This window comes from Diadema antillarum, unplaced genomic scaffold (genome assembly GCF_040938485.1).
Source record: "Diadema antillarum isolate AM-2024a unplaced genomic scaffold, OU_Dant_1.0 scf00000113, whole genome shotgun sequence".
NCBI lineage: Eukaryota > Metazoa > Echinodermata > Echinoidea > Diadematoida > Diadematidae > Diadema > Diadema antillarum.
This window is the reverse complement of record NW_027271002.1, coordinates 1,371,500-1,509,866: the sequence shown is the minus strand read 5'-3', so window position 1 is coordinate 1,509,866 and position 138,367 is coordinate 1,371,500. Positions and strand designations below refer to the sequence as shown.

General features: G+C 38.8%; 2 protein-coding genes across 2 annotated transcripts; one reads left to right on the top strand and one right to left on the bottom strand.

Annotated features, from left to right (window-relative positions):
* The first annotated feature begins 34,424 nt into the window (after positions 1–34,424).
* LOC139719692 (peptidyl-prolyl cis-trans isomerase FKBP14-like) lies at positions 34,425–44,010 on the top strand. Its single transcript, XM_071631090.1, has 4 exons — positions 34,425–34,763; positions 37,106–37,257; positions 38,318–38,451; positions 43,663–44,010. Exons 1-4 carry the CDS (start codon positions 34,555–34,557, stop codon positions 43,816–43,818), a joined length of 651 nt encoding a protein of 216 aa, XP_071487191.1. The 5' UTR covers positions 34,425–34,554; the 3' UTR covers positions 43,819–44,010.
* A 5,742-nt stretch (positions 44,011–49,752) lies between these two features.
* Positions 49,753–137,406, bottom strand: LOC139719677 (bile acid-CoA:amino acid N-acyltransferase-like). The gene is made up of 11 exons (XM_071631075.1): positions 137,172–137,406; positions 133,401–133,681; positions 132,000–132,176; positions 130,385–130,593; positions 129,647–129,662; positions 125,822–125,849; positions 119,548–119,612; positions 103,492–103,515; positions 53,183–53,263; positions 50,234–50,387; positions 49,753–49,892 (listed from the first exon to the last, which is right to left on the bottom strand). The coding sequence occupies exons 1-11, from the start codon at positions 137,404–137,406 to the stop codon at positions 49,753–49,755; spliced, it is 1,410 nt and encodes a 469-aa protein (XP_071487176.1).
* Between the last annotated feature and the right edge of the window lie 961 nt (positions 137,407–138,367).

The window sequence follows — 138,367 nt, the reverse complement described above, 5'->3', positions numbered from 1 at the left end:
TAAAAGGTGTATGCTTTATTTTTGGAAAATGTTGAGGAGATCAGGAAAATTATATATATTGATGTAGATTTTGGACCTGAAGGAGCAGTTGAAGCATTTTTAAGAAACAATGCCTTGTGGCATCGTTCTTATCATCAAAAATTAATAATGACAAACTCAAATGAAAATTGGAGGTGGGAAGAAAGACGAACATTATGACATGAGACAGCTTGGTAAAGATTAAACGCTAAAATAGACAATGCAGCCTCTTTTCTCAGTTCATGCTTATCCAGAGTGTGTGCTTTCTTTCCAGTACCTGTATTATTATTTAGATAGGTTAGGGGAATCCCTTTTAATTGTGTGATACATCATTTTAAAGCTTACAGTCTGCTCTTTCAGAATCTGTCCTTAAAGGACAAGTCCACCTTCATGCACACGTGGATTCAGTGAATACAACAATATTAGTAGGACATATCACAGAAAGCTTGGAAAAAATCGTACAATCCGTTCAAAAGTTATGATTTTTTAGGGTATCTGCACAGTTGCGGCTGGATGAAAAGACTACCACAGTGTATGATGTCACATGCGCACATTCTAAGGAAAATAAAATGAGAATTTCACAAAACCATACTTTTTGAATAAAGTTCACATAGTTTCTTTGACTTGCTACTGACGTATGTCAAGGGTAATATTATTCCCCCTGCCTTCTGAAAGAGAAGTCGAGTATCCTTTTGTAAGCGAAAAAAAATTTATGTTGAATTTTCTTTATTCATTCTTTATATCGTTGTACACATGTGACATTACAAGGTATAGTAGTCTTCTCATCCAGCCTCGACTGCATGAGCAGAAACTTCAAAAATTCATAACTTTAGAACGGACTGTCCAATTTTCCTCAAACTCTCACTGATGTGTTCTACTACTGTTGCTGCATTCACTCAACCCACATGCTATAAAGGTGACAAATCTTTGTCTGGCGACTTTTTTGTTGATCAATTATACCAACCCTGATGGAAATCTCTTCAAATTCATAAGTTCTGAAGTCTCCTTTAAGTTTAACCAAAATCTATATATGTAGTTGCCATGGCAACATACCACTTAACACTAATGAAAAGTATTTCAAACCTCTATACATCCCGTCGATCAGTTGTACCTATTCAAATGGAATCTCTTCCAAACTGGAAAATAGCCTCCTGTAATTAACTTCAATTAAAAACCCTAGTTTTGGGTTGCCATGGCAACGCACAAATCAACAATTATATTTGACCCCTGGTTTATACTCTTGCTACCTTCTATACAACGTTCATATCAAATTTTGTGAAAATTGAATCTTCCTACCTGGAGAAATAAACAAAAACATGATTTTTAGAAAAAGTTCATTGACCTTTGACCTTTGACCTTTGGAAAATTCACTCCAAATTCAATCAAAATATTTTACTTGTTCTCAATATTCTTCCTGCCAAGTTTTATCCAAATTGGATATTCCTGACCTGAGAAATAGCCAAAAAACCTATTTCACAAATAAAGGTCATTGACCTTTGACCTCTGACCTCCTTCCCAGCATCAATTTTCTTGGAGCACCCTATTTTTTGAGAAGGTACATCATGAAGTACCTTTGGTGAAAAAATCATGCTTTTGTCCGCCGTGTCACGATAATTTCACTAAGCCACCCCACTATATGGCATCTAAAAAGAAGAAGAAAAGGGGTGCATTCATATGATTAGTAACACTTTAGACATCTGTATATCTTCTGGGCATAATTCTGGGTCGAGGAGGATTCTTTCTGACTAGGGGCAATTCCAACCAATTCTTGAGTTTTGGGCCACAGTAGGACTTCATTCTGTCAATGTGTATGACCTTTGGTTTACCCCTGGGATTCTGTTGGACTCGATACACTACATCTGACAGTCTTGTAACAACCAAATACGGACCAGTCCATTTGTGCATGAGCTTGGGGCTATAACCTCTTTTTCTCGACACACCATGCAGCCATACCCATTCTCCCACTCTGTAGCTACGCGGCACGCTATTCCGATCGTAGTTATGTGACTGGTGATCCGCAGACAATTTCAATTTCTCTCGAGCTGTTTCATGCGCGTCTTGCAACCTATTTCTGAGTCGGGATGCATAATCATTGTCTTCAATCTCCTCATCTCCAGGTTGACTGAAATACAGGTCTACCGGGAGGGTGACTTCTCGTCCCAGCATCATCATTGATGGCGACTCTCCAGTCGACTCTTGGACGGCTGTCCTGTACGCCAGCATCGCAAAGGGGATCCTCTCGTCCCAGTCGTGCTGATGTCGGTCGGGGTCAAGGGATGTGGTCACCACTGTGATTAAGGTACGATTAAATCTCTCTATGAATCCATCTCCTTGTGGATGAAAAGGGCAGGTCCTAGTTTTCTTTATTTGCAACAGCTTGCACACCTCTCTTATCAGCTGTGATTCAAAGTTTCTTCCTTGATCTGTGTGAAGCTCGCGGGGCATACCAAAACGACAAACTCCTCGACAAACACTTTGGCTACAGTCTCGGCCTCCTGGTTTGGAAGAGGAAAAGCCTCTACCCACTTTGTGAAATAATCACCAATGACTAAAACATAGACATTTCCACGGTCTGTTCTGGGAAGGGGGCCTAAAATGTCCATGGCGACCCGTTCGAGTGTTCCTCCTACTCTGTACTGTTGAAGAGGGGCTTTAGCTCTCTTTGGGGGGTTCTTCACTCTGGCACAAATGGTGCACTGTCTTACCCATGACCTCACGTCAGCTGCTAGGCCAACCCAGTAATAACGGTACTGGACTTTGTGGAGTAGTTTATTCACACCGAGGTGACTTCCAGTATTAGTGTTGTGCAATTCAGCTAACACAATGGGTCGTAATGCTTTAGGGAGCACTGTTTTCCAGTGTGTTTCTTTCCCATCGTCGGATTCCCAACGTCTTACTAGGACTCCATCTTTTACCTCCAGCACGTCCCACTTAGCCCAGTAAGTTTTCACGGCTGGTGATAGACTGGATACATCTTTCCACGCAGGCTTGTTATTTGATTCCTCCTTCCATCTCAGAACATGCTTGATGTCAGCATCCGAGAGTTGTGCTCTCCTAATTTCATCTGTAGTCATCTTTGGGGCTAGTGTCACAGCTTGTAGTCTACTCTCTATCCCAGTTACATCTCTATCTACTGTATCATCACAGTCACCAGGGCTGCGGCTTTCCTCAGCCATCCTATAATAACAAATAACAGTAAACCTCAATTAAGTAAAGTAATAACTACTACTTCACTCAATAATACAACATTACTCATTACTTCACTGCTTCCCTCCACAGATATCCTGCATTTGTCCACATTGTGAGCATGGACGTCGTGACAGACCATCAGCATTGCCGTGACTGCGGCCTGGTCGATGATGAACGGTAAGCTTGTATTGGCTAATAACCTCCAGCCATCTAGCTAACTGACCCTCTGGGTTTTTGAAGTTCATCAACCACTTGAGTGGTGCATGATCAGTGCGAACTAGTACATCTTGTCCATACAGATAGTGTCGAAAGTGCTTGACAAAGTGAACCACAGCTAGAAACTCTTGACGTGTGATGCAGTAGTTCTGCTCAGCCACATTTAGTGTTCGACTTCCGTATGCTATCACTCTCTCCACACCATCACTTTCTTGGGACAGGACCGCTCCAATAGCATATTTGCTAGCATCGGTGTCAAGAATGAAGCGCTCTCCCAGCTTCGGATAGGCTAAGATTGGGGCAGTAGTGAGCAGCTCCTTCAGAGTAGTGAACGCTTTCTCACATTCGTCGGTCCAGATGAAAGGCTGGCTCTTCTGAGTGAGCGCTGAGAGTGGCTTGGCAACTTTGGAGAAATTCCTCACAAACCTACGATAATAGGAAGCAAGTCCCAGGAAGCTCCTTACTTCTGTCCGGTTCGTGGGAGTAGGCCATGATGTCACTGCTTCTACCTTAGCAGGATCCGTGCTCACACCATGCTCTGACACAACATGTCCTAAGTACAAGACTTCTCGGCGAAAGAGATGACATTTCTGTGGTTTTAGTTTCAGCTTGGCCTCTCGCAGTCTGTCAAAAACTAAGTGCAGCCTCTCGATCATCTCATTCACAGTTGAACCAAAAACGATCACATCATCGATGTAAATGAGTAGGATCTTACCATGCAGTCCTCTAAGCACAGTCTCCATAAGTCTCTCGAATGTTGAAGGGCCATTGCAAAGTCCGAATGGCATGACTTCGAACTGGTATAAACCGCCGGCCACCACAAATGCAGATTTCAGCTTGGCGTCGTAGTCGAGTGGAACTTGCCAATATCCTGAGGCCAAATCCAACGTGCAAAAGTACCTTGCACCTGCCAAGTGATCAATAGACTCATCGATGCGTGGTAAGGGGTATGAATCTTTCACTGTGTTCTTGTTCAGAAGTCGATAATCTACACAGAATCTTTTCTGTCCATCTTTCTTGTCTACCAATACCACCGGGGACGACCAGGGACTAGATGACGGTCTGATGATTCCTCTTTCCAGCATATCAGCCACTTGCTTGTCGATTTCCTCCTGTTGACCCATGGGGGGACGACGGGGTCGTTGCCGTATTGGTGCTGGACATGTCGTATGGATGCTATGCGTCACCTTGTCTGTTCGACCGAGATCATGATCACCAGATGAAAATACATCATGATATTGCGACAAAAGATCAGCAACTTGGTTGTGGTGTTCCTTACTGGTATTTGCTGTTGCATCTTCATAAAGCTGAGAAAGATGTAGAGGGACTTTGGTTTGGTCTGGCTTGAGTGAAGCTACTTTCAGAACTTCGTCGGCTTCATTTACACATGAGATGTCTTCTCCATTCATGTATATGGTCATTCTCTCGCAGTCAATGGAAGCATTGCAGTGGTGAAGAAAATCCATACCTAGAATTCCATCCTGCTCGATTTCTGCCACTACCATCTCACAGTCATACAGCTTTGTTCCTATCTGCAGTGGTATCTCAGCATCGCCGTGAACGTGAATGGGAGCTCCATTAGCTTGCAGTAGTTTAACATCACTAGACTTCAACTCACAACTAACATCAACAACTTTGTGAAACACCGAACTCGAAATAACCGAAACAGTTGCACCAGTATCAACCAACAGTCTAATCACTTCTCCATTGCAATTTGCTTCTATATACATGCCATTAGTGATTTGTGTAATGGTGCAGATAACACTCTTCCTCTCTCCCACCTCATCTAAGCCTTCGGGCCTGGTTGGTTGGGTGGCCTCGCCGTGGCCCATCGGGAAGACCTCATGTCGTTTCCCTGTCTCCTATCTTTAGCTGGGCACGCTCTGCTGAAATGACCAGGGTTCCCACAGTTATAACAGACAGGATCTGATCTAGATGTAGGAGGTGCAATCAATTTCTGAATCATGTCTGACAGTTGCTTCACACTTGCTTTCAATTCACCAATTTCCTTCTTTGTTCTGTCATCCATAGGTGCTGACTCAGTTTTGGCGTCTACTGTGCGGATGGGGCGAGACTGACGACGATCTCGGGCTTTCTCTGATTTCATGAAGGACTCCGTCGCCAGGGCAGCTTGGATTGCGTCGTCTAACGTCACTGGGTTGGAACGGAAGATGCTGGCGCGAATCTCAGGCTCATTTATCGCCTCCATGAAGTGAACCTTAGCCAAACGTTCCCGAGCAACAGTTCCCATCTCGGGGTAAGCCAGACTTGACAGGTCGCGGATGGCTTGCCCTAACTCCTGAACCGATTCATCTCGACCACGTCGCCTCATTCGCAACTCAAGGAGGAAGTTCTCGGCCTGCTCTCCCGGGCCAAAGCGTTTCTCCAGCTGAGTAACCAGTTCACTGTACAGTATGGGGCCGTCTGCTGACAAATTGTTCAGCACTCTCAACGCAGGTCCTTGGAGCCTTGTCGCTAGATACTGCCCTGCTTCGACGTCATCCCACGCGTTAAGTCGTTTGCAGACCTCAAAATGCCGTCTATAATCAGCCCATGGAGTTCTCCCTGCGAACTTCTCTGGCAGCACGTCCTTGCGATACAGAGCTGCTGCAGACTGGCGACCGTGTACTTCAGTAGCTGCTTGACTGTCGACGTATCGGGGGTTTGCCCTAAAGCTGCGTGCATCATACTCGCGACGCTTGTCTGCCGGAATTGCGTCACCAAACTCTCTCACTCGCACAGCAACCTCTGGGTCATTATCATCAGCTGCCCAACTTTTTGCACCTGGACTGGTGTTAGTCCCTAAGTCAAACAGTACTTCAGGAGTGCTGTTTTCTTTTTCAGTGCTCATCTGAATTGCGCAAGATAAAAATAATGTTTGCGTGTTTGTTTGTTCAATTTAGATTTTTGTTCATCTAATCTTTTGAAAAACATTAACTTTGGTGTGCCTCTTACAATATATCAGGAGTATAACTCCCATGTTATTAACTACGTGTGCACATACAGCCTGTACTGTACCTTAAATATTTACTACCACCTGCTCATAATGATGTACTTCTTTTATGAGCCTCAGTCGTACAGTACAGTATACCAACATTAACTCCTGTTCTGTTTTAATCTAACTGCAGTATTCCATATAACCCATTACATTCCACACTCACATACGCACGAAGTAACCTGACCATCTCCCTATACTGTCATCCCTCAATAACACAACCATAACACACTAACTTGCCACTTCTTATAACTTTCCATAACCAACATCCAATCATGTAACCTTACCCAATAAGCTGTCACCCGGCGCCTACGGTGATGCTTCCATCACAAAAACCTTTGACACCATCCATACTCCAGCCATCTTCTTACGATACATTTTCAGCAAATGCTAACTCCAACCTTCAATCCCAACGTGGCAATCAAAAACTAGCAGTTAGTAAATCCACCGTGGCAGTTAAAGACAACCTACTGCTTCTCATCAAAAACTGTAACAGTTTACGAATCCACTGTGCCAGTCTAAGAAATCCTACCGTGGCAGTTATAGGAATCCTCTTGGTAGTTTGAAAAATCCCAACTATCCCACCGCTTGCTTAATTTTTCTTGTGGCAGTTAAGGAAATCCTCTCGACAGGAAATCCCACCGCTGCCACCAAAAACTGTAACGCGAAACCCTCCAAACCAGTATGCTGCCACCACGTGTCGAGAGAGGGACACGACCTCATCTAAATGGTCTCATTGCCATGTGTACCTAGAATAACGTGTGCGAGGGAAGTGTCTATAATGTCAGGACCTACGAACCATGTGACTACAACAACTTCCACTCCGCCTACTCCGTTCATCCACACAACCACATCACCACTAGTAACCCTATACGTTTCGCGTGTAGCGTGTTCACAGTTTATCATGCTGCCGAGCTTCGATGCTGGGTAAGTAGCTCGCAGTCCACGAACTATTATTTCCAAACTGCCTACTAAATAGATGTTACGGGATTCACTGCCACAATCCACACACTCAATCGGATACTTGAAACTGCTGCAACTCTATATTGACTTTGCTGTAGACTTCACACTATAATACTAGCATCCTATGTGTAGTTCTATGTGTATGAGGGTAGGGTACGATTGTCATGCCTACAATACATGTCATTATGTTTATGGATAGCCATAGCCTATATAGACTTGTGTGTATATCCATCACTAACCACACGTAGCACTAGCAATAGCACTAGTCATTATCACCTGCCATTTATCACTTGTCATCATCACCTGCCGTTATCACATGCCATCAAGACATGTCACCTTGTACTACTACTAGAATACTGCATGCCATCAAGACATGCCACTTGGCATCACTTGCCATTATCACCTGCCGTTATCACATGCCACATACTAATATACTGCATGCCATCAAGACACGCCACTTTGTACTAGAATACTGCATGCCATCAAGACATGCCAGTCATTACCTGCCACACATCACTTGCCACTACACTCATCATTCACCACCATCTTCACCAGCACCACAGCACCAACCTCATCATAAGGTCATTCTGTACTGCCTAATTCTCTAACCAGTATAATTGTTGTTATCAGTACGAGATAACTGTAAGTAACACAAATTTCAGCCTCGTATAACGTTTGTACATTTATTCACCGGCCATCCAATGGCAATGCCATGGCCTGATAAAACGTATTTACAATTCATAGCCATCACTGGCTGGCAGGCTCAATTATCAGCCCATCCACTCATTGTTGTACCACATACTGACTATCAAAAGAAGCCTGGGAAATATTGTATGTGCACACCTTACTATACTTAGCACAGTGTGGTAGTTCTCATTAACTGTCAGATGTCAATAACAGCTACATATCAATAACCTTATCCTCACACTAAGAATATTTATTCTAAGACCTGTTATCTTATCCCCTACAATTATTTTAGATGCACGTGACTTTTACTAATACCGTACTATATCCCTAACCTAACAGATTCTGAATTTTGGAGAACATATTGGCATTATACTTTGCAGTGTTCAATAGCAGTCCAAAACGAACTCTTCCGAGGTAATAACTTTCACATCCGCGTGACAACCACGTCTGCCACATTGAGACCCCGTCCTTGTCAACAGACCGGCATGCCTGGCCAAGGCATCCTTTATCATAAAAATCCTAAACTGTTCCATTCCTTGTCACCTCTCCGGGTTTTAATAAGAATAAACCAATAACAATGTAGCACCACTCAACTGGTATCCTATGCAACATGCGACCACTCGGTCCGTCGGTGGCCATGCCATAACCATACCGTCCACCTGCCCCGCATTACACCCTAGCTTCGAGCGTCGAAATTCCGTGATACTCCTAAGGTCATATGCCAAACGAAAACTATTAATCTCTTCAGATTTCACTTGACTGACCATATATCTTGCTCAACATTACTCCAAAACCAGTTTCTGGTTACTTAACAACTTTTATAACCTGTATTACATACAGTAATCAAATGGCAATAGACATATGGCATGGTAAAAATAAGAAGGAAGGGGGGGGGGGGGATACCTAGTTCCAAAAAGGGGGGGGGGGGGGGGTCATTGCCAACTTCATCAACTGCCATCACTTGCATCCACTGCACTCTGCCACGCCATGGCCAGTGATCTCGTCATGCCTTGCTCAGGCTTGAGATACATTCTACGATGGTTGTTAACATTCCTTATTCAGGATTACATCCAATCGACCAAAGCCTTCCATTCTTGATGGCGGTTGTTGATGAACTGCCGGCGCAAGACCATTTACTCGTACCTTGTTCAGGATTTCTAATGGGGCTCCCTATTCGGGATCGGCTACCGTTTCTCGTTATTGCCAACCATCAGCAGCCAAGGGCTATAAATCAAATGCTGGTACCGCTTACCTTTACCAGCCATTGTGTCTTACCATTCAGTATCCCCTAACGACTTAACTCCTACAAATTCTAACACATCTGACAGTTTTACAATATTTCACCCTACCACTAACGAACTACTGAGGCACACCATTATTCAAATAATTTGCATTCTATCGTAAACTCCGTTCTCGTATGTCACTGCCAAAATGACATAGAAATCTATCAACCAAACGTTCTGTCACAAACCATTTATATTGTCAATCATTTGCAGAATTTCAGATTAACCAATAAAACATGCTATCCCAATTTGTTCTCGTCAATCGTTTCCAGGATTTGAGTACTGGTAACTATTAAAATGTTCTAAGTTCGTTCTCGTTATCAATCGGTTCCGAAGTCAAAGTAGCCTATAAAATCTATCGTAATATTAAAACATATCTTCCAGGGTCAAAGACCCTACTCCACGGAAAAGCTATCATGATGCTGACCTCTGTTATAACGTTATGGTTGTTAATAAAGATAAAAGAAATGACAAAAGATACCACTCGTTAATTGTCATTTACTAACAGAGTCCATCTTACGACATGTCTACTTGTCACGAGAATAAGCGTGGAAGAGGCTAGGCTTCTAGATTTAGCTACAATGTCAACAGTCAGCCTAACTGTGACACATCCTGGACTAAATCTGAATTCAGTGTGATGCCATGATTTTATGACAATCACCAGAGAGTTAAAACTCTAGTCCAAAAAGAAACGGGGTTTCACCTCAACCACGGGAATTCTTTACAGTGACTAAAAAAATTTGTGTCTTTGGTCGTGAGCCACAGTAGCAGACACTAAATAAAATTCATACTCCATTATAAAAGTTCAGTCCGAAAAAGCCTAACAATCAATCTCTCAATCCAATATCATAACATGGAAGAATTGAGATACAAAATCTCTGCTCAAAGAATACTAATTATAAAATGATGCTATTCAAAACAAGTATCTCCGCAAATATCACAATGTTTTGGGCCTTTGTGGCAAAGTCTTGATATGCCTATCAAAACACTCACCGTGTTTGCCGTCAGCAACACGCTTTGAAATATCGGGAGTGATCGGGAAGCTAGAACTTGACAGGACTTGAGACAACTGTAAATGGCCTTGAAAGTTGTGGAGCCAAAACCCTTCTGAGAAATTTTCCCCGCTATTTATACTTCCCGCCGAGGATCCAAAATCACTTCCAATAATCCCGTAATCAATTCTCATTGGTTAAAAGTACACACATCTCTTTCTATGAATGGACACTTAATATGCAAATAAATATCGGGACTTGCCGACTGACCAATGACGGCCTAGAGAAGTTTACCTCATAAAATAAACCAGCTTTCAAGAAAACTCTTCATATTAAGATTCTCATGCGTTATCCAGCAAATTTATCACTCTATTCCATACAAAAATTGTTAAACTATCTGTGTATACCTTAATCCACACTCATCTCTCTGACAATTGAAATATTATAGAGTAAAACAAGTGGATCAAAGGAACCGCGGGAAACTTACTACTTTGTTTATATGCAAATGAGCTTGATCCTCTTCATCATTAAAAGATTTGGTGATGCACACCGCATCCTTCTCTCAATCGTAATCTACAGTGGAGTCACTCGCTCTGCGATGCGACAATGGCGCATCATTAACCTTAACGTAACCCGGCTCTTCACTCGGCCATGGAGCGAGATGCTCTTGCATCTCTTGCATTATACATGGGCGTCACCAGTGGGGGTGCGCTGGGTGCGAACGCACCCCCCTTCAGACCCTAAAAAAAAAAGAAAAAAAAAAGAGAAACTTCAGTCTGCAAGCGACCTCAACGCCGGACGCTAAATATAATTGTTCTTTTTTATTGTTTTTATCATTTTTTTTTTTATTTTGCACTGATGTTCCTTGCACTGATGTTCCTGTACAGTGTTTACTATCTATCGACCGTACTGTATCCGTACGGTATTTCACTCATTGTGCAACGGATTGTTGAATTTCAATTCTGAAAATGCAAAAGGTCCGTCGCGTGAGAGGGGGATACTCAGTGGTGTAACTACGGGGGGGGGGGGGGGGGGGGGGCACGTGCCCCCATGCCGCTGCTTGGTTAAAAAAACAAAAAACAAAATCGTAATTCAAGGCTTAGTAAATTGCTTTTGAAATCGACATCATGAACATAAACCGACATCCTTGACGACCAATGGCGGATCCTCTTAATTTCCAAAGCGAAAAAATATAGCTATACAAACGACAGTCTTGGGACTGTAAAATGTTACCATTTTCAAGCTCTCTCGCTCCGCTCGTTCGCATTTAATCACTATGCCATTCTTCTGATGTTGCTGCCAGTAATTGCCAGCAGTTGGGCCCGGTGCGCCCCAACCCCCTTAATTTCATTATTTTAATTATTTTTTTTTTACTGTAATGTCAAAATTTTTTCAAGCTCGCTCGCATTTAATCGTTATGCCATTCTAGTGATGTTACTGCCAGTAATTACCCATAGTTGCGCCCGGTGCGCCCCCCCCCCCCCCCCAATTTCCAAAGCAATAAAATATAGCTACGAACGGCAGTTTTTTGACTGTAAAATTTCAAAATTTTCAAGCTCACTCGTTTCACTCGCTCGCATTCAATCGTTATGCCATTCTCCTTATGTAACTGCCAATAATTGCCAGCAGTTGCGCCCGTTGCGCCCCTCCCCAAAGCAAAAAAAAATATAGGTACCAAATGGCAGTTTTTTGACTGTAAAATGTCAAAATATTCAAGCTCGCTCGCTTCACTCGCTCGCATTCAATCGTTATGCCATTCTCCTTATGTAACTGCCAATAATTGCCAGCAGTTGCGCCTGTTGCGCCCCTCCCCTTAATTTCCAAAGCGAAAAATATAGGTACCAAACGGCAGTTTTATTGGACTGTAAAAATGTCAAAATTTTCAAGCTCGCCCGCTCCGCTCGCTCGCATTTGATAGTTATGTTATTCTCCTGATGTTGCTGCCAGTAATTTCCAGCAGTTGCGCCCAGTGCGCCCCCTTGATTTCCAAAGCGAAAAAATATAGCTACAAATGGCAGTTTTGGGGACTAGAATAATTTTATGTCAAAATTTTCAAGATCGCTCGTTTCGCTCGCTCGCATTTAATTCTTATGATATTCTCCTGATGTTACTGCCACAGTTATTGCCAGCAGTTGCGCCCTGTACGCCCCCTTAATTTCCAAAGCGAAAAAGTATAGCTACAAACGGCAGTTTTTGGACTGCAAAATGTCAAATTTTCAAGCTCGCTGGCTCCGCGCGATCGCACTTAATCGTTATGCCATTCTCCCGATGTTGCTGCCAGTAATTGTCAGCATTTGTGCCCAGTGCGCCCCCCCCCCCCCTTATTTGCCAAAGCGAAAAAATATAGCTGATATACAAACTGCAGTTTTTGGACTGTAAAATGTCAAAATTTCAAGCTCGCTTCGCTCGCTCGCATTTAATCGTTATGCCATTCTCCTGATGTAGCTACCAGTAATTGCCAAAAGTTGCGCCCGGTGCGCCCCCTTAATTTCCAAAGCGAAAAAAATATAGCTACAAACGGCAGTTTTTTGTACTGTAGAATGTCAAAATTTTCATGCTCGCTCGCTCCGCTCGCTCGCATTTAATCGTTATGCCATACTCCTGATGTTGCTGCCAGTAATTGCCAGCAGTTGTGCCCGGTGCGCCCCCCCCCCCCTTAATTTTCAAAGCGAAAAAATATAACTACAAACTCAAAACGGCAGTTTGGGGATTGTGATATATCAAAATATCGCTCCCTCGCCGAGGATCTCACACCGTCACATAATGAACTCCCGTATAGTCCTTCATTGCGATTGTTTATTATGTTTAATTCTCTAGAAATTTGACTTAAAAATGCTCTGTAAACGCGACTTTTATACTCTGTTTTACAAAAACTCCCTACCGTGGGAGAGGGTATCCCCCTCCCGCACCCTCCCCCGATCGGTCGCTTCGCTCCCTCGCCGAGGATCTCACACCGTCACATGATTAATATACCCCCGCATAGTCCTTAATTTCTATAGCGATTTTTTATGTTTAATTCCTTAGAAATTTGATTTCAAGTGCTCTTTAAACGCGACTTTACACCCTTGTTCTTACAAAGAGTCCCTACCCTGGGAGGGGGTATCCCCCTCCCACACCCTCGCGGAGGATCTCACACCGTCACATAATGTACCCCTGTATAGTCCTTCACGCAGCGAAGATTCGTGTGTGTATACAATCACATTATGTACAATATATAGTGTATATGTAAATGTGCATGATGACACAGGAGCCAATAAATCTAATGTACAATATAGGTCAAAAATCAAGGTCAAAGGTCAAAGAAGACAAAGGTCAAAATTCTGTGTAGAAGTTTTGAAGCCCTCACCTAGTGCTATCACGTAAAGCAAACGGAATCGAAATCGGGTTAGAAATGGCGAAGGAGTAGCATTCTGTAGCAAAATGCACAATATAGGTCAAAAATCAAGGTCAAAGGTCAAAGAAGTCAAAGGTCAAAATTCTGTGTAGAAGTTTTGAAGCCCTCAACTAGTGCCATCATATAAAGCAAACGGAATCGAAATCGGGTTAAAAATGGCGAAGGAGTTAGCATTTCGTAGCAAAATGTACAATATAGGTCAAAAATCAAGGTCAAAGGTCAAAGAAGTCAAAGGTCAAAATTCTGTGTAGAAGTTTTGAAGCCCTCACCTAGTGCCATCACATAAAGCAAACGGAATCGAAATCGGGTTAGAAATGGCGAAGGAGTAGCATTTTGTAGCAAAATGTACAATATAGGTCAAAAAATCAAGGTCAAAGGTCAAAGAAGTCAAAGGTCAAAATTCTGTGTAGAAGTTTTTGAAGCCCTCACCTAGTGCCATCACATAAAGCAAACGGAATCGAAATCGGGTTAGAAATGGCGAAGGAGTTAGCATTTTGTAGCAAAATGTACAATATAGGTCAAAGGTCAAGGTCAAAGGTCACGACTGAAATTCTGTGTAGAAGTTTCAAAGCTCCCATGTAGTGCTATCATATAAAGCAAACAGAATCAAAATTGGCTCATAAATGACAGAGAAGTAGCAAATTGAAGATTTTGATCACACACGGACGCACACACGGACACACGGACACACGGACGGACAGACGGACGGACACACGGACACACACACGTACGGAGCCCGTTTCATAGTCCCCTGCTCGAACTCGTTCGGCGGGGACAATAAGCTATGGCATTAAATCCATATTAACATTCTTCATCCTTATCTTATAGACTCTCAGAATCTGTATATGAAATGACACATTTCAGCTTATAATTGAGGTAAGAGGGGAGAGTGATGAGGATGAAAGATCGTTTTCGCTACGATCGGGATTCCTGAGAAAAGGACGCTACCGAAAAGTTTATTGACCCTCAGTAAGGACTGTGTGTAATGTAACAAAAGGGGGCGCCCTTTCACTTTTATTCATAAGCACGCATGACTTTGGTGTGCTTGCCAAAGTCTCTCTGGCAGAAACAAATAATATTCGCTTACATCTGACACTTACAATAAAGTATAATATTTTGAGAGTTTATGATTATTATTATTATTTTTTTTGGGGGGGGGGGGGGGTGGTACATCACAATATATACTATATATATATGTCACCGACGGGACAAAACAGGCGTCCACTCGGTATTTAAGTAAATACAAAAGAAATATAAATATCAAAGTGGGAGAGCAATTTTCTAAATCTGTTGTTCAAATAAGAAGACTGGGGGAGAAAGAACGACGCATTATCAGCAATTCTTTTAAATTGAATAATAAATTTATTTGTTTATTTATTTTTTTAGATCTGAATAACAATTACAAAACAATATATTTTTGGAATACAAGAATACAAAGAATGAAATTAAAATTTAAACCTAAAACAACGCAACACTGTGTTCAAGGTGAAGAGCTAAACCATAAGAGCTACACCATCTTCATCGTGATCGGCTTAACTAAGGTACGTTTAATGATCGAGTAGTCAACATTATGGAAATTACCCGTCTTGGACGCTAATAACGAGCTATGAATTCACTTCTTGATATTAGGAAACCAAGGTATATGCTTCGGGTGTAAATCCCTCAAGGAGTGCTGTTGAGATTTGTGGTTTATCGGCAAATTTGACGCAGTTGACAGACGAAAAGCTGGCATCGGTTCGATATGATGTATGACTGGGCTATATAATATTTCTTCAAGATTCAGAAGACCAGCATGCACTGATGATCAGTGGTTTGTGGTGGATCCAGGGGGAGTGTACCGGCAGCGCGCCCCTCCCCACCTCCTTTATTTTTTTTTAGCTAAAACAAAAGAAATAAAAAGAAAAAAGGGGCGTGCGCCCCTCCCTTTAATTTTGTAAAGGCACCCCCTCTGTACCGAATTCCTGGATCCGCCCCTGATGATGGAGCCATGCAAGCAGTAGTCCTTTTTTGAACAATTTCTTGACTTAGAACGGGGCGTAATAGTTAAAGGATCCTTTTGGACGAATATGCTAGACAAATTACAGGGGGGGGGGGGTGACTGAAACCTACGTTACAATGTAAATAGTGTGCATTCAGTAAATGCAGCAATAGCACACATCAGCAAAGTTTAACGAAAATCGGAAAGTTCGTTGAAAAGTCAAATATTTTCAAAGTTTTTTAAAATTTGAAAGTGCAGCCATCACTGGAAGAGAAAAGTATCATGTATACGTCATATTTTTATATGGAAAAACGATATAAAAATATTGAGAGAATCCAGCTAAATACAATTTCTGGCAAAAGTACATTTCCTCGACGTATCAACTAACATCTTATGATAATGTAAAGGGTAATATCATTCCACTTGCTTTATGAAATAGGTATTTTAGTCAAGTGCGTTTCATCATGCTACAAAAGTCAACAATGACGATTCCTACTGTCGTCGTTCATTCGACTCGTGACTTTATAAAAATAGTGTGAAGGAAACCCCCTCAATCTTTGACTAAATTCATTTTTTTTAGATCCCCCCCCCCCCCCCTGATTCATTTCTAAATTCTAAAGCATTAAGAGATAGGTAAGTGCGTTCTGAGTGATCAGTGTACACACACACAAAGTACCACGAAAGGTCAAGGTGACCTTGTTTTCCCTGTAATGTTACTACATAGCCATGTATTGTATATGTACGGTGTGCGAAGACGGTACTTCACCCCATAAAAGTGACCTGATTTTTCTTAATTTCGAGTGACAGAATGCAATCTGTTTTTGAACTGATAGATTATACAGAGGCCCGTTGTTTAAAGATGAGAAAAGAGTACAGTCTTCCACGAGAAGACGAGAATTCATGTGATGTTCATGTGACAGCCATACAGACAATTCCATATGTGGGACTGGTATTTACGCAGTATAACGATCTCGAGTTACGCCAAATGTGAAATCCATATTCATGAGTGTTATAATAAATTGAATGGGTTGAAGTTGTTTCTTACAACAATTATGATTATTAAGCAAGATATTTTCAGGATAAATACTAGTTTTTGTTATTTCAACACCAGATTCCCCATGGTAGATTTGAATCTCCCGCAGTACAAGTACGATGCGTGCGCAATTTGTTCCCCATAAATATTAATTAGTTCGCGGGTGTCGTATTACATAACATTGCACCAATGGTAATTTCGGATCGGCCCGAGGGTATATAAAGGGGTCGCCTGAACGAGAAAATTTGTCTTGTCGAGAGATAAGGCGTTTGGTACAGTTAGAAGAGAAAGAAGAAGAAAACAGACTACAGCCTCTAAACAGATTTAAACAGTTGAATTGTTTTCCCATTTCTCCCTACAGTTAGCGAATCCCCTTTCAACGTGAGTAGAAATGTCCTCATATATTTTGCTGTTAGGATTATTGTCAGTGCATATAATTATACAGATAAAATATAAGATAGCAAGTATTTGATTTTGCAGTCAGAACTATGACAAGAAACTCTGTTAAAGCTTTTATGGAATAATTTGATTGAGTGATGAAGAGATAGAATTTGTGGAATATTTTGTTGTCTATTCTGTGTATTTTGCAAAGTGGATACGTGACAGTACGTAAAATATAGCAAGTCAACAGAAATGATTAAGTCATGAGAAGTCTCGTATTTTGGTACATTTATACATTTATTGGGAATTCTCTCTTCTTTTCTTTTGTAGGGCTTTACACCAAACATTTCATAGATCGCAAATTAAATAGCCATGACGGTTACTTACGTGCTGCGTTCAGCAGTGACGTAGTTGGTACGTTAGGTCAAGCGTACATCCCGTTGCATTATGCAACAAACGAATCAAATATGTTATTGTTGTCTAATTATTAAATGTACACACTGTTGCTTTGTCAACAACTAGAAATGTTAATGAGAATTTGGTGAACACCGTACGTTGCTTATGCCACAAAACAGAGATATGTTATAAACAGATGCAGCAACCAGATATATGTCAATGCTAATAATATGCTATGTGATAGAATTCTAGAGAGGATATTCTCCAGTGTCGGTATAAATTGTAGAAATTCCAGTCATGAGCGATTATATCAGTGACGGATACATTGATGATGATATCTTATAGAAATATGTGAGGTTGTCCGTTGCTACGTGATTGAGGTAGTTGGAGTTAGTTGTTAGTTGTTTTTGTTTTTCATATAGAATTCTAGTTGGTGTTCAGTTATTAAATTTCTCTTGGATGGTAGTAGAAACAATGACAAGAAAATGCTCGTAGAGCTTAGTAGTAAGTTATGTCATGTCTGATGAAGGTCAGTCATTGAGTACCGTATGTCAGGAGTCGTGATATAAAATGGAATAATAATGGTAAGGGTTAGGGGTAACAGTTAGGAATAAGAAGTATTGTCGTTATGTATTTGCTGTTGCTTACTTGACAAGCTCAGACAGTGAGGGCCGAGGCCACAAGTTAGTATACGAACTGTGATTGCCTAGAGGAAAGCTTTTTATGTTGTTAGCCTGAATAATTGTCTATATAGGGGATGAGTTCCTGAGGCTGTATAGATAATTCTGGAGTTGAAGGTGTACCGGTTATTAGCTAGGCTCGCACCGACATAGTGAGTGGGGTCAGAAGCTAGGAGTGGTTATTTGGTTTTATTGCTCGGAGAAGAGGGGGAACGTGGATCTGGAATTTGGTATAAGGCAGAACGTGATGTGTGGGGTTACAATTTTATTAGGTTGGATACTTTATTGGCTGGGACGTGATGGTTTATGTAACATGGGTTACAGAGGATAACGCATAAAGTCAAGCTAGTTACGCCAGATAAGAACCAATGATCCTGGAATCATTGTGGAGCGTAGTTTGTCGGTTTAAGAGCATGAACAATTACATCGACCCAATACAACTCTACGGAGTATAAATGTAGTTTTTATTGATAGGGAAATATCTAGTTATTATTTCAGGTGTGGGGATAAAATGACTGAAAGTATAGGAAGTGTATGGAAGATTTAACTTATAACAGATAGGGTTATAGAGATTATAAGGTATCCTGTAGTTATTATAAGGTGTACGCTGACATGGCTCTCATATTTTTGACATGGCTCTCATATTCTCGACATGGCTCTATCTCAAAATATATATTGTGTAAAATGAATTCATCATTGATGATTGTTTTAATTGATGGAGGAAGTTGAGATTGCCTCCGGAATTAAAGTTCCGCTGAACTTTACCCAAATTCTCAGTCAATGATTTATTTCCCTTGTCCGATACACACGTGAATGTGAAGCTGTTGAGTTTGTGTTGTGATGTGAAGTGCTTGTAAAGTTAAGTCTAGTTATGATATCGGTGTGTCTACAGTAATGAGGAGTTGTTGGCAGAATGAATGGTGATGTAGAATGGTGCAGATTAGTATGGTACAGGAAATTAGTTGTCGGTTATATACATGCAAAGATACCAAACCACCCTCGTAGACTTCGAGAAAACGAACAGTCATCGATTGAACAACTCGTGCTACATCTATATAACAATTCAACATCTACAGTTGATAGTTACCTAATTATGTAGAAATGCTACTAGGAGACCTAGGAAGATGTATGGATGTACAGTGATATAGAGAGTGAGGTCGTGTTTGTCATGTGCGCATTGAATAAAGGTGTATTCCACGTTAGTACACTGTTCTAGATTTTGAGCCTGCGTCAAAGGATAACTTGTATGACGTGAGTGCAGTGTATGATGTAGACTCTATGTGCAGTGCAGTGTCAGTGAGTGATTGACGATAGCTACAAGAACACCAGTATCAGTACGTAAATTCCTTAATTTATAGAGAATGAATTGAGTCCATAGCTTATCATAGTCTGGAAATAATCATTCACAAATAGGCATACAAATATCACAGTCTACTTACCATACTGAGGAAATAACACGATTCTTTGACATTGACAGTCAGTGTTGATCAACACTCCACAGTTCTGCACATACGCGTAGCTAGCTCACATGTGATGTACGAATCAGGTAGTTCGCGCGGTTTGAGATCACGTGATCATGGTGTTGTAGCAGGTACTCAAAACACTCGGTTCGAACGAACATGCTCAGTGACAATGACATTACCATCCTCACGATCAGATAACGGTCAGACTCTCGTTAGTGTAACAGTGTTGTCATAACATTGATAACTGGAGTAGTAGAACACTCCTGAATAAGGTTTGTTAATTCCTCTCAAAGATTAACTGGTGGCAGCAATTTAGTATGATTATAGGTCTCCGACTCCCCATGTCACATTTGTATTAGTGGCAGCCAGAAGGATTAATTTCTTTCTTTCCCCCCCCCCCCCCCCTCTCGCGTGACATATTTTTGGTGGCAGCGGTGGGATGGTTAATATAATTCCTTGTTGTATAAGCAAGGATGGTGTTCTTTGCATTAGGTATACCTAAGACTTAAATTCTAGACTCGTAGAGTATAGAATAAATTGTATTGATTATAATAGTGTACCAGAGCAGTAAAAGTGGTATTTCAGCTTGCAGAGAATAGGCTAGCTTTGAAGTTATTGGATGGTTCAGAATATTTTTCGGTGGAAGCGTCATAATAGGATTCCTATAGACAGCTTGTTGGTAAGGTTACATTATTGGATGTTAGGTAACGAAAGTGCAAGATAAGACTAAAGAGGTTACTGAAGGAAATTTTGAAAGCAAATGGAACAGAAATGGTAGTAGATAAAGAAGAATGTGAGATTGTGTATCTATGGTGTAGACTAATATGTGTTAGACTTTGTATTGTCTTATGAGGAAACTAGTTGTGAATAGTTATCAGGAAGGAGCCTGATTAGCTAGTGAATATATTGGGTAATTCAGTCAAAGGAGAACTGTGGTTACTTAATATGAAATTATAGGCATGGTTGCTATGGTAACTATTACTTGTCTATTGTGAGGTCAAATTAGTAAACTAACAGGAGGAAGCCTGGTTAGTAAAGTTAGTATTGGGTAATGTGGTCGAGAGAGTACTGCAGTTACTTGATATAACTTGTGGAGAAGTAAGTGTTAAGTGTTGATGTGGTATGTGTGTGTTTCAGTGTGTATAATTCATCGTGTGTATCGAACTACAGTCTGGAATGGGACATTAAACAGAGACCAGTTGAGATTTATAAATATATGTGTTGAGAGCCATTTAATACATGTATTGAATGTGAACACTAAGGAGATCTACTCCTTGAACATTGTAAGGGTATGTACGCTTGACAATTATAAGGATGAGAATTACAACAGAAAACTCATTCGAAAATAGAACAGAAAATGTTAGCAATTATTTGTAAAATAACATTAAAGGAACTAAGATGGTGGAGCCTGCCGTTCCTGCTGGATTACAGTCTGATACTATGGCGGCTGGCGACAAAACAGTTGTTGATAGTGGTGGGGTTGCTCGATGGGCAGTAGATGCACCAGATCCAGAGATAGCAGTCCGTGCGAATGAATACGGTGACGCGATTCCAGCCGATCACAGGGTTGTCTACACTCCACAAGAGTACAGCCAGTTGCCAAATTATGTATCCAGCAGACAGACTACAGCTGAGCAAACTCGTCCAGGTTTCCAAGGAGGTCATCATCGCGATATTTTACCAGATAAATTTGCAGGAAAAATTTCGTGGGCAGACTATTACAGCCATTTCTGTGTTTGCATGAAGTTGAATGGGTGGACAGACAGAGAAGCTGCACAGTTTTTGGCATCGCGACTCCAGGGGCCTGCATTGAAAGTGCTACATAATCTTCCAGATGGTGAACAGATATCATTTCATGAGTTGGTTACTCAACTTGAGCGTCGTTTTGGACCAGGGCAAGAAGCTGAGAATTTCATGTTGGAACTGCGCATGAGGCGTAGACAGAAAGATGAATCCGTTCAACAGCTTGGACAGGCAATCAGAGATCTTACCAGTTTAGCGTATCCAGAGATGTCAAGTGATGTTCGCGAACGACTGGCCAAGACACATTTCTCCGAGGCAATTGATGATGCAGAAATTAGAGCTGCCATTTTTCGTGCTCGTCCCAAAACGTTGAATGAAGCAATCACAGCTGCACTCGCAACAGAGTCGTTTCTTCATGCTGAAAGAGCGAGAGAGAGAATCAGGGGACCTCGTCATGTTCGGGCAGTGGAGAGTAACAGTTCAGCACCTGCAGATGAGAAGATGAAGAGAGAGATACAAGAGTTGAAGCAGAATCTGAATGATGTTATCTCAATGATGAAACAGTTGAATCAGTCAAGAATCAAGTGTTACAACTGTGGTGAATATGGACATATGAGTACAGTCTGCACCAAACCAAAGGGAAACTACTTGGGGCCTACTCGAAGGACCGCGGGGCGGCCAGACAGTCATACAGGTCCACGCAATTAGAGTCACAGGATGTTGAGAGAAATCCAGTTGTTTGTACAGTACGTGACGTTAATCCTGCGATGTATGTTCCAGTAAAGTTTGGAAATGAGACTAGGCATCTATTGATTGATACAGGATCTACAATTACTATTGTGTCTATGACTGCATTGAATGAGACTCATCCATTACAGACATTAGAGATTTGTGATACAGATACCCAGTTGCTGCAAGCAAATGGAGCTCCCATTGGTGTGTATGGAGAAACTACAATCAAGATGAAGTTCGGAGAACAGGAGTATGAAGTAGTTGTGGTGATAGCTGATATACAGGTGGACGGTATTATCGGCATGGATTTCTTACAGAAGACAAGTACCAAGATTAACTGTGACCAGATGTTTGTGAAAATTCAAGATGAAATCATCTCATGTACAGATCGTCATGGAAACAAGCTTGTGATGATGGTCAACCAGTTTGAAGTACCAGAGCATATGACAGACATTTACACAAGAGCTAAACACAGTATCGATGACAAGTACCATTCTAGTGTGGCTGCTCTACTCAGTGAGTACAGTGATGTATTCTCCAAAGGTGATCATGATATTGGAAGGACTGACAAAATCAAGCACAGTATCCACACACAGTGTGCAGCACCAATACGACAGAGACCGAGACGCAATCCAATAGGGCAGAGAGAAGAGATAGAGAAACAGATTGAAGACATGCTACAGCGTGGAATCATTAAGCCATCAATCAGTCCATGGTCGTCTCCCATTGTGTTAGTAGACAAGAAAGATGGATCCAAGCGGTTCTGCATTGATTACAGACTTCTTAATGAGCACACAGTAAAAGACTCCTTTCCCCTGCCAAGCATTGCTGACTCACTAGATGCATTACAAGGTGCCAAGTACTTTTGTACATTAGACTTAACAGCTGGGTATTGGCAAGTTCCCCTAGATGAAGACGCCAAGTTGAAATCTGCATTTGTAGTACCAGGAGGATTGTATCAGTTCGAGGTTATGCCTTTTGGACTTTGCAATGCACCTTCTACTTTCGAGAGATTGATGGAGAACATCTTCAGTGGATTACAGTGGAAAATACTCCTCATCTATCTCGACGATGTAATTGTGTTCGGCCCTACAGTGCTAGAAGTAATTGCCAGGTTGGAAATAGTACTACAGCGACTGAGAGATGCCAACCTAAAGCTCAAGCCAAAGAAATGTCATTTTTTCCAGACAGAAGTACTCTACTTGGGGCATATCGTGTCATCTGATGGTGTAAAGACAGATCCAGCCAAAATTGAAGCTGTGAAATCATGGCGGACACCTACCAGCCAGACAGAAGTGCGTAGTTTTCTAGGATTAGCATCCTATTACAGGAGATTCATTCTCAACTTCTCTGACGTAGTCAAACCTCTGACCAATCTGACCAAGAAGGAACAGCCGTTCATATGGACATCAGAGTGTGATGAAGCATTCAAAACAATGAAGGAGATGCTGACGACAGCTCCAATTCTAGCCTATCCCCAACTTGACATTGATTTCATTCTTGACACAGATGCCAGTAATTATGCCATAGGTGCTGTGCTTTCTCAGGAGCAAGATGGAAATGAGAGAGTAATCGCCTATGCAAGCAAGACTCTAAATCGAGCAGAACAGAATTATTGTGTCACCAGACGTGAACTTTTAGCTGTGGTGTACTTTCTAAAGTATTTCAGACACTATCTCTATGGACAGCGAGTAACAGTGAGAACAGATCACAGTGCATTACGTTGGCTGTTAGAATTTAAAGATCCAGAGGGACAGTTAGCTAGATGGTTAGAAGTAATTACACAGTATCAACTTACCATTGAGCACAGACCTGGGAGATCCCATTCCAATGCAGATGGACTTTCACGGCGACCTTGCAAGCAGTGTAAAAGAGTGCTGTGATATGATGCTAGTTTGCTTATTCCGACAACAGTTGGTCTGACGGAGTGAACTTCTGCGATGATGCAAACAGAGATGATGCCTCGTAGAATCTGATTGGAGGAACGTATAGAAGTAACAGTACAGTAATAAATTAAGTGTTGTGTTACAATTTGTTGGATAGTTGGTGTTACTATTTTGATGGATTATCATTGTATATATAGGAAGATGATAACAGATGTGAGCAGTCATTAGGCAACATGACAGCAAAGCATCAGAATTTTGAGAAGATTCAAGCCATTAACTTCTCATTGATTTCTAATGACGAGATCAGACAGGCACAGTTAGAAGACAGTGATATAAAGCATGTACTGAGGTGGAAAGAGACAAGTGAAAATAGACCTAGCTGGAAGGAAATTTCACATCTTTCTTCTGCAACCAAGACATATTGGGTGCACTGGAACTTATTACAGATACAGGAAGGAGTTCTCATGAGGAAATGGGAATCTGCTGAAGGGAAAGAAGTGACATGGAAAATTGTACTTCCCAAGTCAATGCGTTCTACTATATTACAAGAGTTACACAGTTCCATCACAGCAGGACATCTTGGAGTGAACAAGTTGCTTCATAAAGTACAGAGAAGGTACTACTGGGTTGGCCTTGCTGCTGATGTCAGACTGTGGGTAAAAAGATGTGATGTTTGTGCAAGAACAAAGAATCCCCCTAAGAGGAACAGAGCTCCGTTACAGAAATACAGAGTTGGTGCTCCGTTAGAAAGAGTAGCTATGGATATTCTAGGTCCATTACCAGAAACAGATTGTGGGAATAAGTACATTCTTGTTATTGGTGATTATTTTACCAAGTGGATCGAGTCATTTCCAATACCAGACCAAGAGGCAGAAACAGTTGCTAGAGTACTGGTACAGGAATTCATCTGTCGTTATGGAATTCCAAAAGAAATTCACAGTGATCAAGGCAGAAATTTTGAATCTAAAGTAGTAGCAGAGATGTGTAAGATGTTGGGAATCAAGAAAACCAGAACATGCCCTCTACACCCACAGGGAGACGGCTTCATAGAACGTTTCAATCATACCTTGCTCAGCATACTGAAATCACTGCTTGATCCAGAAGAAGAACAGAGAGACTGGGATGACAAGATTCCATTCGCCATGCTTGCATACAGATCTGCAGTACAGGAGTCTACTGGAGAAAGCCCTGCTCTCATGATGTTAGGAAGGGAGATCACACTGCCAGTTGACTTGATGCTACAGTCTCCAGTACCTGCAAATTCAGAAGAACAAGATTATGTGACAGATGTTAGAGAAAACTTACAAGAAGCACATGAAAGAGCACGAGAGAAATTAGGAATTGCTGCTGACAGACAAGCTAACCAGTATGACAGAAACACAGTATTTCGTAGTTTTGATGTAGGACAGTGGGTGTGGCTCTATGAACCAACAAGAAAGAGAGGAGTGAGCCCAAAACTTACTTTCCATTGGAAGGGGCCATTCATGGTGGTCACTAAACTCTGCGATGTGGTGTATCGTATCCAACAGTCAGTAAAGGGGAAACCCAAGGTCGTTCACATTGACAGACTCAAGCTGTATACAGGCGTGCCGCTAGCCAACTGGTTGAATCACAGTGTGAGACGTAATCCAGACAGGAACAGAAATCCACCTATTAGATACAGAGACAGTGCATAATGTTGGTTAACCTATTACAGTATTCTGATGGAAGGGTGTGTCTCTCTAATTTTGCTTTATTACAGATGATATCCTGCGATCAGCCCAGTTGCTGGGAGCGCTTCACGACAATGGCGGATTACCAGTTTCATCTCAAATTTCGCCATGCCACCCAACTAACACTCAAGTGCCGTGTCTGTGGAAAAGAAGAGGAGACAAGAATGTTGATGCTGAAACACTATGAGGAAAAACACTCTACCCAAACAGAGCAAGTTGAGTATCTCAGTTACAGTAAAGCAACGCCAAAGTTTGTGAGTGAAAAGAAGAAACCAACAACAACACAGGTGAAGCAAACACCAGAGAAAACACAAAAGAAGTCAACAGCACCCGTACAGGCTACACAAAAGAAGAAGTCAACGACACCCGTACAGGCTACGCAAAAGAAGAAAACAGAAACGACACAGATGAAGAAGTCTACAGAGACAGAACTAAAGAAGAAATTGACAGTGACACAAGTCAAAGCAACACAAATGAAACCAACAACACCCAACACACAGAAGAAACCAACACAGAACATCACAGCGACGGTAACAGCGACAGCCACTACAAGTGACACTACACCTAAAGAGAAGAAGAATCAGAAGAGTAATGAACGTAAGGAAGCAGAACTCGAGTTATTCGGGTCAGACAACGACTGGGACTGTGCCAGTACCAGCAGCGCTAGTTCATGCAGCACTTGCAGAACCACTAAAAAGAGGCCATACTATGTTGTTGGGGACACTGGGGATAGCGAAGGTGAAGATGAAGTAATCATAAGGATCAAGAAAATGAAGAGAGGGTTCAGAAGAATAACGAAAATCACAGTGCATGCAAGCTTCTACAAGGAAGTCAATGGAAACATCGAACTTGTTAAGAGAACTGTGGAAACGAGCAGACCTGAGGCACCCGCACTCTCAAATGAGGACTAAGCGTTGCGTGCTAGTGTAAATAAGTTGTCCTCATCAGATGATCAATAGATGCATTTTTTTGATTGGTTGATTGAGTTGTAAATGAAATGTGTAGTATAGGATAATTCCAATAATTTCAAAAGTGTATGTTAATGTACAAAAATCTGGTTCGATTGTGGTGTTCTAGTTCTATGACATTATCTATCTTAAAATCATATTGACTGCCATTTCGGGTAGTAGTGTCAGGATACTAGGAGTATCATAGGAAGAGGTACTGGTGTTGTGTGAATAATTATTTTAATACTGAACACAGGAGTTATTCTGGCAGTTTGTAAAAAGTTGTCTTATTGTGCAAAGTTATGCTGAGGAAATGTAAATTCTTCAGTGAATGAAGTCAGGCTAAATCTGGTGAATGTATACTTTCTGATGATTTTTGAGAAAGTCGAGGAGATAAGGAAGCTGTGGTTAATGATTCAGAGAAATTATACAGATGTACGAAAGTGTATTGCGCTCATGCAGTCGTATTTCCAATGTGTTAGATCTACATGTATATGGACCTGGATGTGTACATATTCTGAATTTTATTTGTTTTAATGAGAAGAGCCAGATTGTTGAGGAAATTTGTGTGTAAAAGAGCCTGTTGAATTATATTGATATGAGAAGAGCCAAATATGTTGAGAAAATCTGTTTGTAAAAGAGCCTGTTGAATTATATTGACATGAGAAGAGCCAGTGTATGATACAGTAGTAAATTAATGTCTGAATGCTGTCGATGGGGACATCGACTTGTGGTGAAGGGGTAGTGTGAAGGAAACCCCCTCAATCTTTGACTAAATTCATTTTTTTTAGATCCCCCCCCCCCCTGATTCATTTCTAAATTCTAAAGCATTAAGAGATAGGTAAGTGCGTTCTGAGTGATCAGTGTACACACACACAAAGTACCACGAAAGGTCAAGGTGACCTTGTTTTCCCTGTAATGTTACTACATAGCCATGTATTGTATATGTACGGTGTGCGAAGACGGTACTTCACCCCATAAAAGTGACCTGATTTTTCTTAATTTCGAGTGACAGAATGCAATCTGTTTTTGAACTGATAGATTATACAGAGGCCCGTTGTTTAAAGATGAGAAAAGAGTACAGTCTTCCACGAGAAGACGAGAATTCATGTGATGTTCATGTGACAGCCATACAGACAATTCCATATGTGGGACTGGTATTTACGCAGTATAACGATCTCGAGTTACGCCAAATGTGAAATCCATATTCATGAGTGTTATAATAAATTGAATGGGTTGAAGTTGTTTCTTACAACAATTATGATTATTAAGCAAGATATTTTCAGGATAAATACTAGTTTTTGTTATTTCAACACCAGATTCCCCATGGTAGATTTGAATCTCCCGCAGTACAAGTACGATGCGTGCGCAATTTGTTCCCCATAAATATTAATTAGTTCGCGGGTGTCGTATTACATAACATTGCACCAATGGTAATTTCGGATCGGCCCGAGGGTATATAAAGGGGTCGCCTGAACGAGAAAATTTGTCTTGTCGAGAGATAAGGCGTTTGGTACAGTTAGAAGAGAAAGAAGAAGAAAACAGACTACAGCCTCTAAACAGATTTAAACAGTTGAATTGTTTTCCCATTTCTCCCTACAGTTAGCGAATCCCCTTTCAACGTGAGTAGAAATGTCCTCATATATTTTGCTGTTAGGATTATTGTCAGTGCATATAATTATACAGATAAAATATAAGATAGCAAGTATTTGATTTTGCAGTCAGAACTATGACAAGAAACTCTGTTAAAGCTTTTATGGAATAATTTGATTGAGTGATGAAGAGATAGAATTTGTGGAATATTTTGTTGTCTATTCTGTGTATTTTGCAAAGTGGATACGTGACAGTACGTAAAATATAGCAAGTCAACAGAAATGATTAAGTCATGAGAAGTCTCGTATTTTGGTACATTTATACATTTATTGGGAATTCTCTCTTCTTTTCTTTTGTAGGGCTTTACACCAAACATTTCATAGATCGCAAATTAAATAGCCATGACGGTTACTTACGTGCTGCGTTCAGCAGTGACGTAGTTGGTACGTTAGGTCAAGCGTACATCCCGTTGCATTATGCAACAAACGAATCAAATATGTTATTGTTGTCTAATTATTAAATGTACACACTGTTGCTTTGTCAACAACTAGAAATGTTAATGAGAATTTGGTGAACACCGTACGTTGCTTATGCCACAAAACAGAGATATGTTATAAACAGATGCAGCAACCAGATATATGTCAATGCTAATAATATGCTATGTGATAGAATTCTAGAGAGGATATTCTCCAGTGTCGGTATAAATTGTAGAAATTCCAGTCATGAGCGATTATATCAGTGACGGATACATTGATGATGATATCTTATAGAAATATGTGAGGTTGTCCGTTGCTACGTGATTGAGGTAGTTGGAGTTAGTTGTTAGTTGTTTTTGTTTTTCATATAGAATTCTAGTTGGTGTTCAGTTATTAAATTTCTCTTGGATGGTAGTAGAAACAATGACAAGAAAATGCTCGTAGAGCTTAGTAGTAAGTTATGTCATGTCTGATGAAGGTCAGTCATTGAGTACCGTATGTCAGGAGTCGTGATATAAAATGGAATAATAATGGTAAGGGTTAGGGGTAACAGTTAGGAATAAGAAGTATTGTCGTTATGTATTTGCTGTTGCTTACTTGACAAGCTCAGACAGTGAGGGCCGAGGCCACAAGTTAGTATACGAACTGTGATTGCCTAGAGGAAAGCTTTTTATGTTGTTAGCCTGAATAATTGTCTATATAGGGGATGAGTTCCTGAGGCTGTATAGATAATTCTGGAGTTGAAGGTGTACCGGTTATTAGCTAGGCTCGCACCGACATAGTGAGTGGGGTCAGAAGCTAGGAGTGGTTATTTGGTTTTATTGCTCGGAGAAGAGGGGGAACGTGGATCTGGAATTTGGTATAAGGCAGAACGTGATGTGTGGGGTTACAATTTTATTAGGTTGGATACTTTATTGGCTGGGACGTGATGGTTTATGTAACATGGGTTACAGAGGATAACGCATAAAGTCAAGCTAGTTACGCCAGATAAGAACCAATGATCCTGGAATCATTGTGGAGCGTAGTTTGTCGGTTTAAGAGCATGAACAATTACATCGACCCAATACAACTCTACGGAGTATAAATGTAGTTTTTATTGATAGGGAAATATCTAGTTATTATTTCAGGTGTGGGGATAAAATGACTGAAAGTATAGGAAGTGTATGGAAGATTTAACTTATAACAGATAGGGTTATAGAGATTATAAGGTATCCTGTAGTTATTATAAGGTGTACGCTGACATGGCTCTCATATTTTTGACATGGCTCTCATATTCTCGACATGGCTCTATCTCAAAATACTATATTGTGTAAAATGAATTCATCATTGATGATTGTTTTAATTGATGGAGGAAGTTGAGATTGCCTCCGGAATTAAAGTTCCGCTGAACTGTTACCCAAATTCTCAGTCAATGATTTATTTCCCTTGTCCGATACACACGTGAATGTGAAGCTGTTGAGTTTGAGTTGTGTTTGTGAAGTGCTTGTAAAGTTAAGTCTAGTTATGATATCGGTGTGTCTACAGTAATGAGGAGTTGTTGGCAGAATGAATGGTGATGTAGAATGGTGCAGATTAGTATGGTACAGGAAATTAGTTGTCGGTTATATACATGCAAAGATACCAAACCACCCTCGTAGACTTCGAGAAAACGACAGTCATCGATTGAACAACTCGTGCTACATCTATATAACAATTCAACATCTACAGTTGATAGTTACCTAATTATGTAGAAATGCTACTAGGAGACCTAGGAAGATGTATGGATGTACAGTGATATAGAGAGTGAGGTCGTGTTTGTCATGTGCGCATTGAATAAAGGTGTATTCCACGTTAGTACACTGTTCTAGATTTTGAGCCTGCGTCAAAGGATAACTTGTATGACGTGAGTGCAGTGTATGATGTAGACTCTATGTGCAGTGCAGTGTCAGTGAGTGATTGACGATAGCTACAAGAACACCAGTATCAGTACGTAAATTCCTTAATTTATAGAGAATGAATTGAGTCCATAGCTTATCATAGTCTGGAAATAATCATTCACAAATAGGCATACAAATATCACAGTCTACTTACCATACTGAGGAAATAACACGATTCTTTGACATTGACAGTCAGTGTTGATCAACACTCCACAGTTCTGCACATACGCGTAGCTAGCTCATTGTGATGTACGAATCAGGTAGTTCGCGCGGTTTGAGATCACGTGATCATGGTGTTGTAGCAGGTACTCAAAACACTCGGTTCGAACGAACATGCTCAGTGACAATGACATTACCATCCTCACGATCAGATAACGGTCAGACTCTCGTTAGTGTAACAGTGTTGTCATAACATTGATAACTGGAGTAGTAGAACACTCCTGAATAAGGTTTGTTAATTCCTCTCAAAGATTAACTGGTGGCAGCAATTTAGTATGATTATAGGTCTCCGACTCCCCATGTCACATTTGTATTAGTGGCAGCCAGAAGGATTAATTTCTTTCTTCCCCCCCCCCCCCCCCCCCCCCCTCTCGCGTGACAATATTTAAATCTTCTGATCTAGCATTGACGGCACCGGGGAACATAAAAATTTACAACTCTTGTTCAATTTTTCCTCAGATTTTGCTGATGCCTGCACTATTGCTGAATTCCCTTTATGCACATAATGTATCTAAGTTTCATATTTAAAGGGATGGTACAGTATTGGTAGAGATGAAAATTGGGCTTTAACTTTTTTTTTTTTTGCGAGATACCAAGAAATTATGAAATATTGCAGAGCATACCATTTTAAGAGGAATTCAAAGTTTATGTTGTAAAAATCGTTTTTGGAATAGCTGAAACATCCAAAAACAAAGTAAAACAAAACGATCGTAATAGCAGTGGATCCCACACTTTAATAAGATGGCTCTATTTTGGATATACATATGTATCTCGGCCATTTCAAAAGCAATTTTCATCAAATAAACATTGAATCCCTCTTGGAATTACACGCTCTTTCATATTGCATAAGAGGTTTCTCATTATCTCACCAAAAAATGATAAAAACCTGAAGTTAAGTCTCAACCAAAACTATAGATCCCTTTAAGCCCAACAGGCTTGCCACACATACTGCAGTCCGCATGGTGTGCTCGGTTTCTCCTGTCGTACCTTTTTTTCGGAGGGTTAATTGAAGTCGGGTGCTATAATGGTTTTTTTTTTATTTGTTTGTTTTGTTTGTTTGTTTTTAGTGGCAATTGGCACTCAAATCATACAAAGGGTTAATGACAGTGGCGGACCCAGAGGGGGCGTACCAGGCGCGCCCCTCTTTATTTGTTGTTAAAGCAAAAGAAAAAAAAAGGGGGAAAAATGAGATCAAACCCGAAAGTAGCACTAGAAATCTTGTTGCCCCCCCCCCTTTTTTTTTAACGGAATTCCTGGATCCGCCCCTGAATGATAATTCAAACACTATACTATAGTTTTATCGGGTATGGCGTCTTACATTTCCGGATTTTCAGCAATTAGATGCGAGTTTACGGTCATTAACCCTTTCATCTGTGCCAATGAGTCAAATTTGTATTATGTTTCACACACATATACTTACGGATAGGAAGTTAATGTGGCTCGCAGAGGGTTAAACAGTTTACTCCCCAACAATATTTCAATTTCAATTCATTTATTTTCATTCTTCTTTTTCCAACAAAACATAACACAACATAACACAAAACATAACACAAAAACACAAGCAGATAAAGATGCAAACAACAATGCAATCTATTACCGGTAAATGGTCGATCCCAAATTTCGATTCATTTTATTTTATCAATCACATTCACAGCAAAAGGAACGTACAAAACTTTATAAGATCCATGCATGTCAATGTCAACAACAATTATATAGACATATGAATAATTATAGGGCCTATAGGAGTATTTGATACAAAAACAAAATTGTGAATAAAAATGACACATTCTGCAATATGACTACTAGCTGAGATAAATGAGACATAATATAATTCTCCATGCCTTCTAAAAGTAAGAGAAGTCTTATTTCGATGAAGTAGAAAATTAGATCAAAACATAATCTCGATATTGTAATCAAGCTATATATTTTCGGGTTACTTGTGCAGTATTTTCCTAACGAGCAAACGACTCGTTATTAAACCGGCCAACAAACTTTAACTGTGCTGAATTCCATTAAGAAACATCTACGGCCTAACACAAGTTAAGTAGGGCCTGCTGGTGTAGGCGTAGATGTAAACCCTATTTAATGAGCAAGCACACTCAATTGCATCATTGTTTTCACAATGCATGCGGGAGTTCATGAAACACTAAGATGAAGAAATTTCCCCCTATTCCTCAAGAATGTTTCGGTTGACACTAGGCGTTTTCACATTAGCCCGATGAAAATCCAAGCTCGAGATATTTTCTAATTTCCCAAGTCAGGAAATAGCGCGCTATTTCGAAACATAGGGCTGATGTGAAGACGCCTATTGAAGAAATCTCCCAACCCATGGATATTAGCTAATTTTCTTTTGTTTTTATCGAGGAGAATGGCTCACTACAAAATGCAATACAATAATGGACACGGGATGCCACAGTCTGTGAGAGCATTTATATGTTTAAAAAAAAAAAATGGGTATATGATGCATATGAAAACCGCCTATTGTGTTCTCAGTTCATGGTCTGAAGAAATAATGTGAGGCCCTCGTACATGTACTAGTACAGTAACCCTTCCCTTCCGATCCTTGATTTGAAGATTGAACACGTGTACAAACATTCCTCAGCCAGTTTGCCACTTGCATTGTTCTTTTATCCGACACGCCCCAGTGCAGTGCCAGTGTGTAAAATAATCCTATGGGGTAAGAATGATGACTAGTTGATGGGTTGACCGAAAGATCGGTCTGTATCTGTCCGTCGGGGAATGTTCCGCGGAGACTGCGTCTGGCTTCACGGATCCCCTCCGTATACAGACCGAAGTCAATGATTGCGGCTCCTGTGTGGAGCAGTCGCGCACAGATCAAACGTTACGATAAACCAAATTTCAGACAGCTTTTTTTACATTCAAACAAGTATGACATGACATGACACATTATGCAGCAATATTTGGGATAAATTTCTCACATTGTGCAATCGAAATACTCACATAACCTCGGTTATAATGCAGAAATTTTATCGATATCGCAACATCGCCGTTCGCGAGCAGTAAGTCGCCATTTTGAATCTGTAACAATTGCTAAGCCAATCACATGCGAGGTACGTGTTTTAGTAAAACAAACACGTAGAAACTACCTCGCATGTGATTGGCTAATAGATTCATAGTGTATGTTTCTGCAGTTTGAATGTGACGACGCGACAGGCTGTGTTTTACGTTGAAAATTCTCATAAAATGTTGGATTATTCATTAATCTGGTGAGTGTAACGTATTCTTAAAAAAATTAATTCACCATACAAGCTTAAATTTGCCGACCTAGGGCCGTGAATTAGACGCAATCGAGAAGGGTGAGGTACCTCACCCAATTTTCCATAGAGACAGTGGTTAAGAACATCCACACAGCAATGGGTACTGCAACCTTCCGTCTGTCTACGGAGGACAGCGTTAATGGCAAAATATAAAAGAGTCCTCCGGACAGACGGATCTTTCTGTCTAGTTGATGGGTTGCACTGGTTGCACATGGGTGCGGTGTGTGCACGATCATGGTACGATAGGTGCCGGTGGGGGAAGCGAAGCGAAGAAGAGCCAGGTGCTGTCGCATGTGTTTTAATAGTGCGTGAGCTAGCTACCGTTCACCAGTCCAGGCCACATTATACAGTCAACCCAAGTTGTGATAAAAACCCAAGGGAGAAATGACGAGACAGTGGGTATACAGCGTTCTTCTATTACTAACACTTGGCGAATTGTCTTCCCAAGAAGAGACAGGACAAGAAGACATTAATATCAATGTCCTTTACAAGCCAGAAATGTGTTCGCGACAGGCCAATGCCGGCGACTATGTCACCGTCACCTACACGGGTTTCTTGCCCGACGCAGCGGGCGCCGAGGAGTTCGACAGCACGTACGTATCCGCCAAATCTTTTCACATGTCATCATGACCATGCTAAATTATTATGCTTCGGTATGACCATACTTCGAAACAGTTTTCTAGATAGTTTTTCAGAAACACCCATGATATGATGTGGCACGTTAAATTGATCTCAGCCAATGGCACAATTTACTGCGTGGGTTAAGACGACCAGTTTTAAAATGACATAAAATTTAACTTTTATTAAATAAATTTGACAGCGTATCGACCATGTCGACTGCCAGGCATTGCATTGCAGGGCATTCCGGACTTTTAACAGTGGGTCGCCAGCCGCGATATGCTAGGCGTACAATGTACGTTTAATATACGGGGCCGAGTTATCGGTCAAGAAATAAACTTTACCGATGTTTCTGTGGCCCAGTTGCTATTCCCCTTTGAGATTTTAACCCTAATGAAATTTGAAAAATTGAATGTTTTGTGAAATAAATTGAAATTAAATTGAATAGTGTTCAATGATAATTTTGAAGATAATCTGTAGCTTTTTTTGAGGTTAAATGTTGTAAAAATTACATTTCCAGGGCTGCCAACCTTGAGTGAGAGTTCGGAGTGAGACATTGCGAGGGAGCGAAGCGACCGAGGGGGGGGGGGGGGGGGGGGGGGGGGGGTGGTGGTGTGGAAGGGGTGTGTCCCCCTTCCACGGTAGGGAGCTTTGACAATTTTACATTTTACATGGTGCAATCTGATGCATACTTTAGTCATGATTTGAACGTATACATACATACGTACATACATACATACATACATACATGCAAGCAGCACGATGAAGGAATGAAAGTCTCACTCTCATCTAAATGTGATGAAAGAAAGATCCTCTGGGCCGGGGCTGCTATACTTTGAGCGCCTGGTACGTGTGTGCGGCGGCCTGCTGTGCGGCCGTACGTACTTACAGTTACAGCTGTACGAACGTATTCTCTCATAGTCTGTGTACATTGTATGTAAAGCAATGTAAAGCACGCGTCATAGCCATACATGTACTACATTGTAGTACTGTAATTTGCCAAAAGTACAAGCTACGTTCACGTAACTATAGGTAGAAACCAATCGTAATCGAATAGCTCGTCTTTGCGCGCGAACCGAAAACGATTGGTTAAGCTTTACACCCGCGCAGGAAAATCTCGAAACTTTTGGGCTTGCATGGGCATATTGATATTCGGAATATCAGAGAATTTAGAGATATGTTTATTTTTTACATTCCATTTTGGGGGTTTAGCGTGAGATTTCGTTTATCAGAGTGAGACAGTCAAAATTGGTTGAATTGCGTGAGTCTCACGCTGATTGCGTGAGAGTTGGCAGCCCTGCATTTCAGATAAACTCCCCACAGAGTTCACAATGATGCCGATCGGCATCACATGTAATGTCCATTCCCTGTGGTCAGACATGGTCAGTCATGGGTGGGATTTGTCACACTTGACTTGTCAACTGTACTGGAGGCCTGGCCTTTCAGGAGACAGAATGGGGGAGGGTGCAGCTAGAGAACTTTTCATATAAATCAGTAGATCTAACTGTTCTGCAGAATGATGCTGCAGTATACTCTTGTAAACTTTAGTATTATGGCAGTGCTGTTAGAGCTTACATGATATAAATTGGTTCAAGCCTTCATTGAAATTATGACTGTGTGTGATAACAATCTTTACTTGGAATGTTGGTTGGCTGTCTCAGATGTACATTGTACAGGTGTGTCGAATGTTTGTTGATGGTCAAACCAGCAATGATGGATAGCTGACAATGTTGAAATGATGAGACAGCAAGTAGATAAATGTTTTATAGTTCAGAATGATGGATACACATGTATTAACCTGTTGAGGACGAGTCACGAGTACTCAGGCAAGCGTCTATGGGAAATGTGTGTTGTAGCAAAATCAGTTCGTCCTCAACGAGTTAAGTACAATGTATGTCATTTCCACTTAGCAGCAAAGGTTTAATAATAATCAAAGAGCTATGAAGGCATAATTAAGTGGATGGATGAGCTGGATTTATTCATGTAACGGATTATGATCTTTTCGAAGATGGAACTATTGTATTATTGTTGATTGATTATTCAGGAATGGCTGGAAGCAGTGTAGGGGGTTAGTTGAATGTGAGTATAATCCTTTCAAAATTATCATGCCACTGTTACTTAGTGTTAAGTTTGTAACCGATGAGTTCATTCGCACAGTGGTTACACTACCTCAAAACACTTGATTATAGAACACTGTTGTCTTTCAAAACATACCAGGTGAGTTTAGTGTACAAGTAAAGTTCACATTGCATTTGCAACTTAATTGCCTATAAAAGTTGAAACTGAATCACATTATCTGATATCACATTATTCACAGAATGAACAAGGGCCCAGTCTACTTCCGGCTCCATGATGAGGCAAGCACGGCCATGAAGGGCTGGCACTTAGCAGTGGAGGGGATGTGTCTCAAGGAGAAGAGAGAGGTCCTGATACCAGCCGGCGAACTGACTGCCAACCACGCCCTTCCAAGTATGCCCCACCCTCAGTATTAATCCCTAACTCCAACATTGACATGAGCTTTGTTGATATAGATAGATCAAGTAAACACACACTAGTGGAAACTGATCAATTCATAATCTTACAGTGGTCCCCATTTAATCGGGAGGGGTCAGGAGACAACTTTTTATCCCGTCGCGGGGCTAGCACTTATAAGTGGTGGCTAGTGTAGGCCCATGCAAATCACCCAACATGAAATCCAGAATGTGGGCAAGAATGTGTGATGTACTGTTGCACAGAATTACTGCCGTAAGTGCAGGTATATTTTGGCAGTCCACAATACTAGGTGGACAAAGAAATCTTGCTTTCTTTTCATAGCAAACAATAAATGAATATATCTTTAATTTGAACTGCTCAAAATTAAAGTGATTTTTATTTTCAAGGATAGATTGATTCCATGAAAATTTCAACGATTCCGTCTCCAAATGCTGTATTCGACAGAGCACAATGAGAAGTTGGCAAATGAATTCCACGTATACATTTGTTCTTGTTGCTTTACAGGTAGTTTTGGAGAAGTTTTAAAGATAATATAAAGTTTTGGTACCTCAAAAATTTCCCGAAGTTTCCTTGCCTTAGTTTGTGTTCCAGGTTAAAGTACCTTTCATATAACTAACACTGAGACTTACTCGTCCCAAAGTGCTCTCATGTCTTAGTAATCATGCAATAATGGTTTCGTACCAGAGCAGAGCGGGCTCTGAAAAATTCGAACGAGCCATTAGTTTGACTTGACGCAGCACCGCGACAATCAATATACATGTATTGTACGAAACCATTATTGCATGATTACTAAGACATGAGAGCACTTTGGGGCAAGTAAGTCTCACAGTGTTAGTTATATGAAAGGTACTTTAACCTGAAACACAAACTAAGACAAGGAATCTCGGGGAAACTTCTGAGGTACCAAAACTTTTATCTTTAAGTTTGTGTATGATTTGTAACTTTACTCTCATAGTGTCAAATTGGTGCCTAATTTCTCCAGTGCAATCAAAATCATCTCTTTTTATAATTTGTATTTGTTTCACTGTTTACGTAGACACCAAGGCCCCTCCCCCTGACCGTGATGTTGGCTACCGCTTTGAGCTGCACCAGCTGAATGACGAGCCACCTGTCACGAATCTCTTCAAACAAATTGATACGAATGATGACAAGGAGATTACAAAGGATGAGGTTTGTACCACTGATTCTAGACTTGGATAATCAGGCCAATACCATCCTCCTTGATATACGAGGTGCGTCAAAAAAGTTCCAGGACTGGGGTCATCAAAGATTTATTTCAAACCCAGATTTCAAAGTGAGAGGTTTCACCTTCAAAGTAATTTATCTGCAGTATGTAACTGTGATCTTAGCTCTCTGCAGCCATAGAATTTTTTTTTTTCACATAATTTTATATGTATACACAGCCTCTGTTTCAGGTCATTCAACAAAGAGCACAGTACAACGAACAAACTTGAAGTTTCTGGTACGGTTGGGGAAAACTCCATCAGAAGCGCTGAGATTGCAGCAGCAAGTGCAGCACATGTGTTTTTGAGTGGTCCAAGAGGCTTGAAGAAGGACGAAAGGACGTGGAAGATGACCCCAGGAGTGGAAGGCCCTCAACAACCAGGACTGAGGCAATGACCGATAATGACTCTCCCCAGCAAGTCTGGTTCATCTCATCTCCGTGCACTTGCTGCAGCAATCTCAGCACTTCTGACAAAGTTTTCCCCAGCCGTACCAGAAACTTCAAGTTTGTTCGTTGTTCTGTGCTCTTTGCTGAATGACCTGAAACAGAGGATGTGTGTATAAAATTATGCAGAAAAAAAAATCTAATGTCTGCAGAGAGCTAAGATCACAGTTACATACACCAGATAGATTACTTTGAAGGTGAAACTTCTCAGTTTGAAGTTTGGATTTGAAATAAATCGTTGATGACACCAGTCCTGGACCTTTCCTGACACACCTCGTACACATCCTTTTGTTCGGTGAAAAGTACCTGAGAAGGAGATCATGTGTATCATGTACAGTGGACTCCCATTATAACAAAGTCCTCGGGACTGGCGGTTTTCTTTCGTTATATCGAAATTTCATTATAACCGAACAAAAAAAAACAAAAAAACAAAACACGGATATTGTTGCGGCCTGAATTTTTACTTCGTTGTAACCATAACTTTGTTATAATCATGTTCATTATAATGGGAGTGCACTGTATATGGCAATGAATCAATACAATGGTGTGTTTATATATTGCCTCTTGTCAAAAGAAGAAGACCACAAAAGCCCCCTTTCTCACTAACCAACTCTTCCAACATCCCCACACATTTTTCAGTAATCTGTAATTGAGCTAAATAATATGACATAACATGCACACCCAGGCACTCAGACAAACACACACACACACACATACAAGAGGACTGCATTGTACTAGAGTTGGGAGGTTTTGACCTGTAATCATTTTCTGATTTCTCGCCGTGGCAACCTCTTTTTTCCGGAAAGGAACCAATCAATTACAGACTATTATTAGAGATCAGCGTGCAGAGCATTATTATGTAGCCTTTTTACAAGGCTCTGTGACATCTGTTTGGAACACAAGCCCACTAGATTGAACAGAATATATGTGACCCGCTATCACAAAAGGATCCGAGAGTCGGGGGAGGACAATTTTCTGAAAATGGCATGACATTATTCCCTTACTCTTCTACTTTAATTTCATATATAGCCTTACTCATAAAAGCACTCGGTTGCGGAGATATCGATGATTTTATTAGTGCATGTCAAGTGGTTGAGGAAATTAGAGTTTCAAGAAAAATGCCTTCAAAATTTTCCTTCTGACGCTATCATGATCAAGGGAAGACGAGTCAGTTTTCACCGCTTGACAATAGAAGGCATGCTCCTAGCGACCTCCGTGATGTTCATTCAAGCTTAGCGCCAGCGGTCTACGCATGACCAATCAGTAATCAGGATGCCACGCACTGACCAATAAGATCATTCCCTCGTTGCTAGGGGAGGAGTCTAGCTGCGGCGCTAAATCCATATCTTCGGACACGTTTCTGTTACTTTGAAAGTCAGAAAATCATGACCCAGAAAAATGCTGATTTCTTGCCTTTCCTTTGATGATTTAGCTTCGAAATTTTGCCAGATGATAGACAAAACATTAGACTACAAAATTATGCCAAAAACAAAAATCCGGTTGTTTTGACCAATTTTGATGATGTGACTTCAAACCCGATTTTCTCGGCTCAGCCATCAGCGACTTTAGGACCCTTTTGTTGTAGCGGGTCACATATTTTATTGAAAAGAGTCGAAACAAACAAAGCTCCTACAGATATCTTGCAAGCGAAGAGAGACAAAATTTACTTGGTAGTTACGAAATGTAATGCACAATGCTCCATGATCCAAACCAACGTCAGAGGGCCTTGTGGAAAGACTACACGTAGCTAGCCAATACAGAAATGATAAGAACCAAGCAAAATGCAACCAGCAGCTCAGTGAGTTTTTAACCCATTGAGGACGAGTCCCGAGTATACTTGGGCAAGTGTCTATGGGAAATGCGTGTTGTAGCAAAATCAGCCCGTCCTCAACAGGTTAATGGGGCATCTTCAGGCTGGGCCAGATGTTACCAGGATTCAAGCCAAATAACTTTTCTGAAATGAAATTGCTTTTAGGAAAATGGCGTAGTATTTATAAGAGTTGATTATCATTGGTGAAAAGAGGTACCATATATGCATACTCCCCATTTCCTACTTCTGTATCCATCTTTGCCTATACTTTTGTGTCTTGTCTATAACCTTACCTTCTTTCTCACAAAATTTGTCATAAGTTTCTTAATCCTTTGAATCCAAAAGATTGTGAGCAATGTGCTGTATGCTAGTGTCTGTTGCAGTTGCAGTTAATGTTGACAGGAATTTAACTGGTCACTTTCCAAGATCTATTTGCTGTGCTTTTCAAAAGCTTTACCTTACCTGAATCATACTATTCATCTTGCTCGCATCACAAAGTGAAACTTTTGGAATGTGCAACTGCTTGCCAAGTGCAACTGTTGGCACAAATGCGTGTGCAACATGCACAGTGTTCTTTGTTCTGCTTTGTTGTGTACATGCATTGCAACATGTGATCAGCTGTCAGTTTATAGTGCAAGAGGTTTAGGCAGATGTGCTAGACCTGGCTGGGACTAAACTTGGAATTTTCTCATGTGGATGATATTTTATGCTTTTACATAATTTTGTCTTGCCTAAATTTGTTTATTCTTGGTTTTCTGCGCAAGTCAATGAATGTTGACAACAAATATATATTCATTATCCCTAATATACTGTACCCTTTACAGAAAAGACTGAAAATATGATGGTATATACCCATTCATGAATTAGAATTCTGGTACCTGTATTGCAACTTCAATTATGATGGCTCAACAATAAAATAAAACAAATTCATAGCACTTTAGAGCATTTGTGAAATATAATTACATGTGAGCAAGGCTATGGACTGCCTGTCTGTAGAACTCTTTTACCATTGGAATAATGACCACCCCCCCCCCCACCTCCAAAAAAAAAAAAAAGAAAAAAAAAAGCAACAATGCATAGAAAACTCACATGCACATTGCACACCAAACTGTGTAACTGCAAACCACTCATATTTGGCATTTTCTCTGGTTGGTGGTTTTAGATGAGGGTCTTCCTCTCTGGGAAAGGGATGGGCGATACCCTCGGGCAAGAGGACACCCTCAACCAGGCTGTCCAAAACATTTTTGACAGCAAAGACTTTGACAGGAGCAATACGATCTCGTCCCGCGAATTTTTCGGCCACGCCAGACACGAAGAGTTATAGTGGTACGTAAAGTTTTAATGCGTGCCATAAATCATTAATTTGTAGGATGTAGATATGCACACTATGTGATTTTGTATCTTCTTATAAACACGGTTGAAAAGTGTAGTGGAGTGTCTTCACGATTTTTTAAAGGGCTGACAAGTTGGAAGGCTCATCAAGTGATTGCCCTTAAATAATCCTCTCATTGTCTTGGTGGCTTTGGTCAGAATGTGACCATTGTGCCATTAGACTTGTCTTTTTTACTGAATTTTTCATATTTTAATACTTTCTTTGTTTTATTATTGTTCTTTGTGGACAAATATAGGAATCTCTTCCGTGAAATGCACCTGTATCACATCATATTCACATGATCTAATAATTTTGGATTGTGCATGCACATGATTTTTTTCCCCTTGTTGGAGCCGGTTCAAGGTTCATCCGAGTCCCTGAGAACTCAAATCTCAATGGGCAGACCCACAAATGAATGTTTTCACAACTCAATGCCTGAGAGGTCGTCACTTTGAGGAGCTATTATCACTCAGTGAATAAGACCATGGACTGTCAATTGCGACATATTGTCATATTGTCAATTATTAACTTGACTAGAAATCGAAAAAAAAATCATGTTGTCTCCACCGTCTCAACAATAATTCTGGTGGTCTATGTGGGGGAAAAAAATGTCATGTGGTCACTGTTTAACTAACAAGCATTCACTCTTTCTTTACTAACCTTGAAAAATAAATCTTATGTTTAAGCAGATTGAAAAAATTATCATTGAAGCTGCATTAATTTGTAATGACCAAAAATCCTGCCATCGTTATGGGAAAATTCAGTTGCCGGCTGCCACCAGCATATAAGTTTTTTCTCTCTCTTTTCTTCCCTTTAGAAAATTCCCATTATTAGCACAATGCTGGTACTTTGTAGTAATTAGAGCCATTTCTGCAGCCAATTGGAACGAGGAAGAAATTTGAATGAGTTTCGATAGCACTGCTTCACATGAAGTGTGAGGGACCTCTTCCACTTTTTGTTCCAAAATATATTGAGGAATGCTATGTTTACACTCATATCATAAGACGGTGATTTCATTCTTGCAGTAGAAATCAAGGAAGACATTCATACTGAAGTTGCCTCTCTGTACAAGGGTGCAACAATTATAGTCCCATGAAAAACATGCCCATTTACAATGTTCCATCATACCTGAAATGTCAACATTGCACCACTATGAGTAAACATATTTTTCATAGTGTTTTCCCGTGAATTTTTGCCCTTTTTGCAGTGTGTTTGTTTCAAGTTTTTTCTTTCAAGTTTTTTCTTGAACATGACTTAATGGGCTAACCTCCCATACACCAGCATGAAGAAAAAGAAGAAGAAAAAAAAAAGATGACATGGCATATAAATCCAGTGAACAATTATCTCTGTGTTTATGAAATCTTTTTATCTTTTTATCTATGAAATCTATTCAATTTAATCAATTTTTATGCGATTATGAATATAAAATCCAAATAAATGACATAATATATATAATTTTATGTTTGTTTGTTTTTGTTTTTAATGCAAAAGTGACTATGACTACAATGCTTGTTATTCCATCACCTACAGATGCTAAATTACATCCAGGATCAGGGTATGGGAGGAATCGAAGACTTTCCGGACCGCGACCAGGCCATCAAGCACATGTTCAGCTCCATGGACCAGGACAAGGATGGCGCGATTAGCCACAAGGAGTTCCCCGGACCCAAGCATGACGAGTTCTAAGTCTTGCCGGCAGGCTGTACTCCGAAAGATTCCGTGGCTGCATCACTGTTGTCGTATGAGTTTCAGTTGGAAGTTTTTTTGTTTGTTTGGTTTGTTTGTTTTCTTGTTTGTTTTTGAAGATTAGGGCCCATAGTGACCTGACCAATACAGACTCTGTAGCGTGGGGATACCATGGTAAGGCTGGCCAGGATTGGATATATTCAAGAATCCACGTTGGGAATTGTGTACAGTTTTATCACTGATTTCTGTGTACTGTACGAGCTGAAATTTTTGCGTACAGATATTTTCGCGAATTGCTACTTGGAGGAAATTTTCACGTGTTGTTAATATCGCAGTTGCAAGGGTCTAACTGAACTTAGTTATTCGTGCATTGTTATTTTTGCGGTTCAAAGGCGATTCGCGAAATTCGCAAAAATAAACCACCGCGAAAATTTCAGCTCGTACAGTAAGTATACACACAGTTGAAGAATCTAGACTGTAGTCAACCATTTACCGATGAGCATACGATGAGTGATGCACGTACTGTATTTACTGACCAATGCTATTCATGATTAATCTTTGTGAATGTACACTGTACCCTGATGGTCAGTGAATGAATCAGGCCACCCATGAATCGCTATGCTATTGGGTCTTTAAAAAATGGTAAGCACTGTTTGGGCACCCGTCCCGCTTCATCATGAATATTCATCAGGCAGTAAGATACTGTACAAGTAAGTGCCCAGAACGCTGGATAGGTGCCATAGAATGTAAAAACGTATCGCCGGTAAATGTAAAAATCTCAAAAAATTGCATCAACGGGGAATGTAAAAATGTCTCGCTGGGAGATGGAAAAATGTTCAGTTTTGCCGCGAAATTTAAAAATGCTGCCGGGAAATGTAAAAATCATGTATTTCCACGGTATTACGGATACATGTAGATGATGACTATTCATGGTGAAGCGGGACGGGTGCCCAAATAGTGCTTACCTTTTTCGAAGAGAGCTGACAGTATTGGGGCTACTATTAGTATACATTGTATACGTGCTGTTGGTGATGTAATAATGATTACGACCTATAGCAATTTGTTTTTTGCTTTCTCTTAATTCTGTGAACTGAATCTGAGTTTCTGCATGAACTCACTCTTTGCCTGTCGTCGGCAATTAAAAGAATGGCTGAAAAATTTAAGAATGAAATACATTATGGTGAGGTACTCAAAGGTACTCAAATCATTTTCATTTTTATCATCAGTTGTTGCTAGGTAGGGCAAGCCTCTGGCAAGCTTTCTGGTTATTAAAGCAGTCTTTTTTTAACAAAGCATGCATTATATTTTGAATACATTACAGAAATGGTCTATTCCTACGTTGCAAAGAATCTTGTGCAGTACAATGTAAAGTATTATTTTTATTTTTTGCCTGATGAACATTTTCTACATTTTCTCAGATTCATAGAAGTCTGACACCATAGACAAATGAATTGTCATGTGATGTTTACATTAATTTGGATTGTGTTCTGTGAGTGATGGTATGATAATGTATTCATAAATTGATGATTAGCCTTATCATTATGATAGACTGGTCATTATTGGGCTCAATCATTGTGCTCATTATTTTCATATCAAATGCTGTATGGTCAAGGAAAAAATTATAATGAAAGTGACAGACCAGTCATCAGTTTTTAACTTGCACAATGAGCAAGAGAACTCAACGCTGATGTATTTTGTAATTAGCAGGTGAGACCTGATGGTGATTTTTTTTGAATGTGTAGTGGACTCCTGCAAAATTATGATTTTTTTAGTATTATCTGCAGAGAAGCAAGGGTAGACTTTTTGTTAAGAATAGATTTTGGATAGAACATGTTGGCAACAGAAAATATGTTTAGGAAGAATGTTCGAGAAACAGAAAATGCTTACTGTGATATTTCATGGTACATGGTGCTTTGTGTATAATGGTGCATACAAAAAAAAATAGCAAAGAGTTATGTCAAGAAAGAAAGATCTGTCCCAAGACAGAACTGAAAATGGAACAATTGATGAACTAGTTATGCAGCTTTTCTTTTTCTTTTTCAATACTTTTGTAGCATCTTTTTCAACACTTTTGTAGCATACCCAAGCGTCTTTCACAATTGCATCAGTGCTTTCTGTCTTTGAAGTATTTTGTTAATCACTTTATTGCTGAAATAGTAGTTAGTATAAAAGTATGCTGTGCACAATCGTTCCAAACAAGTAATTCTTCACGTCCAGAGTCTGTAGCAGATCAGCAAGTCTGCAGTACTTTTGATCAGGTGCCCCTCAGAAATACAAAGCTTGAATTACTGAGATAACAAATTTTACTTGTTACAAGTGTCCTTGCTGTATGAAAATGGTGGTCAGGCAGTGGAATAGTGCACTCAGTGGTGTGTGTACTTCCAGATGTGGACCATATTACAATAATAATCCAGCCCCTTTTTCTTTAAAGGGATTGTATAGTTTTGGTTGAGACCTAACTTCCGCCTTTGAGCATTTTTGGTGAGATAATGAGAAACCTCTTATGAAATGTTAAAGAGGATGTAATTCCAAAAGGAATTCAAGTTTATCTGATGAAAACTGGTTTTAAATGGCCGAGATATCCAAAATAGAGCAATCCTAATAAAAGTTGGGACCCACCTTTTATTACGGCTGCTTTGTTTTACTTTGTTTTTTAATGTTTCAGTTATTTCAAAACCGATTTTCATCAAATAAACTTTGAATTCTTCTTAGAATGGTATGCTCAGTAATATTTCATAAAGTGGTTTCTTGGTAGGGCCTACATGTATCTCACAAAAAGTTTAAAGCCCAATCCTCATCTCCACCAATTCTATACCATCCCTTCAAGAAAAGCAAGCCATAATGACCTTGGATGTCTCTGCTATAGAATACTAAACCTTCACAAGGCGGTCGTCTTGATGTCGCTTCTTCTAAGCGTCTAATCCTCTGAGGCATAGATGGTTTGTCGGCAACATCTGAAACCCAGTTGGAGAAGTTCCACCAGCGTGCTATACGCTCCATCCTTTGGCGTTGATGGCAGGAGGTCCACCAGAATAGAAGCCTTCATGGAAACCAAAGTCCAAGGCGTGACTTCAGTGGTCAGGCCTTGCTATCACAGCAGAGAACTTCTGCTTCTGAAGACAACCACCCTTTCGTGAACTGGGCTTGGGTTCTGGGAAACAAGTTTAGCCCTTGAATTCAGTTGAAAGCAAGATATTATTCATAGGGGTGAAGGTTCAGGTGCGAGTTTCTTCAATTCATCTCCCTCTACAAATGAGATTTTGTTAAGATCTCAACTGCCGATCTGTAAATTAACTATAAATGTCGGAAAAAAAGGAACCAGTGGGACTCGAACCTGTCATCTATGGATCTATGGCTTTCGCCCTTTTAGTCTAGCCCTTCTTCGCTACAAGGACACCATGAATCTATGGATAGCCTCTAGTAGGGGTGCAACATCTACCCTCTCTCCCTCTTCTCTGAATTTGTTCGTACAGCATGAGGTGTGTCAGCGCACCCTCCCCAAGTAGCGATGATTCTTTGCAACTATAGGCACAGGCTGCCAAGAGACTGTTGCCAAAGAGCAGTGGTCCTTATCGCAACACTTCAAAATGAAGTTCCAGCGCCCTATCTGTTCCTATTTCTGCAGATCGAGTACATGTATAAGCCTGCCGAGCCATTTCCATGTCCGTGTGGAGCTGCACAGTTACTCTAAAAGTGGATACATGTATTTTCGCGCGAGTAATTTTTGCGCTCTACCAAATGCAATGAATTTTGCATGTTTTTAATTCCCCATAGTTAAAATAGACAGTGCTACAATTTTAACTTCGACGAACAGAAGAATGAATACAAGTATCTTTATTTCAATATGCTGAAGTTAGAAGTAGAAAGACAAATATACAAAGACAGCCGGAGAGATAGGATGGTATACAATTCGTTATTAATCAACCAATGTTAAAAAGGAAGAGGAAGAGGGATGGAAGAGAATGATTTAATAAATATGTATTTTATTTATTTTTTTAGATTTCTTTACCCAGGGTAGCCCCATCAGTTGACTATACACTGGTATTCTTGGGGGCCTTGCAATAGAATAACACAAGTTATTTCAACAATTAATTCAAAACATACACACGCACACACACACACACACACAGTAACAAATCAAGGACATCCCGTTATACATCGCAATATCAAAACAATATCAATGCTGTATATAAAATACAAATTAATAAGTCTTTGATGATAACAATACACAAATTCACTTTATTTGAAATATGATGATACTTTTGCATAATACATGTATAGGGATTTCAAAATGACCGAGTTCTACCCCAAGTGTGTATATGCTCTTACAAACGTGTGAAGGGAAGTGGCATTTCAGACTTCAGCGGAGAGCTGATTCCAAAGACAGGAAGCATAGTGTGAAAATGATTTTTTTTTTCCCGCTCAAGATCTAACTTATGAGACCATTATTACTTGGGTTTCGTGTACTCTTATGAGTGTGCGTTACCAAGGGATGTAATTAGTTCTCGCACATACATTGTATTCAGTCATGTTGCCATGAAGTGTTCAAACGCCACCTCTCTTCAAGCGTCTAGCCTTCCCAGCACCTGGCTGGTTGGCACTGTGTGATCCACTCTCCTTACCACTCTGGCCATTTCCTTGTGCTGCTTGATAGGCACATCTTCAGGACTTTGTGAGCAGTTTGACTATGCACAAGAACAATAATCAAAATACGGTATTATTAAGGAGTTTGCAAAAATTTAGCGCTGCTTTCGGTTAGATACTTCCGCAGGCGTCTCGGCAATGCTAGTTGTGTATAGCATTTTTTTACTACATTCTTCAACTTGTTTTTGCCATCTCATAGATTCATCAATCTGAACTCCTAGATAGTATTCCGTTACTCTCTCCAATTCATTACCATCAATTTCAAGTTTCAACCGATCTGCCAGTCGGTAACAGTTTTCTTGGTGCTCCAATTAACATAAACTGAGTTTTCTTAGCATTCAATATTAGACAATTTTGTCCCAACCACCGGGCCACATTATGCAATTGTCGTTGCACGGTTTTCAATCTTCTGGGCATCATTTCCACTATGGAACAGAACCGTGTCATCTGCATACAAGATTACTTCACACTTGTTTACTGAATTGGGCAGATCATTTAACATAACTGAAAACATGCAGATTTGAAGTGGCGTGCCACTTCATGGAATTAATGAAACAACGATTTGCGCGTACGATTTCGTTCACGAAATGACACAAATGTTTGCAACTTAATTGTTTTAATATATCGTCTCCTCGATTTGAAAAAGAAAATCATAGTAGTTGTTGAAAAAAAAATGCCCTTCTTGGTTTGCTGGACAAACTGGTCCAGCAAACCAAGCTGGTTTGCTGGACAATAAATCATAAATACATGTATCATATACACGACCCACTGTGCCATTTCGTGGAAAAAATCGAACTGCGGTTTACGCGTATGATTTCGTCCACGAAGTGACAATCATTTTCTGCCTCGCAATCGGTATATTGCACTTTCAATATTTGAAATTGGCATGTGACTATAAAGAAGAAGTTCTCCTCTTTCCGTTCATGTACAATTTATCATGTTTAATTACAGAAACCCACTCGAGTTGATGATTTAAAAAATTGTAAAACTGCGTTTTTCTCGAACGCGGTTTTCTTCACGAGCCAAAGTGCCATTTCGTGGTGTCAGCGACGAATAATTTTACAAATGGGCAAGAGCTTTCTTGGTACATGTATACGCTTTCAGGTCAAATCAAAAGGTAATGCAAAGTTTGCAGCATATTTTCACTCCATAAAGAGCACACAGTCAACACGCGCCTCTAACATCATGTGGGTGCCCAAGGAACACGCTTCTGAAAGGAAAACTCTGCGGAGATGACAGCTGCAAATAGGTTCTATACATATAGAACCTCTTTGGATGACAGGCATTTCCTTAGTCTGATATCCAGTCGTTGCGGTACATTTCTTTCACTTCCAGGTGCTTCCTGAAGAAGTTGATGATCTTCCTCCAAGCAAACTCCTGGTCTTTGGCACCTTGCTGGATGTCCTCACCACCGTAGTCTGTGTAGTACACTGCAAGGAAGCAAACAAACAGCCGAAAGTTACAACTCCACAGCCTTACCACTCCTTGTCTTAGAGGAAATAATATGTTCCTGGAGTTACGCTCTCCCTGACTAGGCTCTGATACACAGGCGTAAGATGAACGTATGGGAAAACACAGATTATTGTGGTATAAAAGTAGTTGATACAAACTCTAAAAAGAAGTTGACGCAAAGTGTAAAAAGAGGTTTGTACAAAGTGTAGCCTTTCCCTGATTCTTGAGGACGAGTGAGTCACGCGTGTATACTCGGGCAGGTGTCTATGGGAAATGCGTGTTTAAGCAAAATCAGCCTGTCCTCAACGGGTTAACTCACATCTCGTCTGACCAATGGTCACCTCACGCGGGTCATATAGGCCAGAGGTAGTATTGATTGCATGGTACGGACATTCCAGGAAGTGGCCAGTCCCAGGGAGTGAATGCAAGTCCACCAAATGACCTTTACCAGCCTCTTCCATCTGCTTCACGATCTACACAAAAAAAATGACAATTCAAAGGATATCATGGGAAGGCAACTGCTCATCACATGCAAAAATAAGAAATACATAAACTCACATATTGATAGTAAATAAGGAGAATTGTTAATGTAGTCCATGATTGTCTGCGAAGCGTAAACGCCCAAGTATTCAAAAGAAGAAATATGAAACTATCGTGAAACGGAGGTTTTTTTAAAGACTGTTACGTAAATGTATGCATAAAATAATGCCTGTTTGTTTTCATTTTGAATTGTGTTAGAAAAAATGTTGGATATTTCAATTAATCTCTTTTCTGTTTTAACTCTCAGATTCAAATGATACTGTGCTCAATTAGTTCGTTCAATTGACTTTGTATTTCATTTATATGAAAAAGAAATTCAGAAATAAAATAAGATAAAATCAATCACCTTATTTATTTATTTATTTATTTATTTATTTATTTATTTATATGTTTTATTTTCACAGGGTGGCTCCGTCAGTGGGTTAAACACTGTTGTTCTTGGAGGCCCTGCATGAACACATGCATACAAATAAACACAAAAATGTATGATAATCATACAATACCAACAACAAAATCGTATTTGCAGTATCAAATCTGTATATATCTTAATATACTGTATACTGATATATATTAAACTCAAAATTTAACAAATATTATGCAACACATTACATCCTCATATCCTTAAATTTCCCCTACCTCAGAAAGAAAAAAAAAACAAACAGAAAAAAAAAGAAACGACAACAACAGAACTATACTTGGGCACAGTGGAGTGCCCTCCAAAATTGGGGTGAGAACGAATGTTTAGATGGAGCATGCCTTAAGTTTATTGGTAAACTGTTCCATTCGAGTGCGCCGGTGTATGAAAAAGACTGTTTCCCAGCATTCGTTCGAGCTCTAGTTACTATTAGCCCGTCAGAGACTGCTGATCTAGTCTGGCAGTTGTGTGTATTACAAACTTTCTGAAACAAGAGTGACAGGTACTCTGGAGCGTCCCCATTTAGTGCCCTATAAACCAGTTTGCACCTTTGAAGCTTCCACCTATCCTCTATCGTGGTCCAGTTTAGTTGACTAAGTACGTAGTCAGTAGATGTACATGTGTCTACCCCTAAGACTATTCTGGCCATTCGTTTGTGTTATCTCACAATAATATCTTTCGTAGTAGAGGGACATTTTGACCAGGCGATGCTGCAGTAGTCAAACAATGTGAGAACTAAAGAGTTTGCAAGAAGTTTTAGTGAATTCAGAGGTAGGGATTTTTTCAGACGACTCATCAGACTTAATCTGGAACTTATTTTCTTACTTGTATGATATACATGTTCCTTCCAGTTAAGAGCCGGGTCTAAGTGTACCCCAAGATATTCCTCCCCCTTACGGGGGAGGAATCAGGTTAGTGCAAAAGATTTCGGAGAAACAGCCTGACACTATTTAAAATTATTGCCCTCTATTCTATTTTTTCTTTTCTTTTATATTTTTCATTTGTCTATTTATGTATATTTTTCAGTTCTAGTCAATCAGTAGTGAATATGTGAGGCTGGCCAGTTTGTAGAAAGGTATAAAGGTCACCCCCTCCCATCCCCCACCCTCCCACCCCCACCCCCCCTCCCCTATAACGCACCGGCGTAGCCTGATGGATAATGATCTTGTTATCTTTGGAGGGTGGCGGTTACTATGCAAGGAAGCCAAGCGACCAAACCCGAGAGTGCGGAGGGAACGGGGGGGGGGGGGGGAGGGTGTGGGAGGGGGTGTTCCCCCTCCCACTGTGAGAACTTTTTGCATTTGTATGTTGTAAATGGTGCAATTTGATGCATGTATTTCCGTCTTTTATCGACTTGAAACGGCCCCACTTGTTTAAGGTAGCAGGATATTTTGATGTGGATTATTATTGAACAATTTGTCTATAAAGAGGTAACATTTAAATAAACTTCTTGTATTAATCTATTGTTACAATTAATTTCATGAACGTTGTCTGTTAAGCAATCAAACAGAAAAGGCATGCTCACGAGGGTGCTACAAAAGGGATATTATTTTCTCCTCCCACACGAAGGTGATTTTACATTTTCAGACCTGAAATTCAGCGATCTGGTGCAAACTTTTGGTTCAATACTTGGATTTTTTTCTAGCTCCCCCCCCCCAAAAAAAAAAAAAGTATTTCTGGAAATAATTTGGACTTTTTTCAGAAAAGTGTTAATGGCAAAATCACGGCATTTAGCTCATATTCCGCGTGTATATCATCTATGTGTATACAAAGTCTAATGAGGTAGAGGGGGATGTTGTGGGAGGGGGATGTCCCCTCCCACTCGACGGAGCTTTTGCGTTTTTAAAATCAAGATAAAGCGATCTGAAGAACACTTTTTGTGAGAAATTCGGGCAGTGTGATTTTCCCCCGATTTTTCCCCTTTCTTTCTTTTTTCCCGCCCCCCCCCCCCGTTCCGCGGCCCCTGGTTGTTGTTGTTGTTGTTGTTGTTGTTGTTGTTGTTGTTGTTTTGCTTTGTTTTGTGTCTAGAATAAATAGAGCTTTGGATTGACCTATAGAGCATTGTGCCCGTTTAACTAAAATATGGAGGGCATCCTCTATCACTCATCAAGCCTGGTGAAAATTGTACCTTTTGACTCGTGTGAAATGAACATGAATTATTATTTCAACGGAGGTTTAGCGACTGTGATATTGCAGGAGCAGAAGCATTATATTGCTCGTACGTACGGCGCTGTACCACAGGCTGTGCACTGTACCATACCAGAGAGGTGCGCCCTCAATCTTGATGTACTGAAAGGACCGTAGGATACTTACTTCAGTAGTCATACGTGCAGTGGGCATGAACCTGTCATCTTCGTGACGGAACGCCAGGATGGGACAATTCAAATTCCCCACCTATAAAAAGGAGTTAGAAAAGATGTATAGATTATTCATCGTAAAATATCATACTTCGTGATCTCTGACGTGCAATTTCTTTGGGAAATTGTCATCGGGGTTCGTTATCTATAAATTACATGTCCTGCATGTTATTCGTTATCTATTACGGGTTCATTATCTATAAATTACATGTCCTGCCACCCCCCCCCCCCCCCACGTGTCTATATCATCAGTGTTTCCCTGTCGGCTAATTCATGCCCAGTATCTTGTGCAATGCAATATATTTAAGATAATATACCTCAGAGATCTTTCCATCTCTGCCAGCAGGGTAGTCTTGGAGAAATTACATGAGACAGTGACCAGCAAATCGTGTCCTATACTGTATATGACAATGTACGACAAGCGACAATAACATTGAATAGAAGAAATGGATGGGATATCTAAAAGATCTACTGTTTCGTTTTGTGCTCTCTCCGATTATATTCTGCACTCTCATAAGAAGCCGGATGTATGTGTCATCGTGCCTTTTCATGGTTCATGTCTCAGATCCGTATAAGAGTATATTATGCTCTCAACACAAGTTCTCAAAGTGAACAATATATAATAGAGATACAGGCCTAACCTGTGTCATAAAGCAAAAATAAAAGTATGCCCTACTTCTCCTAGGTGCGCCTGCATTGCATTATTGTAAGATTATGAGCATTTTTATCATCATTATTATTTTTTGGTTTCAAGTTCCCCTTTTCTCCAGTTGTCAGGAATTAAAGTATATTTTTGTTATCTTTTTAAGTACATATCGTGAAAGTGTTATTCAGGGCTTGATATTAGCGGTGGCCTGGGGCCACTCTAGAAATTAATGTTGGGCCACCAAATTTCCAAAAAGATTATCTTTGGTCGCCCGGTCGGGCACTTCAGATTCAAAATGAATATGTCTTAGTTTACATCGGGGCACTACGGAGTTATTTTTCGGATCAACGAAATTTCAGATTTAAAGATATTAGAGGCCCGACCATTGCCGATCGGCCTTGTGTTATGTGGCTCCTGTGGTATACAACAAGTGCATTAGCCGTGGTGTGTATAGAGCGTAAAGATCCGAGGACCACATATTCTCACCTGAGCCAATGACTCTAATTAGCTATTAATATGATCATTCATAGTCCGGCGTTCGGATTTCGTTATAATTTTTTTTTAATTTATTTACTTATGTATTTATTCATTTATTCATTTATTTATTTATCTATTCATTCATTTGTTTACGTATTTATTTATTCATTCATTCATATATTTTTTAACATTTACAGCGTCGTCTTGAAAACTATAAGGACGGATTTCATCAGGTTAGCAGATAGCGCTCCTCTGCCGAAATGAAGGAATCTTTACAAAAACCTTCTCTAGTTCTGGAAGTGAGAGCGCTATTAGTTTGAGCAGTAACATGAGTAAGTTATGTAAGGTCGGTAACACTATGGAGCTGTTGTAGCTCCATGGTAGCTTCAAGTTTCACCCACGACATTCTACCTGCTAAGCCTGGTGGAAATCTGTCGCGGAGTCTTGAAGAAGAAGGTAGAACTAGCTGATTTTTTTTTTTTTTTTTTTAAGTTTACGCACGACCAAAGACGAACGTCGGAATATGAATAATTGCAAAAGCTCATTTGAGCCATCGCCTCCGGTGAGCTGATAATAAGAACAACAACAAATAATTATCATGTAAGACAATGACTCACACAAGCTTTTCCCACTTCCCCATATCTTTCTCTCTCTATTTACCAAAAAAAAACAAACAAACCCAACTTTGTTTATAAGGAGAAGAGCCCGGGAAGAAGGAAGATAGCAATAAAGGGATGGTATAGTTTTGGTTGAGACCTAATTTCACGTTTCTAACATTTTTGGTGAGATAATGAGAAACCTCTTATGAAATAATTATGAAAGAGCATAACTATGAGGAATTCGACGTTTATCTAATGAAAATTGGTTTTGAAATGGCTGAGATATCCAGAAAAAAGCGATTCCAATAAAGTGTGCGACCCACATTTTATTACGATCGCTTTGTTTTACTTTGTTTTTGGATGTTTCAGTCATTCCAAACCTGATTTTTATCAAATAAACTTTGAATTCCTCTTAAAATCGTATGTTCTGTACTATATCATAAGTGTTTTCTTGGTATCTAGCAAAACAAAAGCCCAATTCTCATCTCCACCAATACTCTACCATCCCTTTAACAAAGTAACATCTACTCCAGAGAGGTTTCGTCTCGTCTCCCTGCATATACTCACAGGTGGTAAGGCATCATTGAAACCTTTCACGCTGTCAAAGACGCCCTGAAAATTGAAAGTGAGCCACCAGTCATCCATCTCGTCCTTCCATCTTTTGACCAACGCTGACATGGGTCTAGGAACCATAGGAAATGGCAGATACACAGATAGAGAGGTCGAGAGCAAGAACGTAAGGAAAGTCCTGCCTTAAAGGGGCTGTACAGTACTGGTTGAGGTGGGGATTCATTGCTTTAACATTCCTAAGTGAGATAATGAGAAACCTCTCATGAAATATGACAGAGCATATAATTTCAAGAAGGATTCAACGTTTATTTGATGAAAATTGGTTTTCAAATGGCTGAGATATCCCAAAAAGTGATAATAATAAAAGACTACATGCCCCAACTTTATTAGAATCTCTTTGTTTCACCTTGTTTTTTGATATCTCGGCCACTTCAAAACCGATTTTCATCAATAAACTTTTGATATCCCTTAGAATTGTATGCTCTGTGACATCTCATAGAGTGGTTTTTGAATATCTCGTAAAGTGTTAAAAGCTAAATCCTCACCTCGACCAGGACTGTACACACCCTTTAATGGGTCTCTATGCAGAAGCCCGGTGGATCGTCTACGTATAGCATACACAGTAATCAAAACCAGCGAAAGGGTCATGAGAAGTCACCATTTCTTACGATGGATGAGTGCATTGAGATTACCTGCATCATGTAGGACGTATACCTTCATCTTGAATATTCCGCAGCTACTGTTCCGTGGTAACCGCAGCCTTGGCATCACCGACGGCAATGTCGTATTATTGGCGTTGTTATTATCGGGGTATTTTATCAATAATCTTTAACTGTATGGTACTCAATTGACCAATCCATACAATTCCAAAAAATGTGTATAATGTTCTATATACAATCCATAAATATATGAATATGAATAATGAAATATATATATACATGTATATATACTTAGCATATGATTATATTCTCTGTTGTCAAAAGAAGTGTAACATATGTTTTGTCGAAAAATGAAATAAACTTTGAACTGAATTGAATTGAATTGAATATATATATATATATATATATATATATATATATATTATATATATGTATATAGTTAGCATATGATTTCATATATATATATATATATATAGTATATATATATACTTAGTATATGATTATGTATATATATATATACGAAGAGTTTGTTTGCAAAAACCGATAAGTCCATTTTTGAAGATACTGAAGTACGGTCTCTGTCATAAAGTACAAAATAATACCTTTTAAATGATATGTTGGTCACTACATATAAAGGTACATTCTTGAAGTTATGGTCAAAAGAAGCAAAAATTTTCTTATTATTCTCTATATTTTTCTTGACCTTTAATCGCAAATATCCCCATTTGGCAAATATGGACTTATCGGTTTTTGCAAACAAACTCCAGTTAGTATTCCGAAGATTCGTGTCGTCTTTTGTTTAGAACTGATGAGTGAGTATAATCCTTTTCCTATCTTTTGTAGAGTTTTCTTTTTCCTTGTCTTAGGACAAGAAATTGTTTACCTCCTGTCTCTGTGGATTTTGTGCAAATATCCCATGGGAGCTGGTGAAGTGGGGCACCGCAGCGGCGGTGTGCAGGAAATATCATAATATGGGCAGAAAACTCGTTTAAATCTGCTTTTGATGATCATTTTAAAGCTTAGTGCATTGTCTTTCAGACACTGACTTCAGGTAAAGAAGAAAAAATCTTGGAAATTGTTGGTCCGTTTTACATAATGTTGTACGTTATATTATATATAATATATATATATATATATATATTTGCCTGAAGCCCACAATAGGGAGACAAATGGGGGTTATAATGTGGATATTAAGGAGACAATTTCTCAAAGGAGACAATTTGATGTCTCCGTAATTATTTTACACCTTGTACCATCTTGCTGTAAGGATGTTGGCGTCTTTTGCACTCTTTTTCGTTTAGAGGGAACCAACCTAAGTCTGCAATGCCACTCGGTCTTGTATTATGATTTAAAGGTGGAAGACGGGATAGGTTAGTTGTTCTCATCGTGTATATCTGTAGGGGTTATAAAGCGACATAAAGGAGACTTTTAGTTTTTGGCCTATTGTGGGAAGAGGAAACTGTATATCTTTATTACAAAGGTGGCAGCAACAAATATATCTTTTCTATACATTCTGGTACTGGTATCATCAAATATACATCCGAGTTGTTCATTAAACATGCACTTAACTGAAAAACGGCCCCCGAAATTGCACGTTTTGACCCTTACGCACTGTTCGCTTTCGATCGGCTTTTCGTCCGCTTGCGCGCTACGTACGCCTCCCCCGCGCGCGCCGTTGCATGATAATGTCGCGGCAGTACCAAAACACTTGCACCCAGAACGTGTGAAGAAGAAAAGAAAGAAAGAAAGGAAACACCTAAAATATTGACAGTTACAAACGTTATTCTGTACATTGTACCAACGGCGTAAATCTGTACTGACGAGTGGGGGGGGGGGGGGGGGAGGGAATCGATGATCGGCGATAGTCACCATCACCACGATTGCAAGCCCGTAACCGGACCGGCGCAGCCTTGGTGGTGGGGGTGGGGGGGGGGGGGGGGAGAGGGGAGAGAGAAAGAGAGAGAGAGAGAGAGAGAGAGAGAAGCTTGGTGCCCCCTCCCCCCCCCCCCCACACACACTTTACAGGGATTGAATGTCCCACTCTTTTGTATGAAATAAAAAGTGGGAGGAAAGTGGCAGCAAAAATATGAATACTTTTGTTGTTGTTGTTGTTGTTGTTGTTGTTGTTGGGTTTTTTTTTTTTTTTTGCTTGTCAGATGACTTTCGGCGGAAAATCAGACCTTAAAAGTATGAAGACCTTTTCTGTGTTTGAAATATCTGTGCGAGGAAGAGGAGCGACCAAGCGGGAGGAGGGTGTGGGAGGGGGTATCCCACAAGAGGAACCTTTGCATTTTCAGACCCGAATTCCAGCGATATGGTGCACACTTTTGGTGAAATTGTGCATTTTTCTGTCAAAAAAAAATACAAAAAAGAAAAGAAAATGAATATAACTGAATGACTAAATCGGGGGTATTTCAGCTCTTGCTCCGCCTGTGCGACATAACTGTGAAGGCCTATCACCGGCGTAGCCGGGGGATGCGAGGGAGCGAAGCGAGCGAGGGGGGGAGGGTGTAGGGAGGGCTTCCGCTTCCCACGGTGAGAACTTTTTGCATTTTCAATCTGTAAATGGTGCAATTTGATGCAATTTTTGCGTGTTTTATCGATTTGAAACAGTCCCACATCATTAAGGTAGCACTTAATTGTGATTTAGATTATTATTGAAAGTTTTTGCCTATAAAATATTATGATTTATAAACATCTTGTACTGATTATTACACTGAATATCATGAACACGACCGAGCCCGAGCGAGCGAAGGGAGCGGGGGGGGGGGGGGGGTGAGGGGTCCCCTCCCACGATGAAAACTTTTTGCATTATGATGTTGTGCATGGTGCAATTTGAGGCATTTTTGTTTAAGGTAGCAGTACATTTTGATGTAGATTATCATTGAACAACTTTAACTACAAAATTGTATCATTTGAATAAACTTCTTGTACATTTGTATTAATCATCACCGTGGGAGGGGCTAACTCCCCTCCCATGGTGAGAAGTTTTTGCATTTTGATTTTGAACATGGTGCAATTTGATGCATGTTTTTGCGTGTTTTATCGACTTCAAATAGTCCCAATTGTTTAAGGTGACAATGAATTTTGATGTAGTATTATTGAACAATTAACCTTTAATAGCATCATTTAAATAAACTTCTTGTATTAATTCTTCAATTGAATATCATGAACGCAACCGAGCCCGAGCGAGCGGAAGCGAGCGAAGGTGGGTGGGGTGAGGGGGGGGGGGGGGGTGGGGAGGGCGTTACACTGAATATCATGAACACGAGCGAGCGGAGGGAGCGAGGGGGCGGGGGCGGTGGTGGGTGGGAGGGAGAGGGGTGTCCTCCTCCCACGGTGAAAACTTTTTGCATTTTGATGTTGTAAGTTGTGCAATTTTATGCATATTTGCGTGTTTTATCGACTTGAAAAAGTCCAAGCACGCGAACGATTCGCGAAGGACAAGAATGGAAACATCCAATATTCGGAAAAGTTTTTCTCCGAGTGTGAAGCTGAAAACCATTCTTGCGCAATTTTATTTTGTGCGAAGTTCTCACGACGTACTATGTGCGAATGTCGTGTGTATCATTGCTATAAAGTACAGCATGTTACGTGCACGAAGAACGCACGAAGGAAATGCGAACAACCCCAATTTTTCAATAATCATGGGAGAATTTAATGTACCCAAGGGTTGGTGGGAGCTGTCTTGAGTTTTTTTTTTCTTTCCTGAAATTTTCTTTTCTTTTTCTCTTATTTCTCTATTGTGTGCTGGCCTAGAGTTTTTTCATGGGACCTATCTCCACTAGTAAACCATTTGATTTTTTTGGGGGGGGCAGTTTCTCCAACACATAATCTCTTGTTTCAGATGTAGTTTTGGCATACTTTAGATTCTGCGACTTTTTGTACATCAAACATTTCTTTCTCTTTGGTGGTCTTTAATTTCTTTTTTACTATAAAGTTGTTAATAGTTGTTCAGATATATGCTACAATTCTGATTTGTAGAAAAAGTAGGTCATCCAAACAAGCGCTAAACGTGCGTGAGAATGCCTCAGAAAGTACGCGAACAGTTTGCGGTTTGAAGTAAAAACTACATTCGCGAACGATTAACGACGCTTCCGAACCTTCACGCTCGTTTGGCGATCTACGGAAGCTTATAAGCGCCAACCAGATGACGAGATAAGAAGACGAGAAGACAAGTTAAATACCGAGAAGCCGAGTTATTGGAACTCGGCAAGTCGACTTGTTTGGATCAAGAGGACAAGAAGCCGAGTTGTTGAGTCGATTTGCTTGGGACGAATAGACGAGATGATGAGCTGTCGAAACTCGGCAAGTCGACTTGCTTTGGACAAAAATACAAGATGACGGGTTGTTGGAACTCGGCAAGTCGACTTGTTTGGGTCAAGAAGACAAGCAGCCGAGTTGTTGGAACTCGGCAAGTTGACTTGTTTGGGACAAGATTTCAAGATGACAAGTTGTTTGGGATAAGAGGCCGAGTTGAAAAAGATAACGAGTTGTTGAAACTCGGAAATTAACTTTTGGGGGATAAGAAGACAAGATGATGAGCTGTTGGAACTCTCCAAGTCGACATGTTTAGGACAAGAAAACAAGATGACAAGTTGTTTGGACAAGGGGACAAGGAGCCGTGTTGTTGAAACTCGGCAAGTCAATATACATATTTCTCTGCGACATTTGCAACCTCATTGCGTCGTGGATTTGCATACTGAGTTTCTCTTCCACACGACAGCAATATCTGGGAAAATTGACATTCTTCCTGATTTTTAAGCTATTTGCCATATTCCACAAATTGTTATCATGGAAAGAATAGTACTGGAATACGTATTTGACAGACGGAAGGCAGCAACCTTCTCTTTAAAACATCTGAAACTATCTGAAATTATATTAAACTATAGGAATAAATTGCGACAGTAAATAAGCCTCTTCATTTGATATTTTGAAATTTTGTGGAAAAAACTGAAAATAAATTATGCAATTAATTGGGATTAAAACCAAATCAAAGACATGGACTATTGAGCCATTCACTCTGGAATTTAAAATAGAATCATTAAATAAGCGTTGACAATTGACACACGTATTATCATAAGCATTTCTCAACAAAATGTGATATCAACACATAGCATTGATTTACCAAGGGCGGAATGGGGAGAGGGCATAGATTTTATCTACGGCCACTAGCACTAACTTTTTTGACAAGCTGCAAGAACTAGAAAAAAAAAAATGATACAAGAGTCAAGCTTATAGATCGATTTACGGAGGTGGGGGGGGGGGGAGAAGGCAGCTCAGTTCATAAACCTGTCATTTATGTATATTATGGTCGTTCCTTTACTTCTACAGCAATATCATATTTCGCAAACATATTGTTCCCATCTCCCAGAGCACCCCTCTCCACCAAGCAGGGGCGTAGATAGCAGGGGGGGGGGGGGGGTGGTATGCACAATCATTCCCTGCAGGTTTCAGAGATACTTTAGTAAAATATACGTGTTCCTAATAAATCGCCTGATTTTTCCTCGTGAAGGGTGGGGGCAGTTGGCAATGAAAATATTGGGGGGGGGGGGGAATATTGTCCCCGGCCCCCATAGTCAGGTCGCTTAATGTCAAAATTTGGGCTTACCGTTACAGGGCGGATACAATCACCAAATTTGGAGAGGTGATCCCCTAGGACCTACTCATTGATATTAGAGCAGGAGCCCTCTGGATTTTTTGTTTGTTTGTTTTTTAGGGTGAAAATGCTGAATTTCAATATTTCTCTATTTATGATAGATATATACCGTATTTGCGTAATATATAGGGGAATATGGTGACATATAGGTTCAGATCTGTTGTGAATTGATTTATGTTTTCATGGATTGAAAATATCTAACGTAAACTTGAAACCCTGATCAACATCAAACCATATGAAACATGGAGTTGGTGGAATTAATTACCGATCAAATATGATATACATATATTACATACCAATCAAATATATGTATACAGTTTAAAAAGAAAACAGTTTCTGACATAAGCGGTTTTCCTATACTCAATAGTGGATCCAGGTGGGGGCGCACCGGCCCCTCTTCTTTGTTGAAATAAAAGAAATAAATAGAAAAAAAAAAACATAGCGGGGGAGCACGTACCCCCCCCCCTTTTTTTTTTTGATTTTTGTAAAGGCGCCCCTCCCCCTCATGGAATTCCTGCATCTGTCCCTGCTTCTCCCATAATCTGAGACTTGTTTTACACTGAAATTATTGTGCAGTAAGATTTTGAAGTGTTTTCAGGTACAGTGCACCCTTGTAATAACGAACGTGGTAATAATTTTCGTCATTATAAACGTTTTCGTTTAAAGTTAAAAACCAGGTCCCAAAGCTATCATATATCCTTCAATTAATACTTTACTGTTCGGTTGTAACGAAATTTCGATATTACGGGAAGAAAACTGCTGGTCCCGACGACGTTTGTTATAATGGGGGTGCATTGTACTGCAGTCTTTAAATCTAGCAAGCTCTAAATTGCATGAAATTGAATGGTCATCGATTAACTAATTACTTAAACCACGAACAACTTCCTGTTGTGCTACGGAAGGTCATGCTGAGATAAGTTATTCATCTAGAAACAGCCAAAGATAGACATCTTAGAAACCACTGGTGAGGATGTTTGACTACATTCAGCTACTGCATTATTCTTCTTGTGCCACCGAAACGTGTCTCAGCAACCGAAAACTTCCCTTCTGAGATTATGGGTGAACTTTATCTTTTACCAAGAATTTCACTGAATCAGATAATCATACCAAATGAGGACAGAAAAATATACACGATGTCTTGTCATAGTTGTGTTGGCCATAATCTATATTTGTGTTTACAGATGTTTGAAGTTTTGTGGGATGAGGGAGGTTTGTTTTGCAGAATGTTTCATCAGACGAAAGAAACTAGCTGACTGGCATAGTCGCTTTGTCCTTTTTCCCCCCAGAGGATTACCTTTATCATGTACATGTGTTTTCTGCTGTAACAGCCCAAGGCATCATAAATGTACATACCTAGAGATCAATTTTCACCAGAAAATGTCTTTGCTGCCAAATACATGACAATATTACTCCAATCCACCTTAAGTGAAATGATTGAATGGAATTCAAAGGTTTATACGATAATTGGATTAAATTCCAATACTTTTGCTTTTCAGAATGTAATCCATCATGGTAATTAAGTGGGATCGTTGCGTGATTTGCCAGCAAGACACCGCTCAACCCTTAAAGTGTCTCTTGAAGAGTTCAAGGGCAAGTGGTGACAAGACAGATCCCTACAAGTCTTTCCTGTCGAATGTCGAACAGTTCCGAGTCATTAATGCTGTTCCAGTTTAACTCTGTTTTGGAACGAAGAAAGTGTTGAAAGCTTTCTTACAACTAAACTCTGCTCAATGGCACAGAGCTTACCATTTGCAATTCAATAAATCTAAAGTGGAGAAGCCAAAGAAAAGAGCGTTCACACCCCAAATAAAGACCAAAAAAGGCTCACCAAGCGCAGAGATGTTTAAAAATGTTTCTTCTGTGAGAAAGGAGCAGAGGGTGGAGGATGTCCTCCATGAAGTGTCAACATCCGACGCTGATAAGAATATCATTGACATGATCACAGAGCTCAATGACACCTTACTAATGGCCAGAATAGTCGTAGGAGATGTCATTACAATGGAAGCAAAATATCATTTGACCTGTCTCCTCAAGCTTAGAAATCAATATCGCAGTCACACTCGCAAGACAGGCCAGTCGCCAGAAACATATACAGTGAAACCCCGTTATAACGAGGTCCGTGGGACCGCCGAATTATAACTGGTTCCTCGTTATCAACGTACGCGCTAAAAACAAAGAAAAACATAAGCATGGAGTCGCATACCAAGGAATCAAACTTATGAGCAGTCTTTGTGTTGTTATTACACAATTAAATGTATCATTATTATTGAGAAAGAATAAAAAGGAATCATTTGTGAGTTGATACCGTAGCCAAAAGAATAAAAAAGAAGGGGTTGAAAACGTGTTCTTTGTTTTTCTTCCGAAAAATCTCTTCGCGTGTGTTGTGCATGCGTTCTTGAAAAGTGCACGGCAGGGTTGAACTCTTAATCCTTTCTACACCTATCTCTTCCTCGTGTTTTGAACCATTCTGAAAGAATAAAAATATCATTTGTAAAACACAGTATAAAATTTTAATAAGCAAAGTCATATTGTATTAAAAACGTTTGTTACTTTTTTTCTGAACATGGGTGCAAGCAGAGTAACATGCATTATTCAAAATCATTTTACGCTGTGTGCGCCCAGCGGGATCGCGATGATTACATTAATTATTTAGGCTGTATTCCAAGTCTGCACTTTGCGTTATTACATTACACAAGTAAATGTATCATTATTATTGAGAAAGAATAAGAAGGAATCATTCGTGAGTTGATACCAAAAGAATAAAAAAGAAGGGGTTGAAAACGCGTTCTTTGTTTTTCTTCCGAAAAATCTCTTCGCGTGTGTTGTGCATGCGTTCTAGAAAAGTGCACGGCAGGGTTGAACTCGTAATCCTTTCTACACTGACACCTATCTCTTCCTCTTGTTTTGAACCATTCTGAAAGAATAGAAATATCGTTTGTGAAACACAGTATAAAATTTTAACAAACAAAATCATATTGTATTAAAAACGTTTGTTACTTTTTTTCTGAACATGGGTGCAAGCAGAGTAACATGCATTATTCACAATTATTTTACGCTGTGTGCGCCCAGCGGGATCGCGATGATTACATTAAATATTTAGGCTGTATTCCATGTCTGCATCAGCAGGGGTTGAAAATGCGTTTTGTATTTTTCTCCCCAAAATCCTTCGCATTTTATACATGCGTTCTGGAAAGGTAGGCGACATGGTTGAATTCGTGATCCTTTTTACGCCTATCTCTTCCTCATTATAACGGACCATTCTGAAAGAATGAAATTATTCATTTGTAAAAATACAGTGTCAAATAATAATGGACATCACGATAATTTCATAAATTATTTCGGCTGTAATCTTTTACGTATAGTGTACACATCAATGTTTCCTAACCAGCAAAACAACTGGAAGTCGGAACTAATATGGAAAGGATTATGATAAGCTGCACATGCATTCCAAAAATATATCTCTCAATGTTCTGTCACCAGTTTGTTTTACTGGATGAAACAATTTTGAATGAGTTTTTTTTTTTTTTTTTTTGGTCACATGCAACAGGCTCAGGAAAGGGACACAGAGCGGGAGGGTTTAGGAGGGGTACGATCCCCCTCGTAAGCACAAGAGATTTTACATTGCATGCATTCTGGTGCATACTTTGGAAAAGATATTTAGACAAACGCAAGAAAATTTTCCTCATTTCGGGAATTATTTGGCGACAAAATGACATGTTTACCCCCACCCCCGTCGTCCAGAATCTACGTCCCTGCATACGAACTGGGCTTTTTCGTTCTTAGAATACAGATACAAATGAAAAAATTTCGATGGAAAATTTGGAAAGCTGTCAATCCCCAGAATGTACTATAAGGTTTTTAATGGGAAACAAAGCGGGGAAAAGGTGGATTCAAAGAAGATATCCCCTCCCACCGCGATGGATCTGTCGTGTTCTCTCTTGTAACTGAAGTGAGAGACCTGGTGCACTCTTAAGATAAAACTTTTGGGAATCTTGCAATCTAAAAAGAAAAAAAAGAAAAGGACCGAAAGGGGAGGGGGTATCCCCCTCCCACGCGAGATATTTTTTTTTCGCATTTTCAGAATTGAAATTCTGCAATGTGTTGCACACTTTGGATAAGATGTTTGGACAGTTTTCTATCCAAAAACGCAAGAAAAGTTTCCTCATTTCGGGAATCATTGGGGATCAAAATTATATGTTTGGTACCCCCTTGCATTTTTAGAATTCAGATGAAAATATGTCGCAAACACATTTATAAGGTAATCTGGGAAAATTTCAATCCCAGAAGTGTATACTTTTTTTTTGAGGGGGGGGGGGGGACCCTTCAAAAATTGAAAGCATCTAGATATCTCCTCCCACCCACTGAACTTTTGCATTTTCTTTTAATTGAAGTAACAGACCTGGTGCACACTTTAGATGAAACATTTTAAAATCTGTCAATCTGAAGTGTACGGGGAGGGTATGGGAGGGGGTAGGCCTAGGCCTATCCCCCTCTTACTCGAAGGAGATTTTGTATTTTCAGAATTGAAATTCCGCCATCTTTTGGTGAAATATTAAAACAGTTTTTTGTATTTAAAAAAAAAGGTAAGAACATTTCTACATCTCGGGAGTTACGAGGAGGAGCAAAATGATATGTTTGTCCACGATACTTTTATTGGGGAACCCCCCCCCCCCCCCCACACCGACCCCTCTGCATATGAGGGAGCTTTTGTAAGTGAAAGATCTGCTGCACACTCTGTGATAAATTATTTGGAAATATACGTCAATCTCAAAAGTGTACAAAGTATATTGTAAGGGATCCAGTATATAGCGGAGCTTTTGCAGGTTTATGAGTGCAATTCAACGATCTGGGGCATAGCTCTGGCGGCATTTGGTCAATTTTCCATGAAGAAAGTTCGAGATTTGTCCTCATCTTGAAAATTCGTGGGGGACAAATGATTTGTCTGCCCAAACACTCCCATAGGGGCGGGGCAAATGCCCCTTTGCCTCCCCCCAGATAGATTCGACGCCCCTAATCATCCCTTAGTATACCCATAGATGTATCCTGACTGAGTCAGCAGAGTCATCATCGTTTCTCAGGAATGATTCAGGAATTAATGGAGAGGGTTCAATTATGGCGGTATAGTTTTTGTTATTGTTTGTTTGTTTTTCGTACATATTTTGCAGATGGTCCCGAGTTGCTCGCGTCATAGCATGTTTACATGTAGGTCTATATCTATTGACGTTGTTAACGTCTGGGCCATTCCTTACAGTGTATGTCGATTATTACTTTCTTCAGCGCTTGAGAAAAATATGTATTTACACAACATCCTACAAGATAGAATACTGTTCAGTTCTGTTACCTGTATTTCGGGGGGGGGGGGAGGGATTCATACCCCCATCCCCTAGTATTTACGCCCATGCCTTGTACTCGTGGTAGGGTCATTGTCATGCTACTTAAATTCTGAAACATTGAATCGTGAGATTTTGCAAATTGTATAAGCTTGCGTACTGATCATGGAAGAATAGTCAAAAAAATACTACAAATACAAATGTGCGAGCTTTTTTTTCTTACGATTGACACCCATGACACTATGTGACCGTGCACCACAAAACGAACAAAAAGTCGTACACACTGATTTTGTGTGAGGACTGAAAATAATTGAAATGGGCCAACTTAACCGATCTTGAGTTTTTCATATTTTCTGAAAGAGCAAGTCTTCTTCTACATTATGCTAAAATTTGGGATCATAAAACGGGTAGAAAAGTGTGTTTTTTAGCAGTTTATCTTGAACATGTTTTGGTAGAATAGTGTTATCAGGTATGTTTTTAGAGTCCCTTTTTCATTTCTTAAGAACCTTGTGCGTACTCTTCACTTTCAACTCTGATAACTTTTTAAAGGATGATGCTACTGCTTTGAAAGTTAGCATCATTTATGAACAAAATATGTTGATAAGGCACGCTCAATTTCAGTTTAATCTGATAATCTCTTCATCATTGTTACTTTTGTGGTTTACATCCTGTTTTTTGTCCCATTCATTGCACAGCCAGCGCGGCTTGGTAAAGATTTAGTTAGTGCTTGAATAGACACTGCACTTCAGAGCCTCTTTTCTCAGTTCACACTTTTCCTGAGTGTGTGTTTTCATTTCAATATTTAGATAAAAATATGTTAGGAGAGTCCATTTGATTTGAGTTATACATCATTTTAAAACTTAAAGTCTGCTATTTTAGATTATGCTCTTAACTAAAATTTCATGTCTGGCGACTTTCTGTGCGTTTTGTGATGCAGGGTCACCTATAGTCTGTGGCAACATCTGACAGATTTTAGGATTTATTAGGATTTAGCCCCCCCCCCCCCCCCCCCAAAAAAAAAAAGCCCAAGCTATTTTGACCCTTCCCAAGCCCGGGGGGGGGGGGGGGCTAACTTTTTATTTCAATCATTTTATATATCACCGTCATATTTGGCACATGGATAGAGCAACTCACATGCTGCATGACCGTACATTTGAATTTTCTCATGGTCACCCATGGAGGGCGCTATTTACGAGAAACGATAAAGAAATACATAAGAAATATGCTAAAAACATGATTTTCCTGTGTAATATCTTCATCTCGGTATACATGTCTTATTATAGACCAATCATTCTCATATTTGCCACAAATGATAAGTAAGTAGAATCGCATTATTGGTTATGGTGGAAATTTCTCAAGATCATCACATGGAGCGCTATTCATATGACATAAAAAATACATTTTGAGACCTGTGACCTGGGATAGGTAGGCGTACGTGTATACTTATCACATTTCACATTTGCATGATATTGGAATTTTGAGTTTGTAGATAGATAATAATTGATTATGACAATGTAATGATATTACAGGCATAACTAGAGTGAAAGAATCAAAATGATACGTTATAGAAGGGCAATCGTTGTAAAAAGCGGGTTTTTTTATTTTCGCTATCAACGTTTGATGCTTTTGTCACATACAAACAATGGACATGATAAGAAAAACATTTTTAGGACCATAATCACTTCACATGTCGCTTCTCCAGCAAATTTCAGTCCAGAAACGCCCATTCCATTCATTGTAATTTTGTTAATTGAAAGTGGAACAGAAAAAAAAAATGAATCTGACTGACATGGTTATCAGTTTATGGTTGCCATGGTAGCCAGCAATATCAAATAGAACTAAATGTATATCGAAATGTTTGCAATAAGATGTTAGGATAAGTCACTTAATCTGGTTGAAATTGGATAGAGGGCAAAGGAAAGGCAAATGAAAATCTGGTACGGGCTCAATGCCCCCCTCCCCTTAATGGGCTTTAAAGGATTAAGCTTACGGGGAAGGGTATGAAACTTTAAGTTACGAGTACTTAATCATTAAAACAACATAAGAATTGAATATTTCCTTGTGAACAAGAGCAATAGCATAGCAACAGAAATGCTATTAAAATAATAAGAAAAAGAAGGAAGAAAAAAATAATGTACGTATTGCTGTCAATATGTATATGAATACGTGTGTACTTAAACTCTGTCTCCCTAATAATTATGTGATACATAAAAATTAATATGAAATTTGATATTGGCACATTATGGAAAAAGGTCTCCCTAAGATACTTATTTTTCAAAGTGTCTCCCTAAGGTGGACTCTTGGGTTAGAAAACCTAAAGGAGACAAAACTTTTAGAATAAATATCTGAAATGAATTTTCTTGGCTCCAATTTATATTTCGGATTAAAAAGAGATCTTCATTTCCAATGTTTTAACGTAATATGCAAAAATAGAAACTATGACAAAATCACTCTTTTCAGAGTTTACCATATTGTCGCTGTAAGGTATGTATTTCACGAACGTCTCCCTAAGGTTTCTTCCAGGAGTATATATATATATATATATATATATAACATATATATATTAATAAAAAAAAAATCACACCATCATACTCAGAACTTTTGCCATGAGCTAAACTACAAACAATATCATTTGGAAATGATGGGTTTGACAAATGCAGTTAAATAATTTTCTTTCATATGTGTTTTATGTTCATTTGTTCTTTCGACAAAACCATCCTCGTACTAATGAGACAGATTAACCGATATTTACACAAAAAGAGAAATTTAAAGAATCACGTATTTTTATTCATGAATTACCAATCGATTACTACATAAAAACATATCAAACAATGTCTATTTCAATGTCCAAGTATACTTTACTTTACACTTTACTTTTTAATATTACCTGCAGCATCTTCGAATTTTCTCACATAATAACTTTATCTTGACGCGTTTTACTTCACGCCTTACCATACTTCTACATGCTCACTCAGGCAGATTATACGGAAAATAGCGGTTTAGCATTAAATTGAGGCCTTATATGAAACTATGTATCATACTACGTTTTTTTTTTTTTTTTTTTTTTTTTTAAATGCCTTCGCCACAAAGCGACGCCTGGATGGAAGCGGTTATGTTTTGGGGTTGTCTACCCGTCCATCTTTCCGTTCTTCCACCAGTCTGTCTGTTCGCCTGTCTGTTCATCTGTTCGTATCAAATATACATTACTAATTCAAGACTAGGCCCTATTATAACATTAATGTTGCTCACCTGCACATAACAAAATAAAGGGCAGTGAATCGAACGTTTACCAATATCACGATAATATTTTGTGTATTCTCCCGACAAGATAGACATTTAGGAGTAATTAACAAATAGAAAGAAAAAAAAAAGAACACCCATGAATTCTAAAATGTTGATTGACATCTGATATACTAGTAATGGTCAAATTGTAAGAAAATCTAATATCCCAGACAAGAAAAAAAGGGGGGGGGGATTTGGGGCACAACTTTTGAGTTCAGGTCAGTACCACATCAATGGCGTGTACACACACACACACACACACACACACACACACACACACACACACGATGCGCGCGCGCCCGCCCGCGCGCATCACATGAAAAACACATGAAAAAAAAATGCCATTTTAGTCCACAACTCACACAGAAGTTCCCCCAGTCGTAAAGTACCCGCGAGCGGTTTACACCTTGGATTGTTACATGACAGTTGAAATCATAGTGGGAATTTTCCATTACGCTTGTTGGAAATAATTTTGGTAACTCTCGACAGCAAAACCAAACCTACTTCGTTTGCTCCGTTGGTGTGATACTTGCTTGATACACCTATTTTCTTTTCCTTGTACAATTCTATCAGAGTGTGAGAAAACAACTTCACTTTGCGTCAGATAAGTGGATTTTACCAGTAGCTATGACAGGAATTCTTTACAAACTCACAGTGATGCTCATTTTCTGCGGTAAGTTTGCTATTCAAAGCAACTTTTTTTTTCTTCAATGTAATCAAATCTGTTTTCATGATACTCAGAAAAATGATACCGACACTAAAGTAGGGACAGCAGGAATTCCGGAAAGAGGAGGCGCCTCTTTTTTTTTTTCTTTTTTTTGATTAAAGGGGGACGCATGCGCCCCCATTTTTTTTTGTTTTTATTTCTTTTGTTTTAATAAAAAAAAAACCCGGATCCGCCGCTGGACAGGGCCTCTGTGACTTAAATACATTTTGACTTGATACCCTAAACGTCACGTATGTGGCGAGAAGAATATCGTAGTATGTGCTATATATCATGTATATTGTATACTAATTTCCCGCTACATCTTCGGATTACTTGGAATGGATCACGAAAGAAGAGAAAAGAAAAGAAAATTCCAAAGGATTATTTTATCAATGACATAATGCAGGGTGTGACATCGAAGATAAAGTACAGTTTCTGTTGATAAGGGGCTTGGCTTTTCCAACGTTTTTTGTGATTTTTTTGGCAATGAGAAATCTCGTATGAAATTTGAAAATGCATATACAATTTTAAAAGGAATTCAAGGTTTATTTGATGTAAGCTGGTGTTGAAATGGCTGAGATGTGCAATATAAAGCGATCCTAATAAACGGTGGCACCCACGTTTTATTAGGATTGTTTTGTTTGATTTCTTTTTAGTTTATTTATTCATTTATTTATTAAAACATCTTTATTCAGGATTACATGGTCAGCAAATGTACTGATTTTCATCAAGGTCCTGAGATACAAATGTTATATAAAATCATTTACGATATATACAGATACATATCAGTTGTTTCACAGTTGTTTCACTGTTTCACTTTTCACTTTATATATCAGTTGTTTCACTGAATCCGATTTTCATCAAATAAACTTTTAAGTCCTCTTAGAATTGTATGCTTTTTTACATTTCATATAAAGTGGGGTCTAGGTAAGTCTATGTAAAGCTGAATTCTCATGTCAGCCAATACTATACTGTTCCTTTAAAGGTGGTGCGATGTTCCGAGGCTGCTACAGATTGGTGTTGGGTAAAACCATGAATACTTCATGTTCAAAACTTCATCATTTGTAAGAAAAAAAAATAGATTGGATTTCAGTTTAAGGTAGAGATATTAGAGGGCAATCTTTGGACTTCTCAAAAGGCCTAAGGATGCAAGAATACCGTCTTAACGGACATAGATGGACATTCAGATTTTTGTAGCCATCTTCAATATGTCAGAATCATAAAGTATCATATTCAAGTATGGTATCATCAAGATTCCGATTCAGCACCTTCGAAATGTAGCACGCCCGTAGTGGCCAAAAAGCGAGTAACACATACACACACACACACACACACACACACACGCAAATCTCTCGGCGGACGTTAAAGTAAGTACAAGCTCTAATAGGCGCAAGAGTTGGTCAGCTGGGGGATGTGGGTTGATGCGGTTGTCCAGGGCGCGTTTTGTTGCTAGGATACCCTCATAGTGAGGGATGTTGGTGTACAAACTACATACGTCGGCTGACACTAGAATGCTACGCAGTGAAAATGGGGCATGCTTGGTGTTTATTTCCTGTATGTTCTTAAGAAGTGTGTCGTGTCTTGACTGAAAGAGGGCAATTTTTGAACAAGCGGTCTTAGGTGTAAATCGACGAGTCTGAATATTTCTACATTTGGACATGCGCATCCGGATATCATCGGTCTCCCAGGGTTGTTCTCTTTGTGGATTTTGGGTAGGAAATAAATGTTAGGGCAGGTTGGGTGAGGTGGGGTCAGTACCCTCTTTACCTTGGGATCAATATCTAGTGGTTCAATGGCTTCCTTTACTTGTTCTAGATAAGTTTGTGTGGGGTCTTTGTCTAGTAGTGTGTAGGTGTTGGAATCTGATAGTTGTCGTTCGCCTTCAGCGATGTAGTCAGCGGTTGACATTAAAACAGTTGATGAGCCTTTGACCGCTGGTTTGATTACAATGTCCCTATTTTTGCATAGGCTTTGTAGTGCTTGTTTTTCTGGTTGGGAGGGATTGTCAGTGCGCTTATTGTATCTTTGCAACACGTTGTCGATGTCACACTAGACGTTTTCCAAAAAAGACCTCTAAATGTGCATTGTGAACAGGTGGGTTCCACTTGCTATTGGAGCGGAAGCGTCGTTGTGTCTTTAACACAATGGAATTGTCAGCATTTTCATTGGTGGCTGCTAATTAGGGCGTGGGTTCAAGAGGCGATTCATCTTGAGGTTGATCATTTTCACTGAAAAATACTTTCAATTTCAAAGTTAAGAATATCTGTGTGTACTTGCAAATGATCAATATTGGGAGGGGTTGGGCGGAAGGTAAGACCTTTTGAAAGGATACTGACCTCTGCAGGGCTTAGTACATGGTCAGAAAGATTGACAATTATTGGCACATTTCCCAATTCTTCTCCTTCTCTACTCGTTTCATTATTGTTGGAGTCAGTTGTATTGCTTAGATTACTGATTCTTCTTCTTTTCGTATATGATCTCTTATTGTATCGCCTATTTCTCTGTTTGTTCCGGGGTTGTGTTGGCTTAGAGGAGCTGGCAGGTAGACTGTCCAGTGGACCACAGTTCTGGTCGTGTTTGATTGACGCCTTGATTTCCTCACATAGTTTTTCATCCCGTTTCAGTTTACGTTCCTGCTGTTTCTTTTCTTCGTGGTTTTGCTTTGCTAATTTCCCATTGATTGTGTTAAGTGTTTCATGGCACACTCTCGGGGTTGTGTTTTGAAAGAGTTCAGCTCTGGCCGTTTCTATGTTCGATTGAGTGCTTGTTATTTTCCGCGTGATTTCTGAGGAGACGATGTCTAGAAGTTTGCGAGATGCAAGCCAAAGTGTAGTCCGCCATTCGCTGGTTGTGTCATCGTCGCAGTTGAGGGCTCACACGGGTAAATAAATCCCCATATAGAGACGTGTGTTAAAATTCAAAATTCGTAAAATAGCTGGGAGAAATGAGATGTTTCATTTTCACTAACCTGGATAAGTGAGCTATACCCTGTCATCCATGAAATTTTCAAGGCAGGTTCTTCGGCTCAAACTCTGTCCAAGGATCCGCAAAGCCAAACTACGAGTTCTTGTCACTCAAAAAATCACATATTTTCCGTACACGTACCCAATGAAATATAGTCCCTCCAAATTCCATGAGAAAAGCTTTCATCTTCAAACCAAAATGCAGTTTGTAGAGGAATTCATATATACTCAATATCTGCAACTATTCAGTTTTATGCAAAACTGCATTAATGACTTTTAATGAATTTTTTTCTTCATTTATTTTGGTATCTTTGGTACGAATTTGTGAAGGGGTCTGGGACATTCCATTTTATTAACAGGTGTGAGCCCTTGAGCGCGTATGATTTCCTCAGGTTAGGGATGATGTCTCTTTCTTTACATTCAAGTAGGTAATCTTGTTGTGCGCATAAATGGTTGAGAAATTTCTCCTTATTGTGTTGTAGTGAGCCATTGTCGTATCCTTTTGTCGTGACCTAGATGTTCTGGTTCCGGACGTTGCACTGCCATCCTCACTGGACTGGATCCACTGGAGTGTGACTCCCGGAAACAGGCCGATGACCGTTTATATTTATGTATTTATATATATATATACACACACACACACACACACACATATATATATATATATATATATATATATATATATATAAATCATTGCTAAAGGATGATTAGCAAAGGCATAAAAGAACAGAGTATGGTATTATTGAAGTTGATGTGGTTGGCCATGAAAATGTAATTTCCCTATCAATCGTGCTGATAATCTATTTGTTTTCTTTGTTAGTTTTTTTTTTCCGAGTATTTGTGTCTCCAAAATTATAACGAGCTCTCGCTCTCACAAGGCAATTTCAATTTGGTGTATTGCTAGAATTGTTAACAGTCATAAAGGTAAGTGCCTTGATCACTTGCGCATCAGCGGGTAATTTCAATAAATCGTCTGGTCGATGTATGGCTGGCCGGGGGGGGGGGGGGTGGGGGTGGGACGGCAATGTGCAATGTGCTGTGGCAAGAACATAAAAAACAACCGTATCACTCTTCACTCCCTCGCCACACGCATTAATGATGATGATGATGATGATGATGATGATGATGATGAAACAGCATTTATATAGCGCCATTTATCTGCAGAAACATTCAAAGGTGCCATGCTCCCAAAATATGTCACACATCATTCACAAAGTTGCTGGAAAATATAAGTCTTCAGTTCAGACTTGAAGGTATTGAGGCTGTTGCAATTCCGAAGCTGGACTGGTAGAGAGTTCCACAGACGTGGTGCAACAGAAGAGAAGGCTCTACCCCCTTACATTTTTTAGGCGAGTATTGTTGGTCGCCGCTGTCGTACACTGATAAGTGCAGACACGTAGCCGGGAGACAAGTTATGGAGAACCTTATAAGTAAGCAGTAAGATCTTATAATGCACTCTGCTTTGCACAGGCAGCCAAGTTAAAGGGAGGCAGTCCTGAGGATTTTCACTGTATGATAATTAAGAAGAGTAAAAGATATAACCTTTCACCAATTTATACACGCGGGAAAGCAAACACTGTCTCTGTACGCAATTTAAGAAAAATAATTCCTGCAAGCGATCGTGTAAGAGAGCCTGCACAAAGGTGCAACGTCATTGATTCCCAACTCACTAAGTTGACAGCCGTGCCTCAGAAAACCAATTTAAGTGTTCAAAATGATCATATCTGATTTTGTCATAAAATGTGACAATATGTGGTTTTGTTTAGTTTCAAACAAGATATTTCAAGCTTATTTATATATGTAATTGATATAAAAATAAATAGTAAACATGTATCTATAAATAATTAGGGAGCGTACGTATGACGAGCAGAAACACGGCTGGAAGAGTTGTGCCTCGGTGACGTCTGACTCTCCGCCAAGACTTGCTCATTAGCATATTCACCATGCAGATTCACACTTTTTCAATCAAAATTCACGAGCTTATTTGATGATTTGAAAGTTTGTTTTTGGTTGAAAGTAGTTCATTGGAGGTACCAATTAACAGACATTTTTTTTTTGAAAATTCGTGAGGACTGTCTCACTTTAAGCTCACAAAGTATTGGAGAGATATATGTTATTATGATTAATATTCATAATGACAAAGAGAGGGAGAGAGAGAGAGAGAGAGAGAGAGAGAGAGATTACTGACCGACAACATACAGACGGGGATGGGGTGGAAGCATAATGAGATGATAACCATTTCCGTTCCTGTCTGGTCTATTAACTTGGAGAGTTGAAATGAACGACATTATTGCCTCTCATTTAGCAATATCACCGTTAAAAATCATTTTACAGGCCCAATGGAGCCGGTAGAGTGCGGGAAGTACAGCTGTAGCAACCAAAATTATATGTGCACATGCAATATACTATAATTAGCTATCTATATAAATATGTGTAATAAAATGATAAGTTTGTGTTTGTGTAATATATTAGCTATTTATATTCCACATACTAAGAATCTTGCTATAGGATTGGTCAAGAGCTGATCACGTGATAAAGCGTAGTTTTGTCCATCACATCACCTGAGAAGAACTAGGTCACTTGATAGCACACAGTGCAACGCACTTTCCCTTCAGTGTCGCGCGATGCGTGCAGCAAATTCATTGTTTTGTCATCTACGCGCACACATAGCTTAAAGCCCTAAGGAATACCTAAACACAGCTAAAACGGTTTCAGATGTGGAATAAAATGGGAATTTCTAGGACCCTAGATGTGGAATATAAAACAAATAATCAACTTTTAGTTTCAGGCAATGAGACAAACTATCACTTCCTCGGCGATCTGAATGTGTACGCTATCTTTCCTCAACTGCGCTTCGGAAAGATAGCTACATCCAGATCGCCTCGGAAGTGATAGTTTGTCCCATCACCTTCACCAACGTTGATTATTTGCTTACTATATAAAAACATGTGTTGTAAAATCATTAGTATGTGTTTCCCTCTGGTGGTTGTTGTTTAATACACCCCTAAGATGTACAAGTTTTTCAATTTAATTCAATTCAATTCAAAATGATTTTATTTCCAAAACAACATGATACAAAGTAATATACATAACGCTTACATGAGTACATAATATTTAAAGGAACTTTGAATCACGTAAGTTTCAACAGAACATGAATACAATTATTATGATAATATTAGCTCTGGTTTGGATAAATAAAAGTATGTCATTTATGCTTATCAATTTATGGAAAAAAATGCATTCTAGTGTCCTTCGTTAATAACATGCCAGTATTATACCAGTAAAGGACATATGATGTCCTCGACAGAATCTTGGATTGGAGAAATATGTTGTTTTTTTCACATATATATGTGATACACCAGGATAATACAAGTCAACAGACGCCAAAACGAGTCATTTACATTTGCATTTACATTGCATTGCATAAGGCTTTTACCTTTTCGGTGGCGAGGAGTCAAATAATGTGCACAAATTTTACACACGTAACTAAGAACAGAGAATCAATTTTGGCACGCAAAAGGTAGAAGTCGAAATGTCTTTACAATAGAGAGATATCCTAGCTGGTGACAGGGGGTATGTTCTCTTCCTAGGGCAAAATCTTTGGCGACACTTGCGTATCATGATCGAATTTTCGTGCACTAATTTTGTTTTTTAAAATCGCAGTTAAATAAACAATCATTCTTACTTTTATCCTCCAGAACATTTCTATCAAAAACAGACAAATAATATAAAAGGCACGTGTCATTAGGTATATAGGATGAAGACGAAAAATGGTCAAGGTGAAACTTAGACTCTGTGAAAATATTATAGCTGTAACAAAGTAGGACTAAGTACGAATTTCTCCACACAATCAAAAGCTGAAAATTCTATTCTATTCTAAAAGTTGAAAGTCTATCAGGTGAGTGTCAGACATATCGCGCTTGATCCTCATCAGACGATCTTGCCTCATCGGATCTCGCACCCGCCCGACATGTCTGACACTGACCTGACATACCTGATAGTCGACCAAACACTAGTCGAATTCATCGCACTGCGATCCGATGTAGCCTACTTCATGGGTGGCCGGCTTTGCTTCCGATGAGTCACCGATGAGAGAATATCTCAGGAATGGGGGTACATGATTGTATTAGGCTATCATTTTGATATTATGATATTACATACAATTTTATGACCAGTGTTCTATGTCCAAGTTTTGCGGCTTTCCTCTCATATATCCCCTCATAAGCAATTTGATGTTACTTGTCACCTTTTGTCTCCAACGCATCTTAATCATGATAATAACTTTCCATTAACTTTGGGGTATTGTTTTTTTTCTCTCTTATGATAGACGTGGCCATGGCCCTCCTGCAGCAAGAAAAATGAACAGGAAACCTGCCCACCTGCGTTTGGAATGATTTGCGGCACCCGGACAGTGACATTGGGCAACGGAGAAACGGTTGCCATGGTACCCAAACTAATGACGGAGGATGAAATAGCACGAGCGGGAAATCATCCGATGCTGAAAGGGAAGACAAGGTTTACCTGTAGGAATCCAGGTGTGTATACTGACAACTCAGTTCCATTTAACGTAATGATCTTGCGTTTGTGATAATTCTTTATTTTTCGGTTTTTTTTTTTAAAGTATAATACCAGATGCATATCAGTACTGGGTTAAAAAAGAAATAGTGCTTTAAGGGGAAAAATTCTATATTTTATTCTTTAGTGCTGTTTTGGGGTATGCTGATATAGAATATTCTTATATTGCAAGAAAACTTAGAAGAAAAGGAAAAATGAAATGGTATTTTATATATAAAGGTATATGTTTCAGGGGGCACACTCGTCAAAAGAAGCGAAGCTACCATCTATACACTAAATTTACTTGTAAGTGTATAGTTGCCCCGGTAGGGGGCGAAAATTTCGCATTTGTCAGTCATGAAATTGACGATTTTTAAACAAGAAAAATGCCTTATTGTTCAGTTTGGTCTTTTAAATCATTGATTATTATTTATTAAAGGGGCACATTCGGGGAGGGGGAAACCAGTTTCCCCCCCCCTGATCTGCCAGCACGATCTGTATAACAGTGTTACCATGGAAACATAACAGTATAGGATCCGGCTATCCCGAAGCTGCATAATCACGGTAATGGGTTATTGTCATTGCTTTTCGTCGGCACGGGTCGTTTATTTCTTCTTTCAGTAATGAAATGACATGGTGACAGGACAAAAATAGCATATCCTTATCTTCTTTTTTTTATTGCTGCCCTTTCACAGTTTTGAATTCTTAATGTACAACGCTTTCACTGATGACCCTGAGACTTCAGAATGATCATTCAAGTCATGAATAACTCATAATAAGGCTGGAAAACGCTGTGTTTCACACCGCCCATGTAATGTTTTATACAGTAGAAACGTTTTCCCATATGCTACACAAGCAATGAGTAAAGTTGTTGAGAGAAATTTATGCTAATGTACAAGGCTTTTATTGATGACCCTGAGACTTCAAGTGATCATACAACTTACAAGTCATGAATAATTCAATAAGACTGGAAAACGCTGTGTTTCACACAGCCCATGCAATGTGTTATAGAAACGTTTTCCCACATGCTGTGATGTAAATTCTATGGCCAATCTACGATTATTACATTTTCTTCTTGACGCTTAATGGCCAGTTGCTATACGTTATTTTCAAGGCCTGGGAGGCATCTCCTTTGCAGACACAACCACGACAGAGAATTTGAATTTACTCGGAAAAAAACCCCTACGGAAAGCTACTATTCAATCATCTGCCAACGCAAGTTATCTGTTTGAAGAAACGGAATCAGGAGTGAAGATCTCATTGTGCGGTGGTATTTTTTTTTTAGGGGGGGGGGGGGGGTGGGGTGGGGTGCACCTTTGAGCATAATATGCAAACCTAGTTCAGGCAATAGATTATTGTCATTTCATCAACGAACCAAATGTTCATTTCGTTTCGAAGTGACTGTATTTCGCTACGAAATTAACATTTCGTCAACGGAATGATTTCATAACGAAATGAACATTCGTCGATCCCCGTAATAGATTGGGTGGGGCATGCAAAAGTGGCACATAATGAGGTAATGACATTACCATCATGAATTTTGCGATTATCAATTAATTAAGAAAAAAATTCTTCTGTGTCCACCGGCAATTATTCCATTCAGATTCGTTGCTTTTTCAAACGCTGTTTCTTACTGATATTTTTTTCTTTTTTTTTGTTATGCAAACTCTATTTCCACGATGATAATACAAAAGCAAATCACATTTCTGCTATACTTTCCATTAAGTAATAATAGGCGTTATAATGTTATAAACTAGAAATGGATGGGGTGTGTTTCCCTTGAGGACCTTCTTCCCTGTTCGATTTTGATGAGACATGAGCTCAAGTTATTCACTGCAACTGGTTTTTATAGACCAGTTCGTTATTCCACTTTGCACATTAGCAGAAAAAGGTCATCTGTAATAACATGCATCTTGGTTTGTTAATTCACTGAGATAAGGTATTAAGCATCTACGATGGGATGATTATTCATGTGATCCTTATCTAAATGGTGCTTGCCAGCACATCCACATGGCAGCAAGTCTGGTATTTGGTAATATCAATAGAACAGGGTTGTTATTGCATTCAATACAAAACAATGAAATGGACACCTGTTACAATGTTAACTGATGGACTATTCTTGTCAACTTGTCTTAACGCTAGTTCATTCATAGTTTGAACGCAAATTCCACAAATTACTACGTCGGGCAAGCTTATGCAATATGCAGCTTTGAAAAAGAGTGAAAAAGAAGGTAATTCATAATAATGTGTACATGAGCTAATTACGAACTTGCGTCATTATCCACCCAAACTCGGGTTTGGGTAGAACTAAAGTTGCACTACTTTATGTCATTTCAACGGTACAAACTCCAATAATGTAGCATAACATTCTACTTACAACTCGTATTCAATATTCGTCAAAAAGAAAACTCAAGATGACTTTCCACGTATCATGAGATGAAAACACAACCACAACATAATCAAGCACACATGCGCTTGATATTTTCCTCAAACTATAGTTACAGGACTAGGTTTATATACAATGTAATAGATAATGTTTCTTCTCCCACCTTGTGGTTTTGTTTTGTTTAACCGGGAAAGCATCAATGTAATCACGACGGTTCCATGACATTATTTTGCTCCAGGGACAATTTATTGTTCCCATGAAATATCTGTATGTTAAAGCCAAACATAGATTCCACCCACAAACATAACCATTACCCTTATCTTAATCCTCACATCAAAGTTAACCTAAAACCCTAGCACAATCCTGACCCATACGCTAAATTCTTTGAGAAAATAAGACCGAAACAATTTTATTGTCACAGGAGCAAATGTCGTGTCACCAATCACAAAAGGCTTTCTTGGACTTGACTTTACAGTAAAATTTCCCGTAGCCCTGAAAGAAAAAAAAAAGTCAGCCGAGATAGATTTATTGGGATAGACTCGCTGAGAGTGAAATGCAAATGTACCCATTTTTTTTTTATTTGTATTTCTTATTTAGGTAAAACAAAACCATAGTCATAGGGTACATGCACATAATCATGAGTAGGCCCATTATAAGTCTAGAGTGCGTATATATAAAAAAAAGTAATCCAACTTTAGAGGGCTACTTTTCGATGATGTCAACTATGGAGAGCGCAATGCTGGTTGTGAGAAAAGGGACACTCTTGATTTTTCCATTGATACCTATCGGTAAAAGATCCACATGACTGAGCACATTATCAATGACAACATTAACAATGACAAGTTTTTTTTTTTTCAAAGTTTAAGCACTATCATGATGGAACATGTGTCTCTATAAAATTGATGAGATTTGTAATTCTTTTTTATGCCTCCTCCACGAAGTTTCGCATTATGGTTTCGAGATGTCCGTCCGTCCGTAATCAACTTTGTGGCCAGCGTAACTAAATAAAACGTTTGAGGTATCCTAATGAAACTTGGCATGTAGAGATGAGTGGGCGCTATGGCATAGTGGATAGGACTCCCGACAACCAATCGGACTGGACACTGGGACTCGGGTTCGATTCCCGCCTAGTGCTTACGTCCTTTGATGAGATGTTTTTACCTACCACGTTACCTCTAGACCAAGGTGTATAAATGGGTACCTGGCAACGCTATAGGGTAATGATAATGTCAGGACCTTCATAGAGCAGTGGCAACACTTAAGAGGCTATACCCTAGATAAAGAAGTCGTTAATTATTATCATTATTATTATCATTATTATTATTCCTACTACTATTACTATCATCATTTTGTATAATCATTGTGGACCACATTTTGTTTTTCAGCAGGTAACATTTAGACCAATTTTCACGTCATTTTCTTCTACTTGCGCTTTTAAATCTAAAAATTAAAAATTCAAAGTCCCTAATGATTACAACACAGGCATTAGATTGTTTCTAGAAATAGCTCAGACAGGACATGTTCGTTTTACAGATTGTGCTTCTTCACCATGTGACAATGGAGGAATCTGTACGGAGACATACACAGGATACAAGTGCTCCTGCGGTGAAGAATTTTTTGGCCCAACCTGTTGTAAGTAATAAATCTGAACCATTTCAAGCATAATTATGTGTGTTTGTGCTCATCTGAAACAGACCAGTTGTCATGGCTAGACCGGCAACTTGTAGTTCTATACATTATTTCAATTGTTATCAAAAATATGCTTCCAATACACATTCACCATCTGTAGAAATTGTTTGAATCATACAAAATGCATCAAAAAGCCCTCCCCCCCCCCAAAAAAAAAAAAAAATAGGAAAAAGCGAAGAAGACATAATTTCTTTTCCTATAAATAGGGAATCTCATAGATAATGAAACAAAAATGTCTTCACCTCGGTAGGATACCGAGGTTTGATCGTGCATCAGTAGCATGAACTGTTAAGGTCCACTTAAAACAATCGTTTTCATCCTTTTCCACTTTTTCAAATGTATTCCGAAAGAAAAAAAAATCATTTTCCCATACGTGGCAAGTTTGAAAGTGGGGTTAAAGGAGAAGATGTTCTGAGGTAGTAATTTCGGAAACTGAATACTGTACATGCTGTATGATGTCTTGAAAATGTGTGTTATGAAAAATTTCAGTGTTAAAGACGTTCAATTAAACATTCTTACAACTTATCTCTTATCTACTCACAAGCAACTAATTATACACGAACGCAATATCAAATATTTCGTTCATAGCCGTTTTTTAAAGAATGTTAGTTTTCTAAGCGTAAACTTTTTTTTTTACTCTTGCTGTGTATGTGACTGTGCATCACAAGACTAACAAAAAGTCGCGCACACTGCTTTTGTGTGAGGAATCTAAAATAGGTGAAATGGGTAAACCTATAGTCATCTTGAGTTTTGATATCTTCCAAAAAGGCAAGTCTTTTTCTACATTATGGTAATGTTTGGGGTTCTTTTGGCAATATTCTATAACACTTTTGTTTTTGTACAATAATGTGATTAGGTGTATCTTAAGGGCTTTTTACACTTGTAAATTTTTGCTTAGCCCCGGACCAACGGTGGGGCTAAGGGGGGGGGGGGGGGGGCCTTAGCCCCACCGTTGGTACGGGACTATCCTTAGCCCACTTTCTGTTTACACTCGTTTTTGCCAAAGTGGGCTAGCCCCACCGATAGTACGGTACTATCTGGCCCTGCAAAATAGCAGGGGTTAGCACCGCAATTGCGGTGCCAAGCAAGTGAGTGTAAACAGAACGAAAAAATAATCCTGGGCTAAGCGACGGAGACGAAGTCCGACCCTCACTGACCAATCAGAAACGAGGTAATCAAGTGCTGCCGGTGCGTGCGTGTACGTGTACAGTACACAGCGTAATTGTGAATATTCATGTGGTTTGGAAAGTCCGGGGCTAAGAAATACGAGTGTAAAAAGGTCAGTTTTCTCCTTAGCCCCGGACAAGAGATAGTACGGGACTAATTGGCGAGTGTAAAAAGCTGAAAAAATTGGTACGGGACTAACGATAGTCCTGGGTCAGAGAAAGTCCGGGGTTAAGAAACACAAGTGTAAAAAGCCCTATAGAGTCCTCTTTTCATTTCTTATAGCTCCTTTACATACTCTTTACTTTCAACTGTAATAACTTTTGAAAAGATGATGCCATACTGCTTTGAAAATTGTTCTTAATCTTTAACGGATAGAATGCGGTGATAGAACGTGATGAATTTCGCCGTAATCTGATAATCCCTTCATTCTTATCGCTATGGTGTTTACATCCTTGCTTTTATTTTTGTCCGTATCAATTGCACAGATAGCACAGCTGGTAAGAGAAAGGGCTTGAATAGAATTTTCCAGAGTATGCGTTTTCCTTTTAATGTTAAGATATTAAGTCCGTTTGAATTGAGTTATTGCTCTTTCAGAATGTGTCCTTAACTAAATCCGACTTTTTGTTCGTTTTGTGGTACAAGGTTATATAGATATGCTATGACTACATGTGCACATGATATATCTATATTACGTGCATATTCGTAATGAATATGAATACATGAAGAAATACACTATATATATGTATATATATATAAATATAAATGTGTATATATATATATATATATATATGAATAAATCTATATGAATTATCTGTCAATGCAAATGTCTGTTTTGGTCCATTATAGAGAATTCTAATCTTTTACTTGGTTTTGACCTAGACAGTCACAGTATGAAATTATGTCCTTTACCAGACGGATGTACGGTCTCGGAAGGAATTGTCTTAATGAAAAGGCCCGTTTGTTTGTTTGTTTGTTTGTTTTTAAATTTGGACCCTCCCCTCTCCCTGAAAAAAAAGAGATAAAAACAAAAAAAGAAATGCAAAACGAAATAACATCCCTACAAGTATACGTAACGAGCCTGCCTCCCCAACACAGCACCCTTACACTTACGCATACAACAGACATTCAGGCCAAATTGCTCAAGAGTCAGTCAGTTTCGTATTTCTTAAGGCCTTTCAATATAATGTGAAGTTAATGCGCACTATGATTTTATTCGATTCAGATTTTGCCCTCGCATGAATCTTAAATAACATCTAATGCACTCTTTCTCTGTAGCGGGAAACCATTTAACTGTCATGAAATGTACATTAACTATACCGGGTGTCCCCAAAAAAGCGGAACGGTGGATTTTCAGTACCTTGCGCTCTAAAAGTGATATTTTTTTGACATCATTAGAAAGAGCATCTTCCGCAAAAGACAATGATACCAAAGTCATTAAATTTGGTTCAGCACTGTTTATTCACGCCAATTTCTATAAATGCAGTCATTTTCAAATTTCGACGGATTTTTGCGACGTATGAGATAATAATTTGGGTGTGACACGCGTTCCATACGGTGAATATTGTGCAAGCTCGTTGATCCATGTCAACAAAAGATACAGCTTTCACATTGGGCGCGCGCACACACACACACACACACACTGTTTTTTTTTTTCCTGGCCCGCGCCCAATGATGAAGGCCTGGTGACTGGCCGAAAGCTCGACTGATTAAAAGGGAGACTCAAGATCGAGAGCAACGTCCGCTTCAGTCTAATTTCTTTCAGTATGCTACCCACAATGAGGCACCGCGTACGTTTGGGAAGGGAACTATTATATATATAATATATATATATATATATATATATATATATATACACACATACACATATACAAATATTACACATGCAATACTACATAAGCAGTTAACATGCATTTTTTTCTTAAAGCATGCAACGTAATCCACACACCAAACAGCGGCCGCAAGTTAGTCTTCAACTTTTATGGGCTGAACCTAACAACGGATATGACGTCACTGGATTTTGAAGTCAGTACTGACAAGGCCCCTCACATTGCCCTGACAATGAACCCTTCCCAGACGAATATCCACGAATATGTGATCGGTGAGTGTCCTTCCTGTCGAAAGAAATGTTCTTAACGTATGATTCTCAAGGATTTAAAATTGTACTTGCTATATTTCATTTTGTTTTATCTATATGTCTATCCTATATTTGCTTGATTACACAAAAACTTGGATGTACAGGTATGTATTTATGATTACTGTTTAGAATATGTTCATATGTATATGTGTTTGTATATATGATATACGTGTATACATTATATATATATATATATATATATATATATATATATCATTTCATTTTCATTTCATTTCATTTATTTCCACTTTTATAATTGGTTTACAAACTTTGCATTAAAGACAAACAGACAGACAAACAAACAAACAAAAATACAGGGTGTCAAATATAGTGGCGGAATCATGAGAAGCACAAAGTAGGCTTATTGAAAATGATCCCTTAAGAAATATTATGATGTAAATACATGTAATCATTTATAATCATTGGTTTGTAACTGAATTGAAACAAACATGAATACAAAATACGATAAGATTTACAACTTGAATCAATAAAAAACCGGATACGTTTAGATATGAAAGTAGAGAAGAAAAGAAGAAAACTCCATATTCAACTATTCGTCAACTTGTAACTTAATTGCATCAAAAAGATGTTGTTTATATAATCTTTTAAATTGTCTTACGGTCTTACTGATCCTGAAAACTATATTCAAATTATTCCACAAAATAGTACCTTTGTAAAATATTGATGACTGCGTACAAGATGTGCGATTTAATGGGGGATGAATACTCTGAGCATTTCTGGTATTATAATCATGAATTGAACTACTGAGGGTAAAATAATCAGAGAATACATCAGGGAGAAAACTATTATAAAGTTAAAACATGAATATTGCAGACTCTAATGAAATTAAAATAAGTAATATTTGAGTTTTCGAAAACAGAGGTAAACTGGGGGAAGCATATGTTGAATTGGTTATTAAAAGCACTCCCCGTTTTTGTAATTTATGTATTCGATCAATATTTTTATTAAAAGTGAATCCCCATACAATATTGCAGTAATTAATTTGTAGTGAAATCAAAGCATGGTATAACATTTTAAGGACATTCCTAAGAAGATACTGTAATTTACACAAAACCCCTATGTTTCTTTATATAATACTGGCTATGTAATCAATATGATAATTCCAAGATAATCTTTCATCTATAATTACTCCTAAGAATTTTGTGCTTACAACTCTATCTATTTTCATATTCTTAAAATACAACTGCAAATTGTGGTCTGTTATGATTCGCATACCAAATAAAATATAATGATTTTTATCTATATTCAAAATCAACTTATTGGCTTCCATCCAATCACTAATATTGCGCAATTGTCTATTAACAATATCAAATAGTTTACATGGATCTGAGCCTTTACAAAATACACTGGTATCATCAGCAAATAAAACATAACTTAAATGTTGAGTTTATAATGGTAAATCATTTATATATATAAGAAAAAGAAGAGGGCCTAAAATCGATCCTTGTGGAACACCACAATTAATTGTTCTGATATCAGATTCAATTTCATTAACTACAGTTAACTCTTGACGATCTTTAAGATAACTACTTAAAAGTTTAAATGGGGGGCCACGTATACCATAATATAATTTTTGTAATAAAACAAAATTATCTATAACATAAAAAGCCTTAGTAAGGTCAATAAATATTGTTACAGCATATTCTTTATTATCAATAGCATCATTTATTTTTTTTTTCACAAGATCTAGTATTGCTGTGGCTGTTGTATGACCCCTTCTAAATCCAAACTGACTTTTTATCAAAATACTTTGTTTATCTATAAACTCAATTAATCTATTGAATATACATTTCTCTAATATCTTTGAAAATATAGTTAACACCGATATTGGTCTGTAATTATTAATGTCATTACGGTTACCCTTTGTATGAATAGGTGTTACACGTGCAATTTTCATTTTTGATGGAAAAAACCAACAGACATACAGTCATTGAAAAAAAAAAAACTTAATGGTTCACATATAACAGAAATTACAAGCTTTATTACTTTTATATCTATACCATCTACACCTGAACTTACATTACTTTTTATTTCCTCTACAATCGTTATTATTTCTTTTTTTGATATTGGCTTACAAAATATGCTATTTTTATTAGGAAATTTCAAATATTTATCATATGAATTTTCATTTCTCTTATCATTACAGATCTGCAGTTTCTCCCCAATACTAACAAAAAAATCATTAAAACAATCAGCTATATCTTTATTATTTGTTATTTTTTCATTCCCAATCTCAGCACTTTCTATTAAACTACTTTGGGTATTTCTTGTACCCTTTAAAAGATTATTGATGATTTTCCATGTTGATTTAATATCATTTTTCACTTGATAAAATTTTTCATTAAGATATTTCTTTTTTGGTTGCCTTAATCGAAGTGTAACATAATTTCGAAATTTATTATACACCTCTTTTCTATAAGGGGTTGGTTTCTTAACATATTTTTTATACATACTTGATTTTTTACGACAAAGCTTAATCAAATCCTTAGTCAACCATGGATTCTTATTCTTCTTCTTAAAATCATATGATTTATAAGGAAAACATTCTTCATAAATATCTTTAAATACTTGCAAAAAACTATTATACTTGAAATCAACACTTCCTACATCAATGTAATTTTCCCATTCAACATTTTTCAATGTGTTAAAAAAAGCAATCATATTTGACTGAGTAATATTACGCTTTACATAAATGAGAGGTGATTTGTTTGTACAATGGGCAATGGATGAAGACATACAAAAAATTGGCAGGTGATCACTTACATCACTAATCAAAATTCCTGAGTGAGTACAAATATTAACATTTGTAAATATATTGTCCAACAAAGTGGCAGAGGTTGCAGTTATCCGAATGGGACTGCTAATCAAAGGTTCCAAATAAAATCCATACAAAATATCCATAAATAAATCAATTTTGGAATTTAAACCTATTTTCACTAAATCTAAATTGAAGTCACCCATTATGAAACAATTATATACACGCGGATTTACCTTATGTAAAAAATTTACAAATTCATTCAAAACATATAAATATTACAATTCGGGGGACGATCTACCACACCAACAATTGTTTTTTTTTTTTTTTTTACATTTGGTGTTGTTATTTGCTAACTCAACAAAAATACTTTCAAACGACTCAGATATAACTGTCAACTCTTGTCTAATAAATACATGTAAGGAATTATGAACATATACACCTGTTCCACCACCTCGTTTGTTAATTCTATTATTACAAAATAAATTATATTCATCGAAATTATAAGCTTCAACTGAAGAAGATTCATTTAACCAAGTTTCAGTAAGTCCTATTACCTTAAAATTATGATCAATGCTGCTTATATACATATTCAAATTATCGAAATTTTTCGAAAAACTTATACGATTGAAATGAACTAACGAAAATGAATCAGAAAACTTGGCATCTTTATATTTTGAGTTAAAGGCGGGCACATCAAAATAAGATTCAGGTAAGTTTTGTTCGTCATGGATCGTATCATACATATACATATTTTTCATATAAGAATATACAACGGAAAGACAAAATATTCACATTATTGAACACAAGCAATTTGACATAGCTGTTGGAGTTTCGTGAAGCAGGAATAGAACAGAAGATATCGGAGACAAGGTAATGTATATATATATGTATATATATACGCATAATGTTTTCCCGGTCAATTTCATACTTTTGTCATTCAAGTTCCTATTCCGAGCATTCGATTTCACGCATTCCACGCTCGCAGCACTAAATCAGTAATCAAATTCAAAATCCGGTCATTCGAATTCACTATCCGAGCATTCAAATTTACTGTCGGAGCATTCTAATTCACTATCGGAACATTCAAATTCACTATCGGAGCATTCAAATTTAAGAGAGGAGCACGCATTTCACCAATGAGCATTCAAATTCATGTCAAGCTGGCGACGGAATCTCGTCGGTCATTCAAATTCGTGAATAGGCAACCATGTTCCAAATAACTGCATTCAATTTAAAAGAAGTCCTGAATTTAGTTAGTTTGGGCCGTGTATGCATGTGTTTCTCATTTGGATTTGAATATATTGGGATTTATGATAATTATTTAATTTGCAGTAGAGGTCCACCTGTTCATTGACTATTTTGAACTCGCGCCAAGCAAAAAGGAATATACAGGCACATGTCCCTCGGATTGGACATGAAATGGAGGTCCCATGTGTGAGAGAGTCACAACTCATGTACGTAAAAGATCCCACTTCATTTATTCATCGCAGAGAGCAGAACATCCAACTGGACCCCATATTTAAGACCAACTATTGCAGTTGAATATGATGATGATTATGATGATGATGATGATGAAGTCTTGTATAGCGCCGGTATCCGCCAAGTCAGGCGCTCATGGCGCTTGCTCCAAAATAAATACATAATTCAGCTTAAATTTCATGGGTGCACCGCTTGTGATATGACAGTTAAAACAAAAAGAAATAGTTCCAGGAAGTCATTGTCTCCAAATGTGTAAACATACATTCTTACACATTGGCTAGTTTTTCAATTTGAAGAGATGGGTCTTGAGGGTTGTTTTAAAAGATTCTGTGGTAAGAGCTCTGCGGATTGACTGTGGAAGGCCATTCCATATCTTTGCAGCAGCCACGCGGAATGAACGAGCTCCCCAAGAGTTGTGTGCTCTGTGTTCCACCAGCAGGTACTTGTCTGCAGAACGTAGATTTTCTCTTGCTAGGACATATGGCTCTAGTAGATCACATATATAATGATGGAGAACTGCCATTCAGTGGCTTGTACACAACCAAACTAATCTTATACTCAATCCTCTGTTCAACACATAGCCAATGTAGCTTTTTCAGAAGAGAGTTGATGCTTGTACTCTTCCTGGACATGGTGACAACTCTAGCTGCGCTATTCTGCAGGCGCTGAAGTCTGTGTATTTGTGACTTATTCAGATAATACAATACTGAATTTCCCATGTCAAGCCTCGATGTGATGTATGCATGCACCAGAAGTTCTGCAACATGGTTATTGATGTACTTGCGGATCAAGCCAATGTTTCTGAGAGCTAAGAAAGCTGCTCTGGATACAGCCAAGATGTGGCTTTTCATGGAAAGATTAGAGTCAAAAATGATTCCAAGATTCCTGGCAGTATCTGAAGGAGGGATGTTATCTCCACCCACTCTGATCCCAGTGACGTTTACCTTTGGTCTTTGATGCTTAGACCCAATGATCATAAACTCCGTCTTCCCTTCATTAAGCTTCAGAAAGTTTGAAATCATCCACTTATGCAACTCATCAACACAAGTCTCAATACGCTGTATTGCTTGGATTACTTCAGAATGGACAGGATTCACTGATAAATATATCTGGATATCATCAGCGTAGCAATGATAACTAAGGCCATGACTCTTGATGATATCTCCAAGTGGCAAGCAGTACATGCAGAAGAGCACTGGGCCTCGGACAGATCCTTGAGGAAGTCCATATTGCAAAGGCAATCTGTCAGAGCTAGCACCATCCATGCTCACAAAGTGTTTTCTCTGAGTGAGATAAGAACGGAACCAGTGAAGCGCAATTTCAGTTACACCAAAGAGGCTTTCCAAGCGAGTAAGAAGAACTCCATGATCTACAGTATCAAAGGCTGCAGACATGTCCAAAAGGACCAGGAGAGATATTTTCCCAACATTCATAGCTTGAAGGAGATCATTCTGAATTCTAAGTACAGCAGTCTCCACACTGTGGTGAGCACGATAAGCCGACTGGAAATCATCATATAAGCTGTTTTCTTGTAAGAATGTTGTGAGCTGCTTGGATACTACTCTCTCTAAGGTTTTGCTAAGAAAACAGAGGTTTGACAGTTATCCAGCCATTTTTTTTTTGATGGAAAATGAAACAAACAAACATTAGGCACTGTATAGACCTACAGACGAGCATAATACGGAGGGTTGGTTGACACTTTCGAAGGAAAAAAAAAACAATTTCGACTATATTGACATTGAAACATGAACATTTTATACGTCTTGTTTGTTATGTATTGCTCTCTTATTGATTTACTTTTGCGGGACTATGTGAGATCATTGTGTGTCAGTTTGTCTTTGATGAATTGTCATTATAGGGTGGTGTTGGGGCGATGTCAGCATGCAGTATCATCAAGAAATATGATTATAATTGCCTTTGTGTTGTTTGGATGCACTGCTGATTGGACAATACAATTTGAAATTTATAGAGATGAAAAACAAAGAGTACATGAAAAGAGAACAATGTAGAACCTGTAAACAATCATAATTACACTATATGCAAGCCTTCATTGGTTGTGTTGGCCCTTTTTCCTTTCTTAAAAGTCTACTCCATTTAACTCGTTAAATTGATTGCACGAAGTAGGAACTTGATCGCCTAAAAATGAATTTGAACGCTCCAAACAAGCTCATTGGGACTATCACGTGACTATCGCATGAATTTGAATGCCCGAGTAGGAAAGTCGGTCTCGCATTTTGAAATTGAATGCCCAATCGTGAATTTGATTTCCACGAAAACGAAACAGAACGCCCATAAATGAAATTGATCGCTCGGATTCTGAATTTGAATGCCCGAATATTTTCGCGTGCGTGCGCTGCGTGAATTTGAATGCACATTAATGAATTTGAGTGACAAAGGTATGAAATTGACCGGGAAAACCTATATTATATGAATTAAAAAGAGGGAAAACAAGATTCAACCCCCAATCCTTCAAAAGTACAAAGATAAATGACACTGTCGTCAGGAAATGATAGAGTATCCATTTGTCTTTTTTTTTGTGGTACATTGATGTTTTAGGTTGACGATCAAGGATTTTAGTGTTTTTTTTTAAAGCATATCAAAAATGTCTCCTTGTTAGTCTTAAGTTTATGTAATTTGTTAGGTATATTGATATTTACCGACGTTTGACAACTCAAACAATATATTCGCGTGAAAAAAACGAAACAAAACAAAAAACGAGAAAGAGTTCTCACCATTTTTTTCTTGAGTACACAGCCTTCAATTTTACATCTGAAATGTCGTTCCACACCCCTTCTCTCTTGCTACACACATAAATCTGCGAATGTCACGGAAAGCGCTTATGGCACCTCCACTATCTGTTCCTTCCAAGGCAAGCAGATAAGCCATATGTTCCGTGGCGAAGTAAATGTGCCTTTTTAACTTCCATAAAAGTGTTTTAAGAATACGATACATTCGTTATTATGCTCTGACACTTCATCAAAAGGACTATGAAATACTATATAGCTCAACTGTAAGACATTCCCTAACATAATCAACTCACCATATAGAAAAACCAACAGCAACTTAATGTTATCTAAATTTCACGGAAAAGCGCAGGTGTGAAACGTAGGCCTACGTTCCTAAAACAACGTTATCATATTCATTTGAAAAACTAACTCCTCGACAACATATTTCTCAGGATTCATCCATTCATTGGGACAATGCATTCATTTGAAGATTTTTTTTCACTCAATAGTTCTGAAGAAAAGTAGGTACATGAGATTTGTCACGTAAATCTTCAAACACGTTATTTCATCATCCTTTGGTTATTAAGATCTAAAGAAAATACCAGGTAAGATTTTTTTTTCGGGTGCATGTAATGAGTTCCACAACCACGAATCATACAGCCCACTATTCATACAGTCCATATGAGTCACTCAGTCCGCGAGTTGTACCGTATGTCCCCCCAAAATTATAAAAGGACCCTGACAAAATATAGTGAATCAATCCAAATACGTTTTCACGGTATGAAACTATAACTTATTATCCACATCTTACAGAAAACCCCATCCGATTTGCTTCAGTGGTCAAAGAGAAATGAAGAGTTTTGTAGAGCATGCCAGGAATCCCTTCCCTCGGAGTTCTGTCCATTGTCTTCACGCAAGATGCATTTCCAAGAGCATCCAAGTGCCTAACTTGGAAGAATCAGACCCATGACATGCATTACAAGGATCCACATTTAGTTTTCTGCATAATATAGCTAAGATGTTATATTTTAAGACCCTGAAGTACAGCATTTACGCGGTTAAATCATATTGGAAGTTATCAACTCGAAATCCGATTGTAAGCGTTTTTTGTTTTGTTTTGTTTGTTTTTTTTTGGGGGGGGGGAGGGCATACTGTACAGCCGACGAGTCATACAGCCCATGATTTCGATAGTAAGCAAATAAGGCCAATGAGACAGACACTAGGGAAACTGACACGTTAAGCCTCGTTATGTATTCTACGAGGGTTTTTTCCCCCGAAAAATCCATACGTTGCTTCACCCAGCCATTACCTGAATGGCAACAGGGTGAATACACCTTCAATTCATAGTGTTGTATTTGTACAGTGCATTAATATTGTGTACAGTGAACGAGGAGTCTTTCTATTTCTTTCTCTCATGTTCTTTCTCACCATCTCCCATTCTCGATATTCCTTATCATCACCTGTGTACATGACCATGTATGTTTTGATGTGTGAAATAGTTTGTTACTTGCCGTATCAGTAAGTCGGTATACTTATTGTGCATTTTATACAATGAGGCCACTATATAAAGCTCGGCTTACTGGGGATCCTACCATATGGCACTTCGATTTTTTCTTCCTTTTATTATGTCTCCGTTCTCTGTCACAATTATTTGCTTACCTTTCATGTGCAAAATCAGCCATGAATAAAGATGAACAATGTGTATATTTTTGAAAGTGATTTCGTTGATTTCTTGTGCTATGCAGAAACAATCAATGAAATGAAAATTAAATCTGAATTGGATTAACTTGACTTAACTGCGTATGCATAATGAAATAAGCTGACCAAGTGCATATGGTGCTGGTAGTAAAAAGATAAATGTGGTTCAATTTTATGAAAAAATAGAGAAAATTCTCCATTACATGAAGAACTTCCTTGGTTACATGAAATGTCATGGTGTATGCACGATAGAGAATCATGTGTATAAGCATGAAAACATTGCTTGAAAAAAAAAAGATGTTGATCATTTCTATAGATTCATTATGCTCTCAAACAGGTCTTGGTAGAGATGGTAACAAAAGGACAATAATTGACCGTCTCAATGTCCGGAAGATGGAGAAGCCCCTCTTCAGCGACAGCGTAGGTCGACTCTCTGGACCTCATGTCTACGATCGCTTCTGGCTGAACTTTGACTCGGGAAACTTTTCAGTAGGACGCTATGGCAACCCGGAGCCATTCTTTAATTGGTTGGATCCAAACCCCTTAGAGTTTAGGTCCATTGGGCTTATGACATGGTGGGGATCAACCGGTCGATGGAAGTTTCACTCGTTCTGTTAATGGAAGATACGTATACGATCGTTTTGGAGTCCGAAGGCCACTGACGCGACGCAAATTTAAAGAAACACGAGGTCAAAGGTCACGATACTCAATAGTTCTTTTTGTCTTGCTTTGTAAGAGCTGCTATTGACATTGCATGTATCAGTATGTGATGAGTCTATTTCAAAAACTGAGATGACTTGTGAACGTAATTCATCTTAATGCCGTTAAAACTGTCGACTCTCTGCATGTGGACAGTTTCAGAGGGGTGCTGTTCGTTATTCCGAAGGTTCGCTATTCCGAAGGTTCGTTATTCCGAAGGGTCGTTAATCCGAAACATGCAAATTCCCTATACCTAGAGGTTCGTTAATCCGAAAATGAAAAAGCGTTCGTTAATCCGAAAATTTGTGGAGTTATTCCGAAGGTTCATTATTCCGAAGATTGGTTAATCCGAAAATGAAATTCGGAACAATGAACCTTCGGAATAACGAACCTTATAACCGTTTCAGCATGCCCATATAATTATATCGTGACGTGTTTTATAAAATGAAGTGAATAGGGCAACGCATCTCAGACTCCTTGCAAAAGTTTTCTTGGTAGCACAATGAAATATTTGCCTTCCTTTCCATAAAGGACTTAACAACAACTTGCAACTTAAAAACATGCAGTTAGAGTAGGCAATGACTCATCAGATCGGAGTGTGGATGTAGTAGCTGCAATAATTTTGCTTACCACAATACCGATAATAGTATTACATGTTTAAATAAAAGGGGTCTTGTACCAGAAAGTACAAGTGTATTACCATTCACCATGCTGTGTGGAACGGGATTGGATTGTTTTTAATCCAAATATGCTGGAGAATGCTGTAAAGGATTCAAATAATGACAATGTCGATGTAGTTTAAACACGAATATTTTGGTGTTTTCCATCTCTTTGTAAACATCACCCTACACTCTTTGGTCGTATCTGTCTAGCATTGCATACTGCATGAGAATGAATGTTCGGTATTTTTTCCCCATTTTATTTCGTTTCATTTTATTTCTTCGTTTCTCTTTCACAAACACTGATTACTCGGGACTAACAGCCAAGCAACTTGCTTTCATGTAGGTCCCATCATACTCCTCTTTGTGCAACCCCATTTTGGTTTTGACCAGTTATCATTATATTTAATGTGTTATTATCATGTATGTATTTTTTTTTTGTAATTGTTGACAAGGTAAATTAACTTGTGCTGTTGTATGCTTTATGTGATATTGATATACGAGAAGTATGAAATAGATTGAAAATTGAATTGAATTTAGTTTCCAACATAATATTACAGTATTTTGAATTTGTAGTACTTTGTAGTACCACAACAATGTAATAAAAGCAAACTGTAAACTGTAATACAATTTGTTAGTTTCATGACAGATACTAAAAAAAAGCACAGCTTGTAGTTTCTAGAACCTCTCATTTAAAAGAAAAATGATATATATATATATATATATATATATATATACATATATATATACATATATATTATTTTTCTTTTAAATACATATATATACATATATATATATACATATATATATATATACATATATATATATATATATATATATATATATATATATATATAAGTAACAAAGCTGCAACAAAGTTCATGCTGTATTCACCAACGGTTTATTTCTTCACACAAATTTTCGAGCGTCTCGCCGCCCTTTCTCAAGTGTTGATACTGAGAGAACAATAACAAAATTAAGCCATAACAATATATTGCAACCGTGTTACCAAGGATGCGCGCTTTAACGCATCAATGCTAGGCATCCTAACACCCAGCGCGCATCCTGGCAACAGTGCAATGTTACGTCATAATGAAATTACAATGAGTATAAAGCATACATGAAAAAACTTGGCACGACTGATACAGAAGTAATTCCTCTGAATACGCAGCTGCGGTGGTAATGTAAAAGCAGTGCATTATTTCTTTCAAAATTCAACATACACATAAATTAACTTTAATTCTAGTGTATAGATAATCTTTACATAATCTGAAATTATCATGATTAATATAAACATTCGATTCTTTAAAATCAAACTGAATCGTCACACTGATGGTTATGCAAAATATGTGCAAGCAGTTTACCATCGATTTTTTGAAATCAAACTGAATCGTCACACTGATGGTTATGCAAAATATGTGCAAGCAGTTTACCATTCCTTTCAAACTTCAGCATACACATACATTAACTTCCAAATTCTGGTGAGTAGATAGTCTTTAAATGATCTGAGACTATAACATGAATATGAAATACGTGAAAAATCATATTTTTCTTCTTTTGATTAAATAGATACGTCACAATACGTCTCGGAGTGGAAAAAAGACTGGTTCCAAGAAATGGTTAAAAGGAGCGTCAGCATTATATAATGATAAGATCTATTGCAGCGGGGCAAACGGGAGAACATACAACAGTAAGCGGCGCACCTACTTGTAAAAAGTGTAGTTCGTGAGCCATGATAGATCTATGTTCATGCCCTGTCCCTGGAAGCTTCGTGTGCGGATGATTGTTTTTAGTTCTTTCACGTGTCTTTCTTCAAATGCTTCCATGTCCTTGTATAAAATGCAACAATCACAAAAGCACAATCATTAGAAGTCAAACACAACATCCAGTCGCACAACACTTCAACAAAACAAATCACACACTAACAGATCTGCAATGTTGCATTTTATACAAGGACAATCATCCGCACACGAAGCTTCCAGGGACAGGGCATGAACATAGATCTATCATGGCTCACGAACTACACTTTTTACAAGTAGGTGCGCCGCTTACTGTTGTATGTTCTCCCGTTTGCCCCGCTGCAATAGATCTTATCATTATATAATGCTGACGCTCCTTTTAACCATTTCTTGGAACCAGTCTTTTTTCCACTCCGAGACGTATTGTGACGTATCTATTTAATCAAAAGAAGAAAAATATGATTTTTCACGTATTTCATATTCATGTTATAGTCTCAGATCATTTAAAGACTATCTACTCACCAGAATTTGGAAGTTAATGTATGTGTATGCTGAAGTTTGAAAGGAATGGTAAACTGCTTGCACATATTTTGCATAACCATCAGTGTGACGATTCAGTTTGATTTCAAAAAATCGATGGTAAACTGCTTGCACATATTTTGCATAACCATCAGTGTGACGATTCAGTTTGATTTTAAAAAATCGAATGTTTATATTAATCATGATAATTTCAGATTATGTAAAGATTATCTATACACTAGAATTAAAGTTAATTTATGTGTATGTTGAATTTTGAAAGAAATAATGCACTGCTTTTACATTACCACCGCAGCTGCGTATTCAGAGGAATTACTTCTGTATCAGTCGTGCCAAGTTTTTTCATGTATGCTTTATACTCATTGTAATTTTATTATGACGTAACATTGCACTGTTGCCAGGATGCGCGCTGGGTGTTAGGATGCCTAGCATTGATGCGTTAAAGCGCGCATCCTTGGTAACACGGTTGCAATATATTGTTATGGCTTAATTTTGTTATTGTTCTCTCAGTATCAACACTTGAGAAAGGGCGGCGAGACGCTCGAAAATTTGTGTGAAGAAATAAACCGTTGGTGAATACAGCATGAACTTTGTTGCAGCTTTGTTACTTATCTTTTTATCTTGCCAACACGTGGACTACCTTATCAACATATATATATATATATATATATATATACATATACATATACATATATCAAACTGATTAATCAAGGCGAAAATGTAAAGTAAGACAAAGACGAAGTAAACACATACACGAAAACAAACTCGAGGCATTATGCCGCGCTCCCTTGTAGGGAGCTTTAGATTTTAGACGCGCGGGCGTTCAAAGGGGGAAAAAAAGTCTGAGCGTGCGCAGAAGCGCACGTCAAGTTGACTTGCGCTTCTGCGCACGCTCAGACCATGTTTTTTTCGCTTTGAACGTCCGCGCGTCTAAAATCTAAAGCTCCCTATTGAAAAAAAAAGATGAAAGATAGGTAAGCGTGGAATGAGTGGAAGGAAGAGACTATCAACACAATGGACCAGGGAAAAGAGAGAAGGAAGAGGAGATTATGGGTGAATTCCAGGGCACGTCAGGCATGAGATACATAATAAAGATCGCCAAAATAGAAGGAATATAAGAGGATTTTTTTTTTAAAGGAAAAGATAAACGATTGTGGTAAAAATGAGACTTGAAGTCAAGGCTGGTAGAGGTATAACTGATTTTGAAATATAAATTTCTTTCATTTAAAAGTAAAAGTATTAAAACTTAAAGCTTCTTTCATATTACTATAGAGAGAATTCCAACATTTCCATGATTTCGGACAAGAAAAAAGGAATACGGATTCGGCAAAAATAGTCGTGCTTTAAGGCAAGTAAAATTCATTGGATTAACGGGTAGGATATGAATGGAGAGTTTCTTGTTTGATGAACATGGAATTGAATACAGGAGGGAGAGAATAAAAGTTTGTACACATAAATTTCGCTATTGCCCTATGAAGCTCCCACAGTGTTAAAGTTTAAAACAGCTCACAAGACATTTCTGTTTAAAAAGTATTATGAATGAGTTTGGTACATACGTATACATTGTACACTACATCTCCACTTTCTACTTTCATCCCTCTCCCTTAAAGCGCATAGAGACACTACGGTAGTGATATGCGCTATAAGCACTGTGATGTACATGTGCAAACGATACAAATCATTAATCTTTAAGATGTTGTTTTCCTGAAAAAAAAATGGCATCTCCATTGATCATTACACATGATATAGACAACTTCTTTTCTGTGATAATATATTTTTTATATATTTCCTAATCATCAGAAGAATGAAGAGGATTCAATTCAAGATATGGCTGAAGAGGTGAAGAAAAAATATATAGGGATAGTTCACAAAAGTCATGTCACTGAAAATATAGCAGAGCTAAAATTGATTGATATGGTATATGAATACTTTTTTGAGTATGTTTTTTGTTGTTATGTTCGTAAGTCATTATGACCTCATAAGTTGTCTGCCCATATGTTTCTATACATTAGCGCGTCAATACCAGAAACCATATTAATTTCTGTGCTTTTTCGTTCTATGTGCTTCAAATCTTGGCTATTTAATGTCAGCTATACTTAATTCGCTTCAGGTATATTCTCACAATTTTGCAAATTTTTTTTTTTAAATTGCAGGATTCAAAACTGATTATTCGACTATGGGAAATATCTCCTGCTGTAATGAATTCGTATTTCTCTTACAACATGCACAAGTTGATAATTTCTGGGTGTTATTTCTGTGTAAATATCTTTCCGTCTGGTGGAAATTTGATGAATCAAGCAGTTGTATTTACTTATTCACAAATATCAGATATGTAGTGGTATGCAGAGATGCCAATACCATTACAAGATGAAGCCAACAGCGAAATTCCGCCAAAATTCTATAAAGGAAACGTCAGGATGATTATGCAAAATAAAACCACATGTTTAATCGCCAATGTGATTGGTTAATTAGTCTTTCAATATTCTCAAAATCTGTAAATATTGTTTACTTTTTTATTTTAGATTTGATTTCATTTTAGTCATTTCTCCATTTCTCACAAAGTTTATACAACATAACAATTTTCCACTACTATTCACATTATATCCAACATATACGTATATTGTCATTACATTATAATGTACAAATAGTGAAATATTGTATAGGTGAATTATAATCATACAAAAACAATTGAAAATCATTGATTATTCAATCTAATCAAAACATGCAAAATACAGGAGACCGTCATTTCAAGCTGAAGCTTGAGTTTGATGGCGGCCTCTTGAAAAGCATAATATGGCTTGAATTTCTTTACAAATCATTTATGACATATTGTGTAACCGAATAGCGTAGCTTCAAAATGCATCAGTGCAAAGGTGAGTTAGAGTGCAAGTGCGTGATGCATGTGCAGTTTTGTTGTTGTATAATTGTTAATGCTATTAAAAAAAGGTCTGTGTAGATTAATTTTCATATAGAAAAAGATATACATAATATCTATGTATGCATACTATGTATGGACACGAGTCATGTAATATAACATTGTGTTGGAAAGAGTAAAGTATATCTTGGCAACTATAACCGTGTTCGCACACTGTGTATTATTAGACATGGGACCTTTCAGAAGGTTGCGGATATCAGACCAGGACTAATTTATGAACGAATTTCAAATCAAAGTGATATAACGCATCAGAAAATAAAAACAGTCCAATAGAGAAAAGCAGGATACTGTCAAACTTGAATAACTGTCGTGGAATAACAAAACGAATCGGCAATCACCCTACATTATACAACGATAATGAATGTCGTTTCATATTTACCTTGACTGAGAATTGACTAGAAGATATTTCTATACAATTAGGAAGACTATTCCACAAATCAGGCCCATAATGTCGTATAGATTTATGTGCTATACTAACAATTTTGGATTTGTAAGATGAATATTTCTGGCATTACGAGTTGGATATGAATGAATACTGTTATCAAAAGCAAAAAAGAAATAGTAAAAGATGAAGGAAATTCTTTATTAATATATATCTAAACATAAAAAGTGCCACTTGAAGAACATTAATATCAGCCACTTTTAGTGATTTTAACTCATAAAACAAGTGATCTGTATTAGCAAAATAAGATGATCCTGTAAAATGCGGACTGCTCTTTTTTAATAATAAAATAGTATTATCTTTAGATTTACCACAATTAGCTCAAACAGTGTTGCAGTAAAATATATATGGTAATATACAGTATGTCCCAAAAAACAAAACAAAACGAGGCCCTCCGCAATGATATCTTTAAAAGTGGTGAATCAATCTAAATACAAATTCAGGGTATGAAACTATAACTCATTGCCCACATCTTACAGGAAACCCCATTCGATTTGCTTCAGTGGTCAAAGAGAAATGAGGAATTTTGTAGTTAAACGCATATTATTTGTAGTTAAACGCATATTTCTCTGATTTGGAAGACAAGAGTAACAGGAATATTGTGTCATAAAGTGTAAATGATAAATAGTATATTTTGTATTAGTATTTTTTTTTGGGGGGGGGGATTAAAACTGTTTTATTGAGAGTGAGACATGGAATGTGATAGTAATTTCGACTGCATATTATGTAACATTGAGAGAATGTTGATTCTTTTCTTCATCTGTGATCTTTAGTGTTTTATTTTATATTATGACGTATGTTTCATTACCCAGGTGAGCAAATGACATCCAGTAATGTATAGGTAATGAAAGATGATTTTTTTCTCCAAAGAATAATGATTATATGAAATGTATTATTCTGGTTAAATGAATTACGCATTTTATTTTCCTCTTAGATTCATGCATTTCTGTATACATCTTTATTTTCTCAAACAATGTTATGTTTTGGTGGATATTACGAATTCTATATCATCAGATATGACACTGATTAAGATTGAAACAGGTTTTTTTTTCTCTCTTATATGTTATATTATTTCAGCTGCTATGAATGAAAGAATGGTATTGTGAGCAAGTTATTTGTGTTTATTCAGCTTGCCTGCTTTAAAGGCCCTGCCATAGTATAATTGTGAAAAATGTGACAAATTTATGTTTATTGTTTTTTAGAAAGATAGATTTTATATCATTTTGACAAATGTATGATTAAATGTAATATGTGAAATGAAGAATTATGGATTAAACAATATATACATGTGCTGTAACCTAGACACTTATGTTTGTTTTCAATCATTCTCAATCATATTTCAACATATCACTTCTCAGTGAATTTCGACGTAAAAGATTAAAACATTTATGTATTTTTCTACCTCCGCAATACTCAACTATCTGGCCATGTTGTAAGTGTATACGGTAATTGTATGTTATGTTTAGGCACTGACAGAGCTACCATACTAAAATAAGATAAATGAATAAATAAATGAATAAATAAATAAATAAATAAAATAGATCAATAGATAAACAAATAGATAGATAAATAAACAAATTTCAGCAGGTTTCGTTGGAGTTCAGAAAAAGACCCTTCTGGTGGTTTTAAGAGAAAATCTGAGAATTGCACATGGTCCGTGCTTGGGATTTTACTTGCTAATTTTGGACCAATAATACTGAAAAATGAGTTGAAGGAGGAAGCATAATCAGCAACACAAGAAATTCCATTACCATACAAAATGATCCGGCCTCGTCCTTAGGCAGGAGATCTGCCAAGAATTTCCTAAATCAGACGCCAGGTGGCGCTAGAATTAGAGGATACTTTGGCTGACAGTTGAAAATGATAAAGTTTACTGGACTCACGAATTATACTCACCACTTGTGGATTTATTACAGTATTTTTTATAACTTTGATGCGATACAATCGTTGGATATTTCAAATAAGATTTATATAACTGATTCCTCGTCTTAACTGATTTCATAATTGCTTTCATTATCCATGGATTCTTGGGTTTTCTGGAAGTAGTTTTTGATCTTTCTAATGGATAGTTACGTTCATAATAAATCTGAAGCTTATGATTAAAGGAGAGCAACTTTAATTCAATTCATTTATTTCCACATGATAAATAAAAAGGAAATAAACATTACAATAATATTTGCAAGTTACACCATCCAAGATACAACACATGAACGTGGAGGAATCAACAATAGGTTTTAATGGCTGATCTCTGTTAAGGTACAAGTATTAACAAATATTACTACAGACAAAATACTACAGACATTACATTCAATATTCAATTCAATAGTTTATTTATTTCCATCATCACAAAGAAAAGAAAAGAAAAAGTTGACATAATCCAAAGTGATACATTTTTTTTCATTTCTCTTACACTCGTCCGATAAAGGATTTTTTCAATACAATATAAAGTATATTATACACGAATGATGTCGTAAAAAAAAAACAATGCACTTTGTCATGGCAACAAAAATAGTAAATAATCACAATGATGGAAAACAGTGTTCCACTAAAAAAGCCACGCTTGTAGAACGTGGAACACTGGAACAAAACAAAACAAAACAAAACAATTACATTACTTGACTGGCTATACCACAGTGAAACAATAATTTCACAAGGCAGTTGGTATTCCCTAAACTTAGTAATAACGTAAATGATAACATGAGGACAACTGTCAGTTCTTATAAAAAAAAATGAATGCTTGAGATTTGGTCACACAACTGACAAGGGATCGTTTTCGAAAATATTACATAATGAAGGTTGATGGAGCAAAATGATCTTCATTTCTTGTGAGAAAATAAATATACAGTAGAAGTGTCTCTTTTAAAAAAGATTAGGGGCACGACTGAGGTTAGGAGACCTCTGAGGGAAAGTGAGGCTACTGAGCCGGGCTTTCTCTGGGGAGGGGTCCTCTCGGACTGTGCTTCCGATACGATGGAATCCTAGAAACCAGCTTGTTCCGTTTTCTGTAGAAGAGGGAGTCACACTGACATGGAAATTGATGAAATAACAATAACATTTGTGCGGAATCAAGAATTACATGAAATCCATTACTATAGCCGTAAGCCTAACAAAAAAGTTTAAAAAAAATCCCATCGTCACCACAAGGGAGCTTTTTTCTCTTCTTCTTCTTTTTTGTCAATACCAGACAACAATACTCTATGATATTGAGGTTTTCATTGGTTGCTCACCACATACAACACAGATCCTGTATTATCAATGGGTTTCGTCTGTAACTCACCGCATTAACGAACATTCGATGAGAGAAAGGGAAAACTACGCCGTGCTGTTTCATTTTCAGCGTACATAAACCATGATAAACAGCTATGATTCACTTGATCAAATCACTTTGTGAAATATCACATCTTAGAAATCGCCAAGCCGTCCCTGGACTCTATATCGAGAAAGCTATCTACTTAACAAAGGTAAGTACATGTGATATACTGATTTTATTTGAGGAATGATTGATATTTAGAATTTTGTTTGTTTTTTTTTAAATTGGAATCTGAAATAGCGATTGTCATACTCCTTATAAAATTTGTTAGCATGAAACCTAAGGTGGCTTAGTATTACACAATTGAGTGATTAATTGATATCAATTGACAGATACTTCAGAAATTTATTAACTTGCTATCCTGCTGAAGGAAATGTCGACAGATTAAGTGCATGCAACCTTTCCCAAGACAAAATCGATGACAATTCAATGATATAACAATAGTTTATTGATACTGCATCTTTTATTTGCTCTCATATCTACTTGCGTGTGTCAACGCCAGTATAGCGAATCACTATATCCCGACAATGATACATGTAATTACCACAAAGTAACTTCTCTCACCTTTTTAACTGGGTTGCTGTGACTGTTTTCAGTAGCAGTTTGGGCGATTTGCTAATGAAATATTCACTTCCCTTTCAAAATGTGTTGCAAAAAGATGACTTAACTGATCTTTCGACACGTGCATGTATCTGCAAAAATCATGTATTCATGTAGACTTGGTTATTATGTAATTCATTTTGTAAGATATGTTTCTTACCAACATGACACATCATCCGGGGCAAGCGTTGCTTTAATAGGTGACACTTTATTTTCCCGTCACTGCTCCTTGAGTCCGCTATAAACAACAAGTTGTTCATATTGCGAGCATTCATTGGTTTGCAACTGATTGACAAATTGCCCTACATCTCGACGGAAGAAATTCATGAATTTGAATTCATTGGTTTGTTTTACAGAAAGTAAGATTGAATGACAATGTGTGACTCTTTAATATGGCCACAATGCGACTCATTTTCATGAGTAAAGGATCTGTGTCCATATTCGTTCCTTCAGATGAAGCTGTCCGCCATGTCATTTCTTGTCCTCCTGGGTCTTTGTGTCCTCCATGACGTAACGCTGGTCGAGGGTAAGTCTCTTTCAACTTTATTTGGAAACTTTTATCGTTTTACATCAATCATATTTAACTGTCCTAACCATCTGATATAATCAATGAGATAGTTGCCACAAATTTCAATGTCCGTGCATTAAATGTATTTTGTTTGGCTTTCACTTAATCTGTTTGCAGACATAATATTCTCTTTGTGGAAACATGATCGAAGTAAGCAGTCGATCGCCGGGAAATGCTAATTCGAGGATTTCGGAAAGATGGCAAACCCGGAAGAATGTATATTTGGAACATGTAATCTGCACGGTATAAGATGAATATAAGATTACAACAATAAAGACATTGATGATTTCCCTCTCATTTGTCTTATTCTATACAAATATATACAAACTTCAAATATGATATATCATGCTCGTATATTTTCGAATTCTGTTTATACGCTGGGCAGGAACAGGAAGTAGACTCAGCGACCATTTCCGGCTCCTCAGAGAGAGGCGAAGTAACTCGGATGAGAGTGGGTCGAGTGGTAGCCCCAGTGGCAGCTCGAGAGGCAGCTCGAGTAGTAGCTCGGAAACACGGCCTGTATCACCCGGTCCTGTGGTTACTACTGCAACAACAACACGTCGTCAGACCACAGACACCACAGCCAGAGTTACTACCATGGCTACCACCATGGAATCAACTCCAGATACTCCCACTAATCCTACAACAGCTACCACCATGGAATCTACAACAGATGCCACCACTAATCCTACCACAGAGGTTACCACGGAACTTACAACGGCTACCACCACTAATCCTACAACAGCTATTACCATGGAACCTACAACAGATATCACCACTAATCCTACAACAGATACCACCACGGAACTTACAACGGCTACCACCACTAATCCTACGACAGCCACTACCATGCAACCTACAACGGCAACCACCACTAATCCTGCAACAGCTACCACCATGGAACCTACAACAAATATCACAACTAATCGTACAACAGCTGCCACCATGGAATCTACAACAGATGCCACCACTAATCCTACCACAGAGGTTACCACGGAACTTACAACGGCTACCACCACTAATCCTACAACAGCTATTACCATGGAACCTACAACAGATATCACAACTAATCGTACAACAGCTACCACCATGGAACCTACAACAAATTCTACCACTAATCCTACAACGGCTACCACGCAAGAACCGACCACAGAGGGTATCACCACTCTACAGGCCACGACCACGGCGCCGATACCGACAACTACGTGCGTCCCTTCGCCCAGGTCTGACGTGCCACTGTGTCGAAATCTCAGCAGCGCCCGCTAGTGGCTGCTTTTCAACTCGGCAGTACTAATGTTGGCCTTGAAACTTATCAGTGAATACTTAGCCCGAACAAGGAGGTTGAAGAGATGGAGTAACAACAGAGCTATTCCCTTTGATCTATGTTCGAAGCCGCCGCTCAAAAACATTTGAAGCATGTACCAAACAGGATCTGCCGCGCCGATACGAAGACAATTGACTCGTGTCTCATTGCATAATCACCAGCCACTTTCAAAATGAAGATACATGTGTATGTCTTTGTGATGGTAATTACTTTTCGCTATCCCTTGTTATAAAAGGTAGGTGGTACAGACACGAGGATGCGCGAACAGAAATTGAGGAAAAATGCTGAAATGAAGACGAAAATTACTCGACTGGGCATACCCGGGCACTAATATGACATATCTATCAATAAAGAATTATACTTGAAGATTATTACATTTCATTTGGGGGAAATTAAGTGGAAAAGTGATTAAACCAGCTTTCCAGGATGGTAAAGTTTTAAACATTTTCACATCATACAGCTCTGATTTACATTTTTGCGCAAATTTCCAAACGGAATTGACTTTTGTTTTACAAGCTTTTTAAAGTGAAATTTCATTTAATTTAATAAATAAATAAGCAAATATGGCCAACATTATGATAACGTTCAAAATGAATCTTCAAATTGCTCAGCAAGACGGCGGCTTGGAATATCGATCATCAAAGGCACAAGTGCACCTGTGGAATTCTTTTGTACATCAATAGAAATCTGACAACTGTTTGAATAATTACAGCCAGTTGGAACTCCATGTTTAAAACCTCCTGGCCCGAATTACGAAGTTCACAGTCACCACTAGTCTGCAACGACCTCTCCAACCACAGCCTTTGTAAAACATGGAATACTCTTCAAGAAGAGCAGTTGAAAACAGACATGCAGGAAGTGGTAATTTACATGTCAATGCTGCATGGTGCTGAAAAGAAAGCAAATCCACCTGTAAATACCAGTCTGCACCTGGTTCATTTATAACACAGTTGTCGTGAAGCCCTTTCTAGGTTTTGCTCCATTCTAATAGAAGGTCCCAAATGATCTTTATCTGCACATATTCAGATTGGAACCGTGAACTGGCTTATACTAGGTGTTAAAAACAATTCCCACTTTTGATCCTTAAATAGTTCGAAAGCTATATATCAGATAACACTGTCACTGATATGAATAAAAGCTGAATAGTGCATAATTTTGTTGGAGGTGATTTGACCATGATAGCATGAATCAGATTAATTAAATCCATGATTAATTTTAGAGTTAAGTTCCAGATTTTGGTCAAATTTGAACTCTCTGTACAAAATTGAACTTTACACAGGAACCATGTGTATGTGGTGAGTGTGTGCTTACACAAAGACCTAAACATAGACATGAATACCACGAATACCACCTTTCAGAGCTCTGCTGACAAGGCTTCTGAACTCTTGCTCCAAGGCACATAAATGCTTTATTTGAATTCATGATAGATTGCCCTGGGCATTGCTAATCTGAATTCATGGTACAGGGTAAAATGCATGCACATGAAAAAAGAGTAAGCACATGTTTTCATGTGCTTCCATACACTACATTTCAGGATGAATAGAAACTAGCGGTGATAGTGGAATTTCTAATGAATATGTAATAGAGCATTCAAACCTTGCCCATTGTTCAGGACCACTGCCTGGGTGTTAACCATTTACTCCCATACACGGTTACAGCTCGTTATTCCGAAGGTTCGTTATTCCGAAGGTTCTTTAGTCCGAAGGTTCGTTATTCGGAAGGTTCGTTAATCCGAAAATGTGATGAGGTTTGTTATTCCGAAGGTTAATTAATCCGAAAATGAAATAAGGTTCGTTATTCTGACGGTTCGTTGATCCGAAAATGAAACAAAGCTCGTTATTCCGAAGGTTCGTTTCGGACCCTATATCACTTCGGATCAACGAACCTTCGGAATAGCGAACCCTATTTCATTTTCGAATTAACGAATCTTCGGAATAACGAACTCTTTTTCATTTTAGGATAAACGAGCCTTCGGAATAGCGAACCCTATTTCATTTTCGGATTAACGAAACTTCGGAATAACGAACCTTCGGAAAAACGCCACAAATGTTCGTATTAACGAACCCTTTTTCATTTTCGGATTAACGAACCTCTAGGTATAGGGAATTGTGTGTTTCGGATTAACGAACCTTCGGAAAAAAGAACCTTCGGAATAACGAACAGCACCCCCATACACACCAATTGACCCATGTTCGAAAAGTTTTGTACAGAGGGTTGAAAATAGAGCAAAATCTGAAACCTAACTTAAAGATAAATGTTGAATTTAATGAAATTGATTTATGCTTTCATTTTTAAATCACCTCCAACAAATTTTTACACTATTGTATTCAGCTATTGCTCATATCAATGTCAGTGTTATCTGGCATAAAGTTTTTGAACTATTAAGGATCAAAAGTAGATTTTTTTTTTTTTTTGTGGTAACACCCAGTACAATCAGTGTCGAAGCTTATCCAAATGCTAGTCACGAAATAAACTTATTCCATTCTTTATCAAAGATATTGAAAGGATCATCTTGGCGAAAATTAAATGAGTCAGAACGCCTAGGCTAATGAACAATGTAATAAAACAAAATGTCTTTATCTATTGCCTTTGTTTCTGTTTTTCTATTTTTGACAGTTATGTGAGTTGGGAGACGAAAGTGAAATTGCTCCGTGTTTGTCAATCAACTCTCCGACACTTTTAGCAGTGAATTGTTGCCGTATGATAATCACTTTACAGTGTGCCGTTCACATTCTGTCACGTCGTCTTCTCCTAACTGATTTTTCTATCAACATTCAAATAGGCCTAAGCATGCGAAACACTTAATCCGACAATTTGAGCTTGAATTCGACAACTGTTATCCAGACCAGCCAGCAGTGTTCTTTAATAGCGTTGATTCATCACTTACTCTGACGTGGTTCGTTTCAAAATAGTTATGATTTGATAACGTCATGTGAGACGTTAGAAGATTCCCGAGGCAATATCGACCACCAACAATCTCCTATTTCATAGTTTCGGTACATGTAGGCCTACTTGAATTCAAAATTGTCTTATTGATTTGTTTGTTTGTTTGTTTGTTTGTTTGCTTTTATTTCTGCATTCAATCAGATGCAATTTGAATGCAAACTTCAAAAAGTACAAAGACAAAGAATAACAAGTGCAGTGAAATAAATCGATAACAGTACATAAATAGATTCACATAGGTGATTGCATTGAGCAATGTAGATACACAGAAACATAAAATAAAATATACAGTATTTTTCAGTAAACAGCAGAGATAATTGAATGCAGGAGACCACCATCATAAGCGATTAAGCTTGAAATGGATGGAGGCCTCATAAAATGACTATCCAACGACATAACTCTCTTGGAAAGGTGATCAGGTGAGTGATTTGAAGAGTTTTACAAAACGAGCTAACTTTCTTGTGAGATTTTTGTGATTAAAGCTGCTAAAAACAAAGAAATTAATAAGAAAATACAAGATATTTTCAATCATAACTTCAAGAATAATACTTATTATATCACAAGTGAGATAATACTGGAAAGTTTTAATTTTGCTCTATCTGATGATGGACTTACTTTGAAATGTTTAAAAATGGCGGCTAGCTCATTTGCAATAAAACTTTTCATATACGTCGCGTATTAACTAAGGAGATGATGGGTAGAGGGAAATAGATTGATATAATGATATGCGTGTGTGTGAGTGTGTGTGTGTGTGTGTGTGTGTGTGTGTGTGTGTGTGTGTGTGCGTGCCACAAATTCTTGTCGTATCGAGTACTTCAGGAAAAGTTTAAAAGCTATGATGTCCTTGTTGGCACTTTGATGTGAAGATGTGTCATGGCAAAGCCGTCTTTGTTACTTAATCACCAGATCATAAATACCGATTATTATGAAACAAACGTGATAATCTTGCAAAGTCGGCAAATTAAACGAATTCATACAAACATCTTGGTATCATAATATTGAAATTCCCTTTTGCTCACATCAAAATGTACAAATGAAATTCACACAAAGCCTTCCCGATTCTCCTTTCTTCTGCATTTGTTAGAAGTTATTTTATTCATGTTTGTTACAAAGGAACATGAACCATCAGAAAGTTCAGTCGCCTTCATCAAGGCCCTAGACCAAGGAAATCCAAATCTAAATGTTTAGGTTTTCCTACGCGACGAAACGAGATAAAGTGGTAAGAATCATTGCCAATACATTGTATTGAGATTAGCTAAATACCCTCACATGACCTACTATTTTAGTGAAGAGCAAACATGGGCGGAAACCCTCCTTTAGTAATACATGTACTAGGCCTATATATGTAACGCAGCTCTCTAGTGGCTGTCTCATAAAACACTCAACATTTTGAGTCTCTGCGGGAAAATCATTTTATCATCTCATTTCATTCTAGAGAAAAAATGGGGAAAAGAGAGAAATAGAAAGAGAGAGAGAGAGAGAGGAGAAAGAAAGAGACAGATGCTGGTGCGATACAGCTTTCAAAACATCGTTATCACGAATTGTCGTTATACCGTGTGTCCCCAAAAAATTACAACGGGACCCTCCACAATGATAAGTTTAAAAATAGTGAATCAATCCAGATACAATTCCAGGGTATGAAACTCATTGCCCACATCTTACAGAAAACCCCATTCGATTTGCTTTAGTGGTCAAAGAGAAATAAGGGATTTTGTAGAGCATGTCAGGAATCTCTTCCCTCCAAGTTCTCTCTATTGTGTTCACACACAAGAGCATTCAAGTGCTAAACTTGGAAGAATCAGACTCATGACATGCTTTACAACAATCCACATTTCTCTGTGACCGCTTAACCAAATTGAATGGGGTTTTCCGCGAAATAGAGCTAAGATGATATGTTTAAGACCCTGAAGTAGCATTTAGACAATTTAATCATAGTGGGTGTTATCAATGCGAAAATCTGATTGTCATTTTTGTGGGACATACTGTATTGTGTAGCCACAGACTTCTGGCCAACATAAACATAGAATCAACTTTGATTTGTTTAATGTTGAATCTTTTAACTTTCAACAAAAATAGCATATTCTTAAAGGGGAATTCCGGTCCAGATGAAAGTAAGTCTGAAAACAAAGAGTAAAATTTTACAAGGACAACAATGAAAAGTTGGTCAAAATCGGATTGGGAATTAGAAAGTAATGAAATTGAAAGGATTCATTTATTTTTGCAAACCAGTTTTCGAACACTTTTTGATATATGAATATGTAAATGAGTAAGCTGATGATGTCATCTCACAAATATCAGAAATTTAATTTTTCTGCTACGAGAGTGTAAATATGTAATGTTATTCATGATTGAACAACTTCAGAATAATTATTTTTCAAATATATCAGGATTTTGAGATAATGGCATTTGAAAAAAAAATGGAATTTTCAAATTGTATGTGCAAACTCTATGGCAAGTTATGAGGGGATGGCATCATCAATTCACTATTTGCATATTCATATCGACTGTTCAAGAACTCTTTAGTGAAAATTAATGAAATCTCATAATTCAATAACTTTCTTTATTTCAATCCATCAAATTTTCATTGGTTTCCTTAGAAAATTTTACTCTTTCTTTTCAGACTAACTTTCTACCTGCCTGGATTTCTATTCAACAATAAATTCGTTTTCACACATAGAACACTGGTTGTGGCACCCAGGACAGAACTACATATTTCACACAGAGAGTTTAGTACGTGTATACCGTTGGCAGAATTAGTGCTACATGGCATAAGATTTCAATAAAGAAATTAATAACCTTACTTTTACAAAGACAATCTTAATCTTAATAATGTAACATTTCAACGTAAATGACATCAATGATGTAAATTTCTAGGAGTTTTGATGAAAGTGACTAACAAAACACGTGGCATACGTTGGCATAGATCTCGCGGGAAAAAAAACACAAAACAAAACCGAAAAAGCTACCCTGTTGAAATAAAACGGATATGCATGTATTAATAATAATTATTCTTTGATCAGAAGTAAAATCGTCCTTGTTCATATCGAAGGCAAATCTCCATCAACTGCCATATGTCTCAAATTAAGACTGAGTGGATCCCGTAAGCAATCCCAGATAATGGTGTTTTCTGAGAAACAGAAAGAGACAATGCACAGCGATGTGTCAGGATCAAAGTTAGAGTACATTAGGCATAACAACCCCAAGTCCGCATCGAGATTTTATAGCATCGATCTCCATACTCCAATCTTCACAAACCTCAGTCAGAACGACAAGAAGGAAGACACTAGTTGGGGTCCATTTAGGTAGAACAACCATATGCATTTATTTTGCCGAGGCTCGATCCGACCGAGAGGGGAATGGTGCAAGTACAGTGCCCGGGGAGACCGTACACAGATTGGTATGACTATGCTAACTACACACTCGCCACAGATGGCGCTATGAATCACTACATAATGTACCATCAACAATTAACACTAATCAAACAACACTGGCGTGATCACTTTTCTTTTTTCTCTCTATCTTCCACTTTATGAATACTATAAATCCTCAATGTTACCTGAAACTATTACACCAGACTCTCATCTAAAAATAACATCATATCCTAACAAAACAACATAATTTCTCAGTCATAAACATATTTTGGAGTGTTACCAATCCAAATAAAAGGTAAAGGAGCGGACTCTCCCATACCTAAGATATGTGCATAGTTAAATATTAACAAAGTACATAAACAAATCATTTTAACTTTGTGTATGGATTCAAAACACTAACATAAATGAAAATGTTTGGCTTGTCCCTATTTGTCCTTTTCCCATCAAGGAAATAAAAAGACAGGGACTGTATAAAACGAGAATGCTCAAGTCAGGTCAAGTTGAGCATCAAAAATTTCCCATCACAGATACAACTACATAAGCTTTAAAAAAATCCATTCAAACATGATATACTGTCAAGCGACATAAATAAAATAATAAATAAAGCGATTACACCCTGTAACCATAGGATTGACAGATAACTATAAAAAAGTTTTAGCAGTAAGTAACTACAGTAACACTGACATAGTATGAACAGTGTACCAATGACTAAGAAATAAACTCTATTGATCTGGAGTCTGGGGCAATATAATGGTAAAATACAAGTATGGCTGTTAATGAGGCTATAGACATAGGCCAGGAAATCATTGAAAACATGTATCGCATCAATAAAATATCAGAACAAAATTCAGATTACAATAAAGGCATATAAAGCAAGATAAGAGCATCCTTTATGATGACCAATGATTAGACAAACATAATAAAAATATAATAGACAGGTATTTATGCAAACATGTACAATCTATATATATATTTATTGTACAGAGAAAGAGAAAACACTTGGTGATATAGAGGCATGCCAGGTAACCACTGGGCCTGTATCAGATATAATGAAACATAGTGATGTAAAATGAGATAGGGAATAGAACAGTTATCTAATAACGAATATCAAGCATGGCCCACCAGATCGGTAGGGAGACCAACTATACTGCAATGCTCTGTCGAAGTAACAAATAAACCACATGTGTGTTCAAGTACATGAGGTAGTAAAATGTTTACATCATAGCTGGAGTCTATAAATCTGGCAGAACATTGTCATAAAACACATAAGTATAAAATGTTCAATACATCAGAAAATCTTTGAACCTGGCTGGGGGGTGCCTGGAGCGTTGTGGCCGCCCAGGAGGGGAAGGGGCCCCCTGGGAGGGGGTGGGGGTGAACTAGGAACCACAGACTGAGATGGGGGAGTAGGAGGCTCATGCAGTGGGATGTTGGGGGGTTCTGAGTCCGGAGGAGACGACAGTTCATGGGGTACATCAGGCTGCGCAACAGGAGATACGTCAGGCTCCTCATGGTCAGGAATCTGCGGAGTCCGAGACAGCGGGGTAGGGGGGATGGGTACCTTGAGGCACTGAGACATCTTGATGCGGTAGGAAGACTTCCTGAGCTGTGCACCGATGAATTTGCGGATATTGCACCAGCTACCATCAATAGATGAAACGAGATAGCGGGGACGAGCGGTGTGCTTGGTACGATCAGACCTGAGGTATACGAGATCACCAACATGCAGGTCGGCGTCGTCAGGGAGGACACCCGAGGGGGCTTTAGAACGTTCACTGTGGGGGTGGTTGGCAAGACGCTGCTCATGTTGGGTAGAGATGAGATCGGCATCTGACAGGGGGATCTGACTGTGCGTAAATTGATCCCGCTGGGTCCACATCTCACGTGCAGACAGACCACGAGAACGTAGGCGGCTGTTCAGGCGAGCAGTCACGAGAGATAAGGTCAAGGGCGTGATCGTACCCCCTGAGGGTTCATGGCGGACAATCTCATCCTCCAGTTCGCGTATGGCCTTTTCTGCAACCGGATTCTTGTTTGGGTTCTTGGTATGGCCAAGTTCAATAAAAAGCCGAAGCTGACTGAGATGAGCATCATCGTGGAGTGCTGCGAACCCTGGGGCTGAATCAGTGCGTATGACAGCTGGTGGACCATCCAGCGGACGAAGACTGACGCATAGACGAATGAGGGCATCACGCAGAGTATCCCGACGTTCATCGTCAAGGAAGCATGTGGCCGTGTAAGAAGTTACACACTCCCTGAGCACGAGGATCAGCTGTTTGGTACGTTTCAGGACATCCGCAGCAAAAGTAGTTCACACAACTGCTGGGGGATCCCCGGTGGACTGAGGGTCAACTGTATGTGGGGCAGTGCGCAAGGAAGTACACTGGTGACAACCGTTTGTAACACGTGTGAGGGCGGCATCCATGTCGAGAGCAAAAAAATGTCGATTGACGACTGCCCGAAGCTGATGACGAGACGGGTGCTCAAGCTGTAAGTGAAGCGATGTGAGTAGGCCGTCCAAAATGTCGCGAGGTACAACGATACACTCACGTGGATATAACAGCGCCTGTTCGCGTCGCACAACGAGGAGCCCATCCTTAGCTATGGTCGCAATACGAAGATACCTCTTGACGTCTCTGATATTAGTGAGCTTCTTGGAGGGTCGTGTACCTTGACGGAGGTAAGCATGGGTGCGTCTCAAATCCTGGCACTCTGATTGGATGCCGAGCCAAGCAGGTCTGGAAGTGAAGGGCAGCTTCTTTTGACCACTGAGGACATCCTGAGGTGTGACACGGTGTACAACGGAGACCTCTGTCTGGCGGATGAAGAGGCATATCTGGCATGTGGGGTCTGAGCACTCTTGGGCATTTCTGCTGGCGAAATCTGAAGGGACATTAGCAGAGCCAGCAAGATGTTGAATAGAGCACTGGAACCTACTGACCGTGGAGAAGAACGTTGAGACGCGCGGGCTGGCGGAGAATTCACCCCGGCAAAGCTTTTCGAATGCTTGAACGCAGGGTTTGCTGTCAATTAAGATGCAAGCGCGGTGTTGCGACTGGATGATGAAGGGGCCGAAGTGTCTGCAGGCAGCCGCAATCGAAATTGCTTCAATGTCACATGGTAACCATGTACCCTGTCTACCACGGAGCTTGCAGCTGAAAAAACCGGCGACTTTAGGTTTACCCTGCCTGGTGACATACAACGTAGCACCGATACCGTGTTTTTTTACTGCACCATCTGTAACGATCCAAAGCTGGTCAGAAGGGCGGGGGAGCGTAATGGTACGAGGAGATGCCAATGCATCTTGCGCTGCTTTGAACGCAGCATGGAGGTCATCCGTCCATGTGATACGATCACTGGACTGACCGCCTGCCACTACAGCATCAAGTGGAGTGAGGAGTGATGCGCACTGCGGAAGAACGTGTGCAAGCATTTTGTATGCCCCGATAAAGGAACGCATGCCTTTGACTGTAGTCGGAGGGGAACATGAAGCGAGAGCAGCAATGCGATGAGGACTAGCGCGCAGTGTCCCTTGTGACCAGATCCAGCCGAAGATCGTTGTGGATTGGGGACAAACGACTGTCTTAGCAGCAGAGAGATGCAAGCCAGACTGGCGGAGGGCATGTAGGACACGGGACCAATTTTGCAGAAGGTCCTCGGGGGTCTCACCACCACAGAATAAATCATCTGCGAGTTTCACGACCACGCCCTCAAGCAGCAAGTCACCAAGAACACGACACATGAGCTCTTCAAGGGCAGTCTCTGAACCAGGCATGCCCATAGCACAGCGAGTGTACACACGTACCCCACGGTAGGGCGTTGCGACGCCGCAATACTTCATTGAGTTCCTTGACAGGGGGATCTGGTAAAATGCATTTGTGAGGTCTGTGGCAATGATGTGTTTCCACTGGCCGATTTTTCGAAGGGTGGAATCTACATCTGGCATGAGAGAGGGCTGCGGCTTGGCATATCGCCCAACGTCAGCAAAGGCGGTAACGAGGCGGAAGCCCCCTTTGGCCTTCTTGACCAGAAAGGATGGGTTGAGGTACTCGACAGAAATGCCCACATCTTCGGGGCGAGCAAACACACCCTGTTTTTCAAGTGTATCAAATTTCTCTTGAAGATCAACCAAGGAGCTGCGCGAGTACAGAGGTAGCCGACCTTTGCGCTGGGGCGGTTGAACAGGCCCCATGTTGACAACAGCTTCGAATGGGCCAGCAGCACCATTGTATCCACCGAAGGCAGGATCAAACACATCATCGAATTCAGCATGAAGGGACTGGAACTCATGACGAGTGTGGTCAGGGAGTGTACTACTAGGATCCACAGATACAGCATCAGAAAAGGCACCATGCCCATCAAGAGAGGTGTTCTTTGGAGGGGTACCACTAGGGATGGGCGGGGTCGAGTCGGATGGCAATTTGGATGGAACAAACATGAGGCGTACCTGGCAGAAGTATTCATTACGACGAACGATCTTTGGCTCTGGGGTGAGATTGGGAATGCGTACCTTGCCCGCGACGCTCAAGACCATACAGGGACTGGGCCATGTTGGATCAGAGGAGGTAGCGCCCTTCTGCTCTACAACGCGCGGCTCAAGGGCAAGTGTCTCATATGGCGACAATTCACCGGGGAGGGAGACCTCAACGAAATCACCAGGGGATAAGACTGTGGATCTTGCAGGGGCTCGTAGAACATGAGCACGACGCACGGCATGAGATGGAGTATCAAGTGGCTTGCGGGACCCATACGGAATGACAATGTCATCACCGATGCGGACCTGACGTTTAGCAGGGCGGACCGAAACGTCATTTCGTTCCATGAACGGAGTGCCGGCAAGGACATCGACATCGAGATTGTCAATAACGAGGCCCTCGAAAACAAACTCCTTACCCTCACGGGTAAAGGTAAGCTTAGCTTCACCAGCAACATCAAGTGGGGAGGACCCATCAGCTTGGTGGGCAGACTGTGAAGTAGGAGTGATGACCCCATGGAGGGACTGAACCACAGAGGACTTGATCATGTTGCCCGTGGCCCCACTATCAACTGTGACACGAATGACTTGATGACCACAAAATACATCAAAGTACGGAGATTGGCGAACCTGGACCCGCAGAGCAAGTGATGAGCTACTGTGATTGTCTGTGACCGGGTCAGTCTCTGACACGTGCACCTGTTCTACCTGACACAGATCATCAACACCATCAGCATCATCAACATCATCTTCACAATCAAAAATGTTTGCAACTTGGCGTGCCTTAGCAATAAAGCGCCTATCGTGCTCAGGAAGGTATGCGCATTCGCTGAGGTAGTGGTTGTCTGGACGGTGAGCTTCTCGACAAAGCGGGCAGTACCTGCTGGTGCGCTGCGGAACACGGGTGCGGGTTTGTGGATTACGCCGATTGCCTATCGCAGAAGGGCGTGGAGAACGCTGCTGAGGACGCTGAGCAAGTTGTGGGGGCGATGTCAGGGTGCGCATTGCACGGGAACTCTCTGAAGAGTGAACTTCATCCAGCAGGCAATCTAGGGCCTGTGAGATTTCAGGCTTTAATGAGGCCAAAGTCCTAGAGCGCAGCTCCGTCCCATATCGCTGCTTCACGAGACGGGGGAGATCAGAGTGTATTAATTGGAGCCAGTGGAGGACGATAAAATTCTCCAGCGTGGGGGTTAGCTCTTCATCCTCCTTTACACGGTCTCCATGGTGCGATATACCACTAGAGACAGTGAGCAAGTTGTCTTCAACAAATGCAACCAACCTCTGGTAGAGGTCTTCCGGGCGCTCATCAGCCGCAAGCTTGATATCGCTGAAGTCTAGAAAGTGGGCGCCTGTGCTTTGGAAGCCATAGTGTAGCCGTATTTTGCCCCAAATGTCATTTAGTGAAGTGGAGTTTTTCACAATAGAACTGCGAGAAATGACTGGACAGAAATTGGCAATCTGCCCCAGCATAAGTTCTAGCATGCTAGCTTTCTGATGGGCTGTTTTTCTCGAGTCTGATGGGACTGAAGATGGGTCATCTGTAAAGCCCCGAAGGTTCTCAGATTTTGTTTTCTCAGCCCAAGAACAACCATCAGCGAGAAAAGGAGCAAAATTAGAATCGAGGGTTAGAGTGTAGACTAAGTTCTGTCTCCAATTCTCGAAAGAATTCACTGTTTCATGCTTAGTTAGCCACCATTGCTTGGGCGCTCTCGGGGCCGAGGCCATCGTGAAAATGAATGGGTGGGACTACACCGAAACAACGAAATGAACCTATACCAACACGATAGAGTTGGTCAACTAGCGATACTTAGCTCAGATTGTCTCCCTGGGCAGGTGAAAAGATTTCCAATGGATAGGGCTGTTTCCGACGCTGCCACCACGACAAGAAGGAAGACACTAGTTGGGGTCCATTTAGGTAGAACAACCATATGCATTTATTTTGCCGAGGCTCGATCCGACCGAGAGGGGAATGGTGCAAGTACAGTGCCCGGGGAGACCGTACACAGATATGATTGGTATGACTATGCTAACTACACACTCGCCACAGATGGCGCTATGAATCACTACATAATGTACCATCAACAATTAACACTAATCAAACAACACTGGCGTGATCACTTTTCTTTTTTCTCTCTATCTTCCACTTTATGAATACTATAAATCCTCAATATTACCTGAAACTATTACACCAGACTCTCATCTAAAAATAACATCATATCCTAACAAAACAACATAATTTCTCAGTCATAAACATATTTTGGAGTGTTACCAATCCAACTAAAAAGTAAAGGAGCGGACTCTCCCATACCTAAGATATGTGCATAGTTAAATATTAACAAAGTACATAAACAAATCATTTTAACTTTGTGTATGGATTCAAAACACTAACATAACTGAACATGTTTGGCTTGTCCCTATTTGCCCTTTTCCCACCAAGGAAATAAAGAGACAAGGACTGTATAAAACGAGAATGCTCAAGTCAGGTCAAGTTGAGCATCAAAAATTTCCCATCACAGATACAACTACATAAGCTTAAAAAAATCCATTCAAACATGATATACTGTCAAGCGACATAAATAAAATAATAAATAAAGCGATTACACCCTGTAACCCTGTAACACTGGCGGAAGAACTATTCGACCGGCTATACCACAATGAAACAATTATTTTGATATGTTTTATAACGTGAATAATAACGTTAGGACAACTGTCAGTTTTTATTGAAACACGAAACAAACGATTATTTTTTTCTCCGCACGAACTCCGAACAAAATTATGCAAGTTATAATGAGTGCATTTGAAGTTTGAGCTTAAAAGTGTCTTTATTTTAGTCAGAGTACACTATGTCATGTTTAACCATAGCACAAGGTGCTGTATGGAAGAGTTGAAATAGACTTATAGCGCCTAAAAAGGTTTGTGTCGCCTAAATCCTCCACACGGAATGATGCCAGTATGATATCCTGGGCAATGTGATGCGATGCTGATGTGCAGCTCTCTGCGATGACGGAAGGCGGGGAATTGACCGTGACGTCTGATTTGGGTAATATCGAGATTTGGTCACAAAACTTAACAAATTATTGTTTTTGAAAATAGTATGTATATCATGGAGCACGATGATTTCTTTTTTTTTCTGTCTCTCGTATTGTTAGAGGCACGATTGGCGTTTTGAGACCTCGGCTAGAGAATGAAGGTACTGAACCAGGCTTTCTCTGGGCGGGATCTTTAAGGATTGTGTGCTTTCGATACGATGGAATTCCTGAAACCCGCTTGGTTCCGTTTTCTGTAGAAGGGAAAGTCATATTGACATTGACATAGAATAAGAATCAATTTTATGCGGAATCAAGAATTGCGTGAAATCCATTATCATAGGCTATCAAAAAAGTGAAAAAAGTAAAAAAAAAACCACAAAAAAAAACCTGTCATCGTTACGACAAAGGATTTTTTTTTTAATACCAGACAACAGTACTCTATCGTGAATGGTGTGGAGGGCTTTATCGGTAGCTCACCACATGCCACATAACTCCTAAATTAAAAGTTTCGTCTGTAACTCACCGCATTGTCGAAAATTCAATGGGATAAAGATGAAATTGAGTTGCATTGTTCCATTTGTTTTCAGCGTACATAAATTGCCATAATCCTTCCGATCGAATCACTTTGTGAAATATCACAGCTCAGAAATCACCAAGCCGTCGACTCATAGTCGAGACAGCTATCTACTTAACGAAGGTATGTAAGGATTTTATTCTAATAAAGAGTGATATTTAAAATGTTAGAATTTGTAAGTGAGAATTTGGAAGAGCGATTGTTATAAACCTTGTGAAATAGCATGCATCCTTCCGTGGCTCATTTAATAATTGGGTCATTAATTAATATTGATTGCACAGATACTTGAGAAATTCATTTTTTTAAAGATAATCGTAAGTAGCATGACACATCATCAAAGGGCAAGCGTTGCTAGGTAACACTTTATTTTCTCATCTCTGCTCCTTGAGTCTGCTGTGAACAACAACAACAAGCTGTTTCTTATTGATAACATTCATTATTTTTTATACCAAAAGTAAGATTGAAAGCTGTTCTTGATGTACACATAATAGTAACGTCTTCAAAAAACCTTTGGGAAAAGCAATGTAGCACGGACTCAAACTCCAGTAGTCTTGTTTTTTCTAGTCAAACGATTCAAATGAATAAGATGAAGCTAACCATCTTTATGTTTTAGCTACATTAATGATGTGCATTTATATGAATGGGATATTTGCTTCAGATGAAGCTGTCCGCCATGCCATTTCTTGTCCTCCTGGGTCTTTGTGTCCTCCACGCCGTAACGATGGTTGAGGGTAAGTCTTTGTCAACTTTATTTGCAGACTTAAGTAATTTTACATCAGTCATATTTAACGGTCCTAATCATCTGACATCTTCCATGCTATTTAGTTGTCACAAATTTCAATGCCCTTGGCGTTGTATTTTGTGTCTGGCTGTCACGTCTGTATGCAGAGTACATATTATGATATTCTCTTTGTGGAAACATGATCGAGATGAGCAGACGATCGCCTGGGAACGGGAAATCAAGAATGATTTCGGCAAGGAGGCAATACGGGAAGAAAATTCTGTTTCAAGTATGGAATCTGCACGATATTTTAAAGATAAACATAAAATTTAAGGTGTAATTTTATTGCGACAAAAATGAATTTAACTATTTCATTCTGATCTGTCTTATTCTGTGCAAATATGAACTACTAAGCTCCTATATATTATGATATAAAAGGCCTACAATTGTTCTATTCTTAAATTCTGTATATGCGCCGGACAGGAAGGAGAAGTAAACTTGGTGACAATTTCTGGCTCCTTAGGGAGAGGCGAAGTAACTGGGATGAGAGTAGCTCGGATAGCAGCTCGTCCGAGGAAACACGGCCTGTACCACCCCGTACCACTGCAACAACAACTCGTCAGACCACAGCCACCACATCCAGAGTTACTACCACCACTAATCCTACAACAGCTACCACCATGGGACCTTCAACAGACATCACCACTAATCCTACAACAGATACCACCACGGAACCTACAACGGCAACCACCACCAATCCTACAACAGCCACTACCATGGAATCTACAACGGCAACCACCACCAATCCTACAACGGCTACCACCACGGAACCTACAACGACAACCACCACCAATCCTACAACAGCTACCACCACGGAACCTACAACGGCAACCACCACCAATCCTACAACAGCTACCACCACGGAACCTACAACGGCAACCACCACCAATCCTACAACAGCTACCACGCAAGAACTGACCACAGAGGGTACCACTCCACAGACCACGCTAGCCAATGCTGGCAACTTCGTGTGTCGTGGTGGGCAGGTCAGCTGTGAGTGTATTTTTTAAAATCTCAGCAGCGCCCGTTATATAGTGGTTGTATTTGAACTTGCCAGTACTGAATTTGGCCTTGAAACTTATTCAGTGTATTTAGCGCGAAAATTAAGGAGTATGAAGGAATACAATTGACATCAGTGTTGCGGTTTGTCCACATTCTGGTCATAAAATACACTTCATCCTTTTTTCTTCTTTAAAAAAAAAGATATTGAAAGAATAAGACTGTTTTGGCGAAAGTTGTATACGCCTGCATGCACACCTAGACTACTGTATAAAATTATGACCGATGTAATAACACAAAAATTTCTGATCTATTGCCTTTGTTTCTGTTTTTGTATTTTGTCTGTTGTGTCAGCTGGGAGACGAAAGAGAAATAGGTCTGTTCGTGTCAATCAACAGTCTGATCCTTTTTTAGCAGTGAACTGGTGTCATAATATGATTAAACTTTACAGTGTGCCGTTCACGTTCTGTCGGGTCGTCTTCTCCGAATTGATTTTTCTACCAACATACAAACAAGCATGCTAAACCAACAAATTAAGTTTGAATTAACAACCGATACCCAGACCAGCAGGGTTATTTAGCGTTGATACTTCACTTACTCTGACGTGGTTCGTTTCAAAATAGTTATGATTTGATAACGTCATGTGAGACATTAGAAGATTCCCGAGGCAGTATCTCGTCTACAATCGATCTCCCATCTCAGAATTTGGGTACTTGAATCCAAATCAATCGTCTTATGAGTGTAATGTCGCGTATCACCTGTAGGATATAAATAGAGGGAAATAAATTGATATAAAGCGACTGGTGTTTGTTTGTGTGTGTGTGTGTGTGTGTGTGTGTGTGTGTAAGCCGTAAAGTATTGTCTGCATGGTAACGGATTGGATTTAGGAGGTGGGGAAGGGGACATGACTGTGAGCATTGATGACTTTTGTCGTTATGAATATAGGGTGTCGGGTATAAGGGCGGCTATAGGGAAGTTGCTGGGGGTGGATGCGTTAGTTTCAGAAACATCCATTCATTGTGAATTTGCTGTGCTATTTTCATTCTGTTTGTTAGCATGAAAAATAAAGCGTATGTATCAACCATGACCTTTGTTAATTTGTATTTTCTTAAGTGCGAAAATATTACTAAAGGAACTAGTTTTGTTAAGTTGTACAATAATTCAACAAAGAATGCTGTCTTTGGTACCACTGAATGAGGTGAATAGACATCATCGAAATAAGTATCGAGTGCTTCATGGAAAGGTAAGATAATAATAATAATAATAATAACAATAATAATAATAATAATAATGATAATAATAATAATAATAATAATAATAATAATATTGTTATTATTATTAATATTACATGTATTATTATCATCATCATTATTATTACATCAAAATAGCTTGGGCTTATTATTATTATTATTATTATCATCATTATTATTATCACATTAAAATAGCTTGGGCTTAACAGGGTTAAACTCGCGCATCCAATCCTTACCCGTCCACTCTGTCCTGTGCATCATTTGTATATTATCCTCTTGTTCTGTAGGAACATCAACCTTCAGAAAGTTCAGTCGCATTTGTAGTGGCCCTAGACGAAGGAAGTCCAAATTTAAATGTTTAGGTTTCCCACGCAACCAGACGAGACTAAATGGTGAGAGCCAATGCCAATATTGAGGTTAGCTGAATGCCTATCGCGGGCCCTATTACTTCAATGACGTGCACTCATAGCCAGAAATGTATAATATCATATATCGCTATATATATATATATATATATATATATATGGGTGAAAACGTTGAACGATGTACAATTGGCCATTTTCGGGCTTTTTGATATTCAAACCCTTGTAAAATTGTCACCTTGGGGTGTTTTTCATGGTTTTAGGTATCATTTGGTAGGGGAGGGTTGTACCTTTCAGAAAATATATACTTTGTAGTGTTCTTACTGCATTTTCTTTAAAAAATAATGCCTTGAAGCTGAAAAAATTGACAAAAATGCATATTTTGGGAAAAAATCCCAGAATCACACGTCTTAATTTTTGTTCTAATGCAATTCTACAGCTTTGTTTTTTCCTTGTGAGTAAGCCCACACACTTCAACTATTAAATCAAGTACTTCTGCCATGAACGTGTGTATTATTTATCTTATCAGGAAGCATTGAATTCACTTATGTCTGAAAAAGAACGTCTCTGAATGAATTATCTTTTCCATGACGCCAAAAATTCAGGATGACTATGAAAACATTTAAGACCATATTTATTTAGCGTCTTATCCATACTACCATTCCATCAAAATTTGTGAGTGATGGCTCACTAAAGAAAATTATACTGAATAACCATCAGAGATGTTCAGTTGTTTAATGTTGTCATTAATGAAAGTGGATTATGCTCGAGATAAAAAGTGGATATCAGTATGTCAGTGTAAACCAGGCGACTATGATGATTGGCAACTTTAGTAGCATACTGTCCACAAAAATGAGTTCTGGTTGAAAACTCAAATTGGCGAATGTCTCTGATCAAAACGAATGTCCCTGATTGAAAGTCTCTGAAGGGATATTCCCTCATCTGACACTTTCGCACTGCATGATACTTTATTTGCGTGCTTATTTTACGCACTGACGAGCCATCCTGGAATCGAGTCAGCACAGTTCAACGACAGATATGCCCACAAATCTTGAAAATGTGAGTAATAACAAAAACTTTCCTGGTGTTTGTGCCGATTTATTAGAATTGTTATTCCGTAGATTTGCCAATCAGTATCATTTGTGAAATTATGTATTTTAATCTTTGGATTAGAGGTAAATTAAAAAAGGATAGACAGTAAATATGTAAGAATCTGCACGAAAATCAAAGACCGCACGTCTCTGAGCAAAATGAAAAACGTCTCTGAAAATTACTGTTTCATGAAATAAAGACATCCACTATACAAATTATGAGAACATTAAAGTAAATTTATGTCTGGATGGGCTCAGTTTGTATAATAGGAACAAGTAGAACCAAGTTAACACGGGCGTGTTGTAAAATTAAGAAAAATGAAGCTTCCTGAAAGATGTTGAAAATATGTAAAAGAGTTTCAAATTTAAGATTTTCTGTTGATTGAGCAAGTGTAAACACATTGCCAGGACAGAAAATATGTTTTATGACTAGTAATAGGTCAATAGTCTATGATTATTATGTAGTAGTCACTTTAGTTTACGTATTTTTTTGTGAGAGAGGCAGAAATGTAAGAAAAACAGGTTTAGGTCAGAGACGTTCTCTGAACAAATAGGATCTGCTCTCAAACCAATATCAATGACCCACCATGGCGAATTGGTGCCTATGTTTGTAGCACATTGGCTCCTCAATCCAAATATAATGCCAATATCTTGTAAAAATCAAACCCATTAAGTACTGATAAGCAAAGATGTTTACGTCAGAGACGTTACATTGAACGTTTTACACATTTTCAACTACTACAATAAGGAGTAGATCTTTCATTATTCCACAGTATATGGCCCTCGTATACATACATCGTTCTAGGTAATTTACGCAATCTAAAAACAATGTTGATTTTATAATTTTGATCAGAGACGTTCATTTGTGCGTACATTGTTCTTCCAGTGCATGATAAATTTATTTTAATATCATTTTAACTCTATCTTTTTTTTCTTACAGCAAGATGGGAAGACCGGATGGATTTTAAAAGGCTCCGAATATTAGAATTTCGTCCTGCTCAGGATCTTTAGGCTCAGTCATGTTCATGGAGCCTACAAGTTCCAGACAACGGCCGTGGTACTGGCAAGACCGGACGGACATCTTGGAGGTGCCATCTGTTTACAAGACAATGACTATCCCAACCCCTGTTTCAGGTAGCAAGCGACGCAGTCGGTACCATGCACTGATTGAGGACATGGAATACCAAGTGGAGGGGAAATACAATTCAATGTTATAATGCGGACTCTGTTTTTTACGCACATCACTACGTTTGCTTTTGAGGCTGTAAAATCTGAGGCTTACACGCTAAGAAATAAATGTTCAAATTTGCACCTAATTTGTAACAATAGCAGCACACCTGCGGTGCGTACTTGCACCCTTAATTGTGCTTAATTGCACCCTTAATTAACTGCCTTTTTTATGTTTTGCTAATTCCTGCAAACAAGTTCTCGTACAGTTGATAAGAATATGCAAATGAGTGAGCTCACCATGTCATAACCTCACAATTTTCCATTGATCGTGTACAAAAAATAACGAAAATTCAATTTTTCTGTCTTTGAAATCTGAAACATGATGCTATTCCTGGTTGATTACCTTCAGAATAGTAATCAGTTAGATATACCCGGATTAAAGCCTGGGGCATAATTATGTTTGAATGAAAAACTGAAAATTTCAAAAGTTTATGTGCAAACATTATGGCAAGTTGTGAGGGAATGACAAGCTCAATTTGCCATTAGCATATTCGTAATGACCGTTCAAAAACTGTTTCCTGAAAAGTTAACGAATCTTCAAAACGTCATTCCGTCGACTTCATTATTTTTTTCTTGAGCCCGTAAGATTTTATTCTTTCTTATCAGCAGCTAGCTCATATTTGGGCTGAATATCCCCTGTAATGACTCCTTTTCTCTTAGAAGTAAGGTGAGATGTTCTAGTGGTATTATTTTTGAGGTTTGTAAGCCAAATACATGAGAAAAGGAAAAATACTTACATCTGAAACAAGAAAATGTCTATTAAGAATGTCCCTTTACTTAGTTTCCTCTGCAACACTATACTTATGTATCGCCTTCGAGTAGAAAGGACTGATAATCCCCTACCGATGTGACAGGTAAAATATGATATTGTAATGTTATCATTGTCAACCTCTTGAAAGAGGTTTTCAGTTCATTTTGGTCAAACGTTTGCTGTACCACACCGTTGATATTCTTTTGAGTTTGGCGTTTACAATTTATATCTGCCATAGTATACAAAAAAAGCACAGCGGAATTTGATGCTTCTAGGATGAGTATAGGTTAATTACAGCTTTCTGAGACGACATCATAACAGTGGCCCAGGTACGGTCCCTAATAAAAATCCGAACTGGCCGGACATACACATACAATCATATTTTAGGTATAGTGGTCAAATTAGAATAGTATTAGTAAATTCGTGTTTGCCTTTGTTATAGACTTGAACTACATTTGAAAGAAAACATATACGATATTGATAGCATGTGGGCACACCTTCGCATACACCGGAAGGTGAAATACAAAGTAGTGGTCATCATAAACAAAAACAATTCTTGACATATGCCTCGGTAAATGATTTCTCAATGAATGTGGAATGTTGAGTTACGAGCATCTTTTAAAATAGGGAGTTTGATGATTAAATGCTAGTGATAACTTACAGCCGAAACGTCCCTGATGGAAAAGCAAATGTCTCTGATATAAACAAATAATTTAGGTAAGGTAGTCAAAATTGCAAGTATGTCATGTAATTTTTATTTGTCTGTCATTTAAAAGTGTTGTAAGATATGAATAATATAACAAGGACAGGTTTGTTGTTGATTTTTGGTGTAGAAATCGAAATTCCTTTTACAATTTGGAGGTTTGTAGTTACAATCGGTCATCATGAAAAATAATTCAAGTTTAAATTACCATTCTGAATTGTTAACAAAAGATAAACATGTGTTTAATAAAAGAAAAATGTTGTTTGTTCACAAACCTCGTAATTATGGATCAAAGGACATCGTTTTTATTGTCTATGTCTGAGGAACGTCTATGAGTGAAACCAGAACGTCTCTGATCAAAACATGGCTTACTTTCAGCATCTGTAAAGGGCTTTTATGGGGATTTGACCAAACGAAATGCACTAAATTCATTATTAGTATCTAGTGAACATTAACATTTAAACAAATGAGACCCCTGCTATATGTTTTGTTCAAATGAGATGAAAGTGAAGATAAGAATATAAAAATCTCTGCTTAAATGACAAAAACTCCACTTTTACTTTAACTTCCGTGTGTATTAGCTTTTGTAAACTTCACAGGAGGTAAACAATATTTTAGGAACAAATTAACACAGTCTTCAAAAGCATGAAAAAGATGAAAATATATTCATTTGAATGTTTTTCTACCCTTCATTTGAATTTTCACTAAAACAGTGTTTATTTTAGTCAGAGACGTTCGCCAATATGTCACAGTTCTATCTAATCTTGAATAAAAACAACACCCTTGGAGATATCCCAGTATAATCGGGTTTCCAAGAAAGCTGATATCAATGACATTTGACTGAGATATATTTATATCAGTGAGTGACGTTTTTTAATTTTGACCCCTGATTTGCCCAATTGTACATCGTTCAACGTTTTCACCCATATATATATATATATATATATATCGTCGCTGGGGCGACAAGACCTCATATCTACGAAATGTCAAATGTTCAGGAGAGCCAAAAAACATGGCGGCCAAAGCATTGTGGCGAATGGGATAGCCTTTCCTTTGACACTCCATGGTGGCTTCATTTTTGGAGTAAGGCAGTTGGGATTTGGACAGGACATCACTTAACCCATTATTTAACCATTAATCCAAAAAAGTCATTTTCACCAAATTTGCAGATACAAGGTCTTGTCACCCCAGCGACGATATATATATATATATATATATATATATATATATATATATATAATGATACAGAAAGAAAAGAGTGAAAAAATGGGATTTGCTCACCCAGTGGGCTCAATTAAGCTTCCGTCGAGGTTCTTCCAACCGACCTGCGCAAACAGCAGCGTGGAGAACCCCGCGGCCACCATGCACCGGACCGGCAGCTGGAGGCGTGTGACAGAGTGAAGCATCATGGATCCCCCTAAGCAGGAGCTCGTTACGCCGATACGGTCTGCATCCAATCTGGGATGTTCTCGGGCAAAATTTATTACATCCTACACAAGAAGGTAAAACAAAGACAGAGAAACACACACACACACACACGCGCGCGCGTGCACACACACACACACACACACACACACACAAAGGGAGAAAGAGAGAGAGAAAAAAAATATGTTTCAAACTCATGTTGTATTTTTATATCGTCTGAAATTATATATTTAGTCTTAAAAATCCCATCAAAATAAAAACGCTTTTGAGTTCAATATCGATTAAGCTTATGCGTGAAACGCGGAGGCTTATAACTGTCAAACCTAAGCACTCTGTGAACATAACAAGAAAAGCGCAATAATATATTTTAGGCACACTACGTCTATAGTCCTGTACAAGTTTATGGCATTCAAACTTTATGCATTCTCCGTTATTTGTAAAAGTAGATTTATTTAAGATAGTTTACAGTGAATAATTGACATTTCTTGAAAGTAACATTGGGTAACTGGACACAAGCAGACAGTCTTTATAGTCGAGGAATATAATGATATAATTTGGAGACTGTTACGACGATTTTTATGCCTGAGTGCATGACAATAAATGACTTGAATCTTGAAATGAGTGATATATGAAATATGAAAACTCATCACTCAACCATTCTGTTGAAGTAGAGCCACTCAGAAGACAACAGACAGATAAAAAGACTTTGGACACCTTGGATCAATGGCTCTGCTCGATCCTGAGTCCCAACTCGGACGGCCTCGTGAACAGCCTTGTCTCAACTTCCCCAAAGATAATTCCCGCCAAATTCGGTAAGTTTATAGAGAGCAGGTGATTGATAATGCAGAATATTTAGGTGAATATGCTGCAGAACCGTGGGATCTCCAACCAAAGGCTTAGAGGGGCATTCCAGACGATTTTCATAATATCACATCATAGGCCTAGTACATAAGTGACCTATGAACCAAAGTTGAGTGTTGCTGTACCAGGGCTGATCAACGTACACCATCAAGATCAAGATCAAGATCATAAGTCGACAGCTCAATGTATAGATTTGTGGAATTTATTGTGGTCCTTGAGCAGAGAAGCAATACTCTGAAAAATCTTAAACAAATTGCACTGAACAGAGTTGATGACATAGGAGCCTCACATATTTCAGAAATGTACACTATAGCAGTGTAATTCCATTACAATACCACTTGCTTAACAAGTTCACCTGTGTAGAATGTAGGCCTATGCATGCCATCTTCTTTTGTTCTGCTTCCTTGAGCCCCAACTCATGCATTCTTATGGTGAGGCTGCCATGTGATCGTCATCCTTGTTCATTGCAATTTGTTGTAAATTTTCCAAACGCTCTTATTCCTCAACACAATCACTATAAATTCTGAAACTCTGTACTCGGTATAACTGATTTATAGTTGTTTAACTGTAAAAGTCTAAAAATTATCCGGAGGTCTCCTTTAAAACTCACCAAGAATGCTTGGCTGTCCACGTAAACATTCTCCCCGTTGGTCTTGAGGCGGCGCGGCCGAAAGTAATCGAAGACAAACACCGCGAAGCCATGCGAAGCAAGGAGCGCTGCGCGGTCGACGACCAGTTGCGTTAGGAGTCCCCTCATGTCCACGATGAAAGGCAAAGGATCTGATCCCTCTAAACACGAGAGAGGCAAAATGGACTATAAAACAGCCCCCACTGAGTGGAAATTGAGAATAGTGATATACAAAACGTACGACATTTTAATTGTAATATTCGCGTTTGTTTTGTCTGTTTGCACTTTTGGTTCAGTGATCTCATTGTGAAATAGTTAAAAATATAAGCCTGATTTTTTTTTTTGTGGCTAATATACATGTATGTATTTTTTTATTTCTTTTTTTTTTGTAGGTTGTATCTTGTGTGTATTTTTAATGTATTCATGGTCCTTTGTTAACAATGTCTGTAATTCAGCCTGCGGGCTGCGATAGATAATGATCAATAAAACACCATCTCAATTGAATTGAATTGAATTGAATTGAATTGAATTCAATTCAATTCAATTCAATTCAATTCAATTCAATTCAATTCAAAAAGAGGTATCAAAATATTAGCACAGTGCCTGAGGCTCATTAAGGCCTCAGACAATGTGCATGACACCATTAGCATGATTAGTGTCTCACGGGGCCTATCGTGTAGATTAGTATGTATTCGAGCATCCAGATGCCCTAAATACGGGTGTGGTGGAAATTTCACCGTGAAATTTCAACAATTGTGAAAATTTGGCCCGAATGTGCCCCGGAGGCACCCTCGGATCCTCCATGAACAAACTTGTAGCGACAGTTATCAACGTAATTTACACCAAATGTATATATATATATATATATATATATATATCCTAGCTCTTTTATTGCTTCGACCTGCATGAAGATTTGTAGAGATTTCAGTATTTCGGGGAAATAGGGCCTAGAAGTTATAAGGGTGCACATGGTGTTAATTTGAAGATATTTAGATCGTATTACCCAAGGGGAGTTACTTGCAAAGTTAGGGATATGGCGTGGTCAAGAAGAAGCCGAAAATATAAAGTTTTCACGAACAACGGAAGACGCAAGACGGACCCTAGACGATGATGGCCGCAACGGCTTACTATACTCAAGAATTCCGCTCTGGCGCAGAGGTTTACAGCAAAACTTGCCTATAGGCGCTTGGGTAAAGAATCGATGGTTTGAATACAATATTTCTGTTTTGATATTTGCCTGATGGTTAGTTTTAGTTACATTGGGGAAGCCGGCTTGTGGGTTTACATGGCCCGGCCTGCCGATATCTGGCTTTTTACAGCAACATTTTGTAGTCATATTTCACTTGAAAATACGATACGCTAACATAATCCGTATACAGACACACCTCTCTTCTCTGGTAGGAATAGTACGCCTTCTGCCTCGCCAGTCGACACAGGAATTCTTTCCACATAGTCTGCTACATACGTCCTCTCCACCATCTTGGACGCTAGGACGCCTCTTTGTCCATCATGGAGCTCAAAGGTGTATGTAAATGGTCTGGTCACATCGAACTTGACCAGACGAGGACGCTTGTGTGCCACCTCTGGGACTGGCTGTTGGCTCCAGAGGAGACCCATGGGTTCCACGCCCTGGTAGCTACCCCCAAGCGATGGGTCTCTGTGCACTGTTACACAGCAAACAAAAATCAACTTACAACAATATTATGTGACTTCCCTCGCAGGTTAATTATAGACATCCTAGCTGTATTGCAGATGATTGGCCAATGTTTCCCCTCCTATCATAGGATCCAAAATGTCCTTTTTTATTCATATTTTTTTTTTTTTTTTTTTGGGGGGGGAGAATATGTGATTATTATAGACTGATGTTCACGATGTGAGTCCTTTAAGACTTACTGTGTACTCATGCGTTAAGACTTAAGTTATTGGGTTAACTGACGTCACAATCTTAGTCTTAACCCGTTGAGGACGGATTGATTTTGCTACAACACGCATTTCCCATATACCTCCCAGAGTACACTTGGGACTCGTCCTTAGGCTTTTAAACCTCCGCCTTGTCTGTTCCAAAGAGCTTTCAGTTTAATCTCAAAACATGTATAAAGATTATGTTATAATTCTAATTTGCTATCTCTTAACTGATAATTATGTACATGTACATGTTCGTGACAGTCCAAATAATGATATTTTTCAAAGTACAGTGTATACAAATTCTTAATGTGCGTTCGCGAAGTGAACTTCTTCCTTTTGTTAACTGCAGGAGGATCAACTGTGTGTACATGTGGTTTGCCTTTAGATGGATCCACTTCTTCTACTTCTTCTTTTCATTATATTCTGTCTACATTTTTATTTCTTTTTATCAGTATTTTCCCAAACTCTGTGCGAAATAACTGTCAATCTGAATGACGTGTCTTCTATAGGAAGGTGTGATTTTGCCAAATCGATGGTCATTATCATCACACGGAAGGGCACTGAGCAGGCTTCTTCACTTAACAACCGTCACCCAGTCCCTGACGGATTGCAATGCTTGATGCTATACTCCCTTACTACCATACTATAAATTGTTGTAATCTGCAAATCTAAATATTCGACAATAACTTCAAAACATATAGATATAAATAGCAAGGAACACATTTTTGGGCCTGAAGCCTATACGTGTAAAGTGCAGGTGCTGTCATACGCTTTTCGTATGTACGTGTTACTATACAATAATATAGAGTACATACCCTTCAAGCACGAAACGAAATGAAACTGAATCTGAACTTTTTTTTTTTATACAGTCCCGTATCTGACAGTACCAATGCCCTCAAGATAAAGTATAAGGTGATGGTCAATTACATAAAAAAGTGGTTGATTATAGTCTTTATTTGTCCCTTGCAGTTCGGACAAAAAAACAACAACATAAAAAACCCATAATTATCTCTCTCTTTTTTTCCGGTCCATGCAATTTTACATCGATATGATGGGTTATCCATTTTAGTTTTATCTTTTTTATTATCATTATCATTAATACTATGGCCTAAGTCAAGGTCATGAGTAGAGTTTTTTTTTAAAAAACCAATTATTCGCAGTGGAAGGGTTTATTGTGTGTATTATTTCTTTTTTTTTTCTTCCTCAAACCTCCAAGGATCGTTGTCTATGCTCCATAGTCCCTGTCTATTTGGTTACCTCTATGTCACGCTAATCTTGTTTCCTGTCATGTCGTGTCGTCAAGTCAAATTTTTTTCTACAAGTATAGATAGTCGTATTGCTGTCCCAGTCTTGTCTCATTTTAAAAAGTTTGCTTGATTTTGCTGTTTTGGTCAATCTTTGCACCAGATCTTTTTATCCAAGAGGGACCAACACTCTACAAGCTCTGTGTCTTTTCAGTGGGTCCGTCCGTTTTTTAACACGATGCATATTGACAATTATTTCATTTTCGTTACTTCAGCAACTATTGTAATATAATGTTCTTATTGTAAGTTATCAATTATTGTTTTCTTTGTATAAATTTACATGCATCATTTTTGTTACTGAAGAAAGTGAGATTTATGTTAATATGTTATTTCATCGTGAAAAAAAGAAGTAAATTTGAACTGACCTGAATTTGAACCATAAATTCGATCGTCACTATCAAGGGACCTTTAAATGCTACTATGTTATCTAATAATGAAGACCATTTTTATAGGTTCAATAAGTTTGATTTTTGTCCAAATGCCGACCTTGAATAATTTCCAAACTTAAATCCAAGATGACATCTCCAAGCTTCATTGACGTATAATGCATAATGTGTCTAAAATCGATGCGCCGCATACAAAAAGAGTTTGATGTAAAATGGAATTTAAAATGTTTTTAATATCGGTTTCTGCCGAAGTATATGCATAGTCTACAATGACAAAATCAAGGACTTGTAAATACAGTATGACAAGTTTTTTTTTTTTTTTTTTTTTTTGCATCTCCGCTGGATTATGCGTGTGCAAAATTCTTTATGACATCGAATTTACTTTTACAGCGTTTCTCCATTCTGACTGAGTGGGAGGTCGCCAAGAAAGTATTTTATCAAATATTACCCAGTAATATCTTTGTTGCTTCTGAGGAAACTTTTACTGTCCTTGCAAACCTAAGTTGGTTTTGACGTATTTCAGATTATTGCAGACAAGGACAGGATTTTTTTTTTCCCATAGGACATAACTAGGTCCACAAGAAGGACACCATAAATCTAAGTCGTTTATCAACTTTAAGTTGAAATCAATGTCGTATCCGGACTTCCATATTACAAGATTACCCGCACAAATCAAATTGTGGATATTTGGTAAACTGAGGATGTCCTTCAACATAATATCCTGAAAAAACGTAAGGGGCTAAAAAGAAAAGAAAAGAACAAAACAAAACAACACAAATATCGACTGCTTTATTTCGGGTCATGGAAAACTATAATTTGCCCTCGGTGATTTCTCAACAGTATCATGCCCCTCGACTTCGTCTCGGGGCATAGCACTGTTTAGAAATCACCTCGGTGCAAATAGGCTTACCACCCCTCTCTGAAGCAGTCGATATTTGCATACTATCTTGTGGTAGACCATTTTGCGAATGCTCAGTACTAGATAATAACATTCTCTGTCTAGTCATGATTTAACAAATGATTTCTATAAGGAAAAAACAAATCATTAGTTTTATATAGTTTGATATTTCTCGACAAATTTCTTTTTTTTACCCTCTATAATTTTCTATGAAACAAGACAATAAAATCAGTTGGCAGGACAATTATGTGTTTTTGGCATCCTTATTTTCTTTTAATATCAGAATTGAAATCATTTTGCTAGCATTTGCGTCTTCAACGCAAAAACAAACGCCTTACACACAAGATTTCATGCTTTCTTTTTCTCGTGCCACTTCCGGGATAAAAAAGTGTGTGTGTGTGTGTGTGTGGGGGGGGGGGGGGGGGGGGGGGGGGAGTGGTGACACCCTATGTATATATTCATATGTGGAGGGAGGGGGCCCGAGCCCCCCCCCCCCCCCCCCCCCCCCGTTCCGCCGGCCCTTGCTCCTTGAAAAGCTTGAATGTAGGTTCTATCAGGGAGGTGAGACCTCCCTGGTTCTATCAACATGATCAAGATTATTGTGGATAGATTTTACCTATATCATGTTTTGTGATGACGTATATTACCGACCAATAAATACCTTTCACAGTGCCGTCACCTGCAGCCCTGTATTGGCCACTCGCCTGATACTCGTATTTCCCATTTTCTGTGCGGACCTTTGCGGTCAGCGTGACCAGCTGTCCCGGCTGCAAGCCCCAGCACCTGATGTCCATCAATTCATCTGCGAGGCCCGACTCCGGCGTGATGCTGAGAATGGGACCAGCATTCGTACATTCTCTGGTGATGCTGGATGAAGTAGTCTCACGCCTTGTCATGGCGGAAACAACGGCCTGAAGAGATGGTACCTCACGCAAGAGCATCCTAAGTCTTGCAATGCTCATCATAATTATGATTATGTCCCACCCTAAATCCACAGAAAACAAATCATGTGAAAGTTTAATAACTTCGAATTTCCTTGCAAGGATTTATCAGATAATTTCATACATTAAAGCCCCTATAATGACAACAGTCTGTATTGATTTAGATATGGCACAGCAATCTTGAAATCTAGGACAAGTTTATCTGTCCACTGCCCTTATAGGAAACCCAAACCCAAAGAACGCAGCAACATTAGTGAAACACATAAGTGAAAGTTTGAAGAAAATCGGACCATCGATGCAAAAGTTATGCATTTTTAAAGTTTTGGTGTTGGAACTGCTGGATGAGGAGAGCACTTGAGGTTATGACGTATTTGTGGACAATTTAAAGAAAATATCAGGGCAATTCCACAGAAATGCACTTTTCTAGCATAATGAAAGAGCACTTGACTAACCGCTTTCAGAAAGCAGGGGTGATGGAATGTCTTATTTTCATGAAAAGGGAATTTTTGTGGAATTCCCTTTGTCTATTTCTTTATATTGTTCATATTGTTGTCTACACACACACACGTCATAATCTAGTAGCCTCCTCATCAAGCGGTTCTAATACCAAAACTTAAAAAATTGATAACTTTTGCATCGATTGTCCAATTTTCCTCAAACTTTCACTGATGTGTTCCTCTAATGTTGCTGCTTTCACTCCAGCAATCCACATTTCTCTTTGGGTTTAGATTTCCTTTAACGCGGAACAGGTGTGTTAAGTCTATGAGGGAAATAGCATACCGAATAAGCATATTTTACTTAATTGTGGAAACAGTAAAAATTGCCCTATTTTTTTTTTTTTTGCTCCATGTTCGCTTGTGTTTTTTTATTGTTGTTTTAGTCACTCCTAAATCTATTTCTTTGTTAGGTATTTTCT

What these genes read in the sequence shown, in the direction of transcription:
- LOC139719692 (XM_071631090.1), top strand. Translation starts at nt 34,555, where the DNA reads ATGACGAGACAGTGGGTATACAGCGTTCTTCTATTACTAACACTTGGC. An exon ending in GCCGAGGAGTTCGACAGCAC is followed by an intron (nt 34,764 to 37,105) that starts GTACGTATCCGC and finishes CATTATTCACAG; the next exon opens with AATGAACAAGGGCCCAGTCT. An exon ending in TGCCAACCACGCCCTTCCAA is followed by an intron (nt 37,258 to 38,317) that starts GTATGCCCCACC and finishes CTGTTTACGTAG; the next exon opens with ACACCAAGGCCCCTCCCCCT.
- LOC139719677 (XM_071631075.1), bottom strand. Translation starts at nt 137,406, where the DNA reads ATGACAAGGCGTGAGACTACTTCATCCAGCATCACCAGAGAATGTACG. An exon ending in TCCTACCAGAGAAGAGAGGT is followed by an intron (nt 132,177 to 133,400) that starts GTGTCTGTATAC and finishes TCGTGTTTAGAG; the next exon opens with GGATCAGATCCTTTGCCTTT. An exon ending in CTGCACGTATGACTACTGAA is followed by an intron (nt 50,388 to 53,182) that starts GTAAGTATCCTA and finishes TTTTTTGTGTAG; the next exon opens with ATCGTGAAGCAGATGGAAGA.